General features: G+C 36.5%; 2 protein-coding genes across 22 annotated transcripts; one reads left to right on the top strand and one right to left on the bottom strand.

The window, feature by feature from the left end:
- Window positions 1-14664: 14664 nt before the first annotated feature.
- On the bottom strand, window positions 14665-86231 carry LOC140168261 (uncharacterized). Of its 20 annotated transcripts, XR_011861174.1 has the most exons (14): window positions 86144-86231; window positions 76142-76286; window positions 74697-74791; window positions 74237-74331; window positions 70521-70617; window positions 64233-64327; window positions 58904-58998; window positions 54864-54960; window positions 46890-46989; window positions 38261-38361; window positions 27161-27256; window positions 22605-22704; window positions 17571-20093; window positions 14665-16867 (listed from the first exon to the last, which is right to left on the bottom strand). XR_011861174.1 is itself a non-coding variant. In XM_072191605.1 (11 exons), the coding sequence occupies exon 11, from the start codon at window positions 26959-26961 to the stop codon at window positions 25900-25902; it is 1062 nt and encodes a 353-aa protein (XP_072047706.1). In that variant the 5' UTR covers window positions 26962-27256; window positions 38261-38361; window positions 46890-46989; window positions 54864-54960; window positions 58904-58998; window positions 64233-64327; window positions 70521-70617; window positions 74237-74331; window positions 74697-74791; window positions 76142-76286; window positions 86144-86231; the 3' UTR covers window positions 24762-25899. The 20 variants fall into 20 exon arrangements, 14 of the variants coding, with proteins under 14 accessions (XP_072047706.1, XP_072047707.1, XP_072047708.1 ...); XR_011861175.1 differs by lacking the exon at window positions 27161-27256; XR_011861176.1 differs by lacking the exons at window positions 27161-27256; window positions 38261-38361; window positions 46890-46989.
- A 12331-nt stretch (window positions 86232-98562) lies between these two features.
- Window positions 98563-119877, top strand: LOC140168260 (uncharacterized). Of its 2 annotated transcripts, none has more exons than XM_072191593.1 (10): window positions 98563-98674; window positions 101931-102130; window positions 104386-104849; window positions 106588-106731; window positions 109272-109398; window positions 110948-111004; window positions 113093-113292; window positions 116085-116287; window positions 117041-117483; window positions 118687-119877. In XM_072191593.1, exons 2-10 carry the CDS (start codon window positions 102103-102105, stop codon window positions 118941-118943), a joined length of 1923 nt encoding a protein of 640 aa, XP_072047694.1. In that variant the 5' UTR covers window positions 98563-98674; window positions 101931-102102; the 3' UTR covers window positions 118944-119877. The 2 variants fall into 2 exon arrangements, with proteins under 2 accessions (XP_072047694.1, XP_072047695.1); XM_072191594.1 differs by having other exon boundaries at window positions 98573-98674; window positions 101939-102130.
- The last annotated feature ends 12997 nt before the right edge of the window (window positions 119878-132874 follow it).

The raw sequence follows: 132874 nt of genomic DNA, 5'->3' as shown, positions 1-132874 counted from the left end.
AACAAAAAAATTTCTTACATAATTTAAACCACATAAACTCTGAATGAGAAGGTTTGAGGAATTTAATTCCTTTAACTAAACTGAGACGGACACCGACAGCAAGGCCCCCAAAAGCATGAGGGGCTTTTAATGAACGAGGCCTATGATTTTGTTCGATGTGATATCCATCAAGATCAATTATGTCAGAAATCTCGCAGTGTGTCTCAGTTAAGCAAAAATATCTAAACTTTCAAGTAATCTTCGAACTGGATTGAAACCTAACTTAGATGTGCGAACATTATCAATCCTTGAAAAAAGACCGTCGATGTTCCATGCACCTATTTTGAGCGACGATCTAGAAAATAGAGACATGATGAAATCTTAATTTTAAATTACCCTTGTATCTGTGTTTTACTCCAATATCTTGAGTGGAGGTTTAATACCTTTTCTATCTTACACCTTAGGTTGCTTGAGAACACTTTTGTACCTTCATCTGAAAGGTGATATCCATCAGTACCAAATAAGTGACGATGGGGATACCATTTCTGGAGAAGTTACCGTGGTCACAGAATGTAGTATTATCGTTCCCAGTTGAATTAATGAGACCCTTCAGGATCGCGTTAACTATCTCGGTGGCGGTGTTTAATTCTTGGTTGTCAGTTCTTGATATTCCAAGTGATGTGATGAATTTAGTCTGCGGGTATTTTGAACTGTAATGATCTACTACAGAATGAAGGTACTGGGCGCACTCATTTGGACTTGGTGCATATTTTATGTCATTTGTTATCTCATGAATAACTATGCAATCGGGTGCAAATGACAGATGTTCAAGTTGATCGGCTGCTTCAACAATTGTGTAGGCCTTGAGCAATATCACCTGTGCGTCTGGAACCAACCGATTGGCTTCCACTGGTGCGAGGTGGGAGTTGCCGATTACTACCACTGTTGGTTTAGTAGAGGCCGGGTGATCATGTCTACGATGAAATGATCTCGTGCTGTTAGCACTGTTTGCTCCGGGAACTGTGTGATTGACATTTGATCGTCGCGGACGCGGAAGATTTGATTGTCGCGAGCGCGGAAGATATGATTGTCGCGGATGCGGGAGATTTTGGTTGATTTTACTAGTGGCATGCTGTTTCGCCGATGAACCGCGTGTCTTATCTATCTTCATTGGTGACGTTGGTGTAGAAGCACTCGTGGTCTTTGGTCTACTAGTATCTTGCTGCTTCGGATGCGACAAATCCAGTTGTCTTGGTGTTCTCATCACTGATGTTCTTGGTCTTGGTGTGGTTGATGAGGGGTTGCCACCGCTACAGACAACTGAGGCATAGCTTGGACATGAATATTAAGTAGATTCGGCCGTCTTTCATCTTGATCATGTCAAGTATATGGTCGAATCCAACGAAAAGTGTACACGGCATGTTCAGGGCCATAACTTAAAAGTATTAATCAATTGGCATTCGTTTTTGTATTGTGTTTATTCGCCTTGATCATACGCTTCGCGCCATATATAATAAGACCCCTTCTGTGAAAAACTTAGACACAGAGACCCCAAAACATGCTATTTTTACCAATTTTTTCAAAATATTTCTTAAAGTATTTTTAAAAACATATAAATCAGTTATGAAAAGAGGTCATTGGATTGAATCTAAATTGATTTCCTGAAAGGTGTGTATTCAAAGATTGCCTGTTCAATTTTTCACATATTTGTACATAATTATGAATTTTTTGTGATAATTTTGTGAGTGGTATTTTTTACATTACCTACGAATACAATTTTTCATAGCACTAGATATATCTTTAAAAATGGAAATCACTAATAAATGCTTAATTGATACAAGCTTTGATATGTCCAATACTGAAATGCATTGCATTCGGACATCTTTATTATTGTGTTTAGCTGCCAGAAATTCTAAATGGCACAAAGGTAGGTTTGGTAAAAAAATATGCATTACCTCCGAATACATGTTAAAAGCTGTGCCATTTCCACAAAGTGAGAGAATAGTAAACAATAGTTAAGCAATAGGTGCAGGGTAATACACTCTTTATTTCTACCAAGTTTCAATAGCCTGCGTTTAAATATTTCTGAGATGTCAACAATAAAAGCAAGTATTCGTAGGTAAATTTCGGTAACCGAATGTTACCTACGAATACAATTTGACATCATGACAGTATTGTGAAACACCGCCATTCATGCCAATGTCCATATTGGTACATAACAAAGGCCTGTATGTTTGCTATCGAATCATATGTCAATGAAAGTTGCGAATTCAAATACATGCCCACCATGCAAAACTGAATACGGCTTAATTGGTGAAAAATATGTACTGAAATAGATGACGGTCTGCTCATTTGAACGAAAAATCAGATTCAAAGAAGATTAGAAGGGATAAATACTTGGATTTGTCAACTGTCATGTGTGCTTCATTTTAAATGTTTACCGACCTTCTGGTTTGTGAGTAATTTGTGTCCAAATTGATTTATTCGAAGGTAACTTTTGACGTTTTCGCTAAGGTTACCTACGAATACCATGAAAAAACGACTGTTCTCATTGTCTCATGATCTAGACAACACATTGATGGACCCTGGTATAAAGCTAATTGTAGTTGCCCTCAAACGAAAGGCCACAAGACGTAACTGACTCCAAGATGGACTTCACAAGTCTGCAATAACGGTTTTAAGCGATTTGTGTGCAATTACGCAAATTAAAGTCACTTTAGTGCCTTTGTTTCTTACTTCAATCCTCTTTCAACCGCTGTGAACCGACATTATTAATACATGATAGGGTCTAAAGTATCAATAAAAGCACATAAAGAAAATAATACATTCAAAGTGCTTTATAAAATGAAGTTTTGATTGCGATATCCACCAAAAGTCTAATTCTTACCTACAAATACTGAAATGTTACTTACGAATACAGCATAATACATGACATGTGTAATGAAGTGTCTCTACCAATGGAAATTAATTGTCAAAAACTTTAAGCGGTACGCCAGGACACTATTATTACCCATATACGGATTCATTCAACAATTATTTATTATGTAAAATTGCTGATTATCTACTTGTATATCAAAATGAAGTGGTCAAAATCTTGCTAAAAGCATCAAAATTTTGATCTAAGGTAATAGCATTTATTCATTTGGACGTACCATCTGAAAGAGATCTAAAACTACCATTTTATTAATTCATTACCATAATAGCAAAATTTAAACCTCTAAACTCAATATAGATTTTGTTAAATCGCTCATGTTACCTACGAATACCCGGGTTTCTTCACCTTTTCATTGTATAAAGCGTTAGGTTTATGCGTATAATTCCTAATTTTCTTGAAAACATATATCCTACTCGTTCTAATACAATGTGTAAATTGATTCATACTCATTTGATAAATAAAATACAGAAACTGACCTAAACTTCATTTTCAAAAATAAACTAGCATAAATTGACTAAGATCATATTGATCGCGTTATGAAAATAAAAACAAATATTTTCTGGTTGAGCTAGCATTTTCCTGACACCCTGTGGTCTACATTACACGAAAAAAGCGTTAATGGGAATATTCCATTTGTTTTAGGTTGATTAGTATTGCGATAGTGAAAGCATCCTAGTGGTATTCGTAGGTAACATTGGGTTTTGATATCATATTTACTATCACACGTCCTGGATTTATTTTTCAAGATTAGTAATGGCACTTTTGGTTCCTATAAGGCCAATATGTCATCAATCAATGGGCAAAAGGAAAAAATTGTGGAGACATTTTTATTTCGGACTTTTATTTTTGGCCCGTGGACACTTTTGGTTGGATTCGACCATATAGTGATTTATGAAAGGTTCGATCGGGAAAAGTGGTGGCGCTATATTAATAATTAATCAAACCAGCAGGGACACGATACGATGAATCGATATTTATTGAATATTTTTTTATGATATTTTCTGATTACTTGTAACAAACAGAAAGAGACAAAAATAAGATAAATGAACACATAATATTTTAAAGATGTATTTTATTTGACAAAACATTTTACAAACAATACAAGAATGCCTACAGCTCTTGGTTTGATGACGCGGTATAGTTGTTAGGGGCCCATTATGTGTACCCCCGGGTGGTGAATTATGCGGGGGCAAAGATTTTTGGCAGCCCAAAAGGGAGGGGGGGCAAGGATTTTTGGCAGGTCGTAAGGGGGGGCAAGCGATTTTTGGCACAGTTTTTTTGGGAACCGTTTCCATATTACGCCCTAAAAAGGTGTAGGAAAACATTAGGAACACGTTAAAATAAAAATTTCCTGCTCGCTACGCTCCCATTATTATTATGATAAGACAATTTAAGGTTATAAATTAGGGTTCATCAAAATCTTAGTGTGTAAAGGGGGGGCAAAGATTTGTTGGCACGTCGAAAGGGGGGGCAAAGGTTTTTTGGCACATCGAAAGGGGGGCGAAGATTTTTTGGCACATCGAAAGGGGGGGGGGCAAGCGATTTTTGGAATTCACCACCCGGGGGTACACAGCCCCTAATAGGTGACATAGTAACTGATGCTCACTATTTTGCGGTCCCTGGGTATTTTTTAAAGGTATTTTTGCTCATTTTTAGACTTTAATCACTAAGATTGAAAAAAATGAGGTGAATATGCAGCGTAACTCGGTTAATGATTAGGTTTGCAAAAGTGAAATATGCAGTTGCATCACCACCGTTCGAGTTTTATCACGAAAAGTTTTGCAACTCGGTAATTTATTATAGACTAGCGGGACACCCGCGCTACGCGCGGGTCTCCGCTAGGTGAGTAAATGGGAGCGTTCACTAAAACGGGAGGAATTACTGAACAGGTAGAATCATTGAAAAGGTAAATTTCATTTATCTGAGTCTGACCCTCGTTAAGCCTAAGTTTCCATTTTAGCTTCTTTCTTTCTTTTTAGTTTCTTCTACATGGGCCAATTTTGTTCCATTTTTTAAAAACATTTTGCTGCTAAGCTTGCAAATTTCCGTTATCATGTTTTTTATTTACTCAATTCCGTTCCCATTATTTTCTAAATCTGTCCTTTCTTACATTTCCCTGTTGACTTCATTTTTTATTTGCTGCTTAGCTTGTGATTTCCCGTTTTCATGTTATTTATTTAGTTCTGTCCTCAGTTTAATAGCTTTTTTTATTTAAATCATCTAATTTTATTAGATTTTATTATTCTTTCCTTCTTTAGCCTATTTTATTCCCGCTTTCATTTTCTTACTGTGACTAACTATAGGCTAACCCACATACTCGTAGGCCTACCTGTTTGTCCTCATTTTGTTTTCTTTTTTAATTACAGTAGGCCTACCTCTTCATGTTGTTTGTACTTTTTAACACACATCTTTTCCCCGTATTTATTACGCCTACGGTCGGTCGTTCACCCGTATTATCATTCATTGCGCGACTCTGCGTCGTTTACGCCCGACATGGCGTAGTGCTGCGTTACCCCCGCGCTATCGCTGCGCTACGCGAGCGGCTTGGCATTAGATACGCCCGTACGACGCGCACGGGCTAGCTTGACAACTGACTCCCTTTTTTGTTTACCCAGCATAGCAACGTACCACATTTTCACTGATTTTGAGGCCAATTCTTGACCGTTTTCAACCAAATAAAGTTTAAACACGTTCCCGTATATTCATCGATCTCCCGTATGAATTTGGCGACATTTGGATCGAAACTGACGGAGCCTTTCCATGATACATAGATACATAGATACATACATAGATACAACATTCCCCTATTTATAGTAAGATGGGCATGACGCGAGATCAGCAATAGAATGGTAGGTTGAAGTGTTGAGCGTATGGAAGTTTGAGGCTGTTGGGAGTATTAAAGTGTTTTATTTGAGAGCGAGTGTTGCTGATACGAGTGTATAATGTGTTGGTTGTTTTTCAGATATATTGTTTCTGACATTTGCGACATGTAATGAGGTATATTACCCATGTGCATTTGCATTTGCAGTTCATGTGTTGTGTGATGGGATACGTTTTCTTGGTTTGGGTGCTAGTGTATTTCTGGTGTTCTTCCATGTGTTGAAGACAAATAACACATTTGCCAGTACATTTGAAAGAGCCAGGAATGACTTCGTCATCAGCACATGGAAGCTTGGTCTTAACAAGGAGGTCCCTGAGGTTTCTCCCTCACAGCCTTCAGACGCCCGAGACCAACCGTCACCAGCTATCACCAACCATCACCAGCTATCACTAGCCATCACCAACCGTCACCAGCTATCACCAACCATCACCAGCTATCACTAGCCATCACCAACCGTCACCAGCTATCACCAACCATCAACAACCATCACCAGCTATCACTAGCCATCACCAACCGTCACCAGCTATCACCAACCATCACCAGCTATCACTAGCCATCACCAACCGTCACCAGCTAGCACCAACCATCACCAGTCATCACCAACCATCACCAGTTATCACTAGCCATCACCAACCGTCACCAGCTATCACCAACCATCACCACCCATCACCAGCTATCACCAGCCATCACCAACCGTCACCAGCTATCACCAACCATCACCAGCTATCACTAGCCATCACCAACCGTCACCAACAGCTATCACCAGCCATCACCAACTATCACCAGCTATCACTAGCCATCACCAACCGTCACCAGCTATCACCAACCATCACCAGCTATCACTAGCCATCACCAACCGTCACCAGCTATCACCAACCATCACCAGCCATCACCAACCATCACCAGCTATCACTAGCCATCACCAACCGTCACCAGCTATCACCAACCATCACCAGCTATCACTAGCCATCACCAACCGTCACCAGCTATCACCAACCATCACCAGCCATCACCAACATCACTAGCCATCACCAACCGTCACCAGCCATCACCAACCATCACCACCCATCACCAGCTATCTAGCCATAGCCATCACCAACCGTCACCAGCTATCACCAATCATCACCAGCTATCACTAGCCATCACCAACCGTCACCAGCTATCACCAGCCATCACCAACCATCACCAGCTATCACTAGCCATCACCAACCGTCACCAGCTATCACCAACCATCACCAGCCATCACCAACCATCACCAGCTATCACTAGACATCACCAACCGTCACCAGCTATCACCATGCAACCATCACCAATGGCTGCCTGTAAAGGTCCAGGATACAACCATCATCAATGTATACAAACCTCAACCAGTGCACCTGACTGATACATCATTACCATCTTTTAGCTCTTCCTGTCTGTACGCAGGTGATTTCAATTGCCATCTCACAGATTGGGGATACTCCAGATCTACACAGGATGGGGAATGCCTTAACAACTGGGCCTCTGCAAACGATCTTACCCTTCTTTACAACCCGAAGGAGCCTGACAGCTTCCATTCCCGCGCTGGAACACGGGTTCAAATCCGGATCTCGCCTTCGCAAGCACCTCCTTGGGCCACCAGCTTCCTACGCGACGAGTCCTTGACAAGATTTCCACGACCTCAACACCAACCTTTGCTGATAATATCTCCATCTCTCGTAGCACCAACTACAAGCAAAGCAGTGAAGCGCTGGAACTTTCGCAAGGCTAACTGGGAACAGTTTCAACGGATATCAAACGAGCGGGTCTCAAGGCTACCACGCCCAGACAGTGAAGACCTGGACTCATCATACAAGGCCTACTGCAACCTGCTCATCCATGCAGCAAAGCAGTCAATCCCACGTGGCTACCAGAGGAGCTACATCCCATGTTGGGACGATGAATGTTAAGAGCTGTCTGACGATTACATCGAAGCTGAACCAGGTGAGAAGTCACAAACAACTGCTTCCACACTGCTGTCAGAGAAGCGCCATGAACGCTGGGCTGAAACTGTTGAGTCAATTGACTTCACTCACTCCTGCCGCAGAGCATGGCACACAGTCAACCAACTAACTGACCGGGAAACTTCATCTCCAACCAAGTGCCCTGTAAGTGCTAACTCCATCGCATCTCAGCTAGTCCAGAACGGCCATTTCAAGAACCCAGATCGGGATCTCTCAAGATGCGTTGCCAATGAAATGGCCAGTTTCTGGAAGACGGACACCCATGACACGGAGCTAACCAATCAGTTCACAGTGGAGGAAATGTCATCAGCTATCAAACTGCTGAAAGCAGGCAAGGCCTCAGGACCTGATATCATACATCCTGAGTTCCTCCTTCATGCTGGCAACGCCGTAACCAACTGGCTACGCCTCTTTCTGTCATTTTCGATGAGCCAATGCAAAATCCCTAAGATCTGGCGCAGGGCCACCGTGATCGCCCTACCGAAGCCGAACAAACCCAAGGATGATCCAAAGAGCTACGGCCCATTTCAATGCTGTGCATCCCCTACAAACTCCTTGAGCGTCTAATCCATGCACGGGTCAACCCCATCATTGACTCTCAGCTGCCCCACGAGCAAGCTGGCTTCCGCCAGGGTAGGTCAACTGTGGACCAAGTGACCCTCCTTACGCAGGACATTGAAGATACATTTGAGAACCAGGAGAAGGCAGGGGCTGTCTTTGTGGATTTAACTGCTGCTTATGACACCGTATGGCACAGGGGACTCACTGCAAAGCTACTTCGTATGATTCCGGACAGAGGTATGGTCCATTAAATCCTGAACCTAATCTCAAACCGGAGCTTCGTACTGAAGACCAGTGATGGACAGCAAAGCAGACTTCGCCGTCTTAACATAGGGGTTCCTCATGGATCTGTACTGACTCCTTTGCTATTCAACATCTACATCCATGACCTGCCTGAGACAACATCAAAGAAGTACGGCTACGCAGATGACAGCCATCCTGGCAACGCACAGGAAATGATCTAACATTGAGAAGGTCCTCAGCAATGACATGGATACCCTATCAACATATCTGTAGAACTGGCGCCTGAAGCTCAGTGAAGGGAAAACAGTTTCAGCAGCTTTCCACCTGAACAACAAGGAAGCTAAGCGGGAGCTAAACATCATGGTCAACAAGAGTCGACTTGCTTTCCAAGCTACCCCTACCTAACTTGAAGTAAAACTTGACAGATCGCTTACCTACCGACAACACCTGACAGGCCTCCGCGACAAAGTCACAGCACGGGGAGCTCTTTTTCGACGTCTCGCAGGAACAGGTTGGGGAGCCAGCGTTTCCAGATACGTCGAAATCCAGCCCTGGCTCGGATTTGCCACGCCATGCATGGGTGAAACTCAACCGCCTGCGAACAGGAGTAGGTCGCTTCAGGGCCAGTATGCATAGATGGGGCCTCACCCAAAGGAAGAGCAGACGGCAGACCACATCATCAAAGCTTGTAACCTTCATCGACCCCCAAATGGAGCCAAGGGACTCTCTGAAGTTGATGTTTCCACACGAGATTGGCTGCACAACAGCAAACTTGAGATATGAATCTCCCTTATTTGCAGCATACGAAAGAAGGACTACTTCTGAGATTTGATCATAACTGCCAATACATGTACATGGATTGATGACAGATTACAATGATTACTTCCGAGATTTTATCATAACTCCCAATACATGGATTGATGGCAGATTACAAGGATTACTTCTGAGATTTGATTGTAACTGCCAATATATGTATTGATGGCAGATTACAAGGATTACTTCTGAGATTTGATCATAACTGCCAATACATGTATTGATGCATGATGACAGATTACAAGGATTACTTATGAGATTTGATCATAACTGCCAATATATGTATTGATGACAGATTACAAGGATTACTTCTGTGATTTTATCATAACTGCCACTACATGGATTGATGGCAGATTACAAGAATTACTTCTGAGATTTGACCATAACTGCCAATACATGGATTGATGGCAGATTAAAAGGATTACTTCTGAGATTTGATTATAACTGCCAATACATGGATTGACGACAGATTACAAGGATTACTTCTGAGATTTGATCATAACTGCCAATATATGTATTGATGGCAGATTACAAGGATTACTTCTGAGATTTCATTATAACTGCCAATACATGGATTGATGGCAGATTACAAGGATTACTTCTGCATGAGATTTGATCATAACTGCCAATACATGTATTGATGACAGATTACAAAGATTACTTCACTTGGGGTTTGTGTACAGTGACAAGCGGCTGGGTTAGGTGGAGAGTCTACCTGAGATGGGACATTAATTGGGTACAAGAGTGTATGGAATCTCACTTTAAATAATTAGCCATTCAAATGTAAATTTGAAGTTTGTACTTTTATTACAACAAATAAATTTAAACTACAGCTTTTCATTCATCAATTTCAGTATAACTTTCCTTGCAAACACATTTCTGATACTAGAAATAAATCACACTAACATAAAATGCCAATTTTTTTAAGAATCTGTAAAATGTATGCTCGTGATTTCAAGCATGTACCATCTGTGCTGGGCTAACCTACAATTGGGATACACCATTTGGTAGTACGGTGCCATACAAACGGGTGTATGTGAAAGCGTCAATCAGGTTAGCCACTGCACATTGTCGGCAGAACATAATGTAGTGGTACTGTGTCATACAAAAATATGCAAAGGTCACTTGGCTTAATTATTTTTAGTGACAGATTGTGTTCTTGATTTTGCATGAACAAAAAAGAGGAGGGTTAAATTTGAAAGTACTCTGTAAGTCACACTTCTAGAGTTTTTCTTTGGTATGACATAACTCGCACTGAAAGGTTTTCTCTTCAGTGTGAGTTCTGATATGCCTTTTAATGGAGCATATTGGAACGCAAGATGTGCAAAGTTGTGGTCTAAACCCCAGGTCTAAAACATACTATTTGGGGTTTCTTCAGGGCCATGACATATTTAAGATTGACAGGTTACATAGTTGGAGATGGTCAACACTGACCCCTGGACTGACCAAGCCCTGAGGCTGTCCCTGGCTGAAATTGGATACACTTTTGATACACCACTTTTAATACGTATGAAAAATGTATGAAATATAAAGTATTTGAATTGGAACCCTCATTTCATACACTTTTATGTATCAAAACTGTATCAAATTATAACATTGCATACACATTTTATACATATCAAAAGCCAAGATAATGTATCAAAAAAGTATCAAATAATTTGGGTTTATGAAATGTATCAAATGGATCATATCAAAACTGTATCAAATGAAATGTATCCTTTCATTTCATACATATTTGAAACATAATTATATCAAAAGTGTATCAAATATGCCACTGTATCAAATCAGCATTGAAATTCGTATCCTTTCATTTCATACACATTTCATACATATTTGAAACATAATTATATCAAAAGTGTATCAAATATGTCACTGTATGAAATCAGTATTCCAATTTAAACTGTATCAAATTAGCGTTGAAATTATTATCCTTTCATTTCATACACATTTCATACATAATTATATCAAAAGTGTATCAAATATGTCACTGTATGAATCAGCGATCAAATTTAAACTGTATCAAATTAGCATTGAAATTCTTATCCTTTCATTTCATACATAATTATATCAAAAGTGTATCAAATATGCCAGTGTGTGAAATCACCGTTCCAATTTAAACTGTATCAAATTAGCATTGAAATTCTTATCCTTTCATTTCATACATATTTGATACACAATTATAACAAAAGTGTATCAAATATGTCACTTTATGAAATCAGGGTTCCAATTTAAACTGTATCAAATTAGCATTGAAATTCTTATCCTTTAATTTCATACATATTTGATACATAATTATATCAAAAGTGTATCAAATATGCCACTATCAAATCAGTGTTCCAATTCTAATCCTTTTATGTATCAAAATTGTATTGACACTGTATCAAATTAGTGTTGAAATTCTTATCATTTCAAACACATTTCATACATATCAAAAGTTTATCAAATGGTATGTATCAAAAATGTATAAAAAAACTGTATCAAAAGTGTATAAAAAATGTATCAAAAGTGTGTCAAAAAAACTATCAAAAAAACTATCAAAAGTGTATCAAAAAACTGTATCAAAAGTGTATCAAATGGCATGTATCAAAAATAGGGCGGTCCCGCTGGCCAGCATGCCCCCCTAAAAACCCAATGCTGCAATGAATATTTTCAACATGTTAACAATGTTGTAAGGATAATTTCTGTTGAATTGATTAGATTAACTTCAAAATTTGACCTTTTACCTCTTTACTTTGAGCTTTGGGGTCATTAATGTTTGTAAATATGCATTCTTGCCGAATTTGAGCTCCATTGGACCAATTTTGAAATTTGACCTTTGACCCCTTAACTTTGACCTTTGGGGTCATAAATATGTAAAACATGTTAAGAATGTCGTAAATATCATTACTGTTGAATTTGGGCTTGATTGGACCAATCCCCAACTGCCCAATGCTGAGCTCTAGCACTTTGCCCTATAACAGAACAGCTCAATGCACTTTCCCTATCAATGTTCAAAATTACAACATAATAGGACAAATGTGTGAGAAAGTATTGAAAAAAAGCGAAACCCAACCAAAATGGAACATACATACAGAGGGCCTGCTTGTCACTGAAGTTGTAACCCTCAATAAAGAGACAAAAAAGGCTACCAATATCAAAAAGATTCAGCAGGGTTTTTTACTATACAGGCATGTGCTATATTCATGCTTAATACATATATGCCCTATATAATAAAAGCTTACCTTATCAGAACAAAGTCAATAAAATATCCTCTTTAATCACAGTCCCTGATTACAACTACATTGTAACCTAATGTGCAGTCTACAAGCATGTTTGTATCTTCATCATGATAAATAAAACACCATAATTTGCTCTAAAATACAGCCACATTATGCAAATCCTGGTGTTAACTGCATGCATGCCACATGAGCAAATTTGAAAATGATGAGTCATGATCTAGTCATGTGATCAGTTATTGATAGTTTTGATACACTACAAAAGGTCAGTTTATGAAAGCTCAATTTGATACACTTTTGATATACCTCTAGCCACCCAAAATGAACTAAGTCCAATAAGTCCAATTTGATACACTTTTGATACACCACAGGCATGGTCAAAATTAACGAAGTTCAAATTTGATACACTTTTGATACATTTTTTGATACAGTTAGGTGGTATTTGATACAGTTTTGATACCCTATATTTTCAGTTGATAAATTTTCAATACACCCTTTGTATATCAAAACTGTATCAAATTGCTGTTTAATACAGTTTTAATACACTTTGATACACTTTTGATACACTTCTTGCTGTATAGAATTTCTGCTAGGGGTCTCATTCATGCCCTGGTCAAGAAATTTTGTTTATTACCATTACTACTAGCCCTGACCAAGTCACACTCCTGCCCCTCAGGGTGGTCTGGCCTGGATCTGAGGTTCTAAGAGATATATCTACTGTTGGTCTGCTGCTAGCACCATCATGACCATGGGCACTTTCTTACCCAGGGAAAGATGACATTCCAATATGCTCCTTTACGTTGAAAGTTCTGAATAAAACATTTCTGACAGTACTCACACTGAAAGGGTTTCTCTTTGGCATGAGTTCTGATATGCCTTTTAAGATCAGAGTTATGGCAAAAACATTTCTGACAGTACATGTATTCACATTAAAAGGGTTTCTGATCGGTGTAAGTTCTGATATGCCTTTTAAGATGAGTCCTCTGACTAAAACATTTCTGACAGTACTCACATTGAAAGGGTTTTTCTTTGGTATGATATATGATGTCTTATAAGATCCGAGTTCTGACAAAAACATTTCTGACAGTATTTACACTGAGAGACTTTCTCATTAGTGTGAGTTCTGATATGTTGCACAAAGTGATTTCTGTCAACAAAAACATTTCTCACACTGATAGGGTGTCCTTTTCATCAAGCAATTGAATACATGAATACAAAACCCACCCAAGTCCATGAGAAGTGATTTTGAGAAAAAAACCTGTGTATCATTTTAATTCCTTCTACCCAGGGTGCAAACCCCCATATTTTGATGCAAACTGACTTGGCAAGATATAAAAACGTGTCCTATATAGATGGATTCTATGGACTATAGGCTACATCCCTAGGGTGGACACGTTTTGAAATCAGATGCATAGAGGGTGTTAAGGGGGGTCAAAGTTTTCCCCCCGGAAAACCATTTTTGCAGCGTAATACTTAATATAGTGCACTATAATGTGACAAAATCACCTTTTATTTGCACAAAGATTGGTAAATTGATGCTTAAAATTATGCCATACATTTGATTGGACTGGGCCATCCTGTTGGGGTGTGTGTGTGGTGGTGGGGGGGGAGCTCTGGATAATGGGTGGGGGTTATCAGATGAAGTAGAACAGCGCACATGGCATGTGTGGTATCATATTTCATTACATTTTGCAATCAATATACTGATTTAATGTGCTGTTTCACATTCTTTCCATGTTTTTGGTTAGATAACAAGTAGCTAGATCCTCTTCACGATTCACATTCTTGTTGACCCACTCCTACTTTAGAATTGACACCTTTTTCTAGTACCTCTACCTAGTAACAGAGACCGACGCCATTGACCTTACCCAACCCAGTCCTTGACCCAGCCAGCCATCATCATCAGTGGTGTGTCTGGGGCTGCTTTGGGGTTGAAGCCCCCCATTTGTTAAAAATCATGTAAACTCTGCCGTTTTATGGCGAATTTAGCCATTGAGCCCCCCCCCCCCTCCCCCGCATAACCCTGAAAGCCCCTTTGAGCCCCCCACAGGAACAGATCCTGGACATGCCGGTGATCATATATAACTAATAAATCCTGTTCATTTGAGTCTACTCTTCCAGCAATGACATCGCCCGGTGTAATAGTCTTACAGAGCTCAGGGCTCACAAATTTCTGAAGAATGATACTACTAACTTAAAGAGATTACCACCAACCGAGGATGCAGTTTGCCTTCACCTGGAGAGAGCAGTATATGTATGCATCATAGACAAAACAGCATACATCGCAAAGGGATGTGGATGGACATTAGAGGGGAGATCGTAGTTCCACAAGCAATGTGAAATCCACCATGGCCACCAAATGTGTCAAAAGGAACCAACTGCTCCTGCAGGAAAGGGTGCCAGAGAAACTGCAAGTGTTCAAAAGCATCCAGACGATGCAATATCGGTTGAATCTGCAGAGGACATCCTGCCAGTAGTCGAGCAAAGCTGCAAGAAGACATGGAACTGGCAGGAAATTGAACTGGCAGGTGAACTGGAGTCAAGTGATGAAGAAGAAAGTGGATCTGAAGAAGACATCCAATAGGATATTATTTCATTCATATTTTTATTCATCAAACAATATCATCAAATACAAAATAAAACAATATTTGTCATGATAACACAATGTAGCTAAGCTTAGTACGTTTTAAATGAGGTACAAAGTTGGCTTTGATGTTCATGTGAATGTACATTATAAATGTAGTATCATCCATATTATAGATGATTGTCATATTGGCGAAGGATTTACAGAAAATAGTTCTTATAAGAATGAACCATTCCACTGAAATAGCTGGAAGTCTTAAGGCACCTTTAGCATTTTCTAGTTTTCTAGATAGGGACAGTAATATACACGATGTATAGCCTCATTAACCATGTTAGCGTTTCAATCATCCGTTACTATATAGTGTACGCCTACATTTACACCTTAAATCAAGTGTAACTCTTTGCAGGATGATAAATTGACAAAACAAACACCACTCTCTTTGAAATTAAATTTCCTTTCATTTGACACCAAACATGATATACTTTGAATAAAAATTACTAAAATGGACCCCCCCCCCCCACATGTGACCCCCCTGTTGTAGGCCTTGTGCAGATTTTTTTACGTGTCCACCCTAGGGGTGTTTATTTGACCCCACTGAACTGTTTGACACCAATGAGGTTTTTATATCTTCCCGATGCAGGTGGACCATCCCCTGCTCCCTGGGTATTCAGTTAGATTTAATACCTGATGGTCAATATGGTAAGTTTAACGTGCAAATGAGTAGGTTAAACTGTATTAGGTATGACGTTTAGCATTTCAGGGACTTCGTGGGGTTCATTTTAAATGCTGGATTTGGGTGGTTTTTTTAATCATCAATGGAAATACCTATCCGATCGTCTACCCAGGGTAAGGTTACCCAGGGTAACATTACCCTGGATAGACAATGTAATAGGGACTTTGATATAAGAGTTACGATGTGTACACCCTAGAGCTGTTCTTATACATTTAATTCCCGTTAAATAAGGACATGTGTACAGTATGCGCAGGCCTACATCTTCAATCAAGTTTGCACATTAATAAATAAAGAACATATGTCAACTAGAACATCAATTGGCCTCCAAGTAATACCGGTATGCGGCACTCATGTGCTATAACAGAGTGGTGGGACTGGGGTCTGAGTATTATAAAAAGAACATACAATATCATCATTGATGCATGCAGCGTGACACGCCCCTTGGTTGCAATGCCGCACCGGGGTCAAAGCATTAATGTTTGGTGGTGTCTGTGTGGGAAACCCCCGACCAGCATGACCAGTTCACGAGTATGACATTATGCAGCGTTCCCAGTGTTTACACAGCACGGAACGTCCGTAGCGTGGACATGGCCGTGGTACATGTACCGTAGTCCAAGTTGGTATTTACAATTTAATATGTACAGTTTTATTAATCCATAACCATGATAACACGCTCAGAATGAAGAGTGAGAAGAGATGGGGTTTGGTCGGTGTTTGGAATGTTAGAAAGATAAAGAAACTAAAAAGATAAAGGAAGAACAAAGTAAATATTATACCAGTACCGGGTAATAGAAAGTTGAGTAATATACCTGTAACATTTTTGACAATATATATATTGAGCGCCTAAATTGCACATATCGAAATTTCCCAACATGTATATAGCATTTCAACTATGTTCATCTTTCAAGTTCACACTAAACTACTTTAAGTTGACAATATGTCTTAAGGTTGGTCTGAACCCTGGAATTATGGAAACTTTCGGGCCTCATAACTTCTAAATTGTTGGTCTAAAGTATATAAAAGTATACATATTTAGAATGGCAAAGACTTGATAAGTTCATCTGAGAGGTCAAATTTGGGCCAAAATGGCACTTTTGGCCCCAAATCCCAAAAACAATGGTTTTTGGCTCACTTTTAGTGCACCGTAACAAAAAATTCTTGAGCCAAAATTTTTTGAAACTAATTTTTAAAACTAGATCAAAATATCTGGGACCCGTTTTTCATTTTTTTGAATTTCGACTAACTTTGAGAAATTTGCGCCAAAAATGGTCAAAAATGCTGATTTTTCAAAAAATCATAAAAAGCCCGATTTTGGCACAAATTTCAAATATTTTTGGTGAAATTGGTCAAAATTCAAAAAAATGAAAAAACGAGTCCTAGATATTTTGATCTAGTTTTTAAAATTAGTTTCAAAAAATTTTGGCTCAAGAATTTTTTTGTTACGGTGCACAAAAAAAGAAGTGGGCCAAAAACGTTATTTTTGGGATTTTGGGCCAAAAGTGCCATTTTGGCCCAAATTTGACCTCACAGATGAACTTATCAAGTCTTTGCCATTCTAAATATGTATACTTTTATATACTTTAGACCAACAATATAGAAGTTATGAGGCCCGAAAGTTTCCATAATTCCAGGGTTCAGACCAACCTTAAACGGTAACCCTGGGTTGACACTGCAAAAATTATATGGTTCATAGGCGTATAATTTTCATGGATATTACACGTTGGCAAGAAGTCATACGTCATATACCCTGTCTGTATTAACATGGTTAGTAACAGCACACGGATATATATCCAGATTTTTACAAAGTAATATAGAGTCTACCCTTACCCTGGGTAGACGATCGGATGGGTATTTCCATTCGTGCATATATATATATTTTTTTTTTCTTTTTCAAAAGTCACTCTCCAGTAATGAATGTGTTACAAGTGTTTTATACATATTGGATTTCAATCAATGTGTTACAAGACTCAAATCATGGACTTTCTTTCATTTCATACATGCTATTTTTCACATGCTCAATAGACACAGAGGATGAATTTGAGTTGTTCTTTCATACATATGACAGGCCTATGTATAGCAACAATTTCCCATGCTTAACTCAATTTGGCCAAAGTATGGACTTGGGTGGGTTTTGTATTCATATACAAATACCATAACATCCTGTTGCTATTGAACTGTCTTTGCAGGCCACCAGTTTTTGACAAGATTTTTCGACAACAAACACATTTGCATCTACAGGCTTGTACATATTTAATAAAGTGTCTAGTCATGTGGGTTTTCAAATTTGTCAAGGATGAATGATTAAGTGTGCAATATGCACAAGCAAATGGTTTCAAACGTTACATTGCCAACATGTATTTACATAGTGAACTTTGGATAAACCCAACAATATTCAAAGATGTAGATCTGTGTGCACCTCAAACCCATCATGAACGTCAATTCTAGCATGTTTTGTTGTGAGTTCTCATGTGCCTATTGACATCAGTATTGCGAGCAAATCGTTTCTGACGGTGCTTGCACTGATAGGGTTTCTCATTGGTGTGAGTTCTGATGTGGCTTTTAAGGTGAGTACTCTGACTAAAACATTTCTGACAGTACTCACACTGAAAGGGTTTTTCTTTGGTATGAGTTCTGATATGGTCCACAAGGTCATTTTTTCTAGCAAAACATTTCTGACAGTACTCGCACTGAAAGGGTTTTTCTTTAGTGTGAGTTCTGATGTGGAGTACAAGGTGATTTCTGAGAGGAAAACATTTTTGATAGTACCTCAAACCCACCATGAACGTCAATTCTAGCATGTTTTGTTGTGAGTTCTCATGTGCCTGTTGACACTAGAACTGCGAGCAAAACATTTCTGACAGAGCTTGCACTGGTAGGGTTTCTCATTGGTGTGAGTTCTGATGTGGCTTTTAAGGTGAGTACTCTGACTAAAACATTTCTGACAGTACTCACACTGATAGGGTTTTTCTTTGGTATGAGTTCTGATATGGTCCACAAGGTCATTTTTTCTAGCAAAACATTTCTGACAGTACTCGCACTGAAAGGGTTTTTTCTTTAGTGTGAGTTCTGATGTGGGGTACAAGGTGACTTCTGAGAGTATAACATTTCTGACAGTACTCACACTTATAGGGTTTTTTCTTTGGTATGAGTTCTGATGTGCCTTTTAAAATTGCACTTGTAATTAAAACATTTCTGACAGTATTCACACTGAAAGGGTTTTTCTTTGGTATGAGTTCTGATATGCCTTTTAAGACCATAGTTGTAATTAAAACATTTCTGACAGTACTCACACTGAAAGTGTTTTTCTTTGGTATGAGTTCTGATATGCCTTTTAAGACCATAGTTGGAATTAAAACATTTCTGACAGTATTCACACTGAAAGAGTTTCTCTTTGGCATGAGTTCTGATATGCATTTTAAGATCAGAGTTCTGACAAAAACATTTTTGACAGTACTCGCACTGAAAGGGTTTCTCATGAGTTCTGATGTGGCTTTTAAGATGAGTCTTAAAACTAAAACATTTCTGACAGTACTCACATTGAAAGGGTTTTTCTTTGATTTGATATCTGATATGTCTTATTAGATCAGAGTTCTGACCAAAACATTTCTGATAGTATTCACACTGAAAGAATTTTTCATTATTGGGAGTTCTGATGTGTTGCACAAAGTGATTTCTGTCAACAAAACATTTCTCACACTGATAGGGTGTCCTTTTCATCAAGCAATTATTAAATTGATACCATAACATCCTGTGGCTATTGAACTGTCTTTGCAGGCCACTAGTTTTTGACAAGATTTTCCGACAACACACACATTTGCATCTACGGGCTTGTACATATTTAATAAAGTGTCTAGTCATGTGGGTTTTCAAATTTGCCAAAGACGAATGATTAAGTGTGCAATATGCACAAGTAAATGGGTTCAAACGTTTCATTGCCAACATGTATTTACATAGTGACCTTTGGATAAGCCTAACAATATTCAAAGATGTAGATCAAATGACTGTGTGCACCTCAAACCCACCATGAAAGTCAATTCTAGCATAGATGTCCTGGAGTGAAGCAGCAAGCAATAATACAAGACCACAGTCCTCACTGGCTTCTGTCTTAGTCCTGGATCGACTGTTGGTAGTTTACAACTGGAGATATATATCAGTGGATCGGTATATCTGAAATGTTAAAACAACATTAATGTTTAGTAAATCTTTTGAAACCACATATTGATTTTATACCTTAATGGGAAGGAACAAGCAGGGATCTTCTGTATAGAATATGTTACCTAACTGTTCCACTAAATGGTCACTTAGGTGCATTTGATAGTATAAATAGCTCATATTTATATATTCTAGCTGCAAGTATAGTGCTAATGTTTTTTTGCTTATATAAATTCACATAAGCGTGCCCGGTCACACATTACGCAACACACAACTAGTGTTAGTTCTGCACACCATTCTCTATCAATACACTATTTTTTTGTCTTATCTAACCTTTGCACATCAGACATACCAAATTGCATTCTGAATTCGAGGAATATCCGTGTTTTTATTTTAAGCATCCGTCTTCATGTATATAATTATAAACACTCAATCGCTACGTCAAGTGTGGACTGTGTGCAATCTGTGCTGGACTAACATACAATCACAATATACACTGTACTAGCTAGCTGGTACATCAGTGACAGCGACATTGCAAACAAATGTGACGTGTCATGTCAAAAGGAGACATTTTTGGGCAGGTTATCAATTTTGAGGTTTTTATATATCTTAAATATAGAGATATATTGCTCCACATCGCCATTTTCCCCAATGAAATCGGACATTCCTAAGCAAAGATATTGAGTTCGTATGTTATGGTATTATAAAATGGGAAATTGAGATATCGGCCTTTCAAAATATTATTGACAATGTTGAGAGTAGGAATTAACTTGAAAATGTCTAAAAAAAAAAGATGCCAGTTATATTCTGGTCTGAAATTATCAGACAATATTTTTAACAATAATAACATCACAAATTCGCAACAAACCCAAATTGTAAAAAAATCACCCCGGACAGATTTTTGGCTCTTTCTCCATTTACGATCCTGCCCAAAAGTGTCTCCTTTTGACATGACACGTCACAAATGTGGGTGTTCATGCAAAGATCAGTCAGGTCAGCATTAGTACGCTGTCGGAACTTGTCCATCATTCATGTTGTAGTAGAACTATTATAGGTTAATGAACGAGTATAACTTGTTGGGAGAGAAATTAGACAAAACAATGCACGCTCGCTGATGTTGATGCGTCTTAATGCACGAGCCTCGAAGCATTAGCATTAGATGCATCAACATCAGCGCAAGTGCATTATTTTGTCTAATTTATCGAGCAACTAGTCATACGCGTTTCATTAACCTATTTCATACACGAGAAGAAAAAAAACATGTGATTTTTGCTGTTTTTATAACAAAATTATAACTTAAAATATTGGAAAATAGAACCAAATAAAAATTAATGCATCAACCCGCCAGAAAATGAATCAAGCCTACCCGACGCTTAACGCAGCACTGAAAGCACTCTTGGCGTAGCACGTGGAGTGCACATACACAATCAATGCATGGTTTGGATTTTTCTAACGCTTGCTCTAATTGGTTCTTGCAATCTAAGAGTGTATGAATGACTTACAAATGTGTGCGTATGTGCAAAGGTCAGTTGGGTTAATTATCATATGACAGCAGCCAATCAGCAATTATTTTAGTATAATTTTGTTAGGACATGGTTGTAGCATGAGGAGTATGCCAAATTTGTTAAAAGAAATTTGCATTTTGGTTTTAAAGTGTTGTTGAGATTGCTTTAGGCTTCTAATTTCAACTCAAGTTTGGAGCAACAGATTTCTTAGCATAATGCCCTTTAAGATAACAGTTATGGCTAAACATTTCTGACAGTACTCACACTTACAGTGTTTCGCTTTGCTATGATTACAGTTATGGCTAAAGCATTTCTGACAGTATTCACACTTATAGGGGTCTCTTTGGTATGAGTTATGTTATGCCTTTTAAAAGATTACACTTATGGCTAAAACAATTCTGACAGTACTCACACTTACAGGGTTCTCTTTGGTAGGAGTTATGTTATGCCCTTTAAAAGATAACACTTATGGCTAAAACAATTCTGACAGTACTCACACTTCCAGGGTTCTCTTTGGTATGAGTTATGTTATGCCCTTTAAAAGATTACACTTATGGCTAAAACAATTCTGACAGTACTCACACTTACAGGGTTCTCTTTGGTAGGAGTTATGTTATGCCCTTTAAAAGATAACACTTATGGCTAAAACAATTCTGACAGTACTCACACTTACAGGGTTCTCTTTGGTATGAGTTATGTTATGCCCTTTAAAAGATTACAGTTATGGCTAAAACAATTCTGACCGTACTCTCACTTACAGGGTTTTACTTTGGTATGAGTTCTGATATGCCTTTTACGATCAAAGTTATGACTAAAACATTTCTGACAGAACTCACACTCAAAGGATTTCTCTTCGGTGTGAGTTCTGATGCGACCCATGCACTTCTGATGGCAAAACATTTATGTACAAGAAATGGTTTCAAGCGTTTCATTGCCAACATGTATTTACATAGTGAACTTTAGATTAACCCAACAATATTCAAAGATGTAGATCAAGTGATTGCATGCACCTCAAACCCACCATGAAAGTCAACTCTAGCAGAGATGTCCTGGAGTAAAGCAACAAGCAATACAAGACCACAGCTGTCCTCAGTGGCTTCTGTCTCAGTGGATCAATATATCTGAAATGTTAGAACAACAATAATAAATAAATAATAAATGTTTATACTTTTCAAACCACATATTTTCTTCTGTACAGAATATGTTACCTTACTGTTTCACTAAATGATCACTTAGGGACCGTTCACAAACACTTGTAAGGGGGGCCTGATGCAAAAAAATTTTATCGCGACAATTTTTCGGGGCCCCCTTTTGAAAGATCTCAAAATTTCAAGGCCCCTTTTAGACATGAAAATTATGGGTCAACCCCATAGAAAAGCATATAAACTCAATTTTCCCAGGAAAATTTGTGGTCATTTTTTTCAGGGCCCCGCCTTACGATGGTCAAAAATTTTCAGGGGCCCCCTTTTTGCATCAGCCCCCCCTACAAGTGTTTGTGAACGGTCCCTTAATAGGTGCATTTGTGAATAGTTCATATTTATATATTACATCTGTAAGAAGTGTTAATAATGGCAATCTCTGTTTTAATTTCACATTGACAAGGGAGTATCATCCATCACATTCAAAAAGCACACATATATAAGCATTGAATTGAAAATGCACCCCTACACAAGTAATACATGTATGGCAATTTAATTTCTATATCCTAATCAAGCATTGTCATTATCTGGTGTGGTGCAAAAATTATAAATTATTTTGACTCTTAACTCTGCATTATATACAACTGGCAAAGTACTGAACTCAAAAGGTCAAAAAGTTCACCTGATTTTGATACAAGGATTACTTCTGAGATTTGATCATAACTGCCAATTGATGGATTGATGACAGATTACAAGGATTACTTCTGAGATTTGATCATAACTGCCAATACATGTATTGATGGCAGATTACAAGGATTACTTCTGAGATTTGATAACTGCCAATACATGGATTGATGACAGATTACAAGGATTACTTCTGAGATTTGATCATAACTGCCAATATATGGATTGATGACAGATTACAAGGATTACTTCTGAGATTTGATCATAACTGCCAATACATGGATTGATGACAGATTACAAGGATTACTTCTGAGATTTGATCATAACTGCCAATACATGGATTGATGACAGATTGAAAGGATTACTTCTGAGATTTGATCATAACTGCCAATACATGTATTGATGTCAGATTACAAGGATTACTTCTGAGATTTGATCATAACTGCCAATACATGGATTGATGACAGATTACAAGGATTACTTCTGAGATTTGATCATAACTGCCAATACATGTATTGATGACAGATTACAAGGATTACTTCTGAGATTTGATTATAACTGCCAATACATGGATTGATGACAGATTACAAGGATTACTTCTGAGATTTGATTATAACTGCCAATACATGGATTGATGACAGATTACAAGGATTACTTCTGAGATTCGATCATAACTGCCAATACATGTATTGATGACAGATTACAAGGATTACTTCTGAGATTTGATCATAACTGCCAATACATGTATTGATGACAGATTACAAGGATTACTTCTGAGATTTGATCATAACTGCCAATACATGGATTGATGACAGATTACAAGGAATACTTCTGAGATTTGATCATAACTGCCAATACATGGATTAATGACAGATTATAAGGATTACTTCTGAGATTTGATCATAACTGCCAATACATGTATTGATGACAGATTATAAGGATTACTTCTGAGATTTGATCATAACTGCCAATACATGGATTGATGTCAGATTACAAGGATTACTTTTGAGATTTGATTATAACTGCCAATACATGTATTGATGACAGATTACAAGGATTACTTCTGAGATTTGATTATAACTGCCAATACATGTATTGATGGCAGATTACAAGGATTACTTCTGCATGAGATTTGATCATACCTGCCAATACATGTATTGATGACAGGTTACAAAGATTACTTCACTTGGGGTTTGTGTACAGTGACAAGCGGTTGGGTTAGGTGGAGAGTCTACCTGAGATGGGACATTAATTAGGCACAAGAGTGTATGGAAACTCACATTAAATAATTAGCCATTCAAAGGTACATTTTAAGTTTGTACTTTTATTACATCAAATAAATCTGAACTACAGTTTTTCTTTCATCAATTTCAGTATAACTTTCCTTGCAAACACATTTCTGATACTAGAAATAAATCACACTAACATAAAATGCCAATTTTTTAAGAATCTGTAAAATGTATGCTCATGATTTCAAGCATGTACCATCTGTGCTGGGCTAACCTACAATTGGGATACACCATGTGGTAGTACGGTGACATACAAACGAGGGTGTATGTGAAAGCGTCAATCAGGTTAGCCACTGCACATTGTCGGCAGATCATAATGTAGTGGTACTGTGTCATACAAAAATATGTAAAGGTCACTTGGCTTAATTATTTTTAGTGACCGATTTTGTTCTCGATTTGCATGAACAAAAATAAAACTAGATCTAGCTATAGATCTGAACCTAGACATAGCCGTTAAGCAGATATGACCCCCTTATTGACCTTTGACGAAATGACCCCTAAACTTTGACCTTCATGGTCATACTGTTAACATGATTAGAATGTCACAAGGATCATTCCTTTCCAATTTGAGCTCGATTGGACCAATTTTAAAAATTTGACCTTTGACCCTAAACTTTGTGGTTTTTAATATATTTAAGATATCATAAGGGTCATTTCCGTGCAAGTAGCATCAGCGTATTTATGTTACATGTAGCAGATATGAATTTTTGAAGATTTTTTTACTTTAACCGGAAATGACTCCTTAATGACCTTTGACCCCAATTCTGAAAACACCCTATAGACACTGGATATAGCCGATGCATATGTACAAGTGACATCGTACTATGTAAATTGTGGCAGAAGAAGCATGTTGAAGATATTTGGTTTTATACCAGAAATGACTCCTTAATGTCCTTTGACCCCAAATCTGTGAACACCCTATAGACACTGGATATAGCTGATGCATATGTGCAAGTGACGTCATTGTAAGAAGTAACATGTCAGAGAAGAAGCATTTTTAGCTGAAATCACATTTTGGCCTATTTGACTCCTCTGTGACCTTTGATCCCTTAAGTGTCATGTAACATGTATGGTCATGGTTAATGATGGTTGATCAAGTTAGGTCAAAATCGGTCAAAGCATATCTGAGCTAGAGCAAAAAATGTGTATTTGTTGCCAGAAGAAGAAGAAAGAAAGAAAGAAAGAACGGAGTGGATTTCAAGACCTACTCGCACTGAAAGGTTTTCTCTTTAGTGTGAGTTCTGATATGCCTTTTAAGTGCAAAGTTATGACTAAAACATTTCTGACAGTATTCACACTGAAAGGGTTTCTCTTTGGCGTGAGTTCTCATATGCTTTTTAAGATAATCGTACTGATTAAAACATTTCTGACAGTATTGACACTGAAAGGGTTTCTCTTTGGTATGAGTTCTGATATGGTTCACAAGGACATTTTTTCTAGCAAAACATTTCTGACAGTACTCACACTGAAATGGTTTCTCATCTGTGTGAGTTCTGATGTGGGTTTTAAGATTAGTCTTCTGACTAAAACATTTCTGACAGTACTCACAATGAAAGAGTTTTTCTTTGGTATGAGTTCTGATATGGTTCACAAGGACATCTTTTCTAGCAAAACATTTCTGACAGAACTCACACTGAAAGGGTTTTTCTTTAGTGTGAGTTCTGACGTGACTTTTAAGATCACAGTTGTAATTAAAACATTTCTGACAGTATTCACACTGAAAGGGTTTCTCTTTGGTATGAGTTCTGATATGCCTTTCAAGATCAGAGTTCTGACCAAAACATTTCTGACAGTATTCACACTGAAAGAATTTCTCATCGGTGTGAGTTCTGATGTGGCTTTTAAGACTGCCGTTCCGACTAAAACATTTCGGACAGTACTCGCATTGAAAGGGTTTTTGTTTAGTGTGAATTCTGATGTGTCTTTTAAGATCACAGATGTAATTAAAACATTTCTGACAGTATTCACACTGAAAGGGTTTCTCTTTGGCATGAGTTCTGATATGTCTTTTAAGATCAGCGTTCTGACCAAAACATTTCTGACAGTATTTACACTGAAAATGAGAAAATTTCTCATTAGTGTGAGTTCTGATGTGTTGCACAAAGGGATTTCTGTCAACAAAACATTTCTCACAGTACTCACACTGATAGGGTGTCCTTTTCTTCAAGCAATTATTAAATTGATAACATAACATCCTGTGGCTATTGAACTGTCTTTGCAGCTCGCCAGTTTTGACAAGATTTTCTGACACAACACACATTTGCATCTATGGGCTCGTACATATTTAATAAGATGTCTGTTCACATGGGTTTTCAAATTTGCCAAAGATGAATGATTGAGTGTGCAATATGCACAAGTAAATGGTTTCAAACATTTCATTGCCAACATGTATTTACATAGATAACTTTGAACCCAACAATAGTCAAAGATGTAGATTAAGTGACTGTGAGCACTAAAAAACCCACCATGAAAGTCAACTCTAGCAGAGATGTCCTGGAGTGAAGCAGCAAGCAATACAAGACCAACAATCCTCACTGGTTTTTATCTCAGTGGATCAAAATCTGAAATGTTAAAACAACATTAAAAAATTTGATAAATTTTCAAATAACATTGATTTTATGGGTAGAGATAGGCACAGATGTTCTGAACAAAATTTGTTGCCTAACTGATCTACCAAATGATCACTTGACTTTACACGTGCATTTGATAATACAAATAGCCCATATTTAAAGCTGAAAGTAGTGCTAATGGCAGTCTATTTAAACCAATTATGTTTTTAACTTGTTTGTCCTCATTTGGGCCTGTTTGACATTGATATGAGGGTATTAATCGTGAACATGAAAATTGACCTGAAAATAAGATAACAAGTAGACATGGCAATTTTCATTTCTAAAATAAGCATGGGCAAAATCTCTTTTAAATTTTCTTGAATCTAAACTCTGTATTATACACAACTGAAAAAGCACTTAAACTCAAAAGGTCAAGTCCACCTGATTTTGGGCAACTTCTTTCTCAAAAGACCCAAAATGTAAAAGATGTTTAGCGACGTACCCTGGTTCTCAAATTTGCTTGTTTGAGAAACACTATTCATGCTATGTACATACGTACAGTCCTTTGATCTTGAAAATGACTCTTTGTACATTGATCTTTGTTCACGGATACCCACTGGTCAATGACCAATGCCCCCAGTTTGGCACAAGAATATACAATGGGATACAAGAATACATTATACTACGAGTTGTTGCAATTCATTATTAAAGCATGGTTTATATCAGGTGAACTTAATACGTTCAATTCATATGATGGAGTACTTAGGCAAAACTGATTGGACCTTTAAAAGGACTCTCCAGCAATCATAACTTTATGCCTTATATGTTAAGAAAATAGTTTTCAAGCACGAATCACATGGTTTTATTGAAAACAAACTCATACTGACCATAAGAACTAATAAAAACAGTCGGCTCTCAACACACAGTATTCAAAAATTCCTGCGCCGAAATTGTCTAAGTGCAATGACATCATGGTTATATGTGCTAAATTGTGATCAGTTTTCATTGTATTACTGAGATGTCATTGCACTCGACAATTTTCGGCGCCTGGGAAACTACTGAGTTTGTTTTAAATAAAACCATGTGATTCGTGCTTGATAAAATGTTGTGCTTGCCAGAGACATCCTTTAAATTAACTGGATCTGCATTATGAGCTTACATTAGAGTGGATATAAAGTTATGGCAATCTAATTTCAGCAAACATTTCGTCGACGGGTCCTTAAAGAACTTTGGCAAAATTACCCTCGATTAGAGAAAAGCGAGGGTAATTAATTTTGTTTCACTGGTTTCATTTTCTGATATTGGATTTCATAATTTGATCTGATATTCCTCGACACCTGCTGATGTTTGACCTTTTGCATGTCAACACATTCCTGGTGCTCTGGAGGTCAGCTGGGCAGGGTAGTGAGTTTCAGGGCTGGAATTGCCAGAGGGCATATAGTATGGTGACCCACGTGAAGTCCAGCTGGTTATGATGACAGATTGACCACTGTGTTTTTAAGACTAACTTTCATGCTCATGGCAATTGCCATGGCAACTGGCTGTCAAAGCTGAAAACATTTGAAGAAAGCATGGATTCAAAAGTTTTAAGGATATGTACATGAAATGAAAAGCTTGATCATGAAAAGGGTCAGAAGATTACGAAGATATCCCTGTGAACAATGGAGTGCAAACACGATCTCATAAGGGCTGATTTTACTCAACAATATTCTTCCCAGAGGGAAGTCTACCCATTCTCCCATAGCTAGAGCCGTCTGCATTTCTGGAAAAAACATAAAAAGTTACAGTTTTTGGCATTACCCCATGAGTCAAATTAGTCTCCTGGTCAATGGCACAGTTCATAAACCTGTATCAAATGACAATACGTGCTGGATTTCAGACTGGGCCACATGGACCCAGGTCCCAAATTACCCTGCACATCTTCCTTTTAAGCCCAAAAAACACAATTTTTTTTTGGCCCAAAATAGTGTAATATGCTAAAATGTTGCAAGCTTCGCCCGGGAAGCTTCACATGCACTGGCTCTTTATATAGCAAAATTCACCTTCATTTTGAGCTCAATTAGTCTAAAATTGCCAAGCTGCTGCGCGCCTTAGCGTGGGGTAGACAATCAACCTGAGACGGCTCTTTGGGTACAGGAGTGTACGGAAACTCACTTTAAATAATTAGCCATTCAAATTTAAAGTTCAAGTTCAAACTTTTATTTCAACAAATGAATTTTGAAATACAAATTTTCTTTAAATTTCAAGTGTAAATAACATTTCTAGAGTAAAGATATCTGAAACCAGTACTAATAAATCACTCTCAAATAAAAATCATCCATCCTCATATATTACACAACAATTTGATATGCTAATGAGCGAAATCACGGCATGTTTAAAAGGGCATTTCGTGATCCACAGCCTCATCCCCCACTTTTCTCAAAAAAAGTTGAGATTTTTATACCACTGGATACCTCTACCTACATGTTTATACAAGATGTTTCTTGCAGATTAATTAATTTTGCAAGAATATTGTCAAATTTGAATTACGTTCAGGTATAACAGAACGAAATTACAACACATTGTCTATGGAGCAGTGTAATACACATAATCATGCATAACTCACAAGTGCAATATCGGAATCAACTGAAATTTTGGAACTAAGCTTTTTTTGTGGATATCTACTGAAAAATGACATTAAAAGAGGATGCTAGGATCACGAAATACTCCTTTAAGGGTTGGGGTATGAACCTTTGGACACTGAGTATTTAAATTGTGGGACATTAGAGCACATCATACATATCGAATTGCATTCTGAATACGAAGAATGTCCTTCTGATATCAAATAATTTTCATTTTTTGAAATTCGCAATGTAATACACATTTTATGGCAAAAGATTAAAAATTTATATTTTTGATATTTAATAGTACTCTAAGTATACTTTATAAATCCGATAATATTTAAAAGTGTATGTAGGTGGGATGAAAAGCCAACGATCAATTGAAAATTTGACCTTTCCTATTGAAGATATGGATTTTGTTCCTCAAAACACCAAAAAAAATAGGTCTTTTGGGAAAAAAATCCATATCTGCAATATAAAAGGTCAAAATTTCAACTGATCGTTGGCTTTTCCTCCTAACTACATACATTTTAAGAATAATACCATTAGATTTATAAAATTTACTTCGAGGACTGTTATATATCAAAAATGTGAAAAATATCAAATTTTAATAATTTGTCATAAAATTTGTATTTATATTGTGAATTTCAAAAAATTATAAGTATTTATATTGTGAATTTCAAAAAATTAAAATTATTTGATATCAGAAAGACATTCTTTGTATTCAGAATGCTATTCGATATGTCTGATGTGCTCTCATGTCCCACAAAAAATACTGTCAAAACGCTCATTCCAGATCCCTTAATTTTTTACCCCTGTATATGGGGTCATTTTGAAGGTCAGTCTCAAAATAATGCTTGCTCAACGCCTTTTTTGGAGTCAGCATGGCGAAATTAGTCAAGATACCCTGGTTATCAACTTAACTAACAAATGCACGATCTGGTCCATGAGGGCCAAAGTCGGCAAATTTGAAGCTGAGATAAAGGTAAAAATATGGACTAAAAAAAAAAAAAATACATAAGAAAATAGACATCAAAAGCTTTATAACTTTAGAACCAAGTATTTGGTGTTTTCAGTAAATGATTGTCTATTGTTTGAATAAGGGTGGTGCAATAATTATGTGTACCCCGGGGTGATTTATAGGGGGGCAAAGATTTTTGGCAGGCCAAAAGGAGGGCAAGCATTTTTGGCAGGTCGAAAGGGGGGTCAAGCAATTTTGGCAGGTCGAAAGGGGGGCAAGCAATTTTTGGCACAGATATTTTGGGCACCGCTTCTATATTACGCCCTAAAAGGCATAGGAAAACGTTACGAACACGTTCAAATATGCGAAATTTCCTGCTCGCTGCGCTCGCATTATATGTTAGGACAATTTAAGGTTTTAAATTTGGGTTCCCCAAAATCTTGCATGTGTAAGGGGGGGCAAAGATTTTTGGCACGCCAAAAGGGGGGCAAAGGTTTTTGGCACGTCGAAAGGGGGGCAAAGGTTTTTGGCAGCCAAAGGGGGACAAGCGATTTTGGCAGACCATTTTGAGAATTCACCCCGGGTACACATAATTATTGCACCACCCCTAACGTAATAATACAGTAACTCAATTTTCAAAAATGCCTCCTTTGCCCCCCCCCCCATCGGACCAGATTTCGACTTTTATGAAAGCTGAATTTTTGACAGTTTGTTTAGTCTACATTATTGCATTATTTGTGGTTTACACCACAAAAGTGTTTGATTATGTCTAACACTTTGATGGTGTAGACAGGCCAATCAAATTAAGAAAAACAAGGGGTTTACCTACCACTAATTGCAACAGAATCCATTTAATCAACATTCATTTCAGAAAAGTATATTTAATAACACATCAAAAGTTCCTTAAAATCCCCATAGTGGAACAGTGCCTAATTTGCATAATTCAAAATGGCCGCTTATGCAGGGGTGAAATTTCAAAGTTGGTCCAATCTTATTAACAACCATACAAATGTATTGCTCTCCTCATAAGGATTTAAAAAAAACTATAGTTTGACCTGTCTCCGACATACGTGACATGTCATGTCAAAATCAGACACTTTTGGGCAGGTTATAAATTTTTAGGTTTTTACATACAGGGTGAGTCAAAAAAAGTGCAATAGAGCAAAGAATCGATATTTATGCAAGAACCAAGTCAAACATTCCCATTATTGAAAAAGTTTATAAATGCCACACTCAAAAGTCACCTACTGTGAAAATATGAAGTGAATCGCGACTACCGCCCTTTTGCTGCGATACCCAATTTCGTTATTTGTCCACGAGATACCATGTACACTGTATTTTGAATGAGAGCACACAATGCAGGGTAAAGGCATTAGCTCTGAAACTGACATCAACCTTAAAAAGTTGATTTTTGCGTTATTTAAATTTTTTTCCTGTTCAAACAAACTTTCTAACATTAATTTAAGCCTTTCATACCTCACTCGACTCCAACTCCAGTTTTTTAATCCCAATATGTCCAACTTACTGGATATTTTGTAATTCACTCCACTTCAATATGCGCGCATTTTATTTTGACATTTGAAAAAACCCGCCTACAAATTTGTATGTTTTTGATTGAGAATAAACATCTTTAAAGTAAAGGTAAAATGAAAATAACAACAAATAATGTTTCTTTTCCTTAAAAAAGACCAAGGGCAATAGCAATTTGGGTGCTCCATTTAATTTCAATGCCAATGAGGTTAAGAAAATGGCAGTTGTTTCAAATCTACCTTACACAGAGTGCGCTGACATTCAAATTGGGTATCGCTATAAAATGTGTCATAAAAACAAAACGGTAAATGCTAATTCCTTTATTTCTTCACACAAGGTTGCTGATGAATATATCATATATCAAATGTTTTCAAACCTAAAAGGTTCAACTCGGTTCTTTAATAAAAATGGATTCTTTTCTCTTTGCACTTTTTTTGACTCACCCTGTATATCTTAAATATAGAGATATTTTGCTCCATAACGCCATTTCCCCCAATGAAATCGGACATTCCTAAGCGAAGCTATAATGAGTTCGTAAGTTGGTATTATAAAATTGGAAATTGAGATATCGGCCTTTAAAATATTATTTACAATGTTGAAAGTAGCCTTGTTGAGAATTACCTTGAAAAATGTCTCAAAAAATACAAGATGCCAGTTATATTCCGGTCTGAAACTATCAGACAATAATTATTTTTAACAATAATAACATCAGAAATTTGCAACAAACCCAAATTGTGAAAAAATCACCCGGCAGATTTTTGGCTATTTCTCCATTTACGATCCTGCCCAAAAGTGTCTGCATTTGACATGACACGTCACATATAGTTATAATCAAAAATTGTTGGTGCCCACAGGCATGAAATATGCTCCAATTTTAATCCAACTGGTCTCAAATTGTTCCTTTGGCAAACAAAAAATCAAAATGGTAAAAGTTGCATTGTTTTGGATGTTTTGTTACAATGGTAACATCACAAAATAGGTCAAGGTCAACACAGCTCAATGGAATTTGATCTTTGCCATGCTACCAAGGCAACAAACCACCTGAGATATGGCAAACTATTCGTTTTAGTTTTGCAAGTGGAACATGAAAACATTTTTATCCAAATCGGAATCTTTCACTTTTTGTACCCTTGTAGAGTTTAAATTTTGACATTTGACATTTTCCCCCTATAACACAAGAAATGTACATTGGAGATAGGTCAAACTATACTTTTTCTGAATCCTTATGACGAGAGATATACAATGGTATGGTTTTTAGCAAGATTTGACGAAATTTGAAATTTAACCCCTTTAAATAAGTGGCCATTTTGGATTTATGCAAATAAGGCACTGTTCCACTGCTTTGACTGTTCCTCTGCAGTGATGGGTGATTTTTTTTCAATTTGATTGGCCTAAGACCCTTTTAAATCCAGGAGCTTTTGTATTCTATTTTAGGGATCTTATTTGTAACACAAAAATGACATAAAGGTCCCCAACTTTTTATCCCCATCAAATTTGAGATTTAGTATATGAAGAGCTTTGTTTCAAAACCCCTTACATCCACTTGCCCATTTTTGAGAACACGTTCAAAAAATCACTGATATGTGGGGTTTGCAACAAAAAGAAGTTTTGGCGGATGCTTGGGTAGGATGAGCATCCTGCCAAAAACTGCTTTTGTTGAAAAACACCTTATATCAGTGATTATTTTAGTGATTTTTTGATGTGTTCTCAAAATTGGGCAAGTGGATGTTAGGGGTTTTGAAACAAAGCTCTTCATATGAAGAAACAAGTGGGCAGCAGAAAGCACTAAGTTTTTGCTGAACCATGAAATGGTATCAGCCTATATGAGTGTATGTTACTTATTTACTTACTTACTTACTTACTTACCAACCATTTGGTCTAAAATGGACATATCTTTAATTCCCACGAAGGTATGAACCCCCAAGTGGTGTCAAATGAAAGAGTAAGAAGTAAAGAATATGATAAAAATATTTCCTAACGTCAGAGGTCATCCAAGGGGTCACAGGGGTCAAAAAAGGTCATTTTAACCAAAAATGCTCCAATTAAGCTGAAATTTATATGCAATGATCCTTATGACATTCTAAACATGTTTAAAATATTTTAAAATTCATTTAAAGGCCCATTCAGTGATTTGCTCATCCGGACGATCGTAAAAATCATCAAAATTCAGATTTTGGTACCTTTGTAATTGGCATAGATGTGCTAACATAGCCTGCTAGTGGTTCGGTCGAAAGCCGTGTATTTTAGACAAAATAAAGCATTTGCATGATTCTGGACTTTTGATACTGACAGTACAAAAAGTCTGACTCGAGATCGAAAAGAAGCTCACTCTCCGCGTACCAACGCGCGTTGCGTATTGTTTCTACTACTTATTACATCAGTAGCTACTATTTTAAACAAAATACAAAATTTTAACTGTTTTTCATATTTGAATTGACCGTTAGTTTGCCTCGGTGATCTTTAATTGCTTATTTTGTTTTCTACTACAAAATTGTAGCTTAAAAGCCGCCTGTTTTAAATCAATTTAGACTCTACTTCCCCGTGTTAGAAACACTGGACTAGGAAGTTTTTCCAGTCGATTGGTGGCGCACTGTACGAAAATCTCGATTTTCTCAGAGTTGAAGTAGAAAACCTTTCTAAAACTTCTGTTTTTTGACTAATTTGTCGATGTATTCAGGGAAAAGTGGTTTAATGAAATTCTGTAGACTTATTCTTTATTTCTAAGCAACTCTGACAAATTTCCATTTTTTTTATTGTTCCTGTGAAATCACTGAAAGGGCCTTTAAGGTCATTAAGGGGTCATAAAGGGGTGATATATACATGTACCACAATATACTGCCAAAGCCCCATGGTTCAGCTATGGTGCGATTACCGCTCTAGTTTATGTCCATGAAATGTTTGAAACTCGAGTCATTGAAAACTACAAGCAGTGGGTTTTAATTTGCTCAATTTGGTCCTCGGTTTTGCTTTATAAAAAATGGGGTTAATTTAATAAAAAAAATCATTGCAAAGCTAGGGATGTCTTTGAAAGAAATTAGTAACACCCATGATTACGAACTGTTGTGTTGAGTGGGAGCAAAGTAGCGATTCAATATACAACGTAATAACTCAAGCCGTACAAAGATCAGGCAGAAATCATGTCACTTCATCACATGACCCCTCCCAATGCAATGATTTTCATTTCACTTTCACAGCAAAACATTTTTGACAGTTCTTGCACTTAAAGCAATATTGTAACATTTGCTGAGGACACCCTAAATATTTTTTTAATTCTGGTCTTTACACAATTGTAATGTACTTTAGTAAATTAAGATACTCTGCAAAAATCAAAGACTTTTAGGTGCTGTAGCTTTGTCAAAATCAGAGCTTTTGAATAAACCGTCTTATTAGGCCGAGTCAAAAAACAAACATGTTTAGCGTCCTCACCCTTCCTTTTTTTTAAGATTCTTAAATTGCTTTTTATTTTCTAAAATTTCAGTTATGACTTTTTAAAGAAGACGTTTGAGAAGTTCTATAGCCGTCTATAGCCTTACAAATGTATAAGAAACATTTCAGAAAAGTTGTGTGATCAGTAGAGGAGCCTAACCTACAAGAAAAACAAAATAAAACAGGCCTCCTCCTTTTATTTCCCCAGGTATTGTAGCGTAATCAAGAGCGGACCAAATAGGGGTTTTCCACCATTAATTTTTTTTTCAAAAACCTGGACCCTAAACATGTATCGTTTTTTATTTGGCCTTAAGACGGTTTATTATTACGATGCAAATATTGGTCGAACACATATGCAATGTTCATAACACAGTACGTTCACAACCGAATGAGTAATACACACTGGCGCTGGTAGTAATTTCCAATTTTCTTTGCTTTACCTCAGTTGTTCGGCTCAAAATTAAAGGAGACAGTATGGATTTAAAGGGTTTCTCTGTGAACTATGTGAGTTCTCATGTGGTGTACAATTAAGGCACTTCTGTCGTCAAAACATTTCTGACAGTATTCATGCTGAAAGGGTTTCTCTTGGTTGTGAATTTAGAGAATAACGATAGGAATTTTTATTTTGACTATCCTCTATCGTGTGATAGACGACAGACAGGTCACAGGTCCAATATTTTGAGTACGACGATAAAAATATTGGACCTGCCTGTAAATCTATCATAGGTAGAGGATAGTCAAAATAAAAATTCCTATCGTTTATTCTCATTCTAGACAGTTAAATATTATCTTAATAACTGTAAATTATTTTTAAAGCAAAAATTGAGTTAACATCATAAAAACTCCCTTTTTCTAAAATGAACGAAACTTGTTTACAACTTCACATCTTTTGTTGCAGTACTGCTACCACGCATGAAAGTATTCCTCACTGCGCTCACGCATACAAAGCAATACATACGTGCACCTCTATGAGCGTGTTATGCGTTATCAACACTCATGATGACGTGGGGTCCTCTACGGCCTGATAGACGACTCCGAAAATCATGCGATTGTCCAATCAGATTATGTGTCTACGTAATAGACCACTCCCACTGACTAAGAATCTGGTATGGTTAACAAGGACAATTTTTCTAGCAAATCATTTCTGATAGTATTCACACAGAAAGCGCGTCTCTTTGGTGAGTTCCTTTGTGGCCCACAAGGTAACTTCTGTCAGCAAAACATTTCTAGCACTTATGGGATGTTTCATTAGTATGAGTTCTGATATGAAGTTTAAGACGCCAGTTCTGAGTAAAACATTTCTGACAGTACTCACATTGAAAGGGTTTTTCTTTGGTATGAGTTCTGATATGCCTTTTTAGATGAGCATTCTGACTAAAACATTTCTGACAGTACTCACACAGAAATGACTTCTCTTTGGTATGAGTTCTGATATGCCTTTTGAGATCACAGTTCTGAATAAAACATTTCTGACAGTATTCACACTGAAAGGGTTTCTCTTTGGTATGAGTTCTGATATGGTTTACAAGAACATTTTTTCTAGCAAAACATTTCTGACAGTACTCGCACTGAAAGGGTTTTTCTTTAGTGTGAGTTTTGATGTGGCGTACAAGTTGATTACTGACAATAAAACATTTCTGACAGTACTCACACTGAAAGGGTTTCTCTTTAGTGTGAGTTCTGATGTGACACACAAGGTAGCTTCTGGTAGAAAAATATTTCTGACAATACTCACACTGAAAGGGTTTCTCTTTGGTATGAGTTCTGATATGGGTTTTAAGACTACCGTGCTGACTAAAACATTTCTGACAGAACTCACACTGAAAGGGTTTTTCTTTGGTATGAGTTCTGGTATGTCTTATAAGATCAGAGTTCTGACCAAAACATTTCTGACAGTATTTACACTGAAAGAATTTCTCATTAGTGTGAGTTCTGATGTGTTGCACAAAGTGATTTCTGTCAACAAAACATTTCTCACAGTACTCACACTGATAGGGTGTCCTTTTCTTCAAGCAATTATTAAATTGATACCATAACATCCTGTGGCCATTGAACTGTCTTTGTAGTTCGCCAGTTTTTGACAAGATTTTCTGACAACACACACATTTGCATCTATGGGCTCGTACATATTTAATAAGATGTCTGTTCATGTGGGTTTTCAAATTTGTCAATGACGAATGGTTAAGTGTGCAATATGCACAAGTAAAAGGTTTCAAATGTTTCATTGCCAACATGTATTTACATAGTGACCTTTGGATTAACCCAACAATATTCAAAGATATGTAGATCAAATATAAGGCCAAAAAATATTGTTGTGTTGCCCTCACGTGAGAAAATGTGAAAGTGGGGTCGGACGGTCGGGATTTATTATTTTAAACCTTCAGTTTACAAATCGCCTCAAATTGCCGACCCTGATTTTTCAGGATTTAGGGTTGGTCGGTTGTGTGAGGGCAACACAACAATTTTTTTTTGGCCTAACTGTGTGCACCTCAAACCCACCATGAAAGTCAACTCTAGCATAAATGTCCCGGAGTGAAGCAGCAAGCAATACAAGACCACAGTCCTCCCTGGCTTTTTTTTGTCTCAGTGGATCAATATACCTGAAATGTTAAAACACGTACATTAAAAAACATTCAGTATAATTTTTCAAATTACATTGATTTTATGAGTAGTGACAGGCAGAGATCTTCTGAACAAAATGTGTTGCCTTACTGTTTTATCAAATGATTACTTCACACATGCATTTGATATTTTAAATATCCCATATTTAAATATTCCACCTGAAAGTAGTGCTACTGGCAGTCTATGTAAACCAATTATGGCACAGGAATACAATAGGTAGGTATAAGAATACAATGTGATACAAGAATGCATTATGCCCATATTTAAATATTCCACCTGAAAGTAGTGCTACTGGCAGTCTATGTAAACCAATTATGGCACAGGAATACAATAGGTAGGTATAAGAATACAATGGGATACAAGAATACATTATACTACGAGTTGTTGCAATGCATTAAGCATGGTTTATCAGGTGAACTTAATACGTTCACTTCATACGAAGGAGCACTAAGGCAAAACTGATTGGACCTTTAAAAGGATTCTCCAACAATCATAACATTATGCTATATATGTTAAAAAAATAATTTTCAAGCACGAATCACATGGTTTTATTTAATATAAAATTTATTTATAGTCCATAAAAACGTATAAAACATTCGGCGCTCAACACGCGATATTCAAAATTCCCCCGCCAAATTTGTCTAAGTGCAATGACATAATGGTTATTTGTGCTCAATTGTTGTCAGCTTTCATTTAATACTGGGACGTCTTTGCATTCAACTATTTTTGATATCGCGTGTTGAGAGATGGATGTTTTTATTCCTTTTAAATCAATGTGATTCGTGCTTGATAATTATTTTTCTTACATATAAGGAAAATGTTGTGATTGCCGGAGACATCCTTTTAAATTAACTAAATATGTCGCTAGGAATGCAGACACTGGATCTGCAGTGGATATAAAGTTATGGCAATATAATTTCAGCAAAAAAGCTCAATCATAAAAAGGGTCAAAAGTGTGTGAAGATTAGTCTCATGGTCAATGGCACAGTTCATAAACCTCTATCTAATGATTATCCAGGCCGGATTTCAGACTGGGCTACATGAACCAGGGCCCTAAATATTGCCCTGTGCAGCTTCCTTTTTAGTCTGAAAAACACCATGTTTTGGCCCAAAATAGGGTAATATTGGAAAAGTTTGCTTCCTGTGCCTTGGCTCTTTAATAGAAAAAAATTCACATGTCTTCATTTTGGGCTCAATTAGTCTAAATGTCCTACATATAGTAAAATCGTAACTAAAAAAACCCCATCTCCCTCCCAAATTAAAATGCTTTCACCATTATAAACTAAAATTTGGCCATTTCAGTGCACATGCCTTCCTCACAGTGAGTTTGGGGCCTCCACATTTTGGTAACCCTTACCATAGAAGATTGCTTAATAAGCAATACTTAAGCAATCATGCTAGCAATCACTGATTATTAGCAATAATCTAAGCAATATTAAAAGATCACTAGCCATCATTAGCAATCAATCTAACTATAAGCAATAATAAGCAATATCACATCCTTGGTGAGACATCATGCTAGCAATCGGTCCCATCATAAGCAATCACTGATTGCTAGTGTTAGCAATCACTGATTGCTAGTGTTAGCAATCACTGATTGCTAGTGCTAGCAATCACTAGCTGCCAGCTTAAGCAATCATGATCACATGATAGTTCATGGCCAGGTCAGGTCAACTGATATTTTCAAATTTGCTGTAGACATGAGGTGACATGGCAGTTGTATGGAAATATGCTAGTATTTTAGAGCAAAATTGGAGTCTTACATGGTTTTGGATATTCATAGGAGAATGGTACTAGTATCATAATGTGCTGTAATCTACTGGTAAGTTATTTGATGTGTGTATGCTTAAATGGCCATGCAAGTGGTAAAAATTAATGTAAGGTTATCAATATAATATGATATTGCTGTTGGCTAAGCTGCATGCGTACCCGGTTGGGTGCTAAAGAAAAGTATGTATTGGCTCTTTTCAGGGTCTATATTGCACTATACCATCACAAAAATTTAAATGTGCAAGGATAATGTAATTAATTATAATAAATAGCTTGCATGTACACTAGCTTTTAATTATATTGTATTAGGGGCTGTGCAATATGAGCCCACGGGCAGGGGGGGTAAATGTTTCTAAATGCATGGTGTGCCAAAATTGCCTCCCCCCTTCTTGGCCGGCTAAAAAATTGCCTCCCCCTTTTGCACATGCCAAATGGTTGGGTTCCAAATTTTCAAACTTTAATTAGTCCAGATATATAGGCCTATGATATGATGAGCGTAGCGAGCAGGAAATGTTGCATATTTGAACATTTCTGTAGTGTTTTCAGAAATGTCTTTTATAAGTTGACCTGCAAATGTGTGCCAAAAATTGCTTGTCCCCTCTCTGCCTGCCAAAAATCTTTGCCCCCCCAATTTTACCCTCCCTATGGCTCATAATTATTGGACAGTCCCTTGTACTTCATTTTGTGAAATCATGTGTTGCAATACAGTGAGGGGGTTCACTCTCATACAAAAGTGCTACCAACCCATGTTCACCTCTATTAATTGCACCCTTAAAAATCAAATTTCCACAACATATTTGGACATGTGAAACACATGCAAAATTTTACACTAAATGGCATAGCGAATGTGAAAACATACACCTTAAATGTCATAAACTGATGATGATCTAATTTATATCATAAATGGCATACATAAACTGGGAAATGGGCTAAATAAATATGCATCAAAATGTAACATTTAATTGTGGATGTAATTTATAGGTGGAATATTGCTTTTACAATGTTGAGTTCTTGTACCATACCAGGCAACCGCGATACTAACATCTCTATTTTGATACTGTGAACAAGTCCATTAAAAATCATGTGGTAAGTCATAATAACATGAAAGGAATAGCGATTTGTCACCTAGCAATCAATGTCTTATTTAAGCCATCAATGATGTCTTATTTAAGCCATCAATGATGTCTTATTTAAGCCATCAATGATGTCTTATTTAAGCCATCAATGATGTCTTATTTAAGCCATCAATGATGTCTTATTTAAGCCATCAATGATGCCTTATTTAAGCAATATATTGCTTAGCTCATTTAAATATTTCGCCCATATAACATGCTTAGGTATTGCTTATTTATTGCTTATAAGCAATATATTGCTTATAATTTGCATGGAGTATTCAATGGGAAAATTAAGCAATCAGAGCCTTGTTGATTGCTTATGTTATTGCTTGTTTTTTGGTAAGGGAAATCTGGTCCTGGTAATTACATGGATTGATGACAGATTACAAGGATTATTTCACTTGGGGTTTGCAAGGCCAAGCTGCTGCCTTAGCTTGGGGTAGACAGTCTACCTGAGATGGCTCTTTGGGTACAGGAGTGTCTGGAAACTCACTCTAAATAATTAGCCATTCAAATTTAAATATCAAGTTCAAACTTTTATTTCAACAAGTGAATTTTGAACTACAACTTTTCTACCTTCTTCAATTTCAAGTGTAAACAGTATACCATCTCAAGAATAAACATTTCTGATACCAGTACTAATAAATAACACTCAAGTAAAAACAAATTCGTCCTCATATTGATGTAAAGCATGTGCTATCTGTGCATGGCAAACTTATAAGGGCAATATACCATGTGGTGGTATGGTGACATAAATGTGGGTGTACATGCAAAGGTCAATCGGGCTAGCAACATTGCGTTGTTGGCAGATCATATTGCAATGGTATGGTGACATAATGTGGGTGTATAGTGCCTAATTTGCATAAATCCAAAATGGCCGCTTATGCATGGGTGAAATTTCAAAGTTAGTCCAATCATATTAACAACCATACCAATGTATTGCTCTCCTCATAAAGATTCAGAAAAAGTATAGTTTGACCTGTCTCTGACATATAAACACATCAACAAAAATAAGTCCCCCTCCCAATATTTCGTCATAGCATTGCAAGGTTTCGTTTTGTACCAATAAAACTAACTTTGAAATAATTGAACATTATTGATCATTCAGCCATGCAAATCCTTATCTTGACCATGCAGAGCTCAGCACAGTGAGTGGTAAGATGGTCAGTCTCATTCCTTGTCCCAATACACCTTGCAGTTAACAAACATTGGGTAGACCTACTTTTTGACTTTTGGAACGGGCAGTTTTTGTCTTTAATTAGGGCTCATTCAGCCATGAAGTCATTGACATCTTTCATTTTCACACAACACTTAGCAAACAGTCATATTATTATTTCTCAGTTAGTTTTATTCTATGATGTTATGACCTAATTTTGAGAGGGGGGCTTATTTCTTTTGATATGTTTTAATCCAACTGGTCTCAAATTATTCCTTTGGCAAAAATAAATCAAAATGACAAAAGTTGCATTGTTTTGGATGTTTTGTTACAAAGGTAAGGTCACAAAAGAGGTCAAGGTCAACACAATAATAGAATTTGATCTTTGCCATGCTGCCAAGGTAACAAACCACCTGAGATATGGCAAACTATTCTTTTTCTTAAATGCTTTTGCAAGTGGAACAATATGAGACCATTTTTTACCAAAATCTCAGAATTTGTCACTTTTTGTCCCCCTGTAGAGTCCAAATTTTGACATCTGACCTTTCCCTGTATAACTCAAGAAATGTACATTGAAAATGGTCAAACTATACTTTTTCTGAATATGACAAGAGAAATACAACTAGACATAGCTGTGGTCTAAGACCACGAACACAGCCGTGTTGTGACCCCTTAATGACCTTTGAACCAAAAAATATATGAAAACCTTATAGACATTGGCTAATGTCAATGCATGTGTCCACGTGGCATTACTTTGTCATGTTATTTGTGGCCGAGGGACATTTTAAATGTTTTTCGTCTCAGACCAGAAGTGACCCTTTAATGACCTTTTACCCCATATAAAAAAAATTCCACATATACACTGAGTGACATAAGTTCATGTGTGAATGTACCGTCTCTGTGCTATGTTTTTCTTGGCTGATAAATTTTTTGAAGTTATATCGTTTTATACTGGAAGTGACCCATTAATGACCTTTGACCAAATAAAAAAAATACCACATATACATTAGGTAAACACAATTCATTTGCGGACATACCAGCACTCTCCTATGGTTTTCTTGGCTGATAAAATTTTCGTTTTATACTGGAAGTTACCCCTGAATGACCTTTGACACCAAATAAAAAAATACCACATATACACTGGGTAATCACAATTTATGTGTGAACATACTGTTACTGTCCTATGTTTTTCTTAGCAAATACAAATTTTTGAAAGTTTTTCGTTTAATACCGTAAATGATCTCTTAATGACCTTTGACCCCAAATCTGTGAGGACCTCATAGACACTGGGTAATAACAATACATGTGTGCAAGTGGCGTCACTGTCCTACGTAATCTGTGGGAGAAGCATTTTGAGTTGAAATCACGTTTTTGACCACTATGAACCTTGCGTGACATGTGACATGTAGGGTCATGGTCAATGATGGTTGTGACCAAGTTAGGTCAAAATCGGTGTAAGCATGTGAGTGCTAGAGCAAATGTAATGGTCACCAGCAACCAATATTGAAAGACATTTAAAAGCCATCACTTGAAAAAATAGACCTGGAAGTGAGCGTCTAACTGACCAGTTGTAGTCCTATTTTAGGGCAGATCATTCCTCTAGTTTATAAAACCAAAAGATTACATAGAACAACTTTTGTTATTGTTTCTAGAAGGTTTTAAGTCCATTTCACCTGTTTCCAATATAAACTTGCATTCAGTTTTTTTGTGTCCATGTGAAATGTTTGAAATTGGAGTCATTGGAACCTACAAGCCAAGCAGGGTTTTTTAATTTGCTCAATTTGGTCCTCGATTTTGCTTCATAAAAAGATTTTGATGAAAAATCATTGCAAAGCTAGGGATGTCTTTGAAAAAATTTAGTAACACCCATGATTACGAACTGTTGTGTTGAGTGGGAGCAGGGTAGGGATTCAATATACAACATAATAACACAGCCTTACAAAAATCAGGCAAAAATCATGTCACTTCATCACATGACCCCTCCCAATGCAATGATTTTCATTTCACTTTGGTATGAGTTCTTATGTGGTATGCGAGGGCATTACTTACAGCAAAACATTTTTGACAGTTCTTGCACTTGAAGCCATATTGTAACATTTGCTGAGGACGCCCTAAATATTTTTTTTAAATTATGTTTTTACACGATTGCAATGTACTTTAGTAAACTAAGATGACCTGCAAAAATCAAGACTTTAGGTGCTAGAGATTTGTTACAATCAGAGATTTTAAGAAAAAAAAAGATTTATTATTACGATGGAAATATTGAACATGTATGCGATGTTCATAACACAGTATGTACACACCGAAGGAGTAACACACACAAATTCCAATTTTCTTTGCTTTCCCTCAGTTGTTCGGCTCAAAATTAAAAGGTAAAAGCTAACATTTTATAGAAAAGAAATACTAATCTATTTTTTACAGAAATGTTACAATATTGCTTTAAAGGGTTTCTCTGTGAATTATGTGAGTTCTGTGTCGCGTACAAAAATGAACTACTTTCATGCTGAAAGGGTTTCTCTTCGGTGTGAATTCTGATATGGTTAACAAGGACACTTTTTGTAACTGAAAGAGCGTCTCTTTAGTGAGTTTTTTGTGGCCCACAAGGTAACTTCTGCCGGCAAAACATTTCTAGTACTTATAGGGTGTTTCTTTAGTATGAGTTCTGATATGAAGTTTAAGACACCAGTTCTGACTAAAATATTACTGACAGTACTCATACTGAAAGGGTTTTTCTTTGGTATGAGTTCTGATATGGTTTACAATGACATTTCTTCTAGCAAAACATTTCTGGCAGTGCTCGCACTGAAAGGGTTTCTCTTTAGTGTGAGTTCTGATGTGGCACACAAGGTAACTTGTCTGCCGGCAAAACATTTCTAGCACTTATAGGGTGTTTCTTTAGTATGGGTTCTGATATGAAGTTTAAGACACCAGTTCTGACTAAAATATTACTGACAGTACTCATACTGAAAGGGTTTTTCTTTGGTATGAGTTCTGATATGCGTTTTTAGATGAAAGTTATGACTAAAAAATTTCTGACAGTAGTCACACTGAAAGGGTTTCTCTTTGGTATGAGTTCTGATATGCCATTTAAGACTGCTGTTCTGACTAAAACATTTCTGACAGTACTCACACTGAAAGGGCTTTTCTTTGGTATGAATTCTGATATGAATCTTTAGATGAGAGCCATGACTAAAATATTTCTAAGAGTACTCACACGGAAAGGGTTTCTCTTTGGTATGAGTTTTGATATGCCATTTTAGACTGCTGTTCTGACTAAAACATTTCTGACAGTAATCACACTGAAAGGGTTTCTCTTTGGTATGAGTTCTGATATGGTTTACAAGAACATTTTTTCTAGCAAAACATTTCTGACAGTACTCACACTGAAAGGGTTTCTCTTTGGTATGAATTCTGATATGCCGTTTCAGAAGAAAGTTATGACTAAAACATTTCTGACACTACTCACACTGAAAGGGTTTTTCTTTGGTGTGAGTTCTGATATGCCATTTAAGATTGCTGTTCTGACTAAAGCATTTCTGACAGTACTCACACTGAAAGGGTTTCTCTTTGGTATGAGTTCTGATATGGGTGTTAAGACTACCGTGCTGACTAAAACATTTCTGACAGAACTCACACTGAAAGGGTTTTTCTTTGGTATGAGTTCTAATATGTCTTATAAGATAAGAGTTCTGACCAAAACATTTCTGACAGTATTCACACTGAAAGAATTTCTCATTAGTGTGAGTTCTGATGTGTTGCACAAAGTGATTTTTGCGAACAAAACATTTCTCACAGTACTCACACTGAAAGGGGTTTTTTTTGGTATGAGTTCTGATATGGCATTTAAGACTGCTATTCTGACTAAAACATTTCTGACAGTACTCACACTGAAAGGGTTTCTCTTTGGTATGAGTTCTGATATGGGTTTTAAGACTACCGTGCTGACTAAAACATTTCTGACAGAACTCACACTGAAAAGGTTTTTCTTTGGTATGAGTTCTGATATGTCTTTTAAGATTAGAGTTCTGACCAAAACATTTCTGACAGTATTCACACTGAAAGAATTTCTCATTAGTGTGAGTTCTGATGTGTTGCACAAAGTGATTTCTGTCAACAAAACATTTCTCACAGTACTCGCACTGATAGGGTGTCCTTTTCTTCAAGCAATTATTAAATTGATACCATAACATCCTGTGGCAATTGAACTGTCTTTGTAGTTCGCCAGTTTTTGACAAGATTTTCTGACAACACATACATTTGCATCTATGGGCTCGTACATATTTAATAAGATGTCTGTTAATGTGGGTTTTTCAAATTTGGCAAAGATGAATGGTTGAGTGTGCAATATGCACAAGTAAAAGGTTTCAAACGTTTCATTGCCAACATGTATTTACATAGTGAACTTTGGATTAACCCAACAATATTTAATGTGGATCAAATATAACTGTGTGCATCTCAAACCCACCATGAAAGTCAACTCTAGCATAGATGTCCCGGAGTGAAGCAGCAAGCAATACAAGACCACGGTCCTCACTGGCTTCTTTTGTCTCAGTGGATCAATATATCTGAAATGTTAAAACAACATTAAAAAACATTCAGTATCATTTTTTGAATTACATTGATTTTATGAGTAGTGACAGGCAAGAGATCTTCTGAACAAAATGTGTTGCCTTACTGTTCTATCAAATGATCACTTCACACATGCATTTGATATTTTAAATAGCCCATATTTAAATATTCCACCTGAAAGTAGTGCTACTGGCAGTCTATGTAAACCAATTATGTTTCTGACTTGTTTGTCCTCATTTGGGGCCTGTTTGACATTGATATGAGGGTATTAATCATGAACATGAACATTGAATTGAAAATCCAAAAACAAGTATACATGTGCTTTGATCTTGAAAATTAACTTTTGTACATTAATCTTTGTTCATGGATACCCACTGGTCAGTGAACAATGCCCCCAGGCACAGGAATACAATGGGTAGGTATAAGAATACAATGCAATACATTGCATTGTATCAACATATCCACAGCAAAATACCGGTCCTCACTAATTAGTGTATTTAATTTCCAGTTAGTGTATTTAAGATAAAACCTGTGATTTACCTGACAACAAATAAATTTTTCTTGCAATAGAAATATCATATGGGATACTGATATGGTAGGCCGCTACCCCCGGCCGCTACCGCCACAACGTGGAGGTGCTACGCGTAGCTGACTTTTTGCTCCGTGGAGCCAAATTGACCAATCATGATCATGTTAAAGTTTTTCATTACTCGGAGGTAAAACTGACCAATCAAGTACGACTTACTCATTACGTGAAGCGAATTTATTCATTAAGAATTTGCCAGACGAAGCGCCACGTAGTTGCAAGATATCCTCGGTCACGAAAGTTATGATTCAAAAAGTAGTCTATGAAAAGTACGAACCGACTTATTATTGAGATGGACATGCACTCATAAGAAACTCATACAGTATTGTACATAACTATATAGCTAGGCAGAGTGGTGGTAAACCATGCACAAAGTTCTGCGATCTGCAGTGTATCGCCCGGAGCTAATTTGTATAACTTGCGTGGTGTGGCTTGCGGAATTCGACCTTCAGCAAACTGCAAACCAGTTCGGATTTACTTTATATACTAGTAGTAGGCCATACATAGTGTAGTTACTGTCCGTTTTCCTATACACAATACTCAGTGCGCTCACCTTTGACGCGTGACCTCTACAAACAGTGTATGTTAGAAGTATAGGCCATTGCCTAGTTGATGTCACTGTGTAAAAAATAACCGGTCAATATTTAAAGTATTCTCTGCAATTCTAGGAAATATAGTTTTGTAACATGTCCTAAATTTTTAGCTAATTTAGGTGTTTGGAAATATTGGTACTTTTGTGTTTAAGGAAGGATATTTAAACGACAGATAACACCATATCATTTTATTTGCCAGCAAAAAGACACATATACATATAAAATATTGCACAATATCAAAATTACACATAAATATATAAATTACACATGCAAAGATATAAAAATGTAAGCCATGGAAGGTGATAAAGCAAGAAATTGAAATTGAATTGACCCATGTTGGAGAAAATAGAGAGATGGCATGCCTTAACCAGGAACAATTTAACAAAGGACAAGAGAACCCCTGGCAGGGATAGCCAGATAGTGACAAAGTCACTTTCAAAGTGGCTAAACCTTAATTGATTCCCACAAGAACACAGACAATCAGCACAGGGGAACAGGGCAAAGGATGAATCTACCTACATTCTCCAACATAAGATGAGGCGTGATAATACAATGTAAGCACAACCTTTAGATAAAAAAAAAATAAGCCTAAGCCCAACTAAAAACTATTTTGAATTCCAGCTAATTGTTTTGAAATGTTTTTTTATTTTTTCCAGGAAATTAAATATACTAAACAAGAATTGGTCTTTGAGAGATGGAGGAAGTTGATCAAAATAAACTGGAAAACGATTGAAGACAGTGTATTTAAAACTATCGGTTCTAGCATAAGAATGGGAGAACTTAAGAGAATTACTATGACGAGTATTGATGGAAATATACTCCAAAGGATCAATATCATGCTTGCAGTAAAAACACTTGGCAATAAAAAGAAATAGCAAGATAATTGTATCTATTGCACACAGACATCAGACCTAGTTTTTCAAGGCGTACACCATACTCAAGCTCTCCCCTGGGTGCTGGAATACAGGCACGTGCCAGACGTCCCTGTATTTTTTCCAAGGATTTTAAGTGTCCACTTTGGTGTGGAAGCCAGGCTGGGATACCATATTCAAGAATTGGACGGCAGAGGGAGGTATATAATTTGACCAAAATATCTGGATCATTGCAGCGGACCAGTCGCCTAATAAATCCCAAAAGACGCGAGGTTCTTGAAGTGACTGATTTAACATGGTCCCACCATTTCAGATTTGAAGAAATCATAATGCCGAGATATTTATAACTATGAACTACACCTAAGGGTTTGTTAAGTAAGGTGTACTGTGGAGTGGATCTATTAACACCAACTCTCCTGGACAATCTCATAACCTTGCACTTGTCTGGATTTAAAGACATTTTGTTAATATTGCACCAGTTTACTATACTGTCAAGATCATTTTGGACAGTGTTGATGTCATCTTCCGCCTGGATGGGTCTGTACAGGAGCGTGTCATCAGCATATTGGGGGAGCGATGAGCTAACAAAATTTGGCAAGTCCAAAACAAAGAGATTAAACAACAAAGGCCCCAGGACAGAACCCTGAGGGACCCCGGACTCAACAGAAACCCAATTTGACGATGCCCCTCGGAATTTGAAGAAAAAATATGAAGAAAGTATTTCTAAACCGTGTTAAATCATTAAGCTTCTCATTATCAAGAACGCTGGTTAACAATAAGCAGACTATTGTCTCATTTCGTAAACAAAAGCCCACAGTATTGATAGCTTGCGTTCGCTTTATAATCGTTCACCCAACTGAAACTATAATACCAGCTCATTGCTCATTGCACAGGTAAAACAGACACAAGTGCAGTGTGTATTTAACCAGAGAAGATCTGATGTAACATAGTTGAGCTGTTTTCATTGAGTGTTATCTTGGTTTAATAGCTTTTAATGGGGTTTAAGTCCTTCAAAGCTCGTGGTGAATTCTACTGTAGACATGACTGCATCATGATTATTTTAAAGTCAACAACATTCAACAATATGATCACCGTGATAGTATGACAGTATCAGTACCGTGGGTGTCAGTGATTCTGGCCCGACACAGTAGACAAACAAACAAACAAACACGCCACACACATGACACATGCATGCAAGGTAACATTGACTATACACTAATCAAACAATGGTATTGATCCTGTACAACTGGTCGTGGTTTATTTACAATAGATTCATTTAAAATCCCCATAGTAAACATTAATTTTGGCAAGAGTTTTCTCTTTCTGGAACGAGGATGCATCCACTGGCTCTGCGTAATGAAAATATCTAACATAATTGGTCAATTTAGCTCCGCGAAGCGAAAAGTAAGCTACGCGTAGCAGCTCCACGTTGTGGCGGTCACGGCCAGCCATATACTGATCATGCGAAAATCGTAAAAACATAGAATAGAAACAGTGTGGCAGGCTCTCAAAATCTCGAATTGTATGCTTAGCCTGAGTCGCTCGGCCTATCTCGAACAAAATCACCATGCGTAGCTGTTGAAAAACGTGAGGATTCATCGTACTATCACAGCAATTTTTGACACGAAGAAATAGGGACGATGACGGTGTGTGTCCTACATGAGTAAAATCGTAACTAAAAAAACCTCATCTCCCTCCCAAATTAAAATGCTTTCACCATCACATCATATACATAAACTAAAATTTGGCCATTTCAGTGCACATGCCTTCCTCAGTGTGAGAAAGGGGTCTCCACATTTTGGTAAATCTGGTCCTGGTAAATACATGGATGACAGATTACAAGGATTACTTCACTTGGGGTTTATTTACAATGCCAAGCTGCTGCCTTAGCTTGGGGTAGACAGTCTACCTGAGACGGCTCTTTGGGTACAGGAGTGTATGGAAACTCACTCTAAATAATTAGCCATTCAAATTTAAATTTCAAGTTCAAACTTTTATTTCAGCAAGTGAATTTTGAACTACAACTTTTCTACCTTCTTCAATTTCAAGTGTAAACAGTATACCATCTCTAGAATAAACATTTCTGATACCATGCAGTACTAATAAATAACACTCAAGTAAAAACAAATTCGTCCTCATATTGATGTAAAGCATGTGCCATCTGTGCACGGCTAACTTACAAGGGCAATATACCATGTGGTGGTATGGTGACATGTGGGTGTACATGCAAAGGTCAATTGGGCTAGCAACATTGCGTTGTTGGCAGATCATATTGCAATGGTATGGTGACATGTGGGTGCATAGTGACTAATTTGCATCAATCCAAAATGGCCGCTTATACATGGGTGAAATTTCAAAGTTAGTCCAATCTTATTAACAACCATACCAATGTATTGCTCTCCTCAAAAAGATTCAGAAAAAGTATAGTTTGACCTGTCTCTGACATATAAACACATCAACAAAAATAAGTCCCCCTCCCTATATTTCGTCATAGCATTGCAAGGTTTTGTTTTGTACCAATAAAACTAACTTTGAAATAATTGAACATTATTGATCATTCAGCCATGCAAATCCTCATCTTGATCACGCAGAGCTCAGCACAGAGAGTGGTAAGATGGTCAGTCTCATTCCTTGTCCCAATACACCTTGCAGTTAACAAGCATGATAGGGTAGACCTACTTTGTGACTTTTGGAACGGACAGTTTTTTGTCTTTAATTAGGGCTCATTCAGCCATGAAGTCATTGACATCTTTCATTTTCACACAACACTTAGCAAACAGTCATATAATTATTTCTCAGTTAGTTTTATTGGTACAAAATTTTATTCTATGATGTTATGACGTAATTTTGAGAGGGGGACTTATTTCTTTTGATGTGTTTAGTTCTTGAATATACAACATAATACAAAAATCAGGCAGAAATCATGTCACTTCATCACATGACCCCTCCTAATGCAATCATTTTCATTTCACTTTGGTATGAGTTCTTATGTGGTATGCGAGGGCATTACTTACAGCAAAACATTTTTGACAGTTTTTGCACTAAAAGCCATATTGTAGCATTTGCTGAGGACGCCCTAAATATTTTTTTAAATTCTGGTTTTTACACGATTGCAATGTACTTTTGTTAACTAAGATACCCTGCAAAAATCAAGACACTTTAGGTGCTAGAGCTTTGTTACAATCAGAGATTTTAAGAAATAAAAGAAGGTTTATTATTACGATGAAAATATTAGTTGAAGGAGTAATACACACTGATGCTGGTAATAAATTCCAATTTTCTTTGCTTTCCCTCAATTGATCAGCTCAAAATTAAAAGGAGATGTATCTGACAGTAAAAGCTAACATTTTATAGAAAAGAAATACTAATCTATTTTTTACAGAAATGTTACAATATTGCTCTGAAGAGTTTCCCTGTGAACTATGTTGGCTCTAGTGTGGCGTACAAAGGCACTTCTGTCATCAAAACACATCTTACAGTATTCACGCTGAAAGGGTTAATCTTTGTTATGAATTCTGATATGGTTAAGGGATGGGGTATGAACGTTTGGACAGTATTTATTGTGGGACATTAGAGCACATCAGACATATCAAATTGCATTCTGAATACGAAGAATGTCCTTCTGATATCAAATAATTTTGATTTTTTTTTTTTAATTAGCAATTTAATACACATTTTATGGCAAATCATTAAAATTGATATTTTTGATATTTAACAGTACTCAAGTAAACTTTACAAATCTGATGATTTATACAAATCTGAAGATTTATACTTAAAGTGAATGTAGGTGGGATGAAAAGCCGACAAAAATTTTGACCTTTCGTATTGGAGATATGGATATTTTTCCCCGAAACACAAAAAAAAATTAGGCCTTTTTGGGAAAAAAATCCATATCTTCAATATGAAAGGTCAAAATTTTCAATTGACCGTCGGCTTTTCTTCCCAGCTACATACACTTTAAGAATATATCATTAGATTTAGATAATTTACTTCGAGGACTGTTATATATCAAAATTTTGAAAAAATATAAAATTTTTATAATTTGTCATAAAATTTGTATTATATTGCGATTTTCAAAAAATGAAAATTATTTGATATCAGAAAGACATGATTCGTACACAGAATGCAATTCGAAATGTCTGAGGTGCTCTCATGTCCCACAAAAAATACTGTCGAAACACAATAAACGCTCATTCTAGATCCCTTTAAACAAGGAAATTTTTCTTGCAAAACATTTCTGACAGTATTCACACTGAAAGAGTGTCTCTGGCGAGTTCTGTTGGCGCATAAGGTAACTTCTGTCAGCAAAACATTTCTAGCAATTATAGGGCGTTTCTTTAGTATGAGTTCTGATATGAAGTTTAAGACAGCGGTTCTGACAACATTTCTGACAGTACTCGTATTGAAAGGGTTTTTTCTTTGATGTGAGTTCTGATATGCTTTTTGAGAGCACACTTCTGACTAAAACATTTCTGACAGTACTCGCACTGAAAGGGTTTCTCTTTGGTATGAGTTCTGATATGGTTTACAAGGACATTTCTTTTAGCAAAACATTTCTGACAGAACTCACACTGATAGGGTTTCTCTTTAGTGTGAGTTCTGATGTGACACACAAGGTAACTTCTATCAGCAAAATGTTTCTGACAGAACTCACATTGAAAGGGTTTCTCTTTAGTATGAATTCTGATATGCCTTTTTAGAACAAAGTTATGACTAAAAGATTTCTGACAGTACTCACACTGAAAGGGTTTCTCTTTGGTATGAGTTCTGATATGCCATTTAAGATGGATGTTCTGACTAAAACATTTCTGACAGTACTCACACTGAAAGGGTTTCTCTTTGGTATGAGTTCTGATATGCGTTTTTAGATGAGAGTTATGACTAAAACATTTCTGACAGAAGTCACACTGAAAGGGTTTCTCTTTGGTATGAGTTCTGATATGCCATTTAAGACTGCAGTTCCGACTAAAACATTTCTGACAGTACTCACACTGAAAGGGTTTCTCTTTGGTATGAGTTCTGATATGCCTTTTTAGATGAGAGTTCAAACTAAAACATTTCTGACAGTACTCGCACTGAAAGGGTTTTTCTTTAGTGTGAGTTTTGATGTGGCATCCAAGTTGAGTACTGAAAGTAAAACATTTCTGACAGTACTCACACTGAAAGGGTTTCTCTTTAGTGTGAATTCTAGTGTGCTTCACAAGGTAGCTTCTGGTAGCAAAACATTTCTGACAGTACTCACACTGAAAGGGTTTCTCTTTGGTATGAGTTCTGATATGGCTCTTAAGAGTATTCATCTGACTAAAACATTTCTGACAGAACTCACACTGAAAGGGTTTTTCTTTGGTATGAATTCTGATATGTCTTATAAGATAAGAGTTATGACTAAAACATTTCAGACAGTATTTACACTGTAAGAATTTCTCATTAGTGTGAGTTCTGATGTGTTGCACAAAGTGATTTCTGTCAACAAAACATATCTCACAGTACTCACACTGATAGGGTGTCATTTTCTTCAAGCAATTATTAAATTGATACCATAACATCCTGTGGCTATTGAACTGTCTTTGCAGCTTGCCAGTTTTTGTCAAGATTTTCTGACAACACAGATATTTGCATCTATGGGCTCGTACGTATTTAATAAGATGTCTGTTCAAGTGGGTTTTCAAATTTGCCAAAGATGAATGATTGAGCGTGCAATATGTACAAGTAAATGGTTTCAAACGTTTCATTGCCAATAAGTATTTACATTACAGAACTTTAAACACAACAATATTCAAAGTGTATATATTAAGTGTCTGTGAGCACTAAAAACCCACCATGAAAGTCAACTCTAGCATAAATGTCCTGGAGTGAAGCAGCAAGCAATACAAGACCACAATCCTCACTGGCTTTTTTGTCTCAGTGGATCAAAATCTGAAATGTAAACACAACAACAAAAAAATTTAGTATAATTTTTCAAATAACATTGATTTTATAGGTAGAGACAGACAGAGATCTTCTGAACAAAATGTGTTGCTTAACTGTTCTATCACATGATCACTTCATACATGCATTTGATATTTTAAATAGCCCATATTTAAATGTTCCAGCTGAAAGTGGTGCTAATGGGGATTTAGGGCAATTGTTTCTGACTCGTTTGTCCTCATTTGGGGCCTCTTTGACATGATTGATATGAGGGTATTAATCATGAACATTGGAACATAGAACTGAAAATGCCCCCCCAAACAACTGCAAGTTTTATTTCTATACCCTAGATAAGCATTGGCATGAGCTTACTCCCAAAGGAAGTAAATGTTCTTTCTCAAATGACCAAAATATGTTTGAGATACCCTATTCATGCTATATGTACACACGTACAGTGCTTTGATCTTGAAAATGACACTTTGTACATTAATCTTTGTTCACAGATACCCACTGGTCAATAAACAATGCCCCCCCAGCTCATAAAATTCAGAAAAAGTACAGTTTGACCTGTCTCTGACATATAAACACATCAACAAAAATAAGTCCCCCTCCCTATATTTCGTCATTGCATTGCAAGGTTTCGTTTTGTACCAATAAAACTAGCTTTGAAATAATTGAACATTATTGATCATTCAGCCATGCAAATCCTCATCTTAATCATGCAGACCTCAGCACAGTGAGTGGTAAGATGGTCAGTCTCATTCCTTGTCCACCTTGCAGTTAACAAGCATAGGGTAGACCTACTTTGTGACTGTTGGAACGGGCAGTTTTTGTCTTTAATTAGGGCTCATTCAGACATGAAGTCATTGACATCTTTCATTTTCACACAACACTTAGCAAACAGTCATATAATTATTTCTCAGTTAGTTTTATTGGTACAAAATTTTATTTTATGATGTTATGACGTAATTTTGAGAGGGGGACTTATTTCTTTTGATGTGTTTAGTTCTTGAATATACAACATAATAACTCAGCCTTACAAAAATCAGGGAGAAATCATGTCACTTCATCAAATGACCCCTCCCAATGCAATGATTTTCATTTCATTTCATGTGGTATGCGAGGGCATTACTTACAGCAAAACATTTTTGACAGTTCTTGCACTAAAAGCCATATTGTAACATTTGCTGAGGAGGAGGCCCTAAATATTTTTTTAAATTCTGGTTTTTACACGATTGCAATGTACTTTAGTAAACTAAGATACACTGCAAAAATCAAGACTTTAGGTGCTAGAGCTTTGTTACAGAGATTTTAAGAAAAGAAGGTTTATTATTAGGATGAAAATATTGGTTGAACACGTATGCGATGTTCATAAAAACAGTTTGTACACACCGAAGGAGTAATACACACTGATGCTTGTAGTAAATTCCAATTTTCTTTGCTTTCCGTCAGTTGTTCGGCTCAAAATTAAAAGGAGACGTATCTGACAGTAAAAGCTAACATTTTATAGAAAAGAAATATTAATCTATTTTTTACAGAAATGTTACAATATTGCTTTAAAGGCTTTCTCTGTGAACTATGTGGGTTCTAGTGTGGCGTACAAAGGCACTTCTGTCATCAAAACACATCTTACAGTATTCACGCTGAAAGGGTTAATCTTTGTTATGAATTCTGATATGGTTAAGGGATGGGGTATGAACGTTTGGACAGTATTTATTTTGGGACATTAGAGCACATCAGACATATCGAATTGCATTCTGAATACGAAGAATGTCCTTCTGATATCAAATAATTTTTGATTTTTTTGAAATTTGCAATATAATACACATTTTATGGCAAATCATTAAAAATTGATATTTTTGATATTTAACAGTACTCGAAGTAAACTTTACAAATCTGATGATTTATACTTAAAGTGTATGTAGGTGGGATGAAAAGCCGACAAAAATTTTGACCTTTCGTATTGGAGATATGGATTTTTTTTCCCAAAACACCAACAACAAAAAATTAGGTCATTTTGGGAAAAAAATCCATATCTTCAATATGAAAGGTCAATATTTTGAATTGACCGTCAGCTTTTCCTCCCAGCTACATACACTTTAAGAATATATCATTAGATTTATATAATTTACTTCGAGGACTGTTATATATCAAAAATGTGAAAAATATAAAATTTTTATAATTTGTCATAAAATTTGTATTTTTGTGATTTTCAAAAATGAAAATTATTTGATATCAGAAAGACATGCTTCAGATTCAGAATGCAATTCGATAGGTCTGAGGTGCTCTCATGTCCCACAAAAATACTGTCGAAACGCAATAAACGCCATTCTAGATCCCTTAACAAGGACATTTTTTCTAGCAAAACATTTCTGACAGTATTCACACTGAAAGAGTGTCTCTGGCGAGTTCTGTTGGCGCATAAGGTAACTTCTGTCGGAAAACATTTCAAGCAATTATAGGGCGTTTCTTTAGTATGAGTTCTGATATGAAGTTTAAGACAGCGGTTCTGACAACATTTCTGACAGTACTCGTATTGAAAGGGGTTTTTCTTTGATGTGAGTTCTGATATGCTTTTTGAGAGCACACTTCTGACTAAAACATTTCTGACAGTACTCGCACTGAAAGGGTTTCTCTTTGGTATGAGTTCTGATATGGTTTACAAGGACATTTTTTTTAGCAAAACATTTCTGACAGAACTCACACTGATAGGGTTTCTCTTTAGTGTGAGTTCTGATGTGACACACAAGGTAACTTCTATTAGCAAAATGTTTCTGACAGAACTCACACTGAAAGGGTTTCTCTTTGGTATGAGTTCTGATATGCCATTTAAGATGGATGTTCTGACTAAAACATTTCTGACAGTACTCACACTGAAAGGGTTTCTCTTTGGTATGAGTTCTGATATGCGTTTTTAGATGAAAGTTATGACTAAAACATTTCTGACAGAAGTCACACTGAAAGGGTTTCTTTGGTATGAGTTCTGATATGCGTTTTTAGTTGAAAGTTATGACTAAAACATTTCTGACAGTAGTCACACTGAAAGGGTTTCTCTTTGGTATGAGTTCTGATATGCCATTTAAGACTGCAGTTCTGACTAAAACATTTCTGACAGTACTCACACTGAAAGGGTTTCTCTTTGGTATGAGTTCTGATATGCCTTTTAAGATGAGAGTTCGAACTAAAACATTTCTGACAGTACTCGCACTGAAAGGGTTTTTCTTTAGTGTGAGTTTTGATGTGGCATAGAAGTTGATTACTGAAAGTAAAAACATTTCTGACAGTACTCACACTGAAAGGGTTTCTCTTTAGTGTGAATTCTGGTGTGCTTCACAAGGTAGCTTGTGGTAGCAAAACATTTCTGACAGTACTCACACTGGAAGGGTTTCTCTTTGGTATGAGTTCTAATATGGCTCTTAAGAGTATTCGTCTGACTAAAACATTTCTGACAGAACTCACACTGAAAGGGTTTTTCTTTGGTATGAATTCTGATATGTCTTATAAGATAAGTGTTATGACCAAAACATTTCTGACAGTATTTACACAGAAAGAATTTCTCATTAGTGTGAGTTCTGATGTGTTGCACAAAGTGATTTCTGTCAACAAAACATTTCTCACAGTACTCACACTGATAGGGTGTCCTTTTCTTCAAGCAATTATTAAATTGATACCATAACATCCTGTGGCCATTGAACTGTCTTTGCAGCTCGCCAGTTTTTGTCAAGATTTTCTGACAACACAGATATTTGCATCTATGGGCTCGTACATATTTAATAAGATGTCTGTTCATGTGAGTTTTCAAATTTGCCAAAGATGCATGATTGAGTGTGCAATATGTACAAGTAAATGGTTTCAAACGTTGCATTGCCAATAAGTATTTACATAACAGAACTTTAAACACAACAATATTCAAAGATCTAGATTAAGTGTCTGTGAGCACTAAAAAACCCACCATGAAAGTCAACTCTAGCATAGATGTCCTGGAGTGAAGCAGCAAGCAATACAAGACCACAATCCTCACTGGCTTTTATCTCAGTGGATCAAAATCTGAAATGTTAAAACAACATCAAAAAAATTTAGTATAATTTTTCAAATAACATTGATTTTATAGGTAGAGACAGACAGAGATCTTCTGAACAAAATGTGTTGCTTAACTGTTCTATCAAATGATCACTTCATACATGCATTTGATATTTTAAATAGCCCATATTTAAATATTCCAGCTGAAAGTGGTGCTAATGGGGATTTAGGGCAATTGTTTCTGACTCGTTTGTCCTCATTTGGGGCCTCTTTGACATGATTGATATGAGGGTATTAATCATGAACATGTGAACATAGAACTGAAAATGCCCCCCCCCCCAAACAACTGCAAGTTTTATTTCTATACCCTAGATAAGCATTGGCACGATCTTACTCCCAATACAATATATCATATATGTGATGCGATCAAGCAAAATCTGTCGGAACTCGGAGATATTAAATTTTCAGTTTCTTACGGGACAGTAAAAAACATTTACAAAGCTGCATTTTCTAGAAAACCACATTGAAATTAAACAACCATTTCCGAAGATATGAGCAATTAAAGAGTTTCCAAAACAAGAGGAAACTCTTTGGCTATATCTCAATTCAATATTTCCCAAGTTCCGACTGATTTTGCTTGATCGCATCACATATGCAAGTTGTTGCAATGCATTAAGCATGGTTTATATCATGTTCACTTCATATGATGGAGCACTTAGGCAAAACTGATTTGCTTGTTAAATTAACTCCTATAAATATAATAACTGGGAATGCACACACTGGATCTGCATTATGAGCTTACATTAGAGTGGATATAAAGTTATGGCAATCTAATTTCAACAAAAAAGCTTTATCACGAAAGGGTCCAAAGTGTGCACAGATATATCCCTGTGCACAGTGGAGTTCAAACACGATCTCATATGGCCTGATTTTACTCAACAATATGCTTCCCAGAGGGTAGTCTACCCATTTTCCCATGGATAGAGCCATCTGCATTTCTGGAAAAACCATAAAAAGTAGCACACCATTTATGGGGATTCAGTTTATGGCATTACCCCAAGAGTCAATTTAGTCTCATGGTCAATGGCACAGTTCATAAACCTCTAATGATTATCCAGGCCGGATTTCAGACTGGGCAACATGGACCAGGGGCTGTAATGTTGCCCTGTTCATCTCCCTTTTAGTCTGAAAAAAATAAAAAACACACACCATGCTTTGGCCCCAAATAAGGTCATATTGCAAAATTTTGCTTCCTATGCCCTGGCTCTTTAATAACAAAATTCACATTTCTTCATTTTGGGTTCAATTAGTCTAAAATTGGAAATGTCCTACATGTAGTAAAATCGTAACTAAAATATCCTCATCTCCCTTCAAAATTAAAATGCTTTCACCATCACATCGTATACATAAACTAAAATTTGGCCATTTCAGTGCACATGCCTTCCTCACAGTGAGTTTGGGGCCTCCACATTTTGGTAAATCTGGTCCTGGTAAATACATGGATTGATGACAGATTACAAGGATTACTTCACATGGGGTTTATTTACAATGCCAAGCTGCTGCCTTAGCTTAGGGTAGAGTCTACCTGAGATGGCTCTTTGGGTACAGGAGTGTACGGAAACTCACTCTAAATAATTAGCCATTCAAATTTAAATTTCTAGTTCGAACTTTTATTTCAACAAATGAATTTTGAACTACAAACTTTTCTAGCTTATTTAATTTCAAGTGTAAACAGTATACCATCTCTAGAATAAACATTTCTGATACCAGTACTAATAAATCACACTCAAGTAAAAATAAAATTCATTTTAAGCATCCATCCTCATATTGATGTAAAGCATGCATGTGCTATCTGTACACGGCTAACCAACAAGGGCAATATATACATGTACCATGTGGTGGCATGGTGACATAAATGTGGGTGCATAGTGCCTAATTTGCATAAATCCAAAATGGTCGCTTATGCAGGCGTGAAATTTCAAAGTTGGTCCAATCTTATTAACAGCCATACCAATGTATTGCTCTCCACATATGGATTCAGAAAAAGTATAGTTTGACCTGTCTCCAACATATAGTTCTTGAGTAATAGGCAAAAAGGTTGAAGGTCAAATTTTGGGGCCCATAGGCATTTACAATTGAAATATGCTCTAATTTTAATCCAACTGATCTCAAATTGTTCCTTTGGCAAAAAATAAATCAAAATGACAAAAGTTACCTTGTTTTGGATGTTTTGTTACAAAGGTAACATCACAAAATAGGTCAAGGTCAACACAGTGCAATGGAATTTGATCTTCTTTGCCATGCTGCCAAGGTAACAAACCACCTGAGATATGGCAAACTATTCTTTTTCTTAAATACTTTTGCAAGCGGAACAATATGAGACCATTTATATCAAAATCTGAGAATCTTTCACTTTTTGTCCCCCTGTAGAGTCCAAATTTTGACATTTGACCTTTCCCCGTATAACTCAAGAAATGTACATTGGAGATAGGTCAAACTATATTTTTCCTGAATCCTTAGGACAAGAGAAATACAATGGTATGGTTTTTAGAAAGATTTGATGGCCAAATTTGAAAATTCAACCCCTGCATGTGTACATTTTGGATTCATGCAAATTAGGCACTGTTTGGACTTTTGATATGTTTATGTGTTAGCTTTTGGGAGATGGACGCATGTGAAATAGATTCTGTTGCAATCAGTGGTGGGTGATTTTTTTAATTTGATTGGCCTAAGACCCTTTTAAATACAGGAGCTTTTGTATTCTATTTTTAGGGGATCTTATTTGTAACACAAAATGGACATAAAGATCCCCAACTTTTTACCTCCATCAAATTTGACATAAAAATATTGTTGTTGGGCAGGAAAAACATCCAGTGTGCTTGTGGCCCCTGAACATGTTTAAAACAAAACTGCCAACAGGTAATACATTTAGAGGTTTTTGCTCTAACCATGTTCAGGGGCCAATGACACATAGGAGGTTTTTTCCTGCCCAACGATGATATGAAGACAATTAGTGAGCAGCAGGAGATTCTAACCTTCCAAACCAAGATGTCTATCGCCAACAACTAATACTGTAAAGCATTAAAGCCATCACTTGTCTAACTGATCAGTTGTTGCCCTATTTTAGAGCGGATCATAGCTCGAGTTTATAAAACCAAAAGATTACGTGGAACAACAAATAAATAAATAAAATAAAAATATTTTATATAGCGCATTTTTCCACAGGATTAAAGCGCTGTAATTTCACTGCACGGTTGATCATCACAATCAGATCAACTAGGCTGGTTGCAGCCAAACCTGGCGCAAACCTATCCGCACTTAGATTGTAACATCCACCCATTTTTCAGCTTCCCAAGTTCCATTGGGTGAAGGAAGTTTTTAATAACCAAACAACTCATCACCAATTTTGAAAGCAGGAGGAAACGGAGACCCCGGAGAAAACCTGCAAGAGCGAGCATGGATCAGGATAAACCAAATGCACAAACAGACCTTGGGCATGGGCGGGGCTTGAACCTGGGACCTCAGTGGTGCAAGGCGAGGGAACAACCACTACGCCAACTCGCTCTCTTATGTGGTATGCGAGGGCATTACTTAGAGCAAAACATTTTTGACAGTTCTTGCACTTAAAGCCATATTGTAACATTTACGATTGCAATGTACTTTATAAACTAAGATACCCTGCAAAAATCAAGACTTTAGGTGCTATAGCTTTGTCAAAATCAGAGATTTTAAGAAATAAAAGATGGTTTATTATTATGATGGAAATATTGGTTGAACACGTATGCGATGTTCATAACACAGTATGTACACACTGAAGGAGTGCAATACACACTGATGTTGGTAGTAAATTCCCATTTTCTTTACTTTCCCTCAGTTGTTCGGCTCAAAATTAAAAGGGGACAGTAAAAAGCTAACATTTTATAGAAAAGAAATACTAATCTATTTTTTACAGAAATGTTATAATATTGCTTTAAAGGGTTTCTCTGTGAACTATGTGAGTTCTGTGTGGCGTACAAAATGAACTACAAAGGCACTTCTGTCATCAAAACATTTCTGACAGTATTCATGCTGAAAGGGTTTTCTTTGGTGTGAATTCTGATATGGTTAATAAGGACATTTCTCTTTGGTGAGTTTTTGTGGCCCACAAGGTAACTTCTGCCGGCAAAACATTTCTAGTACTTATAAAAAATTTTTAAAAAAGCGCAGGGATTTATAGTGCGCTACGCACAGGCACAACGCCTAGACGTTGATCCACAAGCCTCAGCACACTTTACAGGGTGTTTCTTTAGTATGAGTTCTGATATGAAGTTTAAGACACCAGTTCTGACTAAAATATTACTGACAGTACTCATACTGAAAGGGTTTTTCTTTGGTATGAGTTCTGATATGGTTTACAAGGACATTTTTTCTAGCAAAATATTTCTGGCAGTGCTCGCACTGAAAGGGTTTCTCTTTGGTGTGAGTTCTGATGTGGCACACAAGGTAACTTCTGTTAGCAAAATGTTTCTGACAGTACTCACACTGAAAGGGTTTCTCTGGTATGAATTCTGATATGCCTTTTTAGAACAAAGTTATAACTAAAACATTTCTGACAGTACTCACACTGAAAGGGTTTCTCTTTGGTATGAGTTCTGATATGCTCTTTAAGACTGCTGTTCTGACTAAAACATTTCTGACAGTACTCACACTGAAAGGGTTTCTCTTTGGTATGAGTTCTGATATGCGTTGTTAGTTGAAAGTTATGACTAAAACATTTCTGACAGTAGTCACACTGAAAGGGTTTCTCTTTGGTATGAGTTCTGATATGCCATTTAAGACTGCCGCTCTGACTAAAAACATTTCTGACAGTACTCACACTGAAAGGGTTTCTCTTTGGTATGAGTTCTGATGCCTTTTTAGATGAGAGTTCAAACTAAAACATTTCTCACAGTACTCACACTGATAGGGTGTCCTTTTCTTCAAGCAATTATTAAATTGATACCATAACATCCTGTGGCCATTGAACTGTCTTTGCAGCTCGCCAGTTTTTGTCAAGATTTTCTGACAACACAGATATTTGCATCTATGGGCTCGTACATATTTAATAAGATGTCTGTTCATGTGGGTTTTCAAATTTGTCAAAGATGACTGATTAAGTGTGCAATATGCACAAGTAAAAGGTTTCAAACGTTTCATTGCCAATACGTATTTACATAGATAACTTTAAACCCAATAATATTCAAAGATGTAGATTAAGTGACTGTGAGCACTAAAACACCCACCATGAAAGTTAACTCTAGCATAGATGTCCTGGAGTGAAGCAGCAATCAATATAAGACCACAATCCTCACTGGCTTTTGTCTCAGTGGATCAAATTCTGAAATGTTAAAACAACATCAAAAAAATTTAGTATAATTTTTCAAATAACATTGATTTTATAGCTAGAAACAGACAGAGATCTTCTGAACAAAATGTGTTGCCTAACTGTTCTATCAAATGATCACTTCATACATGCATTTGATAAATAGCTCATATTTAAATATTCCAGATGAAAGTGGTGCTAATGGCAGTCTATTTAGGGATTTAGGGCAATTGTTTCTGACTCGTTCGTCCTCAATTGGAGCCTGTTTGACATGATTGATATGAGGGTATTAATCATGAACATGTGAACATAGAACTGAAAATGCCCCCCCAAACAACTGCAAGTTTTATTTCTATATCCTAGATAAGCATAGGCATGATATAACTCCCAAAGGAAGTAACTTTTCTTTCTCAAAATATTTATGATTTAGCAAGGTAGGCCTACCTTTTTCTCAAATTTGCTTGTTTGAGATGCCCTATGTACACACACACGTACAGTGCTTTGATCTTGAAAATGACACTTTGTACATTAATCTTTGTTCACAAATACCCACTGGTCAATGACCAATGCTCCCCCCGCCTTGGCACAAGAATACAATGGGATACAAGCATACATTATAGTACAATATATCATATATGTGATGCGATCAAGCCAAATCAGTCGGAACTCTGAGATATTAAATTTTCAGTTTCTTATGGGACAGTAAAAAACATTTACAAAGCTGCATTTTCTAGAAAACCACATTGAAATTAAACAACCATTTCCGAAGATATGAGCAATTAAAGAGTTTCCAAAACAAGAGGAAGCTCTTTGTATGGGTATATCTCAATTCAATATTTACCAAGTTCCGACTGATTTTGCTTGATCGCATCACATATACAAGTTGTTGCAATGCATTAAGCATGGTTTATATCAGGTGAACCATGTTCACTTCATATGATTGAGCACTTAGGCAAAACTGATTTGCTTGTTAACTCCTATAAATATAATAGCTGGGAATGCACACACTTGATCTGCATTTATGAGCTTACATTAGAGTAGATATAAAGTTATGGCAATCTAATTTCAACAAAAAAGCTTTATCACGAAAGGGTCCAAAGTGTACGAAGATATATCCCTGTGCACAATGGAGTTCAAACACGCTCTCATAAGGCCTGATTTTACTCAACAATATGGTTCCCAGAGGGTAGTCTACCCATTTTCCCATGGCTAGAGCCATCTACATTTCTGGAAAAAACATAAAAAGTAGCACACCATTTATGGGGATTCATTTTATGGCATTACCCCAAGAGTCAATTTAGTCTCACGTGTAGTCAATGGCACAGTTCATAAACCTCTATCTAATGATTATCCAGGCCGGATTTCAGACTGGGCAACATGGACCAGGGCCCGTAATACCTGTGCATCTCCCTTTTTTTGCTTCCTATGCCCTGGCTCTTTAAAAACAAAATTCACATTTCTTCATTTTGGGCTCAATTAGTCTAAAATTGGAAATGTCCTACATGTAGTAAAATCGTAACTAAAATATCCTCATCTCCCTTCAAAATTAAAATGCTTTCACCATCACATCGTATACATTAACTAAAATTTGGCCATTTCAGTGCACATGCCTTCCTCACAGTGAGTTTGGGGACTCCACATTTTGGTCAATCTGGTCCTGGTAAATACATGGATTGATGACAGATTGCAAGGATTACTTCACTTCGGGTTTATTTACAATGCCAAGCTGCTGCCTTAGCTTAGGGTAGAGTCTACCTGAGATGGCTCTTTGGGTACAGGAGTGTATGGAAACTCACTCTAAATAATTAGCCATTCAAATTTAAATTTCAAGTTCAAACTTTTATTTCAACAAATGAATTTTGAACTACAACTTTTCTAGCTTCTTTAATTTCAAGTGTAAACAGTATACCATCTCTAGAATAAACATTTCTGATACCAGTACTATTAAATAACACTCAAGTAAAAACAAATTCATTTTAAGCATCCGTCCTCATATTAATGTAAAGCATGCATGTGCTATCTGTGCACGGCTAACCAACAAGGGCAATATATACCATGTGGTGGTATGGTGACATAAATGTGGGTGCATAGTGCCTAATTTGCATAAATCCAAAATGGCCGCTTATGCAGGCGTGAAATTTCAAAGTTGGTACAATTTTATTAACAGCCATACCAATGTATTGCTCTCCTCATAGGGATTCAGAAAAAGTATAGTTTGACATGTCTCCGACATATATTTCTTGAGTATCAGGCATAAGGTCGAAGGTCAAATTTTTTGGGCCCATAGGCATTTACAATTAAAATATGTTCCAATTTTAATCCAACTGGTCTCAAATTGTTCCTTTGGCAAAAAGAATTTGATCTTCTTTGCCATGCTGCCAAGGTAACAAACCACCAGAGATATGGCAAACTATTCTTTTTCTTAAATACTTTTGCAAGCGGAACAATATGAGACCATTTATATCAAAATCTGAGAATTTTCCACTTTTTGTCCCAAATTTTGACATTTGACCTTTCCCCGTATAACTCAAGAAATGTACATTGGAGATAGGTCAAACTATATTTGTCCTGAATCCTTAGGACAAGAGAAATACAATGGTATGGTTTTTAGCAAGATTTGATGGCCAAATTTGAAATTTCACCCCCTGCATGTGTCCATTTTGGATTCATGCAAAGTAGGCACTGTTTGGACTTTTAATTTGTTTATGTGTTAGCTTTTGGGAGATGGATGCATGTAAAATAGATTCTGTTGCAATCAGTGGTGGGTGATTTTTTTAAATTTGATTGGCCTTTTAAATACAGGAGCTTTTGTATTCTATTTTTAGGGGATCTTATTTGTAACACAAAAAGGACATAAAGATCCCCAACTTTTTACCTCCATCAAATTTGACATAAAAAATATTGTTGTTGGGCAGGAAAAACATCCAGTGTGCTTGTGGCCCCTGAACATGTTTAAAACAAAACTGCCAACAGGTAATACATTTAGAGGTTTTTGCTCTAACCATGTTCAGGGGCCAATGACACATATAGGTTTTTTCCTGCCCAACGATGATATGAAGAAACAAGTGAGCAGCAGGAGATTCTAACCTTCCAGAGCAAAATGTTTATCGCTAACAACCAATACTGTAAAGCATTAAAGCCATTACTTGTCTAACTGACCAGTTGTTGCCCTATCTTAGAGCGGATCATAGCTCAAGTTTATAAAACCAAAAGATTGCGTAGAACAACAAATAAATAAATAAAATTAAAATAAATTTCAGATTTATATAGCGCATTTTTCCATAGGATTAAGGGCTGGGGTATGAACGTTTGGACAGTATTTATTTTGGGACATTAGAGCACATCAGACATATCGAATTGCATTCTGAATACTGTAAAAAATGTCATTCTGATATCAAATAATTTTGAATTTTTGAAATTGCAATTTAATACACATTTTATGGCAAATCATTAAAATTGATATTTTGATATTTAACAGTACTTAAAGTAAACTTATTAAATCTGATGATTTATACTTAAAGTGTATGTAGGTGGGTTGAAAAGCCGGACGATCAATTGAAAATTTTGACCTTCAGTATTGAAGATACGGATTTTTTCCCAAAACACCAAAAAAATTAGGTCTTTTTGGGAAAAAAATCCATAGCTTCAATATGAAAGGTCAAAATTTTCAATTGACCGTCGGCTTTTCCTCCCTGCTACATACACTTTAAGAATATATCATTAGATTTATATAATTTACTCGAGGACTGTTATATATCAAAATTCGAAAAATATCAAATTTTTATAATTTGTCATAAAATTTGTACTATATTGTGATTTTCAAAAATCTGCTTCGTATTCAGAATGCAATTCGATAGGTCTGAGGTGCTCGCATGTCCCACAAAAAATACTGTCGAAACGCAATAAACGCTCATTTTAGATCCTTTAAAGCGCTGTAAATTTTTAGCTCCCCAAGTTCCATTGGGTGAAGGAAGTTTTTAATACTGAAACAACTCATCACTGATTTTGAAAGCAGGAGGAAACAGAGACCCTGGAGAAAACCTGCAAGAGCGAGCATGGATCAGGATAAACCAAGTGCACAAACAGACCTTGGGCATGGGCGGGGCTTGAACCTGGGACCTCAGTGGTGCATGGCGAGGGAACAACCACTACGCCAACTCGCTCTCTTATGTGGTATGCGAGGGCATTACAGAGCAAAACATTTTTGACAGTTCTTGCACTTAAAGTCATATTGTAACATTTATGATTGCAATGTACTTTATAAACTATGATACCCTGCAAAAATAAAGACTTTAGGTGCTATAGCTTTGTCAAAATCAGAGATTTTAAGAAATATTAGATGGTTTATTATTATGATGGAAATATTGGTTGAACACGTATGCGATGTTCATAACACAGTATGTACACAAAGAAGGAGTGCAATACACACTGATGTTGGTAGTAAATTCTCATTTTCTTTGCTTTCCCTCAGTTGTTCGGCTCAAAATTAAAAGGAGACGTATCTGACAGTAAAAGCTAACATTTTATAGAAAAATATACTTATCTATTTTTTACAGAAATGTTACAATATGGTTTTAAAGGCTTTCTCTGTGAACTATGTGGGCTCTAGTGTGCGTACAAAGGCACTTCTGTCATCAAAACACATCTTACAGTATTCCCGCTGAAAGGGTTTCTCTTTGGTATGAATTCTGACATTTTTTCTAGCAAAACATTTCTGACAGTATTCACATGGAAAGAGCGTCTCTGGCGAGTTCTGTTGGTGCATAAGGTATCTTCTGTCGGCAAAACATTTCTAGCAATTATAGGGTGTTTCTTTAGTATGAGTTCTGATATGAAGTTTAAGATGGCAGTTCTGACATTTTTGACAGTACTCGTATTGAAAGGGATTTTTCTTTGGTATGAGTTCTGATATGCCTTTTGAGATCACAGTTCTGAATAAAACATTTCTGACAGTATTCACACTGAAAGGGTTTCTCTTTGGTATGAGTTCTGATGTGGCCCACAAGGTAACTTCTGTTAGCAAACTGTTTCTGACAGTACTCACACTGAAAGGGTTTCTCTTTGGTATGAGTTCTGATATGCCTCTTTAGAACAAAGTTATGACTAAAACATTTCTGACAGTACTCACACTGAAAAGGTTTCTCTTTGGTATGAGTTCTTATATGCCATTTAAGACTGCTGTTCTGACTAAAACATTTCTGACAGTACTCACACTGAAAGGGTTTCTCTTTGGTATGAGTTCTCATATGCCTTTTTAGCTGAAAGTTATGACTAAAATATTTCTGACAGTAGTCACACTGAAAGGGTTTCTCTTTGGTATGAGTTCTGATATGCCACTTAAGACTGCCGTTCTGACTAAAACATTTCTGACAGTACTCACACTGAAAGGGTTTCTCTTTGGTATGAGTTCTGATATGCCTCTTTAGATGAGAGTTCAAACTAAAACATTTCTGACAGTACTCGCACTGAAAGGGTTTTTCTTTAGTGTGAGTTTTGATGTGGCATACAAGTTGATTACTGACAATAAAACATTTCTGACAGTACTCACACTGAAAGGGTTTCTCTTTAGTGTGAATCCTGATGTGACACACAAGGCCACTGCTTTGGGCAAAACATTTCTGACAGTACTCACACTGAAAGGGTTTCTCTTTGGTATGAGTTCTGATATGGCTCTTAAGAGTATTCGTCTGACTAAAACATTTCTGACAGAACTCACACTGAAAGGGTTTTTCTTTGGTATGAATTCTGATATGTCTTATAAGATAAGAGTTATGACGAAAACATTTCAGACAGTATTTACACTGAAAGAATTTCTCATTAGTGTGAGTTCTGATGTGTTGCACAAAGTGATTTCGGTCAACAAAACATTTCTCACAGTACTCACACTGATAGGGTGTCCTTTTCTTCAAGCAATTATTAAATTGATACCATAACATCCTGTGGCCATTGAACTGTCTTTGCAGCTCGCCAGTTTTTGTAAAGATTTTCTGACAACACAGACATTTGCGTCTATGGGCTCGTACATATTTAATAAGATGTCTGTTCATGTGGGTTTTGAAATTTGCCAAAGATGAATGATTGAGTGTGCAATATGCACAAGTAAATGGTTTCAAACGTTTCATTGCCAATACGTATTTACATAGATAACTTTAAACCCAACAATATTTAAAGATGTAGATTAAGTGACTGTGAGCACTAAAAAACCCACCATGAAAATCAACTCTAGCATAGATGTCCTGGATTGAAGCAGCAAGCAATACAAGACCACAGTCCTCACTGGCTTCTGTCTCAGTGGATCAATATATCTGAAATATTAAAACAACATTAAAAAAACGTTTAGTATATCTTTTCAAATAACATTGATGTTATACCTTTATAGGTAGAGACAGGCAGAGATCTTCTGAACAAAATGTGTTGCCTAACTGTTCTATCGCACGATGACTTCATACATGCATTTGATATTACAAATAGCTCATCTAAATATTCCAGCTGAAAGTAGTGCTAATGGCAGTCTATTTAAACCAATTATGTTTCTGACTTGTTTGTCCTCATTTGGGGCCTGTTTGACATTGATATGAGGGTATTTATCATGAACATGAACATTGAACTGAAAATAGATACATGCCAACTTTTACTTCTATACCCTAAATAAGCATGGGCACGATCTCTTATTATAAATTTTCTAGAGTCTAAACTCACTCTGTATTATACACAACTGGAAAAGCACTTAAACTCAAAAGGTCAAAAAGTCCATCTGATTTTGGGACTTCTTTCTCAAAAGACCCAAAATGTAAATGATCTTTTAGCAAAGTACCCTTTTTCTCAAATTTCCTTGTTTGAGGAACCCTATTTATGCTATGTACAAGCGTACAGTCCTTTGATCTTGAAAATGACCCTCTGTACATTGATCTTTGTTCACGGGTACCCACTGGTCAATGAACAATGCCCCCCCCCCCCACCCACTGGCCCCCAGGCACAGGAATACAATGGCTAGGTACAAGAATACAATGGGATACAAGAATACATTATACTACGAGTTGTTACAATGCATTAAGCATGGTTTATATATTAGGTGAACTTATTAAGTTCACTTCATATGATGGAGCACTTAAGGCAAAAGTCTCCAGCAATCATAACATTATGCCTTATAAGTTAGAAAAATATTTTTCAAGCACATGGTTTTATTTAAAACGAACTCTTATCGACCATAAAAATGTATAAAAACATTCGGTGCTCAACATGCGATATTCAAAATTCCCGTGCCACAATTGTCTAAGCACAATGACGTAATGGTTATTTGTGCTCAATTGTCGTCAGCTTTCATTATATTAGTGGGACGTCATTGCACTCGACTATTTTGGCGCCCGGGAATATTTTATAGATGTTTTTATTCGTTTTTATGGTCACTATGATTCGTGCTTGATAATTATTTTTCTTACATATAAGGCAAAATGTTGTGATTGCCGGAGACATCCTTTAAATTAACTCCAATAAAAATATGTCGCTGGGAATGCAAACACTGGATCATTATGAGCTAACATTAGAGTGGCTATAAAGTTATGGCAATCTAATTTCAGCAAAAAAGATTGATCATGAAAAGGGTCAATAGTGTGCGAAGATATCCCTGTGCACAGTGGAGTGCAAACACGATCTCACAGAGGACTGATTTTACTTTTAACAATATGCTTCCCAGAGGGTAGTCTACCCATTTTCCTATCTGCATTTCTGGAAAAACCATAAAAGGTAGCACACCATTAGATGGGGATTCAGTTTATGGCATTACCCCATGAGTCAAATTAGTCTCATAGTCAATGGCACAGTTCATATACCTGTATCCAATGATTATACGTGCTGGATTTCAGACTGGGCCACATGGACCAGGGCCCCCAAATTACCCTGTACATCTTCCTTTTAAGCCCCAAAACACAATTTTTTGCCCAAAATAGGGTAATATGGTAAAATTGTGCAAGCTTCCCATGAATTGGCTCTTTATATAGCAATATTCACCTTAATTTTTTTGGGCCTTCACATTTTGGTAAATCTGGTCCTGATAAATACATGAATTGATGACAGATTACAATGATTACTTCACTTCGGGTTTATTTATAATGCCAAGCTGCTGCCTTAGCTTGGGGTATACAGTCAACCTGAGATGGCTCTTTAATGGGGAACAGTAGTGCATGGAAACTCGTTTTAAATAATCAGCCATTCAAATTTAAATATCAAGTTTGAACTTTTATTTCAACAAATGAATTTTGAACTACAACTTTTCTTTCTTCAATTTCAAGTGTAAACAACATCTCTAGCATAAACATTTCTGATACCAGTACTACTGAATCACACTCAAGTAAAAAAGTAGTATGAGTTCTGATATGAAGTTTAAGACACCAGTTCTAACTAAAATATTTCTGACAGTACCCACACTAAAGGGTTTTTTCTTTGCTATGAGTTCTGATATGCCTTTTGAGATCACGGTTCTGACCAAAACATTTCTGACAGTATTCACACTGAAAGGGTTTCTCATTGGTGTGAGTACTGATATGCCTTTTGAGATCCCAGTTCTGAATAAAACATTTCTGACAGTACTCACACTGAAAGGGTTTCTATTTGGTATGAGTTCTGATATGGTTTACAAGAACATATTTTCTAGCAAAACATTTCTGACAGTACTCGCACTGAAAGGGTTTTTCTTCGGTATGAGTTCTGATATGTCTTAGAAGATCAGAGTTCTGACCAAAACATTTCTGACAGTATTCACATTGAAAGGGTTTCTCTCTGCTATGAGTTCTGATATGCCTTTTTAGATGAAAGTTCTGACCAAAACATTTCTGACAGTATTCACATTGAAAGGGTTTCTCATCGATGTGAGTTCCGATGTGGCTTTTAAGATGAGTCTTCTGACTAAAACATTTCTGACAGTACCCACATTGAAAGGGTTTCTCTTTGGTATGAGTTCTGATATGCCTTGTTAGATGAAAGTTCTGACCAAAACATTTCTGACAGTATTCACACTGAAAGAATTTCTCATTAGTGTGAGTTCTGATGTGTTGCACAAAGTGATTTCTGTCAACAAAACATTTCTCACAGTACACACACTGATAGGGTGCCCCTTCAAGCAATTATTAAATTGATACCATAACATCCTGTGGCCATTGAACTGTCTTTGCAGCTCGCCAGTTTTTGTCAAGATTTTCTGACAACACAGACATTTGCATCTATGGGCTCGTACATATTTAATAAGATGTCTGTTCATGTGGGTTTTGAAATTTGCTAAAGACGAATGATTAAGTGTACAATATGCACAATTCTTATTCAATGGGTGCGTCTTGTAAAGAATTCGCGTAATTTGATTGGTTTTCTGGTGTATAATATCTCACAATAGTTGATAGTGATATTAGTCAGGGCGCGCGCCGCCACGCAACGGCGTGCACGCTTGTTGCTCCTCAATGATCGCGCGATAATGCGTTCGCGTAATACACGTAAGCGAGAACTAAGAACGCGATTCGGGCGGCTTAGATGTTCGTGATGGTTTCGTTCATTTAAAACAACGGGATGTCCTCACAAAAGTAACTTAATTTTTTCTACAAAAGGCAGTTTTTCTCATAAAAATTACATTAAAACTGAATAAGAATGAGAATAAAAGATAGGATTTTGTCTTTTGCCTATCAATATCGTGTCATAATGGATGGGGTGGCCAATATTTTTATCGTAGTGGATACGCTGCGCCGCATCCACTACTCAAAATATTGGCCAGCCCATCCATTATGACACGATATTGATAGGCAAAAGACAAAATCCTATCATTTATTCTCTAAGTAAATGGTTTCAAACGTTTCATTGCCAATACGTATTTACATAGAGAGCTTTAAACCCAACAATATTTAAAGATGTAGATTAAGTGACTGTGAGCACTAAAAAACCCACCATGAAAGTCAACTCTAGCATAGATGTCCTGGATTAAAGCAGCAAGCAATACAAGACCACAATCCTCACTGGCTTTTGTCTCAGTGGATCAAATTCTGAAATGTTAAAACAACATCAAAAAAATTTAGTATAAATTTTCAAATAACATTGATTTTATAGGTAGAGACAGTCAGAGATCTTCTGAACAAACTGCCTAACTGTTCTATCAAATGATCGCTTCATACATGCATTTGATGTTATAAATAGCTCATCTAAATATTCCAGCTGAAAGTAGTGCTATTGGCCCAGTCTATTTAAACCAATTATGTTTCTGACTTGTTTGTCCTCATTTGGGGCCTCTTTGACATTGATATGAGGGTACTAATCATGAACATGAACATTGAACTGAAAATAGATACATGGCAACTTTTATTTCTATACCCTATGTAGATTAAGTGACTGTGAGCACTAAAAAACCCACCATTAAAGTCAATTCTAGCAAAGATCTCCTGCAGAGAAGCAGCAAGCAATACAAGGCCACCGTCCTCACTAGCTTTTGTCTCAGTGGATCAAAATCTGAAATGTTAAAACAATATTTTTAAAAAATTAAGTATAATTTTTTTAATTACATTATACCTATAGACAGAGATCTTCTGAACAAAATGTGTTGCCTAACTGTTCTATCAAATGATCACTTCACACATGCATTTGATGTTATAAATAGCTCATCTAAATATTCCAGCTGAAAGTAGTGCTAATGGCAGTCTATTTAAACCAATTATGTTTATGACTTGTTTGTCCTCATTTGGGGCCTGTTTGACATTGATATGAGGGTATTTATCATGAACATTGAACTGAAAAAGCAAAAACAAGTAGACATGTCAACTTTCATTTATATACCCTAACTGGGCAAGATCTTACTCCCAAAGGAAATAAATTACCAATTTTCTTGAGTCTAAACTCTGTGTTAAACACAACTGGAAAAGCACTTAAACTCAAAAGGTCAAAAAGTCCATCTGATTTTGGGCAACTTCTTTCTCAAAAGACCCAAAATATTTATGATTTTTAGCAAGGTACCCTTTTTCTCAAAGTGCTTGTTTGAGATACAAAACAAGTGGGTAATGGTGAATCCAACGGACGAGGACACAAAACACATCAAGGATCAATAAATGATACAAGAGGATACCTTGAATATACAAACAACTGAGAAGAAAGAGAGCAAGGTTCCCCATGACCATCCAAATATCTTTGCGGGTCATTGCTTCTTGACAAACTTTTCTGACAAAATTCACTTCCAAATTTATGAGCTCCCACATATTTAATAAGATGTCTGTTTAGATGGGTTTTCAATTTTTCAAACGTATGATGCTTGACTCTGCAATATGCACAAGTAAATGGTTTCAAACATTTCATTGCCATCATATTGCTGCTTGCAATATTGATATACATAATGAACTTTAGATTAACCTAGAGTCCGAAGTTTCACGTTTTACGGAAAACGGAAAAAACATGTAACAAAAATTGTTAAAAGATAAAGAGAAATAAATGTTAAAAACAATCTTGAGTTGTGTGTGTCAATTTTAATGATGAAAAATACTGTTTAATAATACCGAAATAAAGGCATACAAGGCATGAACCCCTATCCATCCAAACATCGTTACAGTCGGCTTATTATCGGGAGAGCATTCCAATCAGAGCATATTGATCGCGATATTAAACACTTTGTGACATTAATATCATTCATAATCATTGTTTATACATTTTAAGCTTTGTTCATAATAACATGGATTTACAAATTTTACAACACGGATTACATTCCTACACCGAAAATGGTTTTTAGAAAACGGTGAACTTCGGACTCTAGATTAACCCAGCAACGTTCAAAGGTGTAGATAAAGTTAGTTACTGTGTGCACATTAAACCCACCATGGAAGTTAATTCTAGCAGTGATGTCCGTGACTGGGACAATAAGCAATACAAGACCACAGTCCTGTCTTAGTTCTGTTCAATTCTCACTGGCTGGTCTCTGTTGTGTTTCTACTTTTACTAGTTTACATCACTAGATAAACACCTGCAATGTTAAAACATTTAATTTCATTGTTATTATTGCTTGTTGCATTTGTAACATAAATGCGCATTACTTGTGATGGGAGAGAAATTGTCCGTCGGCATGACGTCACTTGCGATAAATCGCTTCTTCCCATTGGTTGCTTTCGCTGATATTTGGCTGTTCTATCTTGCCCTCTAGGACACGAAGGGGACGCTTAGGGGCTGTGCAATAATTACATGTATGAGCCCCCCAAATGGCTCGCTAAAAATCGCTTGCCCCCTCTCGCCCGCCAAAAAAATTTTGCCCCCCTTACACATGCAAATTTTTTTGGATCCCAATTTGCAAACCTTAAATTGTCTATATACATGTTGCGAGCGCAGCGAGCAGGAAAATTTGCATATTTAGGCATTTCCATACGGTTTTCCTAAGCCTTTTTAGAGCGTTTTATTTAAAAGCCGCCCCAAGAATGTGTGCCAAAAATTGCTTGCCCCCCCCTCTCGGCTTGCCCCCCCCCCTTTGGCTCGCCAAAATTTCTTGCCCCCCAATTTTACCCTTCCCAGGGCTCATAATTATTGCACAGCCCCTAATACCATTGCACTCAATGGGGGAAATCACAAAAAATGCCATAAATACCTCTTGATCAATCAATTCCAAAAATTTGATTTCTTATTGGAAATCAATTTAAAAAAATTACCAAAGATAAGGCAAATTGGTATTTTCTGTGCTGAGAAAACTCAATGCCCTGTACAGACAGATAGATGTGAGAAGTGGGTAAGTGCAATTGATGGAACAGCCCCGACCGAGAGAATACTGAGATGTTGATGCCTCTAATGCATGAGCCCCATAGGGGGAGTGCATTAGACGCATTAACATCTCAGTACAAATGCATTATTTCAAGCAATTTCTTGAGCAACAAGTGCAGGGGATCATCCCGGTACTGTTCACTGTACTTCAAAAATACACTCATCTACTCCACAGCAGATGAGGGCGTCTGGGGGCGAAGTTTACGTAAGCTTGCATAATTGCATGCTACAGGGAACCAGCCCATTGAAATTCTGTACAAAACACCCATCACTATATTGCTTGAATTGAAGTGTTTAAGAATGAGAATAAAGGTATTGTTTTTAGCCGCTGTCGTGCATCTATCGTCTCATATAATCTGGCGACATCATTATTTTTGCGTAAAACAACTCAGCTTCGCCTCGTTGTTTTACTTAAAAATAATGATGTCGCCCGTGTTATGAGACGATAGATGCACTCCAGCGGTTAAAAACAATATCTTTATTCTCTATAATTCTACTTTTATGGAATTAATTATGAGTAAATATCGGGGAAGAAAAGCACGGGTATAGACAGAGAAAAAGGTAATTTATTTGACCTGGAACAAGGTAAATGGCAATGACCAGCACATCTGTTATAGTCGGCATGTCATGTCAATTGCAGTGTCCACAGTACAGACTCGTGCGTGCGTGAGTCTGTGCTGTGTCAGTATACAGATCGAACGAGTGAGTGACAATATTCAACAAGCTACAACAAAGTATTGATGACATTTTAACTCCCATTTTATTAAAGTTTTTTACTGTCATAAACAATAATATTTAACTCCAGACTCCCATATGAATTATATTAATATCATTCACTAAAATTTGCAATGCCATTTCTACAGTAAAATGTTAGCAAGTATGCGTGGGAAATACAACCAATACAAGATACAACAGAAGAGGCTTTTCCATACAGTGAACAATAAACAAGAAATGGAATCCAATGTTAACATATATCTGCACAAGCAACTGATAGCCTATCTTTAGTATTGATGCTTTCAGGCTTTAAATGATAGCAAGAAATGGAAATCTCCCCAAAGGAAAGATTAAATCGTGAAATTGATCGCCACATCTTAATGGATTCACATTATCCTCCGGCGGTAATGTCAAACTGTCAATTACAACGTCTACTAGTGGCCTGGTTTTTAAATCCACTCTCATCACACTAATCAAAACTGTAAACTACAATTTTATCGAAGAAATTAAAAGAAGAAATACTAAATATTGCTTAGTTTCAATGATGCTTGCCGATCGAGTCGCCTTGATGGTGTATTTCCGATCATTTTGCAACGTGGTATCGCCATTAGGCATGGCCCGGTAACCTGGATAAAATTTAACGCAATCGATCGTCCAATCCTAGTTCACCCGAATGATCATGTGGTTTGCCGAATGAATGGAATCGGTGTCGGAACAAGGATTGTTACTTGTAAACAAATTGTTTCGCCGGCACGTTTCAAGAAATTAAATTTACGATCTTTTGATAATTTAAGTTAGGGGTCGTTTTATTTTAATCTCTGGTATGAGAGATTGAGAATGTGGTTAAAGATAAGCCACTCTGTGTTCTCATTTTGCAACTAAAATAGGTTTCTCATAAAGCTTAAATTTGCGGGCCATGATGCTGGCCATCCATGTATTTGAAACATGGCGGATATACCATGCACCCTCACTACATTCGGGTATGTGAGGGTGCTCGACGTCCAGGCATAGTTATAGGTATGCCAGGCAAACCTTAATTAACACATTTGTTAATCAACCAAATTCGCCTAGAACACAATTACATATTTTACATAGAAATTTAAAAGAACAGGTACATTGTAGGTCAAGGAATCCTACATAAATATGTTTTCTGTACTTCACTTGACCCAAATATATGATTTTTTATGGTGATGAGACAATCGCACATGGGATTTTAGAGGGATTTTCCATTAAAAAAAGCTGCTATCATAATGAGACTAAGATCTAGAAACACCCCCGAAATGCCGTTTTGGGGAATTTTGCCAGCAGAATCTTTTTGATGAAAGTCAATCTTTGAGAAGAAGATAGTGGCGTATAGGTCCGATACGTGTACGCCACTATGACATACGATGTTTTTCATTTTTGCCGATATTTCATAATTATAAAATGTGTATAAAAAGTGGCGTATGGTCGATCGCCACTATGGAATACTGAAAAATGTCACTTTGTAACTATCGCATACATTTAATTAATTAATTACTAATTAATTAGCTAATTATGACTGATGAGACTTAGAAAAAATGAAAGAGAACATAATTAAAAACATATGTGCCAATTTTCAAAAAAATGACCAAAAATCACTATACGCCACTATGGAATACAGCCGACGAATTGGCATTAATGCTCTAATACCCAGAATGCAAAGTTCATCAATTTACTGTGTATTTCAATGAGAGATTCAAACACTATTTTAACCATGAAGATGGCTTGACACCACTAAGATTTCTGGTAGAGGAACATCATGTAAGTATTTTGAATTTGTGTGAGTTTGGTTATGGTGGATTATTTCCCACAAGGTCAAATGGGGTCACGAACAGGGGTTCTTTTGGCTGAGGAGTCATCTTCGAGCCCTTGTAAAATTTTTATTAAGCCAATGAGTGGTCTACCTGCTATAGGGGTCACACCTGAACCTATATTGCCTACTAAAGGCAAAATAGATGATGTCTGACATCTAGTATGAAGAGTAGAGGGGTCAAATACAGGAATTTGTCATGGCGTCAGCACAAACATGCATTTTAGATGTCTATATCAGCAAATGGGGATGTGATACATTTTTTTGAGTCCAGAATCTGGTTATTTGTGTCAAAGAAGACACCCTAGATTCCAATTTGTAGCCCTGTAGCTTATAGGGGTATGATTTTTTTTAAAGTTATTTTTTCCGGTTTTGTAGTGTCCCTGGACCTAGATCTAAATGCTAGGATCATTCAATCATGGTTGACCTAAAAAAAATTAATTAATTAATTTTGCACGGTGTTTTGTGTTTTTAATAAGAAAATTGATATTTTGTATTCATGTCATACTCTATTAATGATATCAAAATGCATTGAATTTTTTTTTTTAATTTCAGGTACCCGGGCAGGGAATTTCCTGCCCAGGTAATAGGATTCTCGGGCGGGACTCAAATTCCCGGGACTCACTCACACCCTCAGTAGCTTACCCCTTGGGGAAGATATGGATGTCTAAACTCAGAAGAAAATTAATGTCGCGACACGCGTGCCCAAAAAATGGGGGGTCTGACTACATGGATCGAATCCATGGGTTCCTACAGTCACCCATGGAAAACAGGGTACTGAAAAGTGAAAACCAGTACACCATGTTCATATGGGCCATGAGTTAGTTTGTTTACATTGCAGTAATTCCATCAGAATAGCCAATACAGACTCCAAACAGATGAAACTTACCTCAAATCAGTTTTAGTTGCCCTTAAGGGGGTACTACACCCTTCGATAAATTTGTGTCTATTTTTGCATTTTTCTCAAAAACTAATAACACACTGGTAACAAAAGTTATGTATATTATAGGGGCAAGGAATTCAGTTACTACACTGGAATTTCAGTGACCCAAGTCAAGCGGTTCGTTATTTATGATAATAAATAAGGTACCGCTAGGATGTACCTTGTTTCCTATCATATATACTGAACCGCTTGTCTTGAGTCACTGCAATTTCAGTGTAGTAATTGATTCCTTGCCCCAATAATATAAATAACTTTTGTTACAATACCAGTGTGTTATTATTTTTTTAGAAAAATGCAAAATAGTCACAAATTTACCACAGGGGTGTAGTACCCCCTTAATAACTCCAAATTGACATGACATTGAAATTTATTTGCTCAATTTCATACCAAAATCAAGGAAAACATAGTTTTGTTATTGCAAAATAACATAGAAATCACACAGGGTTTATATCTGATTACTGCAGAAGGCCACTTGAGGTAATCAATATTGGTACTTGAAATGGCGTGACTCAGTGACTTTCTGCTCATTGTAAGACAGATAGTGTTGTAAACGTGATTGCATAACATTACAATTATTCGCTAAATGCGCTGCGCTTAAACGCTTGAATAAAACATTTTCATCTGGCGCTGCCGCTGTTTCCCTAAACATAATAAATACACACAAAAACAACATTCACATGGGATATGACGCCTTGTCGCAGCAGCTCCTCCCGTAAAGTGATCACTTTCATCCTTCAATGAAACGCCTGAATAACCAATCGATCAATGCGATATTATTATACAATCGCTGAACAACCTTTGTTCAACAGCTAATAGCTCCGTAAGAAAATACATTTACTACATTGTAGGTATGCCAGGCAAACCTTAGTTAACACATTTGCTAGTCAGCGAAATTCGCCTAGACCGGGGACCAAACACAATACATACTTACATAGAAATTTCAATTTCAATTTTTTTCAAGAACAGGTCGGTCAAGGAAACCTACATAAATATGTTTTCTATACTTCACTTGACCCAAATATATGATTTTTTATGGTGATGAGACACTCACACATGCTATCATCATGAGACTAAGATCTAGAAACACCCCCGTACAGGGCTCGAAATAAGGAGGGCCCAAGGGCCCTCGGCCCCCGAAAATCAGTGAGGGCCCGCAATTTCACATCCGGTGGGCCCAAATGGCCCGCAAAACTTTGTGGCAATTTTTCTCACTTTTTTGTGGGGTTCATAGGTTAAAACCAATGGCCCAAATTTCGGGCCCACAAAAATTTGTGAGGGTCCTCAAACATTTAAGATCAAGGGCCCAAATGGCCCTCAGAAATTCTGGCTTATTTCGAGGCCTGCGGCCCCGTAATGCTGTTTTGGGGAATTTTCTTAGCAGAATCTTTTTGATGAAAGTCGATCTTTGAAAAGATGTAACTTTGCCACGGAAAGTGCTATGACAAAAAGGTTTTCAGTTTTGGATTTCTTTACTCAAGGGCTTTAATTTGATATATAAAATTATGCAGTTTGATGGCAAATTTAAATTCACCTGGCATACCTACAATTACCAACTGATATCCTTTGTATTTGAGTTGTCATTTGATGGTATTAGAACTATCATAATGGATGTAAACATTAAAAAATGTCAACAAAACATGCTGCTGCAGAACTCTATGCCTGTGTGTGTGTGTGTCTGAGGGCCGATGACCGGGCAGATGACACACATTCGATGGGTGTAGGGTCTGACCCAATTTTCAATAGGCCGGTTCTCGGAAACGACAAGGAGTAGAGACTTACCGTTTCAAATGTGCTCATCTGGCACATAGGGCTATGGTATAATTAAGTGATTTTAAACAAATGGGTTAAACTAAATGGGTTAAACTAAATGAAACGTGGTCAAAAACAGGTGCAAAAACATGAGCAAAGTCTGTCAATCTTGAGCAAATTTTAGATTCAGTAATTTTATTTCGCATTTCTTTTTAAAATTAACGTGTTGTTGATGCTACAAAGCTAAAACACGCGCTACCACAAATAATAAAAAAAAAGGTTATCATTTGGATTTTGTCTTTAAAATTGCTTTTATTCATCGTAACAATAATACCATATTAAAGGAAACCTAGTTATTTATGAGAAAATAAACATAAAATATTAAAAATTGAATATTGTCAGGTTGTGATAAATAATTAAATAAACATTAACCGCACGTTAGCGGCACATGTTGAGTCCAGCATGCTTGCTTGTTATAAACCAAAAATCAATCGGAACTTCCCCAGCCATCAAATAGGTATGCTAGGTGAATTCAAATTTGCCATCAAGCTGCATCATTTTACATATCAAATTAAAGCCATTGAGTAAAGAAAGCCAAAACTGAAAACATTTTTGTCATCTTGATCATAGCACTTTCCGTAACAAAGTTACCTCTTGTCAAAGATTGACTTTCATAAAAAAGATTCTGCTAGCAAAATTCCCCCAAACGGCATTTAGGGGTGTTTCTAGATCTTAGTTTCATGGCGATAGCAGCTTTTTTTAATGGAACTGCTATCAAAATCCCTCTAAAATTCCATGTGCGACTTGATTATCACCATAAAAAAATCATATATTTGGGTCAAGTGAAGTACCGTATAGAAAACATATTTATGTAGGTTTCCTTCACCGGCCTATTCTCGAAAAAAAAATTCAAATTTCTATGTAAATATGCATTGTGTTTGGGCCCCGGTCTCGGCGAATTTCGCTGACTAGCAAATGTGTTAACTAAGGTTTGCCTGGCTGGGATACCTACATCAAACAGCGATCGTTCGGAAAGCATGCAAAAAGTGCACGATTTCCTGACCACAATCAAACTTGCTCCATTGCCACTGCAGGATTTTGCAATAGAAGCTACCGGGAACCAAATTACATGGGCCGGCAATGGCGCCACTGCACGACCCCAATTGAAACCAGCCAGTCCATCTAATTAATTATTCATGAGCCCAGCACATGACCAGATTCGGCAGCCATCGGAAAAAGCCGAGGTGGATTTATGAATGAAAACAAGCTTTTATGAAGATCCGGAAAGTGCCGATTGATGATTTTCGGAAAATTAAAGATGGCGGGCTGTCACTCCATTTTTCAGAATGGGAATACATGCTACCGAACGGAAGTTATAGCTGTTTGAAAAATGACTTTTTAATTTAACAGCATGAAAACGCACAAAATTTGTGAGTGTCATAAAAGCTTTAATTTCATCCTTTCGTAACTTGATTTAAAAATTTGTTATGGTAAAGAAGGAATTAGTTTAGCGTAAATGGAAGTTTGTTTCATGCAGTCATGCTCTTGTTTACATTGCTCGGTCGTGCATTTCCTTGTTCGCAAGCAATATTCATGATGGTTTTTCTCATGAAATTCTACCAAAAAGTGACCAATCTCACGCACGTGATTGGTTGGTTTTGAGCATGTGATAGTCATTTATAGTTTTTTAGTAGAAGTGCTTTTGCTCATTTGCATACATGTAGATGAAATTCGGTTGGCAAGTTTGATTGTGCTGACATTGCATTTACAAATATTGCAGAATTTACTTCAATTTTTAGCAGGTGGGTCAACATTTTGGGGCTTTTATTATCTTAAAAATATATTAAAAGAATAAAAATTTCTTTTTTTTATCATCAATTAATTTTAATGATAAAATTTTCGAAGTTTTGTCTGCATCCACATGCCGACGCAAAATACTTGATTAGCCATGTGAACTTGCGTCCAAATTAAAATGTAAAATACGCGTCTGGATGCACGCACACTAACGAGAAGCCTGTGAGGGAGGCACTAATATTAGAAAGAAGAAGAGATATATGAATGTAGGTATGCTAGGTGAATTCAAATTTGCCATCAAACTGCATCATTTTATATATCAAATCAAAGCCCTTGAGTAAACAAAGCCAAAACTGAAAACCATTTTTCATAGCACTTTCCGTAGCAAAGTTACATCTTGTCAAAGATTGACTTTCATCAAAAAGTTTCAGCTAGCAAAGTTCCCCAAAACGGCATTTCGGGGGTGTTTCTAGATCTTAGTCTCATTATGATAGCAGCTTTTTTTAATGGAACTGCTATCCAAATCCTTCTAAAATTCCATGTGCGAGTGACTTATCACCAGGCATAAAAAATCATATATTTGGGTCAAGTGAAGTATAGAAAACATATTTATGTACGTTTCCTTCTTAGGCCAGTTGTTTTAATTTAAATTTCTATGTAAATATGCATTGACATTGTCGACGAATTTGGCTGACTAGCAAATGTGTTAACTCAGTCGGAGGGCCATCATGCGCGTTTTCCGTTAAAGGTCAAATTATTAACGTACGCGACCTTTGCAAAAATGACCGTCGCACTCTTGGGTATGCTTTTTACCTTTCCCATGGAAAATTCGATTTGAAATGTATCGTATTATGTGTAGCCAATCATCTTCGGCAATTTACAAATAACTTGTATTGAAAATATCTTCACAATTCTCTACTTGATTTCCATTTTGTCTTCTTTTGTCGTTAGAATTCGTGATTTTTGCGTTTGTTTTATCTTCAAATTTATTTTCGTTGCTAAGGACTTCTAACCCGGATATTTTCTGTCTTAACGCTTTAATCATTCTACTTTTTAGCCAGACAAGTAATTTCAACCTTTATCTATCGATTAGTCTTTGTCCCAAATTTTGAACTTAAAATTCAAAGTTGTTATAATGGTTTAAATTGGTTACCCAGATTCGGCCCATCGACGAAAATTAAGTAAACAAGTTCATAACAATACCGCGTGACTTGACACCATGAGCGAGTACATACACGCGCTAGCGACTTTTGTTGCGCCTAAGCGCGCCATTCATCTGCGTTCAGTGAAATACGCGTGCGCAGTTTAACACTGCTCTCATGAACCTTCTCAATGTTGTTGTCGCATGGCCTACTGAATACTGGTATTTTTCCGTCTTGTAAAATACCCTTTTCATCCCGGCAGGTTTTTGTCTTAACCAACAAAAATCTTGATTTTTTAATATGAGGATAATAAGCCATGTTTCTAATCATATGCAAATTTCTGATTTTTGAACTCGCACCATTTTTAAATTAAAGTAGTTTTTGTTACTCTTTTATCTCAATTCGTGACAAAAATTTGTGTTTATGTGCCCATATCATATTCCTTGCAAAGTTACAGTATTTTTTGTGAACATATATGGAATGTTGAAAGCCTTTCTTGTAGTTATATATAAAATATATAGCTATTAGGAGTTGTAGATTGAATTTTGGAAGCTTTTAAAACTGCAACCAAAACCAAGCAAATTTGAATTTTCGTTGTGTGCGTATTCATAGCGTACAATTTAATAATAGCGCGTCAAAGTTAAATGGCCCTCCAACTGAACTAAGGTTTGCCTGAGTTACCTAATGATTGAATGAACCTCATCATCCATGCATGATCATGATGATAAAGCTTATTTTTCAACCGATTTTACACGGGTTCTGCCCGTTATCTAACGATTGTATAATCAGCCAAAAATCACCAATTATCCGAATTGTTTCTTAAGTTGATGATGCTACTAATTATGTTGTATAATATTTATTTGTTAACCGATTTTTCAACAGATTATAATGGCACTTCTTACCTTCTGATTATGTGGAAGCGGCCATGGATAACTTTTTTGGCGTGCTGTTTTAAAATCCTCTTTTTTTGAGGAGCACCAAGCAATAATCGAGCTATGTGAGACCCCGGATATCAAGAAAGGACGCACCGTTTTGCGCATGCGCATAGTAGTGATTTCCCGACTTTGAGCATGCTCATTTCAGTGATATCTCGACTTTGCGCACGTAATTAATTAAGATGCGCATTTGAACAAATTCCCTAGTTTGCGCAGCCGAATTTCCGATTTTGAGCAGCGTGCGCAAACTGGGAATTTCTTTGATATGCGCATGCTCAAACAGCCGAATTTCCGAGTTTGAGCAGCCTGCGCAAACTAGGAATTTCCTTGAAATGAGCATGAACGTATGTATGGAGCGAAGTCAACACGTAAAACTAAATTGCATCATGAATTCATGATCACGGACGGTACAACTGTCAAAACGGAGGAAATTATTGCTCTGAAGATTTAATTTTGCTTTCTATCATCAGAATTGTATATTATTATTATTATTATTATTATTATTATTATTATTATTATTATTATTATTATTATTAGTGTTATTATTATTATTATTATTATTATTATTATTATTATTATTATTATTATTATTATTATTATTATTATTATTATTATTATTTATTATTATTATTATTATTGTTATTATTTTTATTATTCTTATTCTTCTTCTTATTATTATTGTATTATTGTTATTATTATTAGTGTTATTAATATTATTATAAATATACTGTGGTTTTATTATTGATATTAGCCGGACTATTTGTATTATAATAAAAGTCACATTGGAGAATTTAATTTGTTTATATAATTATTCTCTTTCTTCTGTTACTTATGTATTTATAATGTATCTTTTATCTATTTATAGGCTGTTTATTTATTTATTATCATAACATATTTTATCATTAATTGATTTATTATTATTTACTTAGTTGTTCATCTAACAAAATAAGTACCTTTTGGGAACTATATTGGTTATAATAATAAAATAATGATAAACGATACAGGAAAGGATATCATAACAATTGTCCACTTGACAAGGTGATTAGCGCAATGTCACGTTATATAATAGGAACAATAGCTGAATGGCTAGGATATTGAATTCTTTGGTATTAATCATTGACTGGTGTGCTATTATTAATTGATGGAATCTGTATAATATATATAAAATCAATGGATTCTATAATTTAACCAGATTCTTATCATTGATAAAAAAACAAATTTAAAATCAGACATCTTTCTTTTGTATGAAAATGTTTAATAAATCATAGACACGGTAACACCATGGCTGTCGAAAGGTTTAAAGTTTAAAATGAAATCACACTTCTAAGCCCCTATATCACTAAACTTGAATGTTTAACATGTTTGAGTATATTGAGGGATAGTGCTTATAGCACTAAGAAAAAAAGAAGGAAGGAAGGAAGGAAGAAAGAAACTTGCGGAATAAAAAAAAGATGGGTTCCCTGTCCATTCAGTCTTTCCGATAACCCGATTTTAGATGAAAAGAAAGGAAACAAACGAATCCGTCCTTCAAAATATAATAATTAGCCCGATTTTAGATGAAAAGAAAGGAAGAAAAACAAATGAAAGAAAGAAAATCAGTTCAAAACTGTTTATTATTATATAATAACTCATAACATCCATGCTAAAAAGACAAAACAATGTTTTGTTAAAACATATGGAATAAAATTAAAAGAAAGTCACTGAAAGAGAAAAAACAAATAAGAAAGAAATATAATTTTCTAATTTGCAAATTTGATAAATATATTGAGGGATAGTGTTTAGAATGAACGAAAAAACACGCGAAAAAAGACAAAGCAATGTTTTGTCAAAAAATGTGGAATAAAAAGAAAGTCACTGAGAGAGAGAAAACAAATAAGAAAGAAATTTAATTTAATTTTCTAATTTGAAAAAGAAAGTCACCCCTTTACAAACAAAAATCTTAATTAATTATCTAATTAAAGGATGCTATACAGTCTACAGCCTGACCATGCACACGGGATAAAACGACCAACTTATGTGCTTCCAAATCTGGGTATTTGATATACCCAGATATGGAAGACCTATGTGGGCGCGTGAACAGGAAAAATAACGAGTTATGAAGTTTAAAATGAAATATATATATTATCACTAAACGCATTATATAATGCAATCACTTTGTAAACATGTTTGAATGCTGAACATACTTAAAAGTATATTGAAGGATAGTATTAAAAAGAAAGAAAAAAAACCACCAAAAAGACAAAGCAATGTTTTGTTAAAAATGTGGACTAAAAGTAAAAGAAAGTCACTGAAAGAGAGAAAATAAATAAGAAAGAAATATATTTTATTTTTTTATTTGAAAAATAAAGGCATCACCTTATGGATGCTATTATAGGGCATGCAGTCTACAGCCTGGCCATACACACGGCATAAAACGACACACTTCTATGCTTCCAAATCTGGGTATTTGGTATGCCCAGATATGGAAGACCTATGTGAGAGCGTGAACAGTAAAAATAACGAGTTATATGATGTTTAAAATTAAATATATCGCTAAACACATTATTGCAATCACTTATTTAACATGTTTAAATGTTGAACATGTTGTAGTGTAGAAAGAAAGAAAGAAAGAAAGAAAGAAAAAGAAAGAAAGAAAGAAAGAAAGAAAGAAAGAAAGAAAGAAAGAAAGAAAGAAAGAAAGAAAGAAAGAAAAAGAAAGAAAGAAAGAAAGAAAGAAAGAAAGAAAGAAAGAAAGAAAGAAAGAAAGAAAGAAAGAAAGAAAGAAAGAAAGAAAGAAAGAAAGAAAGAAAGAAAGAAAAGAAAAGAAAAGAAAGGAAATAAGAAAGAAATATATTTTATTGTCTTATTTGAAAAAGAAAGTCACCCCTTTACAAAGATCTTAATTAATTATCTAATTAAAGGATGCCATTATACAGTCTACAGCCTGACCATGCACACGGCATAAAACGACCAACTTCTGTGCTTCCATATCTGATATGGAAGACCTACGTATATATTATCCCTATAACGCCCCAGCAAACACAAAAACGTTTTAAAAACGTTTTAAATAAGTTATCTTTTGGTTTAGGTAAAAACGTTTTAATAACATTAAATTGTCGGGTTATATAAAGGTCATGGTAACGTTTTAAAACGTTTTGTATGAAAACACACTACAATATTTTTAAATGTTTTCTAAAAATGTTATTGTTAACTATTTTTGCCAACATTTTTGCCAAATATTGTGTCATACTTAAATAACATTATGTTCAAATATTTGAACCCAGCAAACACAGAAATGTTCTTAAAATGTTTTTTCAAAACCTTTTAATAACATTTAAATGTCGGGTTATATAAAGGTCATGAAAACGTTTGTAAAACGTTATTGAAAATATTTTGGGCAAACATTTTTCGAAAAATATTTTTTAACCCCAAAACAATATTCTGTTTAGAATGTTTTGTATCAAGTTTTCAAGAATGTTTTTAGAATGTTATTAAAACGTTTTTATACCCTTTATATAACTCGATATTGAAACGTTTTCTGTAAAACATTTTTATTTGCTGAGCAGTAGATTATCAAAAAATGTTTTTTAAGGTTATGAAAACGTTTTATACTCTTAATAATTAATATACCCTTTATATAACCCGACATTTAAATGTTTTCTGACAACCTTTTATAACCTTTTGCGAATGATGTCGAAAACGTTTTGTGTTTGCTGGGGCATTATATAATGCAATCACTTTGTAAACATGAAGAAGGAGGTGGCCTATATGCTTCACCCTGGCAGGGCGTAAGACAATGCGAAACACACATTAATATATGCGAGGATCGGAAAATAAACGATGCAAGCCCGAGAAATTATAATTTAAATGGCGTGATTGGGCATGTTTGAATGCTGAACATGTTGGAGTATAGGGATAGTTTTTAGAAAGAATGAGAAAAAAACACGCAAAAAATTTTCCACCTAGAATTTGGAAGACATTTGCATACCCTACTCGAATTAACTTCCAAACTTTCCTCTTTGAAAAATTTATACGGGTCTGTATACATCAATCCGACTACGCCATTACTGCGGTGTCCCCGACGTAAAACTGCGGTGTCCCAAGGCCGGGGGTTCTATCAATTACTTGTTAGTGTGCTATACTGAATTGTACACAACAGTGATTTTCAATACACGATCATGAATTGATTGAACAAATTAAATCTCCCGCACTGGTACATCTGTGGTTCCGTCAATAGAGGGCCAAATGCAGTAAACGCTTCTCGGATTGGTGTATAGGAAGCGGCCATATAATTATTTCCAATTTGCATGCAATGCAAGAATAAGAATTAATATACGAAACTAACTATAAACTGCACACAGGTGACAAATGGAGCAGAAACTGTGTCAAATTATGTCAATCACTGATTATATCTTGTCTCATATGAGAACTGTTATATCAGGCTCAAATATCCAGTGGCCCGTCGGGTCAGCATTGCTGGAAGTTATACTGGCCCAATGCAAAATCCACTGGCCATAGGGCCTGCACTTTGGCTTGACATTTGGAAGGGGCGTGAATTCATTTTTGGATACGCCCCTATTATAATTAGGTAATACTCGACTCACACACATTCCCTATATGTATATACATGTACTACATGTAGTCAATCTGTCTGCTTTATCTGTATTGTGCCGTTCTTAAGCAAATACGGTAGTTAAACACGATTCATCAAACATTATAACAATAGCTCTTTTACAGTGTGCAATCATCCCGGGCAATAATTGGGCAATAATAGAGGATGTGCGTGAAATTATTGATTGGCTCCATACAAAGGAATTGAACCGGTGTCCTTCACCGTAATCATGTCACAATGCAGTGCATTCAATCAAACGTTGTCGTCAACCTATTTGATCGTATTTGTGCATTTGTTATGTGTGTGAGACGAGCTGTCGCGGTAGATTGCAATAGCTTGTAATCATGCTTTTGTTGAATGAATTTGAGTACTCCGCCATATTTACGGTATGATACGTCATAATCTAGGTGATTATTTGCATTGGATGTCTTGAATACGCTGGCGAGGTTGTGTAATAATCGGATTAATGCTATAACAGTAGGTGAATACAAGTTTTGAATATATCGCGTTGCAAACCCGGGTTGCAAAGCCCCATTCAGTGATCCCAGCGAAAGTGAAAACGAAAATCAAATTGTTACTTCTATAAAAATTTTTAATGAACAAAATTGGCACAAAACCCAAGAAAACGGCAGTATTGACGAGGTTGAAGCCCCATTCAAATACATGTAGCTAATTTATATATACTGTCAGTATATAAATTACAGATTCACGTAAATGCATTATTTTTGTCTTAAATAGGCCTACGCGGCTTAGGGCTGAACCACTAGCAGAAGACACCAAGTTGATGTTTTATGACCTTTGACATTCTTTTGTGGCGAGTGACATGGTCAGTTCAATTCACGCCGAGTGTCCTTGACAGGTTTAACTCTGCTTCGGTGGTCATGAAAGAATTCAAAAGATAACCTCTGCCCCAACAATCCCAAGCAATTGTCTGAAACTGCTCTTCGGATGATGTATCATAAGAACTCAGTCGTCAAATGATGATAGTCATATAATGACCAAAAGATTATTACTGACTATATCATTGAAGACTGAGTTCCGCACAGATCTTGTACAAAATCTGAATTTTGACGATTTTTACGATCGTCCGGATAAAAAAATCACTGAATGGGCCGTTAGTTTCCTCCTCTCCTTACACTGGCAATATGGATCAAAGAAAATTAAGGAAAAAATAAAGAAAACAAGAAAAAAAAAGACAAAGAAAAGAAACAATAAAAGAAACACAAATATGAAAAGTTCGAACAATATTTGGTTTATAAAATTAATGTGACCGTGATGAGGCTCGAACTCACCACCTTCCGATTTAAAGTTCGAAGCGCTAGTGTACCAAATTCTGATGCCTTACCAAGTGAGCTGTACTCCTGAGATACGAAATAAAAATTAAAATAATACACTGTATACCTGCTTGTGTCGGTAATTGATTTGCTCAAATTCCATAATGGTATAATGAAACATTTGGGGTCTAAAATGGATTTTTTATGTAATTGATAAAAACATCGAACGTGTATACAAGAAAAATGGTAGGTTCCTCTATAGTATTTTACTGACCATGGAAATGTACTGACACCGTGCGAGCACATGTCAAAATCGATATAATGTATTGTCCATATAGACGCGTATTTATCATGTTTATTGTCGGATTAACAACAATTGAGCGCTATTAATACACATTAATGTTTTTAGGCAAATAAAATTCCAAAATATGGTACGTTTTCTGCTTTTGCTTGTCACGTGGTAGGCCTATATTGAAGTTGCGATTATATCTTCAAATACGTTTCGTAAAAGATTCCATCAAGACAAGTGGCCGAGTGGTCTAAGGCGCTAGGCTCATAGAGCATCTCCAAAGCGTCGTGGTGCGCCGTGAGTTCGAACCCCGCCTCTGCCAAACTTTAAAAGAAGTAAAATTATATTTTAACTTTTTTTAAATTTCATATTGGGGAAATGTGACTGGGAGAATTTATATATGGCGTGGAGTGATGTGCTCTAGGACCTGGTCACTCCATAATGCTACAGGGAGCACAGTACTTTCAGTGGCGTACCGTGGCCGCCCCAACCCCGGGGGCTGAAGAAAATTCAATTTTGCCGCCCCTTCCTCAACAGCCCGAAAAGGTTGACCCAATTTTTTTCTCGGTCGTTTGAAAAAGTGAAGAGCAAAAAAAAACAAACAAAAAAAACGGTTTCAGGCGCAAGCGCCCAAAAAGCAACACATTTCGATGTATAGTACCATTTTTTTTTTTTTTTTCCGCCTTTTTTGTTTACTAATTATTTTTACCGCCACTTCGTTTTTGCCGGCCCTGTTTTTGCCGCCCCTTCTTCATCCGCCGCCCCTTCATTTTTGCCGCCCCCTGCTTTTACCCCGGGGGGCTGGCGCCCCCCAAAGCCCCCCCAAAATACGCGCATGACTTTGACAATGGAGTGAAAGACTATTATTATTGATTAGGCGCGGATTTTAAAAGTACAGCTCCTATGCGTGTATAGCAAAAAATTGGAATAGAATGTTTGGAATCATGTAACTAAAGTACTAAATGCATTCTGCAAAATGCGCTCTGACCAATTTATAAAGCATTTCATTAGCTTTAATTTGACATATTGTTTGACATATTTGGAATTATGGTAAATCATTAAATAATATATTTATTAATTAATCAATTATGTCGATTAATTAAAAATTTAATGCAAATATGCATATTTTATCTGACAGAATTGTAGGATTTGACAAGAGCCATCTTTCTTGTAAGTTTGATTCTTATAGCATTACCGGTATCGTATTGCGTCCCGTTATAGTTGCAGCAAAAAAATACGCGTGCAGGACACACATACGCACACACCCCACACACACACACCCAGAGGATCGTACCGTTTTACAATCGTATAACATTCATTGGCGCTATAGTAGTAGTAAATTTCAATTTTCTTTGCTTTACCTCACTTGTTCTGCTCAAAATTAAAAGGGGACATATCTGACAGTAAAAGCTTACATTTTATGGAAATTATGTTTAACTATTTGCTTAAACAGCACAAAACAGATAAAGCAGACAAATTTACTATACATAGGCCTATACATGTATGGTATCTGTATGCCAGGGACTGTTTAAGAATATAACATTAGATTTATGATATTTACTTCGAGGACTATCAAAAATGTGAAAAATATCAAATTTTAATAATTTGTCATAAAATTTGTATTATATCGTGAATTTCAAACAATGAAATTTATTTGATATCAGAAAGACATTCTTCGTATCAGAATGCAATTCGATATGTCTGATGTGCTCTCATGTCCCTCAAAAATACTATCGAAACGCTCAAAACAGATCCCTTAATTTGGTTAATTTTCTTTTCTTGTTTTCTTTATTTTTTTCTTTATTTTTCTTTGATTTATATTGCCAGGGTAAGGAGAGGAGGGAACTAAAGGCCCATTCAGTGATTTTTTGATTGAAATTCAGATTTTGGATACTAGACTGCGGAACTCAGTCTTCAATGATAGTCAGTAATTTTTATATTTTGGACATTATTATGACTATCATTTGAGGACTGAGTTCTTATGATCCGAGGAGCAGTTTCAGACAATTGCTTGGGATTATTGGGGCAGAGGTTATCTTTTGAGTTCTTTCATGACCACTGAAGCATAGTCAAACCTGTCAAGGACACTCGGCGTGAATTGAAAGACCATGTCACTCGCCACAAAAGAATGTCAAAGGTCATAAAACACCACTTTTGTGTCTTCTGCTATATCTAAAGGCCTATGGCTGATTTTGTACCTTTCGTCATTGTCATAGATGTGCTAACATGCTAGTGCAGTGGTTCAGCCGAAAGCCGCGCCGTGTGTCTATAAGACAAAAATAATGCATTTACGTGAGTCTGTAATTTATATACCGGTACTGACAGTATATAAATTAGCTACATGTATTTGAATGGGTCTTCAACTTCGTCAATACTGTCGTTTTCCTGTTTTGTTTTTTTGCCATTTGTTTTTCATTAAAAAAATTTATAAACGTAACAATTTGATTTTTTTTTTCACTTTCGCTGGGATCACTGAATGAGACTTTATAGCGCGGATTATTCAAAACTTGTTTTTACCTACTGCTATATAGTATTAATCCGATTATTACATAACTTTGCCAGCGTATTCAAGACATAGGTTATGTAGGGATAAACTGTACATGGGTATAGAGGCCCTGCATGCTTTTATCGATTGGCTCCAAACAAAGGATTTGAACAGGTGTCCTTCACCGTAATCACGGCGCAGTAGCCTACAGTCCATTCAATCAAATGTTGTCAGTGTGCGAGACGAACGATGTATAAATCTGGAGGTCACATCATCACTTATCATATGCTTATTGTAAAAAGTTTGTCCAATGCATATACTGTGTGTATTGTTCCCGGGTATTGTCAATACAGTCAAGCAAACAGGTATTATATTTTGAAAAGGCCGCTATAGTATATTCACAGGGGTGTCTTGAATGGCCAATCATATGGGACATAATCAAATTGCAGTGACTGCTTCCTTTGTTACCACATGTCAGTCATCTTGTGATTATTGGACCATGTAAACCTGCAAAAAACGAGCCAAAGTGCAGGCCCTATGGCAGGGCCACCGGACCACCGCTTAAATCTGTCCCTGCCTATACGGGTGAAACTGATAATTGATAATTTAGTTATTATCAAATTTACATTCTAAAGTTATTATGTAGGCCTACAGGCGAATGCCATGTTGCATTCGTGACGTGAAAATACTATTATTCAACAAAGAATTAGGCCTGGTTTATAAGCGCTTCGACCATGTTGACCGTGTCCAAACAGGGATTTCCTTTTAATAAAGGAGCACCGCGCAATGCCGCATGTAGAATAGGCCTATCCATTTGTATATATTCAATATAGCTGTCAATCATCAGAATAGTTAGTACCCCTTTTCATAAATAAGTACATGATTAATATTATAATAAATATAATATATAGGTGTGGTGTTTGCTAGAAATCAGTAATTTGCAAAGACAAAAAGACAATCAATTGTGATGCCAGTTACGTAGTGAGCTCAAAAGGTACTTTTCCGCATTATGCGCTCAACATCTATCATATGCGCACAACAATCAGCATGAGGCAGGGTTGAAAAACATTACACAATCGTAGGCCTACATTATGACTTCATCTCTTGACCCCAGGCTCTTGACAGCTTTATAAGAAAGAAATAAATAAATAAATAAAAGAAAGAAATCAAGAAATAAACTTAAGAAAGACACTTGGTGAAAGAATCTGAGCTTTTCACCAAATGACCCTATGTTTAAAAGTGGTGCAAGATATAGTGTTTAGCAGTGCAGTTTTCGAAATCTTAAATATCAGGGCGGCAAAGGGTCAAGACTTCTCACGGGGGGGTGGGGAGGGCCTGCCGCCCTTGGCTACGCTACTGGTGCCTATAGTAGGCATAGATATGTAAAAACCAGGAGTGTGCTTTGTTAGGTAAATATAGGACCTGTATAATATATTGATGAGGCGTTTGTGATGCCAGTTACATAGTGAGCTCAAAAGGTACTTTTCCGCATTATGCGCTCAACATCTATCATATGCGCACAACAATCAGCATGAGGCAGGGTTGAAAAACATTACACGATCGTAGGCCTACATTATGACTTCATCTCTTGACCCCAGGCTCTTGCGGACAGCTTTATAAGAAAGAAAGAAAGAAGAAAATAAAAGAAATAAATAAAGAAATAAACTCAAGAAAGAAGGACACTTGGTGAAAGAATCAGAGGCTTTGAGCTTTTCACCAAATGACCCTATGTTTAAAAATGTGGTGCAAGATACTAGTATAGTGATTAGCAGTGCAGTTTTTGACACAATTATCCCATCGTATTGGAAGAGAGAATCAGGTATCACAGGAACAGGAAACAGGAAAAATAACGAATTCTGGAGTTTAAAATAAAATCAAAACCGGCCCTATATCACTAAACACGTTATTGTCGATCAATTCGTAAACATAATTAAATGCTAAACAAGAAAGATTTGAGATTTCCCTGTCTATTCCGGTGATTTCAAACATTAAGTTGACCAATTCCTATTGAAGCTTTGACATTGTTTAGACATTATAAATAATGTCAAAAATCCGCATGAGGCAGTGTTGAAAAACATTAAAACGATCGTAGGCCTACATTAATGACTTCATCTCTTGACCCCGGGCTCATGACAGTTGCACACCATTATCAAATTGAAGGAGAAAAAGAAAGATAGAAAGAAAGAGAAATAGAAAGAAAGAAAAAGAAATTTAAGAAAGAAAAACAGAAATTAAAGAAAGAAAGAAAAGAAATTTAACAAATAATCAAAGACAGAAATTAAAGAAAAGAAAGAAATGACCTTAATATGGAAAGAAACTTAAGAGAGAAGGACACTCGAGGAAAGAATTGGAGGATTTGAGCTTTTCACCAAATGACACTGCATGTACCTACTAGGCTATATAGGCCTAATAATATATCGACTGAGCTGTAACCAATGACTGGGGAACTCATCACAGTGTGAGGAGGAGATGGTCCAGAACGCCGATGTAACCTGTTAATCTTAATTATGTCATGGCCCTGAAAAAACCCAAAATAGTATGTTTTAGACCATGGTCTAAATATGCACAACTTTGTTCCAATACGTACCGGTATGCTCCTTTAAGAAAGGACTCACAGGACAGGATATACTTATAGACTTTTAGCATTTCAAAACTTTAAAGAAGGACTCAAATCCTCTGAACATGCTGAAAGAGTCAGAGGATTTGAGCTTTTCACCAAATGACCCTATACTATAATGCACTCCTCAAAAGATCAGATGAAAAATTATCAGCATTTTTGAAAACAAAGGATATGATGATAATATTATTGATAATTGTGCTTGATCTTTCAAAAGGCAAAGTAGCATTGGGCCTAAAAGTAGGCCCTATTAGACTCGTGATCATGACATGACACTCGGCTAAGCAAACTTGACTTTCAGTACGTGCGTTTTTCACACAAGCACGATCCGAAATTATATGGTTATAATGATGCATCCTATCACACTAGCCTATACACAAATCGGATAATCCACTCAGTATTTTGAAATGAAATGCTCAAATAATATTAGTAATACAGATATCGATAATAACTCAAAAAAGCCTACATGACAAGGTATTCAAGTGAAATAACCCTTCTGGCTATTTTAGTCTGAATATGACATCTCTATATTTCACTATCCAACATTTAGGCCTATTTCATCAAAAGACTACCATCAACCTGTGAACCTCGGCATGCATAGATGTATGCATAGGGAGTGGGGGTATTTGTGTGTAGGCCCAATATACTGGTCCCGGGATAGGGCCTTTATATATAATATGATATATCAAAATGAATCGATGCTCGCAAATGGTACTGTTTCTTGTTTTGTTTTTAAAGATTTTGTTCTTAACAATTTGCCATTCGTTTAGTCTTTGAACGTCATCAGAGCTTTCAACATGGTTAAAATATACTAATTTATTTATTTAAAACGACTGCAAAAAGAGACTAGGTCGTGCGCAAACTAGGAAATTCCCATGAATGCGCAGATGCTCAAAACATAGATTTCCCGAGTTTGAGCATGATGCGCAAAACACAGATTTCCCGAGTTTGAGCATGATGCGCAAACTCAGGAAATCCCAAAAGGACGCAGCTTTTAAGAGCTGCGCATATCAAGGAATTGCTGGGTTTGAGCAGCTTTGGGATGCGCAAACTCATGATATCACCATTTCCCGCATGCGCATTTTTCTGCGTAAACTCATGAAATACGGTATATTACATACATGAATAATCCGGAAGTCGACAGAAACAGAAATCGAAATGGTTAAGGTTCATGCATGAAATTTACCAAGCCAAATCACAGAATGTGAGAACTGAGAAGTATATATGGTGTAAATAACACAGGTAAGGAATATATATGATTGGTTGAGATACCTATAATAAGAATAAAAAACCAGAAATATTAACTATTTTTCACGGGATCCATGCCATAAAATTACTATAAATTTAGTAAGCTTATTATTATAGTACATGTACATGTAGATAGGTAACCCAGGCAAACCTTAGTTAACACATAATTTGCTAGTCAGCCAAATTCGCCGACAATGTCAATGCATATTACATAGAAATTTAAAACAACTGGCCGAAGAAGGAAACGTACATAAATATGTTTTCTATACTTCACTTGACCCAAATGATTTTTTATGGTGATAAGTCACTCGCACATGGAATTTTAGAGGATTTGGATAGCAGTTCCATTAAAAAAGCTGCTATCATAATGAGACTAAGATCTAGAAACACCCCCGAAATGCTGTTTTGGGGAATTTTGCTAGCTGAAACTTTTTGATGAAAGTCAATCTTTGACAAGATGTAACTTTGCTACGGAAAGTGCTATGAAAAAATGGTTTTCAGTTTTGGCTTTGTTTACTCAAGCCAAGGCCAGGGCTTTGATTTGATTACTATATAAAATGATGCAGTTTGATGGCAAATTTGAATTCACCTAGCATACCTAATGTATGTACATGTATTATGTATATATCCCGGCCCCAACTCAACACAAAAGTTGACAACCAAATTACCATGAGAGTTTACCAAATCTTTCAAGCCCCCTTTGCAATGATTTTTCATCAAATTTACCCCCATTTTTCAAGCAAAATCGAGGACAAAATTTGGCCAAAAACAACCCCTTTTGTGGTTTTCAATTTCAAACACACCTTTTCAATGATTAGAATTTCAAAGGGCCCCTTAATGCCTTATCAATGTACACCCATCGAATGTGTGTCATCGGCCCCGGTCATCGGCCCTCAGACACACACACACACACCCCCCGTCTGTGTTTGCCTCCAAACGTGGACATTGTGTTTTGCTATCTAACCGAGGACGTGTGTATGATGTTTTCATCGCCTAACCGTGGACTAAAATGGCAGATTTTTTGTGTGTATAATACGAAACGGAATTTAGCCATCACCCTGCGGATGGTAGTTTTTACATGTGTGGTCCTCGGTTTCAGGCAAATAGCGTTTAAAGCATCTAGCATGCATTTGAGGTCTTTTGCAGCAGTTTGAGACCGAGGACAGTCCTCGGTTGGAAGTAGGTCCACAGACTCAGTTTAGGGTGAAAAATCTTGTGTGTGTCCTCGTTTGTCGGCGAACACGTACGCAGGCATAGAGTTCTGCAGCAGCATGTTTTGTTGACATTTTTTTAATGTTTACATCCATTATGACAGTTCTAATACCATCAAAATGACAACTCAAATACAAAGGATATCAGTTCGCAATTGTAATGTTATGCAATCAAGTTTACAACACTATCTGTCAATACAATGAGCAGAAAGTCACTGAGTACCAATATTGATTACCTCTATAGCCTACATGTAGGGTCCTACTGCAGTAACCTGATATAACCCTATGCTATGACGTATCAGACAATCATAAGCCATGTTCATGTCCGTTTAGCTGCACTGCTCATCGCGTCATGCCGATCAGTGGCAAGCGACATGAAAGTATGAAGCCAGCATTAGAGCCGCCGTTTTGCCACAAGTGCGTCCTGCTCATGAGAAAAAATACCTTTTGTTGACGTTTATCAAACAAAATTTTCGATAAGGGGTCATGTACATGTACTAGGATTTCAATTTTTTATTTGTAATGAAGTTACATTTTGAGTTTTATTTCAACTGGTGGTGTAGGAAGGTGAGTGAATTCGTGATGAGGTTTTCTTGTTTCAACAATCCGATAGTAGGATACGAGACGTAGGCTAAAAAGGTCTTACGCATGCGAGGTGGTGTTCTTGAAATCATCTAGAAACGCTTAATTTGCTGGTATCGTTTCAGGCTGTCTCGGTACAAGTAGCTGATGCACAAACCTTACAACACGACCTTGACACACTCACCAAATGGCAAGACAACTGGCAAATGTCATTCAACACTGACAAATGTTTCACTCTCAAAGTCACTCGTTCCAAAACACCCAAACAACATACATAAACTTAGCAACAGAACACTCCAAGAAACTAACTCTCACACAAACCTGGGTAGAGCTTTCTCACGATCTTAGATGGACTAATATCAATAAGACCACCATGACCAGTGCCAAGGCCAACAAGGTTTTGGGTTTCATCAGGCGTATAATCTACATTCCTGTACCGGTACCCGTGACTTGAAAGCTTCAGCCTTCAAGGCAAGGGCTTAGGCAGCCAGCCGTGTAGGGAGTGTTTTACACACCCAAATTTGTACACACCCAGTTTTTGCCCACATGGCCTATACTTTGTACACAAATCTTAAATGTACACACCCAGTTTTATTAATTGACACACCCAAACCTTCAAATCCTGCCTTGAGTATTGCTCGACAGTGTGGGACCCTCATCCCTCATGTTGGAGACCTCTAGTGCATAAAATTGAATCCATACAGCGCAGAGGTGACCGTTTTGTCTACAAGGACTACATGTAGAAAGAACAGTAGTGTAAACATCAATGCTCTCCAACTTGGGATGGGAGAGATCAAAGACCAAAGGAAGATAGCAAGACTAACTATGCTCCAGAAGATTCGTCAGGGTCAGGTAGCCATCCCGGCAGGATCGTTCCTACAACCGGCCTCATCACGCCGTTCATCAAGTCGTCTAAATCACACACAGAGTTATATATCAAACCAACCGGCAGAAGTGACTACTATCCACAGTCATATTTCCCACACACTATGACTGGAACTCACTCTCGGAACACATTTTCAATATCAACGACATACTACTTTTCAAGTCAACAGTGACAAGATATGTATCTTACTGTCTACTGCATCAAGCAACCAACAAGAATAAAAGCCACATGCGCACACCCATCCCACCGTCTGGCTTCAATCAGGAAGCGTTGATGAGAGTATCTTCCAGATCCAGATCCCCAACCCTTTGCTTACCTTTGGACGAATAAGTTACTTTTTGTTGACGTTTATCAAACAAAATTTTTGATAACGGGTCACTAGGATTTCAATTTTGTATTAATGAAGTTACGAGAAGAGACTGCACCAGGAATTATTTTTCAGGGGGCAAAGTGAATTACTGTAATTTTTGCCTTAAAGGGGAGGGGGGAACAAGAAAAATATTTGTGGGAAAATGCCCCCTTTTCCCCCTGTAATGCCACCACTGATCATCTCTTTTTTTTTTTCCTACAGAAAGCCAGATTGCCATGGCAGCAACGTGTGTTTCTCTGATGATGGTCAGAGACGCATCGTAACCCTGGATAGGAGCCACATAAAATACCAGCAAACAAATATTGATGATTCTACTGATGATTATAATGATTCCGATGATGAAGATAATGATGAAACCAATGAGTCAAGTGCAATGATGAATAGGGAGGACGAAGTAGAAGGTAAGACTCGGCAAGGTGCAGTGGCCTAGCGTGGGTCATCCTATTGGGGGCACCGACTATGATTGGGGGGCACCGGGTCTGATGGGGGGCACCGGGTCTGATGGGGGGCACCGGGTCTGATGGGGGGGCACAAGCCGTTTTTCGGCCATTTTCCTATGGGATTTTTTAAAATTTCAGATACATGTAGATTGCCTCCCCCCTATGATGCTACACCACTGGCAAGGGGCATGGAGGGTTTTTTTCCACCTCCCCTAAACTTGAGGTTTTGTCTTATCTGGAGTTTAATCATCAAAGGTCGTTACTAACAGAAGCAGTTAAAACAATTGAAGGCATTGATTGGTACTACACAATTTTTAGATCTTAAAAGACAAAAATTACAGATTATATCTAACAAACAGTAGATAGAGGGACAAATTTAGTACAAATTGATATGCCACTTTAGTTTGTACATAAACGGTTCAAAAGTTGTAAAAACGCCAATTTTAAAGATGGCGGACAGCGGCCATCTTGGATTTGAGGGTCCAAATGGCCACGGATTCCCAAAACAATCCCAAAAATGAACTTTTTACCCTAAATTAAACCAATTCCAAATGTTTACACATGTCTATAGCCGAAATGGTCCAAAAGGTAGAGAATACCATATTTTGGGTACTAATTTGCATAATTTATGCTAATTAGGGGGTTTTATGCATTTTGGACGAATCTTTTCCTCTTGCCCCAAGGAGCATCCATACCAAGTGGGACCTTTGTACTAAAAAATGCAGCGTTCACCCTATTTTCACCCCTTAGCAAGTCTACTAAATACATATAAACAAATTAAAAAAGTAAACATGTATACCCAAAATAACTCTTGAAGTGCCCTATACTTAATAATGGATTTGCTTTAAGGTAGTATTATCGGCTACGGTGTCATGCACAGATTTGGTTGAAAATGATACAGGATGTGTGTAGTTGGGTGAGAAAAACATGCCTGCCAAATTTTAATTTTTGCCAAAAAAGCGTTTTTGAGTTATGCCATTTTTTATCATTAGGAAACCCCATTGACTTTGCACATAAAGTGGTTTTGACACTAAGCCTCGTTCACTAAAATTGGTAAATATTTGAAAAGGGATACTATGTTTAAATATTATTTTTTCTCCTTTATATCCTCTTTATAGAACTGCTTTTTGGATCTTTTTATTACAAAAATGTTACCAAATAATATTACTGACTTTTTTCCAATATATTGGCCAGTAATAAAGGTGATATTTGAAGGTAATGTTAGTACTTGCTCAAATTTTCTTGATTTGATCTAGAAACACTGAATGACCCAATTTCATAATTATTGTCTGAGCTAACCATATGGCCAATTTTAACAAACAAGGTGTCATATGAAAGGTTATTAAATTTAGAAACTTTTCTCGCCAGCATTTTTTAATAAAGTATTTCTATTTTAAGTTATGGGTGTTTCTAGATTTCCCTAATTTAAAAATGGAAAAAATGATTTTTCTCAAAAAATAAACACTTTATCAATAAAATCTGGCGAGAGAATTTAGATATTAGGCTTATTAACCACCCCTCAAACTATGGAAACCATATCACATTCCCTCTAGGCTAGCAATAATTATTTGTTGAAAAAATTAGGAATTTTCATAAAATAAAGAAAAAACATAAGAAATGTTTCAATTTTCATGAAACATTAAAATTAAGTGGAGTAAAGACTTATCTTCAATTGGTTATATATTTGATGAGGATACATAATTCTGATTTGATATAGTGGCTATTTTCCTGCATGGGCCTATTATCCGATGATCCTACCTTAAGGCCAAAAAAAATACATTTGTCTCATCAGGGACTGTCCTTTAGAATTTGCAGGAGATCATGAAATAGCTCTTCTGGGGCCTTCAAGGAGAGCTGTTTAGAGCATTTACAATAGAATGTAAAGAGAGAATGGTCAACTAAGGAGAGCTAAAAATCACTCTCCTACATGTATATCAGATTTAAGTAGAGGGTAATTGCTCTCGCTCTCCACAAAAGGCAGTCCCTGTTTTATATTTCATCAATAAATCAGGAGTTCGGGGTTACCCCCTTAAATCCTCACCGGTTTTGGCGCATTATGTTTTGCCAATGGCAATTTTTTGAAAATCAAATAAAAATTGTGAAATAAAATTTTATTTTTGAATGAGACAAACCTTTTTTGTTTTGGCCTAATCAGTGTAAATGATTAAAGTGTAACTGAATTTAAAGTGAGTCAATCCTTTTAATTCATATAACAGATTTAGGATATGAAGATGAAGACCATGACATGTCTACCACTGTACAGCCAGATACTGATCCACCACCTGCTGTAGATGAAGGAGCAGAAGATGCTCCTCCACAAGATGAGGATGCTGCTACTGGGGTAGAAGATGATGTAAATGGTCTTAGGGATGAAAATGATGCAGAAGGGTCGATACCGAAGGAGGGAGAAGAGGCTCAAGAGGAGGCAGGTGCAACAGAGGGAATTGATGGAGATGAAGTAGGTGCACCTGCTGGGGGGAATGATAGAGAGGACGCACCACCAACAAGAATTGAGGTAGAGGAGAATCACGAGGCGGCAGAGGAGATGGGTGTGTCAGAAGGAAATGATGGAGAGGCAGAGGGTGCATCTGGAGGAAATGATGGTGAGGAATCATCTCCAACAAGAATTGAGATCACAGATGGGGAAACAGGTGGTGGGGTGAGAACAGAAGTAACTCAGGTAAGTTGAAAATTAAGAGAGCTTGTCAGCGTCCTCTAATTGGGTTTTTTGACAAAAGAGACAAAAGGCAGACACCCTCCACAAAATATATTACAATGTACAATAGACTGGTCTTACAATAATACATGTTTGTACAACCGTCTGTATTAATTAAGTTGCTGAAACTCCAAATTGTGTTTTTGTGGCGGGTATAATGATTGCCTTCACCTGTTTTGTCAAAAAACACTCGTTTAGAGGCATGTGTGCTTCTCAACAACTGTTCCTATACCTTTGCACAGGAGTGTAACATTGTTTGATTAATCATTTTTACTGTCATGTATTACATGAACACAAGTGCATTTGCCCATAAAATTGTTATTCCCTGGAACTTGTGTGCGTATACACTCCTACACATTGAATTCATTATATTAGAGGATGATGCACAAATGTTTTAAACAGTGTAACATGATTGAATCCCTAAGTAGGCGGAATTCTATGGTATCCTATTTATAATCCCAGCTACAGGGTGTATCAAAAAGATTGGTACCCATCACCTTTTAAATGAAATGTGTGCTTCTTTCCTGAGCTTCTTTCCAATTCAACATTAGATCATCTTGAAATGACTACAATTGATAGTTTTATAACCTTTTATTACATAAATCTGCAAAAAAGGTCCACGTTAGTGCTGCATTTTGATGTGGCAGTCTTGGCCATGATCACTGGATATTGATGGGTACCAATCATTTTGATACACCCTGTACCAACCCCCACCAGTACCACACATTTCCCATCATAGGGGGTCCTCGAATAGTGCATATTAATTGTTTAAGTGCCCTGTTCTATTATTTTTTTTAATGGCATGGTTCAGAACTAAAAGTTGAATAATAGGAAAGTATTTGCAGTCCTTATTTTTTTGTTAATATATTTGCAACATTATTCTGCTTGGAGGTTAAAAGGGCATTTCATGATCAACAGCATCATCCCCCCACTTTTCTCAAAAAAAGTTGAGATTTTTATACCACTGGATACGTCTGGCTACATAATCACTGAATAGATTCATCAGGTTTGTAGATATACAGATTAAATAAATTTCGTTTGCACAAAACCAGAAATTTACTCACGATTGACGGTTTAAGTCTATCATGGCGATAGACATCTTCAGAATGATGATGGTAGATCCTCACCGGTTTGCCAGATCCTCTCCTGGCTGATACACCATCTACAGTCGGGATCTGGGAAACCGGTGAGGATCTACCATCATCATTCTGAAGATGTCTATCGCCCATGATAGACGAAACCGTCAATCGTGAGTAAATTTCTGGTTTTGTGCAAACGAAATTTATTTAATCTGGCTACATAATGTTTATGTACCAAATATGTCTTGCAGATTATTTGTTTAGCAAAAATATCAGCAAATTTGAATTTCGTTCAGATGGTATACCAGAACGAACTTATAACAGTGGCCTATATGGAGTAGACTCAGTAGTGTAATACATATAATCATACATAACTCGCAGACCCAAAAATCAGAATCAACTGAAATTTTGGGAATAAGCTTTTTTCGTGGATATCTACTGAAAAATGTCATAAAAAGAGGATGCTAGGATCACGAAATCCTGCTTTAACATATATAATATTGAGCTTAAAGTGGAAGCCAGTTTTTTTTTGGACAGTTAGGAGCCACATGATAAAAATGATTTCTTATTTGTTGTTGTTATTTTAAACATGTTTGTTTATATTAAATGTGGTTTATCCCCAGCCTGTTGGAAGTACAGACAACCCGCCAGTGAGTACTGACCATTCTGATGGAGAAGACTCACCACCACCGTATGGGGAGCCTCCATCATATGATGAAGCCATGCAGATGCAGAAAGGCAAATCAAGACCAACAAGTTATGTTGAGGTAAGGAGAAGAGTCAAATTTGACTTTAATAATACTGTATTTTCTCCAATTGATTATTAGTGGTCTGTTTTACAAATTCTTGAAATTGTTAGGTAAGCTTAAAAATCGCATCTGAATGACAAACTGTGAACTTAGGATCAATGACTTCTGGTTCGTTTCGGGTATGCAATATCACTTTTAGCAATTACAGATCATATGTGGATTGTGGTAAACTTACACAAGATAGCATGGGAATTTGACCATTTTGGTGGAAAAATGGGGGCATTTATTAGATGGGCATTAATTATAGAGGATAAGAAAGTCTGGTCTCTGTGTTTACCAGCATGTCACTCACACAGTGTCATCGCCCCGATATCTTCATGGCAGAAATTGCCATGGTAGGTTGAATCCACCGCATAATGGGCCGTGCCAAAGGACATCTGACTAAGGCTACTGACAATAGCCCGGTGACTGACCTCGCTGTGTGTGAGTGAGCATGGTACGCCAAAGGTCATCTGCTTTTAGACTACCTCCACGATTGGCCTATACACTGCGCTATATAGTTCGGCACATATAAATCAGAATTATTGTCAGTTTTTGAGTTCAAGACACAAGCTTCTTTCAAAAGACGCAAGCTAACAACTATCATATCTGTTCAACACATATATTCAAGTGCAAGGAACCACATCTGGCTTCTTTAGACAAAATCATTTACGGGAGATATTCATCATTTTCTACCCCGGTATCCAAAGATTTTCGTCTGATTATCAAAATCGTGCACAGCACATTCACATGTATTGATCCCAGGTATTTATTTTAGTATCTCTGCGGTACCAAGTAATTATTAGCCAGGCGATGTCGGTGTGACTCATTGAGAGAAAAATAGTACCCCTCCAGATTATTTCACCATGCGCCTGGCAAACTTAATTTTGTAAGATTGGAAGGTAGGTTGTAAGATCATGAGCTTTCTCATTTATCCTCTATCCCACTTATTATGCCCCTAAACGTGCAGACATCACAGTGGGTGCATAGCGTGCCGTGGTTCAGAGAGTCACATAAAATGGTGGTCCTTTGTACTAGAAGAGCAATATCTGGACATGTAAAAGTTGTAGGCCTTTTCATAAAGAGTAGTGGATCAGCCCGGGCCTGCTTTAAATTATCATTTGATTTTGGTGCCCATTCCATTTCTGAGATTCAATATGGAGGATTGATGCTATGCATGAGGCTATTCCGAGTCTGGACTCTTATAGGGTTATTCCATTTGAAATCCAATACACCCCCTTTGGAAGACATGATCTTAATCTTCCTCACAGAGAGTGTGAATTTCCAATGGGGCAACCGACTGGGTGATTCCATTTGAGATCTACACTCCCTGTGTGGGAGATTAAGGTTGTGTCTTTACAGGTAGCGTATGGATTTCAACTGGAATGTACTCAGCTCTGCTTATTTGTGACTTTACATGAAATATTATGAGTGCATTTAAAAGTGCTGTATGGCTTGGTCTAAGGCATTAGCTGCAAAACTAGGGTTGTGGGGTTAATCCCCCCCCCCCCCACGGACCATGCTGATTGAAGTAGATACATTTGTTCAAAGGTCATGTTAAGCTGATGGTCTTGTGCAGCAGTAAAGCATAACATGGTGCGTAAAAGGTCAAAAGAGGAAATCATCCATGGTCTGTTATCAGCACCCACACCACTTTCCTAGGTTTCAGCATTGTTTATAGTTACATTGTAATTCTTTTGTGCAGTACTTTCTTTCCTATCATCTATCAAAATCAGAAGAAAAAATAAAAACAGGCAACACCAGGGCTAGAATGTTGGTGAGAATCGGCAAATCAATTCCTGCAGATTTAACAAATTTGTTTGCTTCAAACTTGATTCTCATATTCTGTCGGTCCGTGCCACGTCACTTCCGGTTGATGATGCCACTCATGGTCGAGTGAAAACAAGTCCCTGATTCGATTTTTGTTGATGATTTCTGTCATTGGTGTTATGTAAATTTCGATCGCAAATAGTCAGTGGAATCAAACAACCGTTTCTAAGTCTTCAGAGTGGAAGAAACTTACTTGATTTACCGTTTATATACTAACAAACTTAAAATTAAATTCCATGGTCGAGTGTCGTTTTTTCCGAAATTGAATGTCACTCCAACAACATCGCTATGTAGCCTCCTTCACAGCCAGTTTCTGTTGTTCATAACAAACCGTGAGCCACATGCAGTTTGGGCCCGGGACTAGAGATAGCCCGGATGTTGGACCGACAGAATAAACATTTTATATTTACACATCAAAGATTGGGTGACTAATACATTGGTTCGCCTCAAGTTTGGTAATGTTGCAGGTGCGTTAGTACACACACACATACAAGGGTGGTTTGTCAGCACACTTGCAGTGCTTGCATTGATGTCACTACCGAACTTGAGGCGATCAAATCAACTTTGATTCTTGCATAGTGCTACGAAATTTCAACCCTGAACACAATTTTGTTTTCTCTTTTAATGGTCTTGGAGTACAAGTATCTATATTCAATTCATCATTCTATGCTTTTTTCCCCCACTCATAGGCAACAAGTGGTGAGGATTTAGAGTGGGACCAAGATGAAGGTGTGGAACCAACCAGATTACAAGCTAGGGATGGGCAAGACACACAGGATAGGTCTACTGACATTGAACTAGAGGATGTAGTTGTAGGTCAGTAGTAATGTGGTACAGACAATATGTGATGCAATCAAGCAAAATGAGTCGGATGTCGGGAATATTGATTTTGAGATATAACCATTTAATAGTATTCAACTTCCTTTGTACTTTTTTGTTCTGAGCAACATTGAAGCGGCCATAACTCTGGAACCATAAGTCTAATTATGATGGGTTTTCTGCAAAATAAAGTTCAGAGAATAGTTCATGTAATGAGATTGAAAACTGAATTTTGATTTTGAACGACATCAGACACCTTTTGCTTGATCGCATCACATAATGTTGAAACAACCAGATTGCAAGCTAGGAATGGGCAAAATGCAAAGGATATGTCTAATTGTCTATAATCTAAGACTGAATTAAAAAGACTAGTTTGCATATATGATGTCAGTGTCAATCTCCCGACGACTCGTGATTGGTTAGTAGTCCAGAGGACAGATCTCGGCAGAGTCCAACAGTATCGTAAGTGCATTGGAATGCAATAGCTGCTATTTGCAACATTTCAATAAATGTACTTACTTTTAACCAATAACACTAGAATAAAATACCCAACTACATGTAAAGGTGATATCTTGGGGTTAGCTTAGTGGCCATCAGGAAAGTATACAGAACATCAACACTTTACAATGAGCATCATGAGGGGCATGTGCTGCAAACAATAGGTATTTTACAAAAGGCAGCTATTACATTCTACTGCACTTACGATAGTGTTGCACTCTGCCAACGAGATGTAATTACATTGAACTTAAGGATTAGTTGTAGGTGAATAGTAATGTGGTAGAGACAATGTTAAACCAATCAGATTACAAGCTATAAAGGAAGGGCAAGACACGCAGGACAGGTTTAATGTCATTGAACTTGAGGATTATTTGTCGGTGAGTGGTATTGAACCTGCCAGATAAGAAGCTATAATCAGTATGCCTTCCTCGGGTCAGTAATTTAGATGTTGTTTTTTATTGTATCTCTGAATGTAAGAGAAGTATATAAAAGTACATTTTAGAATGGAAATGATGTCAGGAATCCAACTGGCATAACAGATTCCTGCAAAAATTAACAGTTTTTGAGAAAACCTCAAAATTTGATTTGATTTTACTGACTCGAGGAAGGTATACGGACTATAGTGATGGGCAAGACACAGAGGACAGGTCTAATGACATTGTGTTTTTGTGCATAATTGTGTCAAATGAATCAACTTCCCTGGTAAGGTGCAGAAAATCAGAAGCCCCCTTTTTCTTGTTTTTAACTGCTATGTGGCCTTTTTTTTATAACTAAAAAATGCCCATTGCATATATAGGGCTATGCACTAACATGACTGTCACATACTTATGTGCACAGGTTTGAGAGATAAATCTAATTTTTTGGCCTAAAAGTAACAAAAGAAAAAATCATATGCAGAAAGGGATGAAGAAAAACTCAAAGTGAAAAATGAAAACAAAATGGAAGGGAGTAATTTGGTAGAATTAACCCATAATCTAATGGAAAATTGGCTTGCAAATAGCACATTCTGTATACTAAATATAAGAAATAATTTTTTCCTTCATTTTAGTACCTGGATATGTGAGAGGTTCTGTGGCGGATACAACATTTTCTACTCCAGCACATGGTAAGACTCTAAAGGCTTACTGACGGCATTTTACATACATATAATAAAATATGTGACACGATCTGATCCATGGGGGCCAAAGGAGGCATTTATGAAAATTGAGTTACTGTAATTATTACATTATACATATAATAGGCTATCATTACCCCAAGACAGAGAATTTCCAAACTTTGACTAAAATCTGCGATATTTCATCACGATCCACTCTGATCAATTGCAGACAAACAAGTGATTCAAATGAGCTAGGCAGCCAACATCACAGTCAGGGTTGCCAAAAGATTTCAGCCTGAATCGCGGGTCAAATAATTGAAAAGTCGCCCAATTTTTTTCTTTACCATTGGTTTCTATGGGGCAGGAAACTATCGAAGTCGCGGAAGCCAATGTTGAAAAGTCGCCCAAATTTTTTCTTAACCATTGGTTTCTATGGGACAGGAAATTGTCAAAAGTCGCGGGGAAAATCTTCAAAAGTCGCCCAATTGGGCTATCAAATCGCGGGTTTGGCAACCCTGATCACAGTGCACAAACAAAGCAGAGAAATCCCATTAGATACAACAATACCATAACAAAGGGCTCAACCATTCTCTGCTGGGGTAAATTGGTTCTATTAGACAAGCTAAATAAAACCGTATTTACTGAAAACACCAACAATCAATTATACTTGGTTCTAAAGTTATGAAGTTTTTGATGTCTATTTTCTTATGTATTTTATTGTTTTTTACTCCATATTTTTACCTTTATCTCAGTTTCAAATTTGCCTTTGGCCCCATGGACCAGATTGTGTCAAAATTGAGATTATTTCATACACTTATTAATATTCATGATATGAAAGAACCAATGGAAATTGACAATGGAACAGTTGGTCCAATTCTTAAACACTTGAGAAAGTTCCTGCAATTGTATTGGTTCTTAGTCATGTGATATGATACGATATAACACGGTGCAGCGTGTGCGAGTCGACGCGATAATCATACGCCCTATTTGAACCAATTGGAGGTGCATAGCAACAACGGGACTGATCGATTCTAAGCCCTATAGGTAATTCCTTGTAAAATGTAGAATTTAAATTGATTAAATTTGGTATAGGCCTACTTATGATTGATATTTTTAAGAATGAGAAAAAAATCATTGATTTTGTTAATTATGGACAATTCAATGTTGTTCTGGCTTAATAAATATTGGCATTAGCCTAATTTTGATGTTCTTTATGATTTTAAATATCTTTAAGAACCCTTTTTAGGTCTTTTACCAGTTGGGATTTTTTTCAATGGAAATCCCCTTGATTTATCTCAAATTTTCATGTGATTTTGTTCGAGATTTTACATCAACAATATTTGTGACCGTCCACGGCAAATGAGCCGTAAATTCCTCCCCCTGTCAATTTTGTTTTATTTTGTGTTTAAAAAATAAACATCATAAACTTAAAAATGGTATATCATTTGACTTCAAACGATATCCAGAAGCGGGGTTATGGTTTGATAAACTTTGCTCCTTCAACAAAATTATAGCTTTTAACGTTTTTACATGTGTCTCTTTTTCCACATTGCTGGCAATAAATATCAAACAGTCATAATTGGCGGTCATTTCAAATCATCCCCAAGTCAACGAGGTTTAAGAAAGTTCTCTCATTGTTAATTGTTGGTTATGCATACCTGTACAAAATACAATGCCTGGTAACCCACCACTTGAACAGGATTTAGCAAAAGCAAACAAAGACCAGAGCTATTAAAAGTTCTATAGCCATCTAAGGTAGAAGCTTATTATCCACTTCAACAATAGGATTATTGATTAGTTTTTGACTATCAAAATGAGATGGATGTCGGGCCAGTTTAAGTTACCGATGAATATGACCTTCGTACACATTTTACACCGTAACTCAGAATACAATTTAGGGAATTTACGGCTCATTTGTGCTGCCGGGTCACATTTATCAATTTGTTTGATTTTTATTTCATGATTGGAATTACCAACTATTGGGCATTATGTTGAGCCACTGATTATTAAAAAAAGATTTTTGGACCCCCGCCCCCTCTAAAAATAGAAAAATAACCAACAGCTTATTCAAATCCATTTCTTGTGTTTCCATTCCAGTGCCTGGTTCTCTTGACATTTCAAGTTCCCAGCCATCAGCAGATGAACCAGGCTCTTCCAGTTGGCTTCCTGAAATCAAATTCAGTGAAGTCAGTGGCCGCACATGGACCATCTATGGTGTCAGCTTCTTGGTGGCTATTGTAGCTTTATTAATGCTCATTTTGCTGCCTCTGTCATTTTCATATATTGAATACTATCAGGTAAGATATTGTTGTTCAGTGGCATTGCGACTGGGGGGATGGGGGGTTCACATGCCCTGGATGCCAACCTTACAGGGGTACTGAATTGGCCAATTCAGCATCGATTCTTCGTCCCTCTAAGCGATGAAAGTCACAATTTCTGCACGCTTTGCACACATTTCAGCATAAAATAATTTGAAAGTTCAATTTAAGATGGCATGCAATTGTTCAAGAATTTGGGGGTGCCATTATGTATCCTTAGCCCTGGGTGCCATAACCCCTAGCTATGCCACTGCTATTGTTTTGATTAATTTCTTTTTGACATAAGCTTCTGTATATGAACTGCATATTTCATATACCAGTACCATAGAATTTCATCTACAAACATATGTGCCTCTAAATGAGATTTCTTTTTTTTTGGCGAAAGAGAAAAAAGCAGACACGCTCCACAACAAACAAATAATATTTTATTGATCTTACAATAATACATGTTTGTAGCCACCTGTATCAGTAATACAGAACCAGAAAGCCGTAACTCAGTATGACCAGCCCTCACAATATGAGCATAAAGTTGGCTCCTTGCTTTGGTCTTCAAAAATCAATATTTCCTCCACAATGTCTTTTGTTTTCTATTGAATTTTGTCATGATTAATGGCCTATATCTTCTATAGTGCCCTGGCGACTTTATGATCATTTTGTGGGAGCAGGAGATTGTGAGTTAAGGCTTTCTGGCTCTCAACCCTTGATATAGTAGTTGTTCAAACTCCAAATAATGTTTTCGTGGAGAGTGTCTACCTTTCATCCAAAAACCTTTATTCAGAGGCATATGTTTGCAGATGGAGTCCAACCTCCTATATAGGTGAATTATACTCTGATCAGCTCGTAATCGGCGGGACTCATCACATCGTGGATTGATATAGAATGGCGTACACACAACTGGGCGCAGCAAATACGCAAAATGCGCTTTGCATAAATGACGCGTGCTTTTGTGAATTTACGTGTGCGTAAAGTTGGAACTTTATTGACTCTCGCAGTAACAAAAACCGAATAATTCCCACCTGTTAAGAGCTAATTTTGCATTGAATGCTTAAAGTGCCAAAAGTGGGGCATCACCTCATTACATCAATTGACACTCCTATTACTTTGTTCCACTTGCTTTCAAGTTGAGGATGGACTGGCTAAATATGGGTCGACTTGGTAGTATCTAGAGCGATTTGAGTGAAGCTGCTCGCATTGATCTGCACACTGATCACCTTTGTTTCCAATGGACATTTTATTGTGAAATGTCATTGTACAAGGAATACATTTAAAAAAATTCCACATAGCCCCTGAATGAAAAGTATTTAATTATCTTTGTAATCACTCAAAAAGCATTTTGTGTGAATTTTACATCCAAACTAAGTGCTATTATTTTTGTACACGCCTTTTTATTTTACATGTAAAGTCTATGGGGGTGACGATTAGAAATGGATGGCAATATTGAAAAACCCTCATTTTAGGCCATTTAAGACACTAAAATGCCCATAAAAAAAGAATAGCACTTAGTTCGGATGTAAAATTCACACACAATGCTGCCTGAGTGAGTACAAACAATTAAATACATTTAATTCGGGGGCTGTAGCAAGAACAAAAAATGTCCTATACCTTAATGGTTATGGAACAAAGGTGTGATGTCACTGTCTTGCCCAGGTGAAAAATGGTATAGTGACAGACAGTCATAGACCTTTTCATACTGAGTCATTCCGACAAACCGGAAACATGAAATAATTTCCCCTATTGCGCACGCAAAAAAGTACCTCTTCAGCAGCATGTACAGTGCGAAGTTCCAATGTATAACATGCATCATAAACTATGATTAACTTTCGATGGTCAATAATGGATGAGAGATGTACATTTGCCAAGGATACTCATGTGCAAGCGTGTGGTGGTATGTCTTGTGAAAAGTAGCTGAGGTGTTAACTCAATATGCTAGGAAAATATTTAAACCGATGACCCCATGTTCATATCGGCTAAAGAAGCTGTATTTTGGTGCAAAAGGGTAATATAATTCAAGACCTTTCTTGTCTGCCAGTTTGGGTACAATTTGACCCTCTAGCTTACTGGATAAATAGCGTAGTTTTCCAAACTTGATATGAAATGGTCTATAGTCCATGGGGTAGTTTTGTAAACTGTTGCACTTGTAAACGTCAGTTCAAATTTGAGGGTTAACTCTGGGGAATCTCAGTACTTAAAATGTCTATAAACAGTGGGGAAAAACAGCAGGTCCATGAAACAATCTGTTGGCTTGTTTGTTTGCTGTATGCAGTAACTTGTAAAACAACATTTTTTTAATAATCTTAGGAATATCCCATCTGAAAATTTCTAGCACTGTACCTAAAAGAGTGAAACCAACAGCGTGGTATGTGTTCTATGTAAAATTTGAAATTTGAGTTTCACCAATAAAAATTGATTTTTAGACCTAAAAAGTTGAACACATTGTGTATGGGCCATATACTACAGTTTCTTGCAGAATTCGGAGCAGATTTTGTGAAATAATCATCTTGCATTCAGACCTGTACACATGACTTCCCAAAAGTGAACATTTTTCAAATGAAAAGTGCACTTGCGCATGATTTTTTGTAAAAAGTGGCTCTATATCCACCTAAAAGTGGACCCTGTTGTCAATTTTCTTCCATTTCTAGACCTTTTTATTGGAAATATTGCAAAAATTGAACCTTTGTGGATTTTTTTTGGAGGGGGGGGGGGGTGCTGCACTCTCTCAACAAGTCAGTTTGCATTTAATGGTAACTTGCTGAATATTGTTTTCTCCGCAGTACGGGATGAGCAAAGGTCGCATCTCTGAAGTGGTGGAATACGCCAAGGAAATCTACGACATGGGAAGATATGCTATCGGCCCTGGGAAAACGTTCAAGCGTTACCCAGCGCATGCTCATTTTGTGGACTATGATAGAATTGGGTTCTTTACTACAGATCGTATCATACTGGAAGCACGAGCCAGTTTTCAATACTTTATTAAGTAAGTAATCATTCTGTGCTACCACAGATTTATTTAGAGCTAGTTTATTACAAATTTGTGAACATCCACATTAAAACGATACACTCGTCGGGTGCTACATGTATCTCTTTTTACATAAGGCAAAAAAACACGTTTGTTTCCTGTACCAGGTCAAAAAAGTCAAATGCAAAATACTTTTTTGTTTTTAATCCATGTCTTCAAATGACAAAAATACCTTTTTTGCTGCACATTGGAATGGGAATGTACAGTGGGTCTCTCTGACACACACAAAAAATCATATTCAAGAATATTTATGATCCCCTTTCAACATGCAGATTAAAAAAGGTATTTAAAAAAAAAGGGTGATATTTTCTCCAGTAGTTTTTCACTACACTCATTTGTTATGTAATGTGTAAATGTTTACTCCAGTAGTGTTTTATATTATTTTTTGTGATTTTTCCTGGGTTTTTTTTTTCTTTGAAAAGTGAAAAAAAAATTCTAATGTGCAAAATAAGCCGTCAAAAATGTAATGTGCGCGCGCCACAGGAAACAAACTTGTTTGTTTTTTTGCCTAATAGCTAAGAATAAATTCACTGCTATGTTGCATCTGAAGTCCGAACGTAGCAAAGTGAGTTGCAATTTTTATTGGATTTAATTTACAAAATAATATTGAAAGGTTTTATTTAGTAAGGCAATCATGTAGCATGTATTTTCCTTTTTTTTGTGTTCCAATTTTTTGGAATTAATAAAAATAATACACCTTTTTATTTGCAGACAAGACGAGCTTGGTCTCATTGAACAGAAATTTGACAGATCATACGAAGAAATCGTCAAGTCCGTCGCAGAGGCTGCGCTAAAAAACCAAGGCGCCACCTACACAACCGAAGAATACTTCTCTCAACGAGGCAAAGTAGAACAAGGTCTTCATGATGCCATCAGACTCAAACTCGGCGGCGACTGCTGCCCGAGTCGCGACGAATGCATCCGCCTAAGCTTGTGCCATCTGTGCAGTAGAAACCAATCCTCGTGCAATAAAGGATTTCATGTCGATGTGAGATTTTTTCAACTCAAGCAGCTGTTTATACCAAGTGAATTGACTGAGAAACAACTGAATGTACAGCTCATCTTAGAAGGGAATGAGGAGGCGGTGCATAGGCAGTCGTATCAGGTGATTGTGAAAGAGACTGAAGCCATCACAGAGAAAATCAACAATAATGGTGAGTATAATAACCATTAAAGTTTGTTCGGTTTATATAAGGTGGAAAAAATAAAGACTTGTAACACTGTGTATTGATATATAATGGCATGCACACTGTTGGGCACAGTGCTTACGCTAGTTGTGGGTTGTGTAATGCGTGACTTATTGACGCGCGCAGTATCAAAAGCCGAATTATTTCCACCTTATATAAGTGAACAAACTTTAGTAGAGGACATGGAAGTATGTTACAGTAAGGCTGTCATCTCTGATATCATGGTGTCAGGCTGCTCTGTTGAAAGCTGGCTATCTCGAAATACTCAATTTTCATGTTGGTCGCACCCCACACCCCTAAAAAATGTCCTGTTGAAAAAAGTCAACTTTTCACAGTAAAAAGTTCCAAGGAGGTCCAAATGAGAAAGAAAGGGACCACTTTCTTAATGCAAGTGATTTTGTTGGTCCACATTTTAGAACTTCTGCACCTCTGCAACAAATTCTGCATATGGACCTCTTTGAATCACAACAATGGGTAAATGAACCATGAGATTACTCCTTCCTTCAGAGAGGATGCTGAGTTGTTGGGCCCATGTACAGAGAGCCATACCTGTACATATGTAGTTGGCAAGCAGTGTGGTAATCCCTGACTTGTCCCTATCCATCCTAGTACTGTTTGGATAGTCACAGGGTAAATGCAGATGTACAGTACCGATGCAAAACATGATAAAACGCCATTATCCCGATTAACGTTTAGCTGCCTGCTCTAAAAATTTGACAGTGTTAACTGCACATGAGTGCAAATTTGCTTCACTGTAGTGCATGATATATATCCCAAGCACAATGGACCAGAGTATCACCAATTCGCTGGCGTAGTGCACGTTAGAATATGACCGTTGCTAGGCCAACCAGCTCACACTTTCTTTGTTACGAACCACTGATCGAAATGATCACAACACAAAGCCTATGGCATATCATAATTAGGAACAGGTGTATGAGCCTAAGCTTGAACCAGTAACCAATGGTTAGTAACGTGCACTACGGCAGCGAATATCCGGATTGGCATTTAGTGTGTTTTGCATCTGAGCTCTTCAGATGCAGCTAGAATTGAGGAAGTAATGTAATCCGCCACAGGGGAGATGATTTCAACTGGAATGTCCCAATATTTGTTTGACCTGCTTACTAAATAATTAAATGTTCTTTTGCTTTTGTTTATTTTTTCATTTCACAGCTGCAGAGATCACCAACAATGGGACCACTCAAGCTCGACTGATTCTCAAGAAAGGTACCGCAACAGCAAATGCAATACGTGAATCCGCTAACAGTGAGGGGCTTAAACTCTTGTACGATTCCTTAGATATGAACAATGATGAACACAAGGCATCGCTTCATTGGCTGCGGACCATTGAGAGACATGAGAGATTAATAACAGGGATTAGTTTCAAGGATTATATTGCCTTAATGCAGGGTGGTGGGGATGATGATTAGTAGCGTAACCCATTTTTCACCCTGATGTGGTAGTGACGTCAGTACACATTTCATTGGGTGCACCTTTAAATCGCTAGTATTTGGTCAAAGTGCTGGCGTACACATGCCTGTGCTTAATGACAGTACATAGATGCATGCGAGAAACAGCTGCCTCAATGCATTGACATCGTTGCCATATCAGGGTGAAAATGGTATATAGGAAGCCGGATTCATTGGGCCATTCCATTTGAAATCCACACACCCCTATGGAAGACTTAAGCTTAACCCAACACAGGTGGAGTATGTATTTCAAGTTGAGTTACATGAATTGGTGACTCCGTTTGAAGTCTACACTCCCTGTGTGAAATATTAAGGTTATGTCTTCTGTAGGGGGTGTATGAATTTCAACTGGAATAGCCCATTTTAGGTGGAGTATACACTCACCATCAGCATTTTGTGAACTGGGAGGAGCTTAACATTTTCTATGGGCAAGTAGCGGATATTTGCGAATCCCACTCTGTGCACAACCACAATAACTTGAGACCTGGCACATAGTGTCCATCTTGGATGGGTAGCGATGGTGAATTTCACAACTACTCATGAGGAATTACCATTTGAAATGAAGTAATTTTATGTTTTCTCTTACCTGCATATCCAATGGGCTATTCCATTTAAAATCCACACTACTCCTGTGGAAAATTTTGGCAATATCTTCCACAGGGCGAGTATGAATTTCAAATGAAATGAACACATTAGCAGCTCTATTTGAAACACACCCTCCCTCAGTGGAAGATTTAGGTTGAATTTAGGGTGTATGAAATTCAAATGGAGCTGATAATGTGATCATTCCATTTGAAATTCATACTCCCCCTGTGGAAGAAATTTCCAAAATCTTCCACAGGAGGAGTGTGGATTTTAAGTGGAATAGCCCAATGTGGCTGCTATCATCATCCTACGTGAGTTGCAGGTAGGATATGTTAACACTGTTGCAGACTCTCCGCAAATTTTGTAAGTAGCCAATCAGCGGTACTCTGTAATTATGCGCTGGACGTTTAAAAATTCTGCAAGTACACCCCATTTTTTAAAAGGAATTTATTTTGCTTCCTATGTTGAATTGTTTCTAGTGAGAACACGTACCTGATGAGCTAGTCCATCATGTGTGATGCAGCTAGCTGACTCTTTTAGCCTGTTTCTGCGGTAGACAAGGAAAAACCTGTGTTTTGCAATACCGCTACCAACATGCCTTTTACTGCTATGCCTGCTGTTTTTACAGTGAGCTTCAGATTAGTAGATGGACAAACATTGTAGGCATGTTAAAAATCGGATTGAGAGCATAACTTTCCTAAAATCTCTCGGAGCCCTTTTAAGAACCGCACTGTAAAATATCAGTGAAAACATTGTATACTGCAACAACAACCATAAATTACAGGAGTTTTATGCCTTCAAATTCCAATGCATAATGCCATTGGGTATTTATATTTAATATTTGTATAAAATATGGACACATGTATTTTTATAGATTTGTAAAATGCACAAGGCATGAAGTATTTATGAATATTTTCAGTCATCTATATAGGTAGATAAATATAAACACAACACAAGAAATAAGTCCCCTCGCAACATTTTGTCATAACATTGTAAGGTTTCGTTTTGTACCAATAAAACTAACTGTGAAATAATTACCGTAACCACTCGGGTATAAGCCCACCTCCCTAGATGGCAGATTTCACTTCAAAAGTGGGGGTGGGCTTATAACCGGGGAAAGGCTAGTGCATGAATTTTAACATAAAAACAATCATCCCCCATTTGAATATGCCCAATGTACCAATAATTTCTATCATCTACATCAATTTCTTAAAATCATAAGTGTAATTATCAACTGATATTTTTTTATATTTGTTCATAAATATGAGAGCAAAGTATTGATTTGATTTAGGAACTTGGCCAAAATTTAGTACTGGGCTTATACCTGAGTGCACCCTTGTTCCCAGAATGTTTTGAAAAATAGGGGGTGGGCTTATAGCCGAAGGTGGGCTTATACCCGGGTGGTTACGGGTATATGACTGTTTACTAAGTGTTGTGTGAAAATGAGAGATTTCCATGACTTCATGGCTGAATGAGCCTAAATTGAAAGCAAAAACTGCCCTTTTCAAAAGCCGCAAAGTAGGCCTATGCTTGTCACAAAAGTTGATTCATGGCTTGTTACTAATGGAAAACCCATGTGGTTGAGTGCAGTTTAAAATCCTCACCATGTGAACATTTACTGTAATGTGTATCGATTCTTGATCAATCAGCCATGCAAATCCCCTTGGTGCAGAGTTCAGCACAGTGAGTTGTAAATGATGGCCAGTTCCATTCCTTGTCCCAATACGCCTTGCAGTTAACAAGCATAGGCCTACTTTGTGACTTTTGGAAAGGGCAGTTTTTGTCTTCAATTTGGGTTCATTCAGCCATGAAGTCATGGACATCTTTTATTTTCACACAACACTTAGTTAGTAAACAATCATATAATTATTTGTAAGTAAGTTTTATTGGTACAAAGTTTTACTTTACGATGTTATGACAAAATTTTCAGAGGGGGACTTATTTCTTGTGATGTGTTTAGATGGACTAAATTATAATTCTGTTCCAACTTGACTTACTGTTTTAGATGGCTATGGTATAACGTCATATCTATGACGTATCATCGGGCCTACTGATCTTGAATTGGCTCTGTATACTTGACCTGTGATATCACAGTGGTAGAAGTGACGTCATACTGGAGTCGTCGAAAAATTATCCTGATGGTTGTGGCATAGTCAGAGCTAATTCAAGATCAGTAGGCCTGATGCGTCATAGATATGATGTGATATCGTAGCCATCTAAAAAGTAAGTTTAGTTGAACAGAATTGTACTTTAGTCCAACTATATGGGCAAATCCAAGCGTTGCGGAATGATGCAAACTGCCTTCGTACGAATTTCTTTTTGATGCAGCAGCCAAATATGTATTAACAGCATAAGGTGAATAGCATAATGTTAAAGTATTTTTGATAAGTGAATGATTAAGGTAGGAGAAACTTTTCCAAACCACCCTAATTTCCTAATTTGCATATGCAAAGTTCAAGCGTTATGGAATGATGCGACGGGAGCAGTCTTTTTGCACTAAAACATTTTAACAAACTCTGTGAGTTTAGTAATCTGAGATATTAAATTTGCCACTTAATGTAAAGCTTAGGATGTAAACTGACAATTGTCAGTATCGATTTTTAAAAAAAATCGGCATCGTCTCTTTATGCCAAATTTGCCGACACTAGGTCATGTTGCGGAATGATGCAAGGAGCGTTGCGGAATGATGCTGTGTGTAAAATACCATAGAAAATGAAAAGCAGTCCATATTTGAAAATAAAAATAAATATATCAATAAATTTAAGTAAATGGTGTTTTATATACTTAGCTACTTATGTTAGCTAACAAATATCAATATTTATCCAAAAATATTTATCACCGATTTTTTTTTAATCCGATAACTTGTGTTGCATGGTCACATTTTGAAACTAAAATTATGTCAACATTCTGCTAGTCTAAAATTCTTGGAAGTGAAATTTAGCCGGGAATTTAGCACTGGATGTTAGCCATAGAATGTAACATAACAACTATCACCATCTATCAAGAAATAATCATCACTGTTTTTATTTTATCGTAAATTTAAAGAAAAAATCCTTGCAATCCATGAATCCTTATGGCATTGCGGAATGATGCAGGGGGTTTTGTGGAGAAATGTCACTGACAATGGTTCAGGCAATGCTGAAACATCAATTACTGTAAAGATAGTTCTGTGCAATGCATTTCAGAAAGTTTTAACCCAAAATTGTGAATATTTTTTTTTCAAGCGGGCACATTATGAATTATGCATCATTCCATAGCGTTAAGGAATTATGCAACTTTAATTGGTCGTTACCGCCATAAATTAGACTTTTTGAAAATTATTTTTGTTTCATTGGATGGGGATGAATAAATTTGCTTTGCATTCTAGTTTCAATGAAAATCAACCTTATTTTAAAATTGCAGTGGTAATAAATGATACTTTTGCGTTGCGGAATGATGCTTTTAATCGTAAAATTGGTACTCAAACAATGCTGACGGCTACACGTTATAAAATTTGAAAATTTCTGGTGTTTATATTTTGAGCTAGTTATAAACTTTATATTCACATGCATAATTTGTTTCCAAAATTTTACAGTACAGAGCAGTTGCTGTGTTTTCAGTTTTGCTGCTTTTACCAGTCAAGAATATGCAAATTTATGCGAATTAGGATGGTTTTCTAACAAGGGACACCATTTCCTCCTAAAAAAGTACGTTTTCAGAAAATATCGCTTTTTAGCTACAATATGAGACCAAAATCACATAATTGACTTGATTTTTAAATTTTGACAATTTGGGCGAGGTTGCTTGGAATTGACCATATACAAGGCAATGAAATTCAATGGTTTCAATCTTTCGATCAACCATTGTTGCTTGGTCGGTAAATGACTATATTTAATTTCGATATCATATGATATTTGTATGTAATGATATTAACCACCACAAATTTACCATTCTGAGTAATTGATAGTTCATTGATAACAAATATCAAAGCAGCATCGATGGTCAATCCAAAGATTGAACAAGTTTAGCTCTGGTGCCTAAAAATAAGGCCAAATAAAAAAATAGGTTTGTCTCAGAAGTCAGGGTAAATTGCTTTTAAATGAACTTTTTTTGCCATGTTTGAATGATTTCTTTTTTGTGTTTTATATTGACAAAAAAATAGAAAAATCTGGCCAGGAAAAGACCCCACAAAAAAACAAATTGAAGGCAGAGTGCTAGTATTGAGGGGTAGCATGTTAAAAACGGCATAATTTTTTGCGCACTTCATGTGCATTTCTACTTGGGACTAAATTGGCTCTACTTAAGAATTTTTACAACCCCCATTCCCCCTAGTATCGAAAAGAAGTATCCGCCACTATAAATGCGTAGCAATTTTTCAATTTTCTTCCGAGACAAACCTTTTTTTTGTTAGTCCAAGTGTAAATAGTAACTTATAGTGCAAGGAGAAATGCCATGTGTATAGGAAGTATGGATGTGAGTATAGTGAGTATTATGTACATGTAGTATGCATCCATCAGGGAGGGGTCCCAGGGGATACACATGTGTGACTAAATGTGTTCATTGTTTCCTTTGGCCAAAAAAAATGAATGGTAATTGGTAACCTTTTATACTAATTTACACAAATTTCCATGAAATATTTTAATTAAAACTGGATTGTGGGGATGGGAGCTTGAATTAGGCAAAAAAAATATATTGTTGTGTTGCCCTCAAGTGGGAAAAATGGGAAAGTTGGGTCGGTCGGACGGATTTCTTTTCTTTCTTTTTTTCTTCTTTTTTTTTAAACCTTCAGTTTTTAAAAATCCCCTCAAATATTAAATAATGCTTCTTCAGTTAGGAGACATTTGTCAATTTTGACTTCTGTATACTTGTTAGATAATCAATTTAATACTAGTCTTGCAATAAAATATTAATTTCAAGTAAAAAACATTGATTTTTTGAACAAATCTGTCAAAATCATCATTAAAAAAAACCCACCTAATTGCGACCCTGATTTTTCAGGATTAGGGTCGGTCAATTGAGGGCAACACAACAATTTTTTTTTTGCCTTATATGATCAAATTAGAAGCATATATCAAAATAAGCTTCTAAATTGATGCAAAATATGCTTCCAAATTGATCCAGTACTAGTTAGGCAAAATATTTCATAAATGTTTGCCCAGACCTTTATTTGACAATTTTTATGTATACGTTATTGTTCCTAATAAATGCCCCTGCTGTAATAAATGCCCCCTCCCCTGTGATTGTTCAATAAATTAACTAAACATGCTTTTACAGATCTGTTTTTGGAGTATTTACCATTAACATGCAGCTTGTCAGCTCTTGTTGTGGGCCTCCATCATTTATTTGAACAGGAAGCGAGTTGTATATCTTGATTTTCAGCTTTATTTTAAAGCTTTTTTCATAGAAACTTCGGCTCTATTAAGTGTACTCCTTTAAATAAATTTATGCTCGGGTATTTATTAGGAACAATACGGTCCACATGATCCATATAAAGCTTAAAAAATGTATTGCCCTTTTCGACCGACCCTAAAACTGGAAGAAATAGGGTCACATTTTTTGTTTGTTTCATATTTGAAGTTTCATACATTTGGTTTAAAATGTGCAAATTGTTTTGCATTTTTGTCATTTTTACCACACAACTCTGATATATTTTTAAAAATGAGCCTGGCACACCTGATAAATCATTCTTAACAAATGTATTTTGTAGTAAACTTGCATTTTTTTAATATTGTATTTTGCAAAATATAGGCCTTGTACATACAGAATTTGAAAGAAACCTAACAACCTACAGTTGTTGTAAAGTTTACTCTGAGTCAAGAACATTCTAACATTAAAAATATTGAAATGAACAATAGTTGTCCTATAGCTTAAAACAGGTGCATTTTTCTTAACATAAAACAAGACTGGCTAACATAAAAATGCATTTGACCAGGGACCGTGTATGAAGGGACTGGAAATGGATTTATTGATAGCTATTGTTTATCAGATTATCTTTTACGACCTTCGATTACATGTGAGTTGCGCCGAGGACAAGATGTTTGATATCTTATTATTTACTCATGTTGCCCTACAAAATCTGAAGCACACATCAGAATATTCCAATATTTTCTAAAGTAATGTCAAACTGTGTAAAATGTCTATCATTTGTCAAACATAATTTCTGTGTAGCGGTGAGAATCATTTACATAGGATTTTGGAGACAAAATGCGCTAACTTTGTGGAGATACAGAATGCTAAAACAAACAAATTAACTTTTTTTCTGAAATGTGTACACCGTACACTTTCTGTTCCTGATTTCGGTACTGAAATAATTCTTGAAATAATGTTCTTTAATGATTTCTAGAGTCTCTCATTATAGGCAAACATGTAGGCTCATTTCGCAATGTGCAAGACAAGCCAAGCGCTGTGTTGTAACTGTGCTAGGATTCGTACCAAGGTCTATCGATCAACATATTATATGCATGCTTGCTCAACTGAGGATAATTTGTAAACCAGCAACTCGGCATGGTATAATGGGTGGAAGCCCTTTCCATTCCCTTCATACACGGTCCCTGATTTGATCTTGTGTCCTGGGTAAGAATAGGGCATATTTCATTTTAGATGTGTCTAGAAAACAAATAATGAATACAATGGTAAAAGTCAATCACTTTGTCGGTCACAACACATTGGCGTATGAAAAGGACAAAATATGCTTTCGAGAAAAAGGTGTTTGAAGCATATGTTACTACCGTAACCACTCGGGCATAAGCCCACCCCCCTAGATGGTAGATTTCACTTCAAAACTGGGGGTGAGCTTATAACCAGGGAAGAGCTAGTGCTTGAATTTAAAAATAAGAACAATCATCTCCCATTTGTATGTATGCCCAATGTACCAGTAATTTCTATCATCTATGTCAATTTCTTAACATTATAAGTGTGGAATGTTAATCATCAACTGATATTTTTTTAAATATTTGTTCTTAAATATGAGAGCAAAGCATTGATTTGATTTAAGAACTTGGCCAAAATTTAGTACTGGACTTATACCTGAGTGCACCCTTGTTCCCAGAATGTTTTGAAAAATAGGGGGTAGGCTTATCGCCGAAGGTGGGCTTATACCTGGGTGGTTGCGGTATTAACATAGTTGATTCTCCTCCAATGTAAGCTCTCAGTGTTCAGATTCCATTTGAAATTGGAAGTTTAAGGTTCAAGCTATTAAACTGTATCTTTTTAATAGTTATAAAGGAATAACTATAGGATAATAGCTAGTTTTAACCTTGACACCACTATGTAAAATGGTAAATTTGGAAAAACCACTTGACACCACTACGTGTTGCGACCGTCAAATCAACAAGCATTTGTATAGTACCAATATCTATGAAAAAAGTAGTCCCAGGCACTTGACATTATTGTATGTGACGTGGTATATCGAAAGGAAACACTTTTGGGCAGGATCGTCAATGGAGAAATAGCAAAAACTCTGCCCAGGGCCAATTTTTTCACAATTTGGGTTTGTTGCAAATTTGTTGTGTTAATAATGTTTAAAATATTGTCTGATAGATTCAGACTGGAATATAACTGGCATCTTGTATTTTTCAATGTACCGTAAAACGGGGTGAATCGGGACAGTTTGGGCATGGCTTTAATTGTATTTTTTTCTTTGTAGCTTCAATTGCCACAGTCATTGGTGCATTTTATGTCCACACATGAGATCTACATACTGGTAATGTTAGATTGAGTGGATTTCAAGTGCTTTACCTCTTTTTTAAAAAAAAGTGACTGTCCCGATTCTCCCCGAGTTTGGGGTGAATCGGGACAGCAGAGTAAATAGTATTTGATGAAGGTTTGAATTAGTTTTTGTACCCTTTATCCCCACAAATGAGGTGAATTGGGACATTAAACAAGTATTTAAGACTGGGGGTCTGTATCAATTCAGCAATGTGCGGACAAAGCCAAAAATAAAGGTTCATGGAATTTGCCTAAATCTTGTGATAGGAAAGGTATTTGGGTCTAATGATTTTGTAACTTGATCAAAAATTCGAAAATCCCTTGTTGCCATGGTAACGGTTCTTTGAAGATTGCCACAGGGAAAGTACATTTTTTCAATATTACGGTTCGAAAAAGACACATTTTTCTAGCTAGCACTAACGAAATTGCTAGAAGTATGGAACAATTTAAATTGCTGTTGATAAATACCTATGTATTAGACGTTACAAAAATAGTATTGCCAGTTTTCTCACCCACCTAGAATATTGTGTAATATGCAATGCAAAATCCTCTTTTTTGCAATTTTTTCATTAGTAAAAGTGGTATAACTTTAAAATTCAATAACTCTCAAGAAGAAGTTTGCTGATTAAAGTCAGGGGTAGGATGAGAATAACCATGAATGGGGATGATCAACCAACCAATAAAAAAATTGGGGTCTTTACCCCATAACGAAGTTTTACTTTGAAGAAAGTTCGCTATTTTCGATAAAAATGAGCTAATTACATAGCACTTTCACAGTTTATTGGCTTGTGATTTGCAAATAACATACCCAGAATAGTTCATTGACCCATCATAACCATGGGTTATCATTTATTTAAGTATAAACATTTTCTCTTAGTAAAATGCCAGTGACCCCTCCCCCCAGCCATATGGTTTAATGCATGAAAAATGTGCAAAGTTAGGCCGCAAAATGGTTACCATGGGCATTAATTTCTTGGTGGTGGTTATCTGTCTTTTACAATCTCTACTCTTCCTAAACAATGGATAAATCGATTATAACTATTGAAACCAAATAATACACATTATATTTCAATTGGTCAATTGGTCATTAAAACCTACACCACTACTCTGGAGTATGCTAGGGGGTTTCCATGTATAATAATCATTTCTACTTCTTATTTAGGCCTATATTCACTCCTGGACTCATTGATTGAGTTTATCTGAAATACCTCACCAATAATCTAAATATGGTTTAAACATAATGATAATGTGATAATTTATAATATTAAGGTCTTTTTTACCAGTTGTTTCTACCCTATCTGGGGTTTATAGCAACAACAGCAACTGACATACCAAGTAACATCTTTCTTTGTTTTATACAATGTTATCTATAAATTTAGTTCTAGGACTGCATGATACTGAAAACAAATCTCAAATGTAAGAAAGATCAAACATTGTACAAAACAATAGAAAAATGTTTATAAAAAAATGGAGGACTGGACAATGCACTTGAATTATTGTTTTTAAAATGCAATGTCACAGTTGGGTTTTTTTTTTTGTGTGTTTTATTTTGGAAAGTTAAATGTGGACATGGTGAAGGGTCTTTCTATTCCCAGCCCAGATTCCCAGTGACCTCTACAAGCTTATACCCATCAATAATAAATTCTTTCTGCTTCTTGGAAATTGGGTTTGTTTGTTTCTTGCTGACTATAGGTTAAATACCACTAATTATGTATTACACATGTTTCAATGGGAAAATGGCTAATTTCGGGTGGACGTTTCTCATATTCAGGACTCTCACAGTTAAATGCCACTAATATCAGGTGAAACTATATGATTTAGATGCCAAATGATCAAAAACTCAACATAGGTTGACCTGAGACTTTTCTTGTTTTAACGCACTGAACCGTAAACACCTCAAAATGGCAGTGCGCCCTCGAAGCTGAAAGTTACAATATGGTAGGGCGAACATTTACTAAAAACCGAAGCCGTGCGTATGAATTTTGGTACTACCCAGGCAAAAATAATTCATGGGTATTCCCAAAATTCGCTACTGGTTGCTATGCAAATCATGCCATGAGCATGGCAAGACATTCAGATTCTTTTGTTTTATATGTGGCATGAACACGCCATAAAATCCTCTAGTCAAGGATAATACATGGGTAATAAATTTTGAACCCATCAAAAAGGTAATTGATGCCCTTGAATAAAGAATTCATGGCATGAAAGTAGAGAAAATTTGACATTGACCATGATTCATGCCCATGAGTTACCCATGAATAAGGATATTATGGGCATGGAAGTAGGGAGAATTTGACATTGACCGTGATTCATGCCCATGAGTTACCCATGAACATGTCCTGAACATGTCAAGGCTCTGACTAAACGCATGACAAAAAAATTGCATGCAAGGGCATGAATATTCATGTGTGTAGCATGAACAACCCATCAAAAATTCCCAAATTCATGAAAATTCATGCCCGTTGCTAGCGAAAATAGGGCATGTTCATGGCATGTTCATGGCAAGATCTTGGCATGTTCATGGGCATGACTCATGCCTAAATTTTTGCCTGGGTATTACAACAAAAATGTCATATAATGAGAGAAAATATACCATTTTGAAGCATCAAACCCTAAAAAGTACTTTTTTGGCTATATTACTTGGTCAATTTCAGCGATTTTAAAGCAGCCTGCAAACAAATAGTTATTCGTCGTATTTCCATGTATCGCCCAGGCCTATTAGTGGATATAACCTTTAGGGCCAATTCATGACCTAATCATATCTCTGATTCAGAAAGAATGCATTGCTGTCCGCTTGTATTTCCTCTTATCTTGGCTAGAAGGCTTTTTAATTTTGATGTTTGTAATTTTGTCATATTTTTCTGACTATGTGAGCTACTAGCGTCAATGCTTCAATGCTTTATGTATGTCGTTGTACGGTACATGTTTCCTTGGGTAACTGAATAGCGTTTTCAATAGACCTTTTGAATCCACCGTAGTAGATTCATCTACTGAAGATAAAGCTTCACATACTTCCTATTGCTGATTGGTGTTCTTGTAGAATTGGTGAACACTGTTGCTTGTACCGGTTTAGTAGCTGCCTGATGTTAAAAGCAGCACATAGTTCATGATGTTGATGATTAAGTGTTTCTTGGTTAACATTTTCTGATGTTGAATTCCCTGAAGATCCATCTGCTGGAGATTAAACTTTACGTGCTTCCTGATGTTGAGGGCTAGGCTTAAAACTTCCAAACGGCGTGCCAAAAAGAATTGCTTGCCCCTTTCGGCCTGCCAACAAATCTTTGCCCCCCCCCCCGCACATGCCATATATGTTTGAGTTCCCAATTTGCAAACCTTATAATAATGGTCTAGATGTACATGTATAATGCAAGCGTAGTGAGCAAAGAATTTTGCATATTTGAACATTTCTGCACTGTTTTTCTTAGCCCTTTTCAGAGCGTGACTCTAGTATAGTCTGTCCCGTAAATGTGCTCCAATGTCCACTGCCACCACGTAGCTTGCAGTGGCAAACTTACAAAAACCTGGGCAAATCAGATGTGTCGTTTACCGGTATATTGACACTACCCTATGAGCTCCTCTGCGACGGCTAGGAACCATGGTATAGGTTCATATACCCCTCACACCTTTGACCTGCCAAAAATTGCCCCCCCCCGACTGGGGGGTGAGGGGTAAACAAAAATTATTTACCCTTCCTACAGGGCTTATCATTATTGCACAGCCCCAGATTGGTGTTCTCGTAGAGTTGGTGAACTCTGTTGTTTGTACCGGGTAGCTAGCTGTCTGATGCTAAAAGCAACCTGTCTTCCAAGCGCTACCCTCTATCTGTATTTGAATAGCACTGCGATCTGTCTAATCTGCTTAACATGCTTAAGGGGGTACTACACCCCTGGCCAATTTTGTGTCTATTTTTGCATTTTTCTCAAAAATTATAGCGCATTGGTGACAGGTAAGATATGTATATTATACGGGCAAAGACTACAACTACTGCACTGAAAATTCAGCAACTCAAGGCAAGTAGTTATTGATTTATTGATCAAATATTGGTTTTCCCTCATTTTTGACTGTAACTCCACAACTGTTGTCTGTGCTGAAATAAAATTCCCAGTGCAGTAGTTGTAGCCCTTGCCCCTATAATATACATATCTTACTTGTCACCAATGTGCTATAATATTTGAGAAAAATGCAAAAATAGGCACAAAATTGGGCAGGGGTGTACCCCCTTAAAAGGCCTTTATGTATAATATAGCTTGTTTGTACCATTTATAACTGAGACTCAAATTTAATAAGTCACTTAATCTTTTCATCAATAGAAATATATTCAATAATTATTTCATTACGGTTATTTAAACAGGCGAAATTTTTTGCCATAAATTCCCCTTAAAAAATGCACATTTTTTCAAAAACTTCGTACTTTTAAAAAGCCAGAACTTCTTTAGAAGTGGAGACCCCAATTTTTTGAAACTATATATCTGTCAGCAAGGGTTCACTCTAGCTATGCCACCATACACTTACAAAATATCAACCTCTTCTTTACATTTACACCCCTTCAATGTTGGGGTAAAATGACACTTACAATTTTTGCCCAAAAATGTCTTTTTTCTACTTAAAATTAAAGGATCTTTTAAAATAGTGACAAGCTCTTTCTTCATTTGCAAGGACTACCAAAGCATGCCCCTATCTGAAGAAAAAAAATAAAAAATTATATCACATCTTATTTATTTGTGGCATTCGACCAAACTTTGCCCTTTTTCAAAAATGAAAATTGTAAATTTTGGTCATTTTCGACTCAAATTTGTTTTGTCCGTTACCATGCCAACAGGCCAAATGTAACTTTTTAAATGTCATTTTTAAAATGTCCCCCCTAAACCCTTTTCATGCTAAAAGAATCAAGGATTTCTATTTTTTTGAGTTTGTCCACATATTTAAAATTTTGCTTGACGGTAACAGACCCCCAGTCTTAAATACTTCTCTAATAATTTAGAACAATTTAACAACAATTGATGTCTTGTTTACTGCCATAACTTGGATGTTCTTTGGTACCCTCAACTGGACTGTACTTGCTACGGTAAAAAAGTAATAAAACTTTTGACCTTCACATTTCATGTTAAAACTTAAGTTTTAATTGTTCTTTTCTTATCATTACTTACATAAGGTAATACTACAGTGTTTCTTACCAAATAAATACTGCATTTCTCCCTAAACATTAAAAAAAAAATACCGATAATCATGTGTCATTTTTAAAGGAAAAAATAACGAAAGCTTAGCTGTGACTTTCAGTCAAAATGGACAACTCGCTTATATTGCAGACAACTGTTAAATGTTCTTGCTACTTGCATGTGATTTTCCAACAATAACAATTATCATGTACATACAGCCTAAAGCAAAACAACCTTTGGCCAAACACATTATGGGCAATTTAGCAATACCATACTGGTACCAACTTGCAACCAGTGCCATTAAAAACAACTCACGACTGATTTCTATCAGTCCAACAAATTGAACATTGGCAAACATTTTCCAACTCTAACAGCAATATTCAAAGCATAATTAACTCAATAATTACTGGAACTTCAGGATAAGACTAACAACATTATAGTTCAAATGGTTGTCCTCCAAAACTT

Source organism: Amphiura filiformis, chromosome 13 (genome assembly GCF_039555335.1).
Source record: "Amphiura filiformis chromosome 13, Afil_fr2py, whole genome shotgun sequence".
Lineage (NCBI taxonomy): Eukaryota > Metazoa > Echinodermata > Ophiuroidea > Amphilepidida > Amphiuridae > Amphiura > Amphiura filiformis.
This window is presented reverse-complemented; position numbering and strand designations above follow the sequence as displayed.

Coding starts and splice junctions, on each gene's coding strand:
- LOC140168261 (XM_072191595.1), bottom strand. CDS start 54,776: ATGAAACGTTTGAAACCATTTACTTGTACATATTGCACGCTCAATCAT.
- LOC140168260 (XM_072191593.1), top strand. CDS start 102,103: ATGATGAATAGGGAGGACGAAGTAGAAG. Junction 102,131..104,385: donor TAGGGAGGACGAAGTAGAAG/GTAAGACTCGGC, acceptor TTCATATAACAG/ATTTAGGATATGAAGATGAA. Junction 113,293..116,084: donor CATATATTGAATACTATCAG/GTAAGATATTGT, acceptor TTTTCTCCGCAG/TACGGGATGAGCAAAGGTCG.